We start from the raw sequence: 136,729 nt of genomic DNA, 5'->3' as shown, positions 1-136,729 counted from the left end.
GTCTCCCTGGCTGCTCCCGGAGGAAGGTGTCTGTGTGTGACAGACTCACACTCTGCTCCTGGAGGAAGGTGTCTGTGTGTGACAGTCTCACACGCTGCTCCTGGAGGAAGGTGTCTGTGTGTGACAGTCTCCCTGGCTGCTCCCGGAGGAAGGTGTCTGTGTGTGACAGTCTCACACTCTGCTCCTGGAGGAAGGTGTCTGTGTGTGACAGTCTCACACTCTGCTCCTGGAGGAAGGTGTCTGTGTGTGACAGTCTCTCTCGCTGCTCCTGGAGGAAGTTGTCCGTGTGTGACAGTCTCACACGCTGCCCCCGGAGGAAGGTGTCTGTGTGTGACAGTCCCCCTGGCTGCTCCCGGAGGAAGGTGCCTGTGTGTAACAGTCTCCCTGGCTGCTCCCGGAGGAAGGTGTCTGTGTGTAACAGTCTCACACGCTGCTCCTGGAGGAAGGTGCCTGTGTGTAACAGTCTCCCTGGCTGCTCCCGGAGGAAGGTGTCTGTGTGTGACCGTCTCACACGCTGCTCCTGGAGGAAGGTGTCTGTGTGTAACAGTCTCACACGCTGCTCCTGGAGGAAGGTGCCTGTGTGTAACAGTCTCCCTGGCTGCTCCCGGAGGAAGGCGTCTGTGTGTGACAGTCTCACACGCTGCTCCTGGAGGAAGGTGTCTGTGTGTGACAGTCTCCTTGGCTGCTCCCGGAGGAAGGTGCCTGTGGGTGACAGTCTCCCTGGCTGCTCCCGGAGGAAGGTGTCTGTGTGTGACAGTCTCTCTCGCTGCTCCTGGAGGAAGTTGTCTGTGTGTGACAGTCTCACACGCTGCTCCCGGAGGAACGTGTCTGTGTGTGACAGTCCCCCTGGCTGCTCCCGGAGGAAGGTGTCTGTGTGTAACAGTCTCACACGCTGCTCCTGGAGGAAGGTGCCTGTGTGTAACTGTCTCCCTGGCTGCTCCCGGAGGAAGGTGTCTGTGTGTAACAGTCTCACACGCTGCTCCTGGAGGAAGGTGTCTGTGTGTAACAGTCTCCCTGGCTGCTCCCGGAGGAAGCTGTCTGTGTGTGACCGTCTCACACGCTGCTCCTGGAGGAAGGTGTCTGTGTGTAACAGTCTCACATGCTGCTCCTGGAGGAAGGTGCCTGTGTGTAACAGTCTCCCTGGCTGCTCCCAGAGGAAGGTGTCTGTGTGTGACCGTCTCACACGCTGCTCCTGGAGGAAGGTGCCTGTGTGTAACAGTCTCCCAGGCTGCTCCCGGAGGAAGGTGTCTGTGTGTGTCCATCTCACACGCTGCTCCTGGAGGAAGATGTCTGTGTGTGACAGACTCACACGCTGCTCCCGGAGGATGGTGTCTGTGTGTGACAGTCTCACACGCTGCTCCCGGAGGAAGGTGTCTGTGGGTGACAGTCTCCCTGGCTGCTCCTGGAATAAGGTGCCTGTGTGTAACAGTCTCCCAGGCTGCTCCCGGAGGAAGGTGTCTGTGTGTGTCCATCTCACACGCTGCTCCTGGAGGAAGATGTCTGTGTATGACAGACTCACACGCTGCTCCCGGAGGATGGTGTCTGTGTGTGACAGTCTCACACGCTGCTCCCGGAGGAAGGTGTCTGTGGGTGACAGTCTCCCTGGCTGCTCCCGGAGGAAGGTGGCTGTGTGTGACAGACTCACACTCTGCTCCTGGAGGAAGGTGTCTGTGTGTGACAGTGTCACACGCTGCTCCCGGAGGAAGGTGTCTGTGTGCGACAGTCTCCCTGGCTGCTCCCGGAGGAACTTGTCTGTGTGTGACAGTCTCACGCTGCTCCAGGAGGAAGGTGTCTGTGTGTGACAGTCTCCCTGGCTGCTCCCGGAGGAAGGTGTCTGTGTGTGACAGTCTCTCTTGCTGCTCCTGGAGGAAGTTGTCTGTGTGTGACAGTCTCACATGCTGCTCCCGGAGGAAGGTGTCTGTGTGTAACTGTCTCACACGCTGCTCCTGGAGGAAGGTACCTGTGTGTGACAGTCTCCCTGGCTGCTCCTGGAGGAAGGTGTCTGTGTGTGACCGTCTCACACGCTGCTCCCGGAGGAAGGTGTCTGTGTGTGACAGTCTCACTCGCTGCTCCTGGAGGATGGTGTCTGTGTGTGACAGTCTCCCTGGCTGCTCCCGGAGGAAGCTGTCTGTGTGTGACAGTCTCCCTGGCTGCTCCCGTAGGAAGGTGTCTGTGTGTGACAGTCTCACTCGCTGCTCCCGGAGGAAGGTGTATGTGTCTGTCAGTCTCACTCGCTGCTCCCGGAGGAATGTGTCTGTGTGTGACAGTCTCACTCGCTGCTCCCGGAGGATGGTGTCTGTGTGTGACAGTCTCACATGCTGCTCCCGGAGGAAGGTGTATGTGTGTGACAGACTCACACGCTGCTCCTGGAGGAAGGTGTCTGTGTGTGACAGTCTCACATGCTGCTCCTGGAGGAAGGTGTCTGTGTGTGACAGTCTCCCTGGCTGCTCCCGGAGGAAGGTGTCTGTGTGTGACAGTCTCACAAGCTGCTCCCGGAGGAAGGTGTCTGTGGGTGACAGTCTCCCTGGCTGCTCCCGGAGGAAGGTGTCTGTGTGTGACAGTCTCTCTCGCTGCTCCTGGAGGAAGTTGTCTGTGTGTGACAGTCTCACACGCTGCTCCCGGAGGAAGGTGTCTGTGTGTGACAGTCCCCCTTGCTGCTCCCGGAGGAAGGTGTCTGTGTGTGACAGTCTCCCTGGCTGCTCCCGGAGGAAGGTGTCTGTGTGTGACAGACTCACACTCTGCTCCTGGAGGAAGGTGTCTCTGTGTGACAGTCTCCCTGGCTGCTCCCGGAGGAAGGTGTCTGTGGTTGACAGTCTCCCTGGCTGCTCCCGGAGGAAGGTGTCTGTGTGTGACAGACTCACACTCTGCTCCTGGAGGAAGGTGTCTGTGTGTGACAGTCTCACACGCTGCTCCTGGAGGAAGGTGTCTGTGTGTGACAGTCTCCCTGGCTGCTCCCGGAGGAAGGTGTCTGTGGGTGACAGTCTCCCTGGCTGCTCCCGGAGGAAGGTGTCTGTGTGTGACAGTCTCTCTCGCTGCTCCTGGAGGAAGGTGTCTGTGTGTGACAGTCTCTCTTGCTGCTCCTGGAGGAAGTTGTCTGTGTGTGACAGTCTCACATGCTGCTCCCGGAGGAAGGTGTCTGTGTGTGACAGACTCACCCTCTGCTCCTGGAGGAAGGTGTCTGTGTGTGACAGTCTCCCTGGCTGCTCCCGGAGGAAGGTGTCTGTGGGTGACAGTCTCCCTCACTGGCTCCTCCGGAGGAAGGTGTCTGTGTGTGACAGACTCACACTCTGCTCCTGGAGGAAGGTGTCTGTGTGTGACAGTCTCTCTCGCTGCTCCTGGAGGAAGTTGTCTGTGTGTGACAGTCTCACACGCTGCTCCTGGAGGAAGGTGTCTGTGTGTGACAGTCTCACACGCTGCTCCTGGAGGAAGGTGTCTGTGTGTGACAGTCTCACATGCTGCTCCCGGAGGAAGGTGTCTGTGTGTGACAGACTCACCCTCTGCTCCTGGAGGAAGGTGTCTGTGTGTGACAGTCTCCCTGGCTGCTCCCGGAGGAAGGTGTCTGTGGGTGACAGTCTCCCTCACTGGCTCCTCCGGAGGAAGGTGTCTGTGTGTGACAGACTCACACTCTGCTCCTGGAGGAAGGTGTCTGTGTGTGACAGTCTCTCTCGCTGCTCCTGGAGGAAGTTGTCTGTGTGTGACAGTCTCACACGCTGCTCCTGGAGGAAGGTGTCTGTGTGTGACAGTCTCACACGCTGCTCCTGGAGGAAGGTGTCTGTGTGTAACAGTCTCACACGCTGCTCCTGGAGGAAGGTGCCTGTGTGTAACAGTCTCCCTGGCTGCTCCCGGAGGAAGGCGTCTGTGTGTGACAGTCTCACACGCTGCTCCTGGAGGAAGGTGTCTGTGTGTGACAGTCTCCTTGGCTGCTCCCGGAGGAAGGTGCCTGTGGGTGACAGTCTCCCTGGCTGCTCCCGGAGGAAGGTGTCTGTGTGTGACAGTCTCTCTCGCTGCTCCTGGAGGAAGTTGTCTGTGTGTGACAGTCTCACACGCTGCTCCCGGAGGAACGTGTCTGTGTGTGACAGTCCCCCTGGCTGCTCCCGGAGGAAGGTGTCTGTGTGTAACAGTCTCACACGCTGCTCCTGGAGGAAGGTGCCTGTGTGTAACTGTCTCCCTGGCTGCTCCCGGAGGAAGGTGTCTGTGTGTAACAGTCTCACACGCTGCTCCTGGAGGAAGGTGCCTGTGTGTAACAGTCTCCCTGGCTGCTCCCGGAGGAAGCTGTCTGTGTGTGACCGTCTCACACGCTGCTCCTGGAGGAAGGTGTCTGTGTGTAACAGTCTCACATGCTGCTCCTGGAGGAAGGTGCCTGTGTGTAACAGTCTCCCTGGCTGCTCCCGGAGGAAGGTGTCTGTGTGTGACCGTCTCACACGCTGCTCCTGGAGGAAGGTGCCTGTGTGTAACAGTCTCCCAGGCTGCTCCCGGAGGAAGGTGTCTGTGTGTGTCCATCTCACACGCTGCTCCTGGAGGAAGATGTCTGTGTGTGACAGACTCACACGCTGCTCCCGGAGGATGGTGTCTGTGTGTGACAGTCTCACACGCTGCTCCCGGAGGAAGGTGTCTGTGGGTGACAGTCTCCCTGGCTGCTCCCGGAGGAAGGTGGCTGTGTGTGACAGACTCACACTCTGCTCCTGGAGGAAGGTGTCTGTGTGTGACAGTGTCACACGCTGCTCCCGGAGGAAGGTGTCTGTGTGCGACAGTCTCCCTGGCTGCTCCCGGAGGAACTTGTCTGTGTGTGACAGTCTCACGCTGCTCCAGGAGGAAGGTGTCTGTGTGTGACAGTCTCCCTGGCTGCTCCCGGAGGAAGGTGTCTGTGTGTGACAGTCTCTCTTGCTGCTCCTGGAGGAAGTTGTCTGTGTGTGACAGTCTCACATGCTGCTCCCGGAGGAAGGTGTCTGTGTGTAACTGTCTCACACGCTGCTCCTGGAGGAAGGTACCTGTGTGTGACAGTCTCCCTGGCTGCTCCTGGAGGAAGGTGTCTGTGTGTGACCGTCTCACACGCTGCTCCCGGAGGAAGGTGTCTGTGTGTGACAGTCTCACTCGCTGCTCCTGGAGGATGGTGTCTGTGTGTGACAGTCTCCCTGGCTGCTCCCGGAGGAAGCTGTCTGTGTGTGACAGTCTCCCTGGCTGCTCCCGTAGGAAGGTGTCTGTGTGTGACAGTCTCACTCGCTGCTCCCGGAGGAAGGTGTATGTGTCTGTCAGTCTCACTCGCTGCTCTCGGAGGAATGTGTCTGTGTGTGACAGTCTCACTCGCTGCTCCCGGAGGATGGTGTCTGTGTGTGACAGTCTCACATGCTGCTCCCGGAGGAAGGTGTATGTGTGTGACAGACTCACACGCTGCTCCTGGAGGAAGGTGTCTGTGTGTGACAGTCTCACATGCTGCTCCTGGAGGAAGGTGTCTGTGTGTGACAGTCTCCCTGGCTGCTCCCGGAGGAAGGTGTCTGTGTGTGACAGTCTCACAAGCTGCTCCCGGAGGAAGGTGTCTGTGGGTGACAGTCTCCCTGGCTGCTCCCGGAGGAAGGTGTCTGTGTGTGACAGTCTCTCTCGCTGCTCCTGGAGGAAGTTGTCTGTGTGTGACAGTCTCACACGCTGCTCCCGGAGGAAGGTGTCTGTGTGTGACAGTCCCCCTTGCTGCTCCCGGAGGAAGGTGTCTGTGTGTGACAGTCTCCCTGGCTGCTCCCGGAGGAAGGTGTCTGTGTGTGACAGACTCACACTCTGCTCCTGGAGGAAGGTGTCTGTGTGTGACAGTCTCCCTGGCTGCTCCCAGAGGAAGGTGTCTGTGTGTGACAGTCTCCCTGGCTGCTCCCGGAGGAAGGTGTCTGTGTGTGACAGACTCACACTCTGCTCCTGGAGGAAGGTGTCTGTGTGTGACAGTCTCCCTGGCTGCTCCCGGAGGAAGGTGTCTGTGGTTGACAGTCTCCCTGGCTGCTCCCGGAGGAAGGTGTCTGTGTGTGACAGACTCACACTCTGCTCCTGGAGGAAGGTGTCTGTGTGTGACAGTCTCACACGCTGCTCCTGGAGGAAGGTGTCTGTGTGTGACAGTCTCCCTGGCTGCTCCCGGAGGAAGGTGTCTGTGGGTGACAGTCTCCCTGGCTGCTCCCGGAGGAAGGTGTCTGTGTGTGACAGTCTCTCTCGCTGCTCCTGGAGGAAGGTGTCTGTGTGTGACAGTCTCACATGCTGCTCCCGGAGGAAGGTGTCTGTGTGTGACAGACTCACCCTCTGCTCCTGGAGGAAGGTGTCTGTGTGTGACAGTCTCCCTGGCTGCTCCCGGAGGAAGGTGTCTGTGGGTGACAGTCTCCCTCACTGGCTCCTCCGGAGGAAGGTGTCTGTGTGTGACAGACTCACACTCTGCTCCTGGAGGAAGGTGTCTGTGTGTGACAGTCTCTCTCGCTGCTCCTGGAGGAAGTTGTCTGTGTGTGACAGTCTCACACGCTGCTCCCGGAGGAAGGTGTCTGTGTGTGACAGTCCCCCTGGCTGCTCCCGGAGGAAGGTGCCTGTGTGTAACAGTCTCGCTGGCTGCTCCCGGAGGAAGGTGTCTGTGTGTAACAATCTCACACGCTGCTCCTGGAGGAAGGTGCCTGTGTGTAACAGTCTCCCTGGCTGCTCCCGGAGGAAGGTGTCTGTGTGTGACCGTCTCACACGCTGCTCCTGGAGGAAGGTGTCTGTGTGTAACAGTCTCACACGCTGCTCCTGGAGGAAGGTGCCTGTGTGTAACAGTCTCCCTGGCTGCTCCCGGAGGAAGGTGTCTGTGTGTGACAGTCTCACACGCTGCTCCTGGAGGAAGGTGTCTGTGTGTGACAGTCTCCCTGGCTGCTCCCGGAGGAAGGTGTCTGTGGATGACAGTCTCCCTGGCTGCTCCCGGAGGAAGGTGTCTGTGTGTGACAGTCTCTCTCGCTGCTCCTGGAGGAAGTTGTCTGTGTGTGACAGTCTCACACGCTGCTCCCGGAGGAACGTGTCTGTGTGTGACAGTCCCCCTGGCTGCTCCCGGAGGAAGGTGTCTGTGTGTAACAGTCTCACACGCTGCTCCTGGAGGAAGGTGCCTGTGTGTAACTGTCTCCCTGGCTGCTCCCGGAGGAAGGTGTCTGTGTGTAACCGTCTCACACGCTGCTCCTGGAGGAAGGTGCCTGTGTGTCACAGTCTCCCTGGCTGCTCCCGGAGGAAGCTGTCTGTGTGTGACCGTCTCACACGCTGCTCCTGGAGGAAGGTGTCTGTGTGTAACAGTCTCACATGCTGCTCCTGGAGGAAGGTGCCTGTGTGTAACAGTCTCCCTGGCTGCTCCCGGAGGAAGGTGTCTGTGTGTGACCGTCTCACACGCTGCTCCTGGAGGAAGGTGCCTGTGTGTAACAGTCTCCCAGGCTGCTCCCGGAGGAAGGTGTCTGTGTGTGTCCATCTCACACGCTGCTCCTGGAGGAAGATGTCTGTGTGTGACAGACTCACACGCTGCTCCCGGAGGATGGTGTCTGTGTGTGACAGTCTCACACGCTGCTCCCGGAGGAAGGTGTCTGTGGGTGACAGTCTCCCTGGCTGCTCCTGGAGGAAGGTGCCTGTGTGTAACAGTCTCCCAGGCTGCTCCCGGAGGAAGGTGTCTGTGTGTGTCCATCTCACACGCTGCTCCTGGAGGAAGATGTCTGTGTGTGACAGACTCACACGCTGCTCCCGGAGGATGGTGTCTGTGTGTGACAGTCTCACACGCTGCTCCCGGAGGAAGGTGTCTGTGGGTGACTGTCTCCCTGGCTGCTCCCGGAGGAAGGTGGCTGTGTGTGACAGACTCACACTCTGCTCCTGGAGGAAGGTGTCTGTGTGTGACAGTCTCACACGCTGCTCCTGGAGGAAGGTGTCTGTGTGTGTCAGTCTCCCTGGCTGCTCCCGGAGGAAGGTGTCTGTGGGTGACAGTCTCCCTGGCTGCTCCCGGAGGAAGGTGTCTGTGTGTGACAGTCTCACACGCTGCTCCCGGAGGAAGGTGTCTGTGTGTGACAGTCGCCCTGGCTGCTCCCGGAGGAAGGTGTCTGTGTGTGACAGTCTCACACGCTGCTCCTAGTGGAAGGTGTCTGTGTTTGACAGTCTCACACGCTGCTCCTGGAGGAAGGTGCCTGTGTGTAACAGTCTCCCTGGCTGCTCCCGGAGGAAGGTGTCTGTGTGTAACAGTCTCACACGCTGCTCCTGGAGGAAGGTGCCTGTGTGTAACAGTCTCTCTGGCTGCTCCCGGAGGAAGGTGTCTGTGTGTGACCGTCTCACACGCTGCTCCTGGAGGAAGGTGTCTGTGTGTAACAGTCTCACACGCTGCTCCTGGAGGAAGGTGCCTGTGTGTAACAGTCTCCCTGGCTGCTCCCGGAGGAAGGTGTCTGTGTGTGACAGTCTCACAAGCTGCTCCCGGAGGAATGTGTCTGTGGGTGACAGTCTCCCTGGCTGCTCCCGGAGTAAGGTGTCTGTGTGTGACAGTCTCTCTCGCTGCTCCTGGAGGAAGTTGTCTGTGTGTGACAGTCTCACACGCTGCTCCCGGAGGAAGGTGTCTGTGTGTGACAGTCCCCCTTGCTGCTCCCGGAGGAAGGTGTCTGTGTGTAACAGTCTCACACGCTGCTCCTGGAGGAAGGTGCCTGTGTGTAACAGTCTCACTGGCTGCTCCCGGTGGAAGGTGTCTGTGTGTGACCGTCTCACACGCTGCTCCTGGAGGAAGGTATCTGTGTGTGACCGTATCACACGCTGCTCCTGGAGGAAGGTGTTTGTGTGTTACAGTCTCACACGCTGCTCCCGGAGGAAGATGTCTGTGTGTGACAGTCTCACACGCTGCTCCCGGAGGATGGTGTCTGTGTGTGACAGTCTCACACGCTGCTCCCGGAGGAAGGTGTCTGTGTGTGACAGTCTCCCTGGCTGCTCCCGGAGGAAGGTGTCTGTGTGTGACAGTCTCCCTGGCTGCTCCCGGAGGAAGGTGTCTGTGTCTGACAGTCTCACACGCTGCTCCCGGAGGAAGGTGTCTGTGTATGACAGTCTCACACGCTGCTCCCGGAGGAAGGTGTCTGTGTGTGGCAGTCTCACTCGCTGCTCCCGGAGGAAGGTGTCTGTGTGTGACAGTCTCACACGCTGCTCCCGGAGGAAGGTGTCTGTGTGTGACAGTCTCCCTGGCTGCTCCCGGAGGAAGGTGTCTGTGTGTGACAGACTCACACTCTGCTCCTGGAGGAAGGTGTCTGTGTGTGACAGTCTCACACGCTGCTCCTGGAGGACGGTGTCTGTGTATGACAGTCTCCCTGGCTGCTCCCGGAGGAAGGTGTCTGTGGGTGACAGTCTCCCTGGCTGCTCCCGGAGGAAGGTGTCTGTGTGTGACAGTCTCTCTCGCTGCTCCTGGAGGAAGTTGTCTGTGTGTGACAGTCTCACACGCTACTCCCGGAGGAAGGTGTCTGTGCGTGACAGTCCACCTGGCTGCTCCCGGAGGAAGGTGTCTGTGTGTGACCGTCTCACACGCTGCTCCTGGAGGAAGGTGTCTGTGTGTCACAGTCTCACACGCTGCTCCTGGAGGAAGGTGCCTGTGTGTAACTGTCTCCCTGGCTGCTCCCGGAGGAAGGTGTCTGTGTGTAACAGTCTCACACGCTGCTCCTGGAGGAAGGTGCCTGTGTGTAACAGTCTCCCTGGCTGCTCCCGGAGGAAGCTGTCTGTGTGTGACCGTCTCACACGCTGCTCCTGGAGGAAGGAGTCTGTGTGTAACAGTCTCACATGCTGCTCCTGGAGGAAGGTGCCTGTGTGTAACAGTCTCCCTGGCTGCTCCCGGAGGAAGGTGTCTGTGTGTGACCGTCTCACACGCTGCTCCTGGAGGAAGGTGCCTGTGTGTAACAGTCTCCCAGGCTGCTCCCGGTGGAAGGTGTCTGTGTGTGTCCATCTCACACGCTGCTCCTGGAGGAAGATGTCTGTGTGTGACAGACTCACACGCTGCTCCCGGAGGATGGTGTCTGTGTGTGACAGTCTCACACGCTGCTCCCGGAGGAAGGTGTCTGTGGGTGACAGTCTCCCTGGCTGCTCCTGGAGGAAGGTGCCTGTGTGTAACAGTCTCCCAGGCTGCTCCCGGAGGAAGGTGTCTGTGTGTGTCCATCTCACACGCTGCTCCTGGAGGAAGATGTCTGTGTGTGACAGACTCACACGCTGCTCCCGGAGGATGGTGTCTGTTTGTGACAGTCTCACACGCTGCTCCCGGAGGAAGGTGTCTGTGGGTGACAGTCTCCCTGGCTGCTCCCGGAGGAAGGTGGCTGTGTGTGACAGACTCACACTCTGCTCCTGGAGGAAGGTGTCTGTGTGTGACAGTCTCACACGCTGCTCCTGGAGGAAGGTGTCTGTGTGTGACAGTCTCCCTGGCTGCTCCCGGAGGAAGGTGTCTGTGGGTGACAGTCTCCCTGGCTGCTCCCGGAGGAAGGTGTCTGTGTGTGACAGTCTCACACGCTGCTCCTGGAGGAAGGTGCCTGTGTGTAACAGTCTCCCTGGCTGCTCCCGGAGGAAGGTGTCTGTGTGTGACAGTCTCACAAGCTGCTCCCGGAGGAATGTGTCTGTGGGTGACAGTCTCCCTGGCTGCTCCCGGAGTAAGGTGTCTGTGTGTGACAGTCTCTCTCGCTGCTCCTGGAGGAAGTTGTCTGTGTGTGACAGTCTCACACGCTGCTCCCGGAGGAAGGTGTCTGTGTGTAACAGTCTCACACGCTGCTCCTGGAGGAAGGTGCCTGTGTGTAACAGTCTCACTGGCTGCTCCCGGTGGAAGGTGTCTGTGTGTGACCGTCTCACACGCTGCTCCTGGAGGAAGGTATCTGTGTGTGACCGTATCACACGCTGCTCCTGGAGGAAGGTGTTTGTGTGTTACAGTCTCACACGCTGCTCCCGGCGGAAGATGTCTGTGTGTGACAGTCTCACACGCTGCTCCCGGAGCAATGTGTCTGTGTGTGACAGTCTCACACTCTGCTCCCAGAGGAAGGTGTCTGTGTGTGACAGTCTCACACGCTGCTCCCGGAGGAAGGTGTCTGTGTGTGACAGTCTCCCTGGCTGCTCCCGGAGGAAGGTGTCTGTGTGTGACAGTCTCCCTGGCTGCTCCCGGAGGAAGGTGTTTGTGTCTGACAGTCTCACACGCTGCTCCCGGAGGAAGGTGTCTGTGTATGACAGTCTCACACGCTGCTCCCGGAGGAAGGTGTCTGTGTGTGGTAGTCTCACTCGCTTCTCCCGGAGGAAGGTGTCTGTGTGTGGTAGTCTCACTCGCTTCTCCCGGAGGAAGGTGTCTGTGTGTGACAGTCTCCCTGGCTGCTCCCGGAGGAAGGTGTCTGTGTGTGACAGTCTCCCTGGCTGCTCCCGGAGGAAGGTGTCTGTGTGTGACAGTCTCACACGCTGCTCCCGGAGGTAGGTGTCTGTGTGTGACAGTCTCACTCGCTGCTCCTGGAGGAAGGTGTCTGTGTGTGACAGACTCACACTCTGCTCCTGGAGGAAGGTGTCTGTGTGTGACAGACTCACACTCTGCTCCTGGAGGAAGGTGTCTGTGTGTGACAGTCTCACACGCTGCTCCCGGAGGAAGGTGTCTGTGTGTGACAGTCTCCCTGGCTGCTCCCGGAGGAAGGTGTCTGTGTGTGACAGACTCACACTCTGCTCCTGGAGGAAGGTGTCTGTGTGTGACAGACTCACACTCTGCTCCTGGAGGAAGGTGTCTGTGTGTGACAGTCTCACACGCTGCTCCCGGAGGAAGGTGTCTGTGTGTGACAGTCTCCCTGGCTGCTCCCGGAGGAAGGTGTCTGTGTGTGACAGACTCACACTCTGCTCCTGGAGGAAGGTGTCTGTGTGTGACAGACTCACACTCTGCTCCTGGAGGAAGGTGTCTGTGTGTGACAGTCTCACACGCTGCTCCCGGAGGAAGGTGTCTGTGTGTGACAGTCTCCCTGGCTGCTCCCGGAGGAAGGTGTCTGTGTGTGACAGACTCACACTCTGCTCCTGGAGGAAGGTGTCTGTGTGTGACAGTCTCACACGCTGCTCCCGGAGGAAGGTGTCTGTGTGTGACAGTCTCCCTGGCTGCTCCCGGAGGAAGGTGTCTGTGGGTGACAGTCTCCCTGGCTGCTCCCGGAGGAAGGTGTCTGTGTGTGACAGTCTCTCTCGCTGCTCCTGGAGGAAGTTGTCTGTGTGTGACAGTCTCACACGCTACTCCCGGAGGAAGGTGTCTGTGCGTGACAGTCCACATGGCTGCTCCCGGAGGAAGGTGTCTGTGTGTGACCGTCTCACACGCTGCTCCTGGAGGAAGGTGTCTGTGTGTCACAGTCTCACACGCTGCTCCTGGAGGAAGGTGTCTGTGTGTAACAGTCTCCCTGTCTGCTCCCGGAGGAAGGTGTCTGTGTGTGACCGTCTCACACGCTGCTCCTGGAGGAAGGTGTCTGTGTGTGACCGTCTCACACGCTGCTCCTGGAGGAAGGTGTCTGTGTGTGACAGTCTCACACGCTGCTCCCGGAGGATGGTGTCTGTGTGTGACAGTCCCCCTTGCTGCTCCCGGAGGAAGGTGTCTGTGTGTAACAGTCTCACACGCTGCTCCTGGAGGAAGGTGCCTGTGTGTAACAGTCTCCCTGGCTGCTCCCGGAGGAAGGTGTCTGTGTGTGACAGTCTCACACGCTGCTCCCGGAGGAAGGTGTCTGTGTGTGACAGTCTCCCTGGCTGCTCCCGGAGGAAGGTGTCTGTGGGTGACAGTCTCCCTGGCTGCTCCCGGAGGAAGGTGTCTGTGTGTGACTGTCTCTCTCGCTGCTCCTGGAGGAAGTTGTCTGTGTGTGACAGTCTCACACGCTGCTCCCGGAGGAACGTGTCTGTGTGTGACAGTCTCACTCGCTGCTCCCGGAGGATGGTGTCTGTGTGTGACAGTCTCACATGCTGCTCCCGGAGGAAGGTGTATGTGTGTGACAGACTCACACGCTGCTCCTGGAGGAAGGTGTCTGTGTGTGACAGTCTCACATGCTGCTCCTGGAGGAAGGTGTCTGTGTGTGACAGTCTCCCTGGCTGCTCCCGGAGGAAGGTGTCTGTGTGTGACAGTCTCACAAGCTGCTCCCGGAGGAAGGTGTCTGTGGGTGACAGTCTCCCTGGCTGCTCCCGGAGGAAGGTGTCTGTGTGTGACAGTCTCTCTCGCTGCTCCTGGAGGAAGTTGTCTGTGTGTGACAGTCTCACACGCTGCTCCCGGAGGAAGGTGTCTGTGTGTGACAGTCCCCCTTGCTGCTCCCGGAGGAAGGTGTCTGTGTGTGACAGTCTCCCTGGCTGCTCCCGGAGGAAGGTGTCTGTGTGTGACAGACTCACACTCTGCTCCTGGAGGAAGGTGTCTGTGTGTGACAGACTCACACTCTGCTCCCGGAGGAAGGTGTCTGTGTGTGACAGTCTCCCTGGCTGCTCCCGGAGGAAGGTGTCTGTGTGTGACAGACTCACACTCTGCTCCTGGAGGAAGGTGTCTGTGTGTGACAGTCTCACACGCTGCTCCTGGAGGAAGGTGTCTGTGTGTGACAGTCTCCCTGGCTGCTCCCGGAGGAAGGTGTCTGTGGGTGACAGTCTCCCTGGCTGCTCCCGGAGGAAGGTGTCTGTGTGTGACAGTCTCTCTCGCTGCTACTGGAGGAAGTTGTCTGTGTGTGACAGTCTCACATGCTGCTCCCGGAGGAAGGTGTCTGTGTGTGACAGACTCACCCTCTGCTCCTGGAGGAAGGTGTCTGTGTGTGACAGTCTCCCTGGCTGCTCCCGGAGGAAGGTGTCTGTGGGTGACAGTCTCCCTCACTGGCTCCTCCGGAGGAAGGTGTCTGTGTGTGACAGACTCACACTCTGATCCTGGAGGAAGGTGTCTGTGTGTGACAGTCTCACACGCTGCTCCCGGAGGAAGGTGTCTGTGTGTGACAGTCCCCCTGGCTGCTCCCGGAGGAAGGTGCCTGTGTGTAACAGTCTCGCTGGCTGCTCCCGGAGGAAGGTGTCTGTGTGTAACAATCTCACACGCTGCTCCTGGAGGAAGGTGCCTGTGTGTAACAGTCTCCCTGGCTGCTCCCGGAGGAAGGTGTCTGTGTGTGACCGTCTCACACGCTGCTCCTGGAGGAAGGTGTCTGTGTGTAACAGTCTCACACGCTGCTCCTGGAGGAAGGTGCCTGTGTGTAACAGTCTCCCTGGCTGCTCCCGGAGGAAGGTGTCTGTGTGTGACAGTCTCACACGCTGCTCCTGGAGGAAGGTGTCTGTGTGTGACAGTCTCCCTGGCTGCTCCCGGAGGAAGGTGTCTGTGGATGACAGTCTCCCTGGCTGCTCCCGGAGGAAGGTGTCTGTGTGTGACAGTCTCTCTCGCTGCTCCTGGAGGAAGTTGTCTGTGTGTGACAGTCTCACACGCTGCTCCCGGAGGAACGTGTCTGTGTGTGACAGTCCCCCTGGCTGCTCCCGGAGGAATGTGTCTGTGTGTAACAGTCTCACACGCTGCTCCTGGAGGAAGGTGCCTGTGTGTAACTGTCTCCCTGGCTGCTCCCGGAGGAAGGTGTCTGTGTGTAACCGTCTCACACGCTGCTCCTGGAGGAAGGTGCCTGTGTGTAACAGTCTCCCTGGCTGCTCCCGGAGGAAGCTGTCTGTGTGTGACCGTCTCACACGCTGCTCCTGGAGGAAGGTGTCTGTGTGTGTCCATCTCACACGCTGCTCCTGGAGGAAGATGTCTGTGTGTGACAGACTCACACGCTGCTCCCGGAGGATGGTGTCTGTGTGTGACAGTCTCACACGCTGCTCCCGGAGGAAGGTGTCTGTGGGGACAGTCTCCCTGGCTGCTCCTGGAGGAAGGTGCCTGTGTGTAACAGTCTCCCAGGCTGCTCCCGGAGGAAGGTGTCTGTGTGTGTCCATCTCACACGCTGCTCCTGGAGGAAGATGTCTGTGTGTGACAGACTCACACGCTGCTCCCGGAGGATGGTGTCTGTGTGTGACAGTCTCACACGCTGCTCCCGGAGGAAGGTGTCTGTGGGTGACTGTCTCCCTGGCTGCTCCCGGAGGAAGGTGGCTGTGTGTGACCGTCTCACACGCTGCTCCTGGAGGAAGGTGTCTGTGTGTGACCGTCTCACACGCTGCTCCTGGAGGAAGGTGTCTGTGTGTGACAGTCTCACACGCTGCTCCCGGAGGAAGATGTCTGTGTTTGACAGTCTCACACGCTGCTCCCGGAGGATGGTGTCTGTGTGTGACAGTCCCCCTTGCTGCTCCCGGAGGAAGGTGTCTGTGTGTAACAGTCTCACACGCTGCTCCTGGAGGAAGGTGCCTGTGTGTAACAGTCTCCCTGGCTGCTCCCGGAGGAAGGTGTCTGTGTGTGACAGTCTCACACGCTGCTCCCGGAGGAAGGTGTCTGTGTGTGACAGTCTCCCTGGCTGCTCCCGGAGGAAGGTGTCTGTGGGTGACAGTCTCCCTGGCTGCTCCCGGAGGAAGGTGTCTGTGTGTGACTGTCTCTCTCGCTGCTCCTGGAGGAAGTTGTCTGTGTGTGACAGTCTCACACGCTGCTCCCGGAGGAACGTGTCTGTGTGTGACAGTCTCACTCGCTGCTCCCGGAGGATGGTGTCTGTGTGTGACAGTCTCACATGCTGCTCCCGGAGGAAGGTGTATGTGTGTGACAGACTCACACGCTGCTCCTGGAGGAAGGTGTCTGTGTGTGACAGTCTCACATGCTGCTCCTGGAGGAAGGTGTCTGTGTGTGACAGTCTCCCTGGCTGCTCCCGGAGGAAGGTGTCTGTGTGTGACAGTCTCACAAGCTGCTCCCGGAGGAAGGTGTCTGTGGGTGACAGTCTCCCTGGCTGCTCCCGGAGGAAGGTGTCTGTGTGTGACAGTCTCTCTCGCTGCTCCTGGAGGAAGTTGTCTGTGTGTGACAGTCTCACACGCTGCTCCCGGAGGAAGGTGTCTGTGTGTGACAGTCCCCCTTGCTGCTCCCGTAGGAAGGTGTCTGTGTGTGACAGTCTCCCTGGCTGCTCCCGGAGGAAGGTGTCTGTGTGTGACAGACTCACACTCTGCTCCTGGAGGAAGGTGTCTGTGTGTGACAGTCTCCCTGGCTGCTCCCAGAGGAAGGTGTCTGTGTGTGACAGTCTCCCTGGCTGCTCCCGGAGGAAGGTGTCTGTGTGTGACAGACTCACACTCTGCTCCTGGAGGAAGGTGTCTGTGTGTGACAGTCTCCCTGGCTGCTCCCGGAGGAAGGTGTCTGTGTGTGACAGACTCACACTCTGCTCCTGGAGGAAGGTGTCTGTGTGTGACAGTCTCCCTGGCTGCTCCCGGAGGAAGGTGTCTGTGTGTGACAGACTCACACTCTGCTCCTGGAGGAAGGTGTCTGTGTGTGACAGTCTCACACGCTGCTCCCGGAGGAAGGTGTCTGTGTGTGACAGACTCACACTCTGCTCCTGGAGGAAGGTGTCTGTGTGTGACAGTCTCACACGCTGCTCCTGGAGGAAGGTGTCTGTGTGTGACAGTCTCCCTGGCTGCTCCCGGAGGAAGGTGTCTGTGGGTGACAGTCTCCCTGGCTGCTCCCGGAGGAAGGTGTCTGTGTGTGACAGTCTCTCTCGCTGCTCCTGGAGGAAGGTGTCTGTGTGTGACAGTCTCTCTTGCTGCTCCTGGAGGAAGTTGTCTGTGTGTGACAGTCTCACATGCTGCTCCCGGAGGAAGGTGTCTGTGTGTGACAGACTCACCCTCTGCTCCTGGAGGAAGGTGTCTGTGTGTGACAGTCTCCCTGGCTGCTCCCGGAGGAAGGTGTCTGTGGGTGACAGTCTCCCTCACTGGCTCCTCCGGAGGAAGGTGTCTGTGTGTGACAGACTCACACTCTGATCCTGGAGGAAGGTGTCTGTGTGTGACAGTCTCTCTCGCTGCTCCTGGAGGAAGTTGTCTGTGTGTGACAGTCTCACACGCTGCTCCCGGAGGAAGGTGTCTGTGTGTGACAGTCCCCCTGGCTGCTCCCGGAGGAAGGTGCCTGTGTGTAACAGTCTCGCTGGCTGCTCCCGGAGGAAGGTGTCTGTGTGTAACAATCTCACACGCTGCTCCTGGAGGAAGGTGCCTGTGTGTAACAGTCTCCCTGGCTGCTCCCGGAGGAAGGTGTCTGTGTGTGACCGTCTCACACGCTGCTCCTGGAGGAAGGTGTCTGTGTGTAACAGTCTCACACGCTGCTCCTGGAGGAAGGTGCCTGTGTGTAACAGTCTCCCTGGCTGCTCCCGGAGGAAGGTGTCTGTGTGTGACAGTCTCACACGCTGCTCCTGGAGGAAGGTGTCTGTGTGTGACAGTCTCCCTGGCTGCTCCCGGAGGAAGGTGTCTGTGGATGACAGTCTCCCTGGCTGCTCCCGGAGGAAGGTGTCTGTGTGTGACAGTCTCTCTCGCTGCTCCTGGAGGAAGTTGTCTGTGTGTGACAGTCTCACACGCTGCTCCCGGAGGAACGTGTCTGTGTGTGACAGTCCCCCTGGCTGCTCCCGGAGGAAGGTGTCTGTGTGTAACAGTCTCACACGCTGCTCCTGGAGGAAGGTGCCTGTGTGTAACTGTCTCCCTGGCTGCTCCCGGAGGAAGGTGTCTGTGTGTAACCGTCTCACACGCTGCTCCTGGAGGAAGGTGCCTGTGTGTAACAGTCTCCCTGGCTGCTCCCGGAGGAAGCTGTCTGTGTGTGACCGTCTCACACGCTGCTCCTGGAGGAAGGTGTCTGTGTGTGTCCATCTCACACGCTGCTCCTGGAGGAAGATGTCTGTGTGTGACAGACTCACACGCTGCTCCCGGAGGATGGTGTCTGTGTGTGACAGTCTCACACGCTGCTCCCGGAGGAAGGTGTCTGTGGGGACAGTCTCCCTGGCTGCTCCTGGAGGAAGGTGCCTGTGTGTAACAGTCTCCCAGGCTGCTCCCGGAGGAAGGTGTCTGTGTGTGTCCATCTCACACGCTGCTCCTGGAGGAAGATGTCTGTGTGTGACAGACTCACACGCTGCTCCCGGAGGATGGTGTCTGTGTGTGACAGTCTCACACGCTGCTCCCGGAGGAAGGTGTCTGTGGGTGACTGTCTCCCTGGCTGCTCCCGGAGGAAGGTGGCTGTGTGTGACAGACTCACACTCTGCTCCTGGAGGAAGGTGTCTGTGTGTGACAGTCTCACACGCTGCTCCTGGAGGAAGGTGTCTGTGTGTGACAGTCTCCCTGGCTGCTCCCGGAGGAAGGTGTCTGTGGGTGACAGTCTCCCTGGCTGCTCCCGGAGGAAGGTGTCTGTGTGTGACAGTCTCACACGCTGCTCCCGGAGGAAGGTGTCTGTGTGTGACAGTCGCCCTGGCTGCTCCCGGAGGATGGTGTCTGTGTGTGACAGTCTCACACGCTGCTCCCGGAGGAAGGTGTCTGTGGGTGACAGTCTCCCTGGCTGCTCCTGGAGGAAGGTGCCTGTGTGTAACAGTCTCCCAGGCTGCTCCCGGAGGAAGGTGTCTGTGTGTGTCCATCTCACACGCTGCTCCTGGAGGAAGATGTCTGTGTGTGACAGACTCACACGCTGCTCCCGGAGGATGGTGTCTGTGTGTGACAGTCTCACACGCTGCTCCCGGAGGAAGCTGTCTGTGTGTGACAGTCTCCCTGGCTGCTCCCGTAGGAAGGTGTCTGTGTGTGACAGTCTCACTCGCTGCTCCCGGAGGAAGGTGTATGTGTCTGTCAGTCTCACTCGCTGCTCCCGGAGGAATGTGTCTGTGTGTGACAGTCTCACTCGCTGCTCCCGGAGGATGGTGTCTGTGTGTGACAGTCTCACATGCTGCTCCCGGAGGAAGGTGTATGTGTGTGACAGACTCACACGCTGCTCCTGGAGGAAGGTGTCTGTGTGTGACAGTCTCACATGCTGCTCCTGGAGGAAGGTGTCTGTGTGTGACAGTCTCCCTGGCTGCTCCCGGAGGAAGGTGTCTGTGTGTGACAGTCTCACAAGCTGCTCCCGGAGGAAGGTGTCTGTGGGTGACAGTCTCCCTGGCTGCTCCCGGAGGAAGGTGTCTGTGTGTGACAGTCTCTCTCGCTGCTCCTGGAGGAAGTTGTCTGTGTGTGACAGTCTCACACGCTGCTCCCGGAGGAAGGTGTCTGTGTGTGACAGTCCCCCTTGCTGCTCCCGGAGGAAGGTGTCTGTGTGTGACAGTCTCCCTGGCTGCTCCCGGAGGAAGGTGTCTGTGTGTGACAGACTCACACTCTGCTCCTGGAGGAAGGTGTCTCTGTGTGACAGTCTCCCTGGCTGCTCCCGGAGGAAGGTGTCTGTGGTTGACAGTCTCCCTGGCTGCTCCCGGAGGAAGGTGTCTGTGTGTGACAGACTCACACTCTGCTCCTGGAGGAAGGTGTCTGTGTGTGACAGTCTCACACGCTGCTCCTGGAGGAAGGTGTCTGTGTGTGACAGTCTCCCTGGCTGCTCCCGGAGGAAGGTGTCTGTGGGTGACAGTCTCCCTGGCTGCTCCCGGAGGAAGGTGTCTGTGTGTGACAGTCTCTCTCGCTGCTCCTGGAGGAAGGTGTCTGTGTGTGACAGTCTCTCTTGCTGCTCCTGGAGGAAGTTGTCTGTGTGTGACAGTCTCACATGCTGCTCCCGGAGGAAGGTGTCTGTGTGTGACAGACTCACCCTCTGCTCCTGGAGGAAGGTGTCTGTGTGTGACAGTCTCCCTGGCTGCTCCCGGAGGAAGGTGTCTTTGGGTGACAGTCTCCCTCACTGGCTCCTCCGGAGGAAGGTGTCTGTGTGTGACAGACTCACACTCTGCTCCTGGAGGAAGGTGTCTGTGTGTGACAGTCTCTCTCGCTGCTCCTGGAGGAAGTTGTCTGTGTGTGACAGTCTCACACGCTGCTCCTGGAGGAAGGTGTCTGTGTGTGACAGTCTCACTCGCTGCTCCCCGAGGAAGGTGTCTGTGGGTGACAGTCTCACACGCTGCTCCCGGAGGAAGGTGTCTGTGTGTGACAGTCTCTCTCGCTGCGCCTGGAGGAAGTTGTCTGTGTGTGACAGTCTCGCTGGCTGCTCCCGGAGGAAGGTGTCTGTGTGTAACAGTCTCACACGCTGCTCCTGGAGGAAGGTGTCTGTGTGTAACAGTCTCACACGCTGCTCCTGGAGGAAGGTGCCTGTGTGTGACAGTCTCCCTGGCTGCTCCCGGAGGAAGGTGTCTGTGTGTGACCGTCTCACACGCTGCTCCTGCAGGAAGGTGTCTGTGTGTGACAGTGTCACACGCTGCTCCCGGAGGAAGGTGTCTGTGTGCGACAGTCTCCCTGGCTGCTCCCGGAGGAACGTGTCTGTGTGTGACAGTCTCACGCTGCTCCAGGAGGAAGGTGTCTGTGTGTGACAGTCTCCCTGGCTGCTCCCGGAGGAAGGTGTCTGTGTGTGACAGTCTCTCTTGCTGCTCCTGGAGGAAGTTGTCTGTGTGTGACAGTCTCACATGCTGCTCCCGGAGGAAGGTGTCTGTGTGTAACTGTCTCACACGCTGCTCCTGGAGGAAGGTACCTGTGTGTGACAGTCTCCCTGGCTGCTCCTGGAGGAAGGTGTCTGTGTGTGACCGTCTCACACGCTGCTCCCGGAGGAAGGTGTCTGTGTGTGACAGTCTCACACGCTGCTCCCGGAGTAAGGTGTCTGTGTGTGACAGTCTCACTCGCTGCTCCCGGAGGAAGGTGTCTGTGTCTGTCAGTCTCACTCGCTGCTCCCGGAGGAATGTGTCTGTGTGTGACAGTCTCACTCGCTGCTCCCGGAGGAAGGTGTCTGTGTGTGACAGTCTCACATGCTGCTCCCGGAGGAAGGTGTATGTGTGTGACAGACTCACACGCTGCTCCTGGAGGAAGGTGTCTGGGTGTGACAGTCTCACATGCTGCTCCTGGAGGAAGGTGTCTGTGTGTGACAGTCTCCCTGGCTGCTCCCGGAGGAAGGTGTCTGTGTGTGACAGTCTCACAAGCTGCTCCCGGAGGAAGGTGTCTGTGGGTGACAGTCTCCCTGGCTGCTCCCGGAGGAAGGTGTCTGTGTGTGACAGTCTCTCTCGCTGCTCCTGGAGGAGGTTGTCTGTGTGTGACAGTCTCACACGCTGCTCCCGGAGGAAGGTGTCTGTGTGTGACAGTCCCCCTTGCTGCTCCCGGAGGAAGGTGTCTGTGTGTGACAGTCTCCCTGGCTGCTCCCGGAGGAAGGTGTCTGTGTGTGACAGACTCAAACTCTGCTCCTGGAGGAAGGTGTCTGTGTGTGACAGTCTCACACGCTGCTCCTGGAGGAAGGTGTCTGTGTGTGACAGTCTCCCTGGCTGCTCCCGGAGGAAGGTGTCTGTGGTTGACAGTCTCCCTGACTGCTCCCGGAGGAAGGAGTCTGTGTGTGACAGTCTCTCTCGCTGCTCCTGGAGGAAGTTGTCTGTGTGTGACAGTCTCACACGCTGCCCCCGGAGGAAGGTGTCTGTGTGTGACAGTCCCCCTGGCTGCTCCCGGAGGAAGGTGCCTGTGTGTAACAGTCTCCCTGGCTGCTCCCGGAGGAAGGTGTCTGTGTGTAACAGTCTCACACGCTGCTCCTGGAGGAAGGTGCCTGTGTGTAACAGTCTCCCTGGCTGCTCCCGGAGGAAGGTGTCTGTGTGTGACCGTCTCACACGCTGCTCCTGGAGGAAGGTGTCTGTGTGTAACAGTCTCACACGCTGCTCCTGGAGAAAGGTGCCTGTGTGTAACAGTCTCCCTGGCTGCTCCCGGAGGAAGGCGTCTGTGTGTGACAGTCTCACACGCTGCTCCTGGAGGAAGGTGTCTGTGTGTGACAGTCTCCTTGGCTGCTCCCGGAGGAAGGTGCCTGTGGGTGACAGTCTCCCTGGCTGCTCCCGGAGGAAGGTGTCTGTGTGTGACAGTCTCTCTCGCTGCTCCTGGAGGAAGTTGTCTGTGTGTGACAGTCTCACACGCTGCTCCCGGAGGAACGTGTCTGTGTGTGACAGTCCCCCTGGCTGCTCCCGGAGGAAGGTGTCTGTGTGTAACAGTCTCACACGCTGCTCCTGGAGGAAGGTGCCTGTGTGTAACTGTCTCCCTGGCTGCTCCCGGAGGAAGGTGTCTGTGTGTAACAGTCTCACACGCTGCTCCTGGAGGAAGGTGCCTGTGTGTAACAGTCTCCCTGGCTGCTCCCGGAGGAAGCTGTCTGTGTGTGACCGTCTCACACGCTGCTCCTGGAGGAAGGTGTCTGTGTGTAACAGTCTCACATGCTGCTCCTGGAGGAAGGTGCCTGTGTGTAACAGTCTCCCTGGCTGCTCCCAGAGGAAGGTGTCTGTGTGTGACCGTCTCACACGCTGCTCCTGGAGGAAGGTGCCTGTGTGTAACAGTCTCCCAGGCTGCTCCCGGAGGAAGGTGTCTGTGTGTGTCCATCTCACACGCTGCTCCTGGAGGAAGATGTCTGTGTGTGACAGACTCACACGCTGCTCCCGGAGGATGGTGTCTGTGTGTGACAGTCTCACACGCTGCTCCCGGAGGAAGGTGTCTGTGGGTGACAGTCTCCCTGGCTGCTCCTGGAGGAAGGTGCCTGTGTGTAACAGTCTCCCAGGCTGCTCCCGGAGGAAGGTGTCTGTGTGTGTCCATCTCACACGCTGCTCCTGGAGGAAGATGTCTGTGTATGACAGACTCACACGCTGCTCCCGGAGGATGGTGTCTGTGTGTGACAGTCTCACACGCTGCTCCCGGAGGAAGGTGTCTGTGGGTGACAGTCTCCCTGGCTGCTCCCGGAGGAAGGTGGCTGTGTGTGACAGACTCACACTCTGCTCCTGGAGGAAGGTGTCTGTGTGTGACAGTGTCACACGCTGCTCCCGGAGGAAGGTGTCTGTGTGCGACAGTCTCCCTGGCTGCTCCCGGAGGAACTTGTCTGTGTGTGACAGTCTCACGCTGCTCCAGGAGGAAGGTGTCTGTGTGTGACAGTCTCCCTGGCTGCTCCCGGAGGAAGGTGTCTGTGTGTGACAGTCTCTCTTGCTGCTCCTGGAGGAAGTTGTCTGTGTGTGACAGTCTCACATGCTGCTCCCGGAGGAAGGTGTCTGTGTGTAACTGTCTCACACGCTGCTCCTGGAGGAAGGTACCTGTGTGTGACAGTCTCCCTGGCTGCTCCTGGAGGAAGGTGTCTGTGTGTGACCGTCTCACACGCTGCTCCCGGAGGAAGGTGTCTGTGTGTGACAGTCTCACTCGCTGCTCCTGGAGGATGGTGTCTGTGTGTGACAGTCTCCCTGGCTGCTCCCGGAGGAAGCTGTCTGTGTGTGACAGTCTCCCTGGCTGCTCCCGTAGGAAGGTGTCTGTGTGTGACAGACTCACACGCTGCTCCTGGAGGAAGGTGTCTGTGTGTGACAGTCTCACATGCTGCTCCTGGAGGAAGGTGTCTGTGTGTGACAGTCTCCCTGGCTGCTCCCGGAGGAAGGTGTCTGTGTGTGACAGTCTCACAAGCTGCTCCCGGAGGAAGGTGTCTGTGGGTGACAGTCTCCCTGGCTGCTCCCGGAGGAAGGTGTCTGTGTGTGACAGTCTCTCTCGCTGCTCCTGGAGGAAGTTGTCTGTGTGTGACAGTCTCACACGCTGCTCCCGGAGGAAGGTGTCTGTGTGTGACAGTCCCCCTTGCTGCTCCCGGAGGAAGGTGTCTGTGTGTGACAGTCTCCCTGGCTGCTCCCGGAGGAAGGTGTCTGTGTGTGACAGACTCACACTCTGCTCCTGGAGGAAGGTGTCTGTGTGTGACAGTCTCCCTGGCTGCTCCCAGAGGAAGGTGTCTGTGTGTGACAGTCTCCCTGGCTGCTCCCGGAGGAAGGTGTCTGTGTGTGACAGACTCACACTCTGCTCCTGGAGGAAGGTGTCTGTGTGTGACAGTCTCCCTGGCTGCTCCCGGAGGAAGGTGTCTGTGGTTGACAGTCTCCCTGGCTGCTCCCGGAGGAAGGTGTCTGTGTGTGACAGACTCACACTCTGCTCCTGGAGGAAGGTGTCTGTGTGTGACAGTCTCACACGCTGCTCCTGGAGGAAGGTGTCTGTGTGTGACAGTCTCCCTGGCTGCTCCCGGAGGAAGGTGTCTGTGGGTGACAGTCTCCCTGGCTGCTCCCGGAGGAAGGTGTCTGTGTGTGACAGTCTCTCTCGCTGCTCCTGGAGGAAGGTGTCTGTGTGTGACAGTCTCTCTTGCTGCTCCTGGAGGAAGTTGTCTGTGTGTGACAGTCTCACATGCTGCTCCCGGAGGAAGGTGTCTGTGTGTGACAGACTCACCCTCTGCTCCTGGAGGAAGGTGTCTGTGTGTGACAGTCTCCCTGGCTGCTCCCGGAGGAAGGTGTCTGTGGGTGACAGTCTCCCTCACTGGCTCCTCCGGAGGAAGGTGTCTGTGTGTGACAGACTCACACTCTGATCCTGGAGGAAGGTGTCTGTGTGTGACAGTCTCTCTCGCTGCTCCTGGAGGAAGTTGTCTGTGTGTGACAGTCTCACACGCTGCTCCCGGAGGAAGGTGTCTGTGTGTGACAGTCCCCCTGGCTGCTCCCGGAGGAAGGTGCCTGTGTGTAACAGTCTCGCTGGCTGCTCCCGGAGGAAGGTGTCTGTGTGTAACAATCTCACACGCTGCTCCTGGAGGAAGGTGCCTGTGTGTAACAGTCTCCCTGGCTGCTCCCGGAGGAAGGTGTCTGTGTGTGACCGTCTCACACGCTGCTCCTGGAGGAAGGTGTCTGTGTGTAACAGTCTCACACGCTGCTCCTGGAGGAAGGTGCCTGTGTGTAACAGTCTCCCTGGCTGCTCCCGGAGGAAGGTGTCTGTGTGTGACAGTCTCACACGCTGCTCCTGGAGGAAGGTGTCTGTGTGTGACAGTCTCCCTGGCTGCTCCCGGAGGAAGGTGTCTGTGGATGACAGTCTCCCTGGCTGCTCCCGGAGGAAGGTGTCTGTGTGTGACAGTCTCTCTCGCTGCTCCTGGAGGAAGTTGTCTGTGTGTGACAGTCTCACACGCTGCTCCCGGAGGAACGTGTCAGTGTGTGACAGTCCCCCTGGCTGCTCCCGGAGGAAGGTGTCTGTGTGTAACAGTCTCACACGCTGCTCCTGGAGGAAGGTGCCTGTGTGTAACTGTCTCCCTGGCTGCTCCCGGAGGAAGGTGTCTGTGTGTAACCGTCTCACACGCTGCTCCTGGAGGAAGGTGCCTGTGTGTAACAGTCTCCCTGGCTGCTCCCGGAGGAAGCTGTCTGTGTGTGACCGTCTCACACGCTGCTCCTGGAGGAAGGTGTCTGTGTGTGTCCATCTCACACGCTGCTCCTGGAGGAAGATGTCTGTGTGTGACAGACTCACACGCTGCTCCCGGAGGATGGTGTCTGTGTGTGACAGTCTCACACGCTGCTCCCGGAGGAAGGTGTCTGTGGGGACAGTCTCCCTGGCTGCTCCTGGAGGAAGGTGCCTGTGTGTAACAGTCTCCCAGGCTGCTCCCGGAGGAAGGTGTCTGTGTGTGTCCATCTCACACGCTGCTCCTGGAGGAAGATGTCTGTGTGTGACAGACTCACACGCTGCTCCCGGAGGATGGTGTCTGTGTGTGACAGTCTCACACGCTGCTCCCGGAGGAAGGTGTCTGTGGGTGACTGTCTCCCTGGCTGCTCCCGGAGGAAGGTGGCTGTGTGTGACAGACTCACACTCTGCTCCTGGAGGAAGGTGTCTGTGTGTGACAGTCTCACACGCTGCTCCTGGAGGAAGGTGTCTGTGTGTGTCAGTCTCCCTGGCTGCTCCCGGAGGAAGGTGTCTGTGGGTGACAGTCTCCCTGGCTGCTCCCGGAGGAAGGTGTCTGTGTGTGACAGTCTCACACGCTGCTCCCGGAGGAAGGTGTCTGTGTGTGACAGTCGCCCTGGCTGCTCCCGGAGGATGGTGTCTGTGTGTGACAGTCTCACACGCTGCTCCCGGAGGAAGGTGTCTGTGGGTGACAGTCTCCCTGGCTGCTCCTGGAGGAAGGTGCCTGTGTGTAACAGTCTCCCAGGCTGCTCCCGGAGGAAGGTGTCTGTGTGTGTCCATCTCACACGCTGCTCCTGGAGGAAGATGTCTGTGTGTGACAGACTCACACGCTGCTCCCGGAGGATGGTGTCTGTGTGTGACAGTCTCACACGCTGCTCCCGGAGGAAGCTGTCTGTGTGTGACAGTCTCCCTGGCTGCTCCCGTAGGAAGGTGTCTGTGTGTGACAGTCTCACTCGCTGCTCCCGGAGGAAGGTGTATGTGTCTGTCAGTCTCACTCGCTGCTCCCGGAGGAATGTGTCTGTGTGTGACAGTCTCACTCGCTGCTCCCGGAGGATGGTGTCTGTGTGTGACAGTCTCACATGCTGCTCCCGGAGGAAGGTGTATGTGTGTGACAGACTCACACGCTGCTCCTGGAGGAAGGTGTCTGTGTGTGACAGTCTCACATGCTGCTCCTGGAGGAAGGTGTCTGTGTGTGACAGTCTCCCTGGCTGCTCCCGGAGGAAGGTGTCTGTGTGTGACAGTCTCACAAGCTGCTCCCGGAGGAAGGTGTCTGTGGGTGACAGTCTCCCTGGCTGCTCCCGGAGGAAGGTGTCTGTGTGTGACAGTCTCTCTCGCTGCTCCTGGAGGAAGTTGTCTGTGTGTGACAGTCTCACACGCTGCTCCCGGAGGAAGGTGTCTGTGTGTGACAGTCCCCCTTGCTGCTCCCGGAGGAAGGTGTCTGTGTGTGACAGTCTCCCTGGCTGCTCCCGGAGGAAGGTGTCTGTGTGTGACAGACTCACACTCTGCTCCTGGAGGAAGGTGTCTCTGTGTGACAGTCTCCCTGGCTGCTCCCGGAGGAAGGTGTCTGTGGTTGACAGTCTCCCTGGCTGCTCCCGGAGGAAGGTGTCTGTGTGTGACAGACTCACACTCTGCTCCTGGAGGAAGGTGTCTGTGTGTGACAGTCTCACACGCTGCTCCTGGAGGAAGGTGTCTGTGTGTGACAGTCTCCCTGGCTGCTCCCGGAGGAAGGTGTCTGTGGGTGACAGTCTCCCTGGCTGCTCCCGGAGGAAGGTGTCTGTGTGTGACAGTCTCTCTCGCTGCTCCTGGAGGAAGGTGTCTGTGTGTGACAGTCTCTCTTGCTGCTCCTGGAGGAAGTTGTCTGTGTGTGACAGTCTCACACGCTGCTCCTGGAGGAAGGTGTCTGTGTGTGACAGTCTCACTCGCTGCTCCCCGAGGAAGGTGTCTGTGGGTGACAGTCTCACACGCTGCTCCCGGAGGAAGGTGTCTGTGTGTGACAGTCTCTCTCGCTGCGCCTGGAGGAAGTTGTCCGTGTGTGACAGTCTCGCTGGCTGCTCCCGGAGGAAGGTGTCTGTGTGTAACAGTCTCACACGCTGCTCCTGGAGGAAGGTGTCTGTGTGTAACAGTCTCACACGCTGCTCCTGGAGGAAGGTGCCTGTGTGTGACAGTCTCCCTGGCTGCTCCCGGAGGAAGGTGTCTGTGTGTGACCGTCTCACACGCTGCTCCCGGAGGAAGGTGTCTGTGTGCGACAGTCTCCCTGGCTGCTCCCGGAGGAACGTGTCTGTGTGTGACAGTCTCACGCTGCTCCAGGAGGAAGGTGTCTGTGTGTGACAGTCTCCCTGGCTGCTCCCGGAGGAAGGTGTCTGTGTGTGACAGTCTCTCTTGCTGCTCCTGGAGGAAGATGTCTGTGTGTGACAGTCTCACATGCTGCTCCCGGAGGAAGGTGTCTGTGTGTAACTGTCTCACACGCTGCTCCTGGAGGAAGGTACCTGTGTGTGACAGTCTCCCTGGCTGCTCCTGGAGGAAGGTGTCTGTGTGTGACCGTCTCACACGCTGCTCCCGGAGGAAGGTGTCTGTGTGTGACAGTCTCACACGCTGCTCCCGGAGTAAGGTGTCTGTGTGTGACAGTCTCACTCGCTGCTCCTGGAGGAAGGTGTCTGTGTGTGACAGTCTCCATGGCTGCTCCCGGAGGAAGCTGTCTGTGTGTGACAGTCTCCCTGGCTGCTCCCGTAGGAAGGTGTCTGTGTGTGACAGTCTCACTCGCTGCTCCCGGAGGAAGGTGTCTGTGTCTGTCAGTCTCACTCGCTGCTCCCGGAGGAATGTGTCTGTGTGTGACAGTCTCACTCGCTGCTCCCGGAGGAAGGTGTCTGTGTGTGACAGTCTCACATGCTGCTCCCGGAGGAAGGTGTATGTGTGTGACAGACTCACACGCTGCTCCTGGAGGAAGGTGTCTGGGTGTGACAGTCTCACATGCTGCTCCTGGAGGAAGGTGTCTGTGTGTGACAGTCTCCCTGGCTGCTCCCGGAGGAAGGTGTCTGTGTGTGACAGTCTCACAAGCTGCTCCCGGAGGAAGGTGTCTGTGGGTGACAGTCTCCCTGGCTGCTCCCGGAGGAAGGTGTCTGTGTGTGACAGTCTCTCTCGCTGCTCCTGGAGGAAGTTGTCTGTGTGTGACAGTCTCACACGCTGCTCCCGGAGGAAGGTGTCTGTGTGTGACAGTCCCCCTTGCTGCTCCCGGAGGAAGGTGTCTGTGTGTGACAGTCTCCCTGGCTGCTCCCGGAGGAAGGTGTCTGTGTGTGACAGACTCACACTCTGCTCCTGGAGGAAGGTGTCTGTGTGTGACAGTCTCACACGCTGCTCCTGGAGGAAGGTGTCTGTGTGTGACAGTCTCCCTGGCTGCTCCCGGAGGAAGGTGTCTGTGGTTGACAGTCTCCCTGGCTGCTCCCGGAGGAAGGTGTCTGTGTGTGACAGACTCACACTCTGCTCCTGGAGGAAGGTGTCTGTGTGTGACAGTCTCTCTCGCTGCTCCTGGAGGAAGTTGTCTGTGTGTGACAGTCTCACACGCTGCCCCCGGAGGAAGGTGTCTGTGTGTGACAGTCCCCCTGGCTGCTCCCGGAGGAAGGTGCCTGTGTGTAACAGTCTCACACGCTGCTCCCGGAGGAAGGTGTCTGTGTGTGACAGTCTCACACGCTGCCCCCGGAGGAAGGTGTCTGTGTGTGACAGTCTCCCTGGCTGCTCCCGGAGGAAGGTGTCTGTGTGTAACAGTCTCACACGCTGCTCCTGGAGGAAGGTGCCTGTGTGTAACAGTCTCCCTGGCTGCTCCCGGAGGAAGGTGTCTGTGTGTGACCGTCTCACACGCTGCTCCTGGAGGAAGGTGTCTGTGTGTAACAGTCTCACACGCTGCTCCTGGAGGAAGGTGCCTGTGTGTAACAGTCTCCCTGGCTGCTCCCGGAGGAAGGCGTCTGTGTGTGACAGTCTCACACGCTGCTCCTGGAGGAAGGTGTCTGTGTGTGACAGTCTCCTTGGCTGCTCCCGGAGGAAGGTGCCTGTGGGTGACAGTCTCCCTGGCTGCTCCCTGAGGAAGGTGTCTGTGTGTGACAGTCTCTCTCGCTGCTCCTGGAGGAAGTTGTCTGTGTGTGACAGTCTCACACGCTGCTCCCGGAGGAACGTGTCTGTGTGTGACAGTCCCCCTGGCTGCTCCCGGAGGAAGGTGTCTGTGTGTAACAGTCTCACACGCTGCTCCTGGAGGAAGGTGCCTGTGTGTAACTGTCTCCCTGGCTGCTCCCGGAGGAAGGTGTCTGTGTGTAACAGTCTCACACGCTGCTCCTGGAGGAAGGTGCCTGTGTGTAACAGTCTCCCTGGCTGCTCCCGGAGGAAGCTGTCTGTGTGTGACCGTCTCACACGCTGCTCCTGGAGGAAGGTGTCTGTGTGTAACAGTCTCACATGCTGCTCCTGGAGGAAGGTGCCTGTGTGTAACAGTCTCCCTGGCTGCTCCCAGAGGAAGGTGTCTGTGTGTGACCGTCTCACACGCTGCTCCTGGAGGAAGGTGCCTGTGTGTAACAGTCTCCCAGGCTGCTCCCGGAGGAAGGTGTCTGTGTGTGTCCATCTCACACGCTGCTCCTGGAGGAAGATGTCTGTGTGTGACAGACTCACACGCTGCTCCCGGAGGATGGTGTCTGTGTGTGACAGTCTCACACGCTGCTCCCGGAGGAAGGTGTCTGTGGGTGACAGTCTCCCTGGCTGCTCCTGGAGGAAGGTGCCTGTGTGTAACAGTCTCCCAGGCTGCTCCCGGAGGAAGGTGTCTGTGTGTGTCCATCTCACACGCTGCTCCTGGAGGAAGATGTCTGTGTATGACAGACTCACACGCTGCTCCCAGAGGATGGTGTCTGTGTGTGACAGTCTCACACGCTGCTCCCGGAGGAAGGTGTCTGTGGGTGACAGTCTCCCTGGCTGCTCCCGGAGGAAGGTGGCTGTGTGTGACAGACTCACACTCTGCTCCTGGAGGAAGGTGTCTGTGTGTGACAGTGTCACACGCTGCTCCCGGAGGAAGGTGTCTGTGTGCGACAGTCTCCCTGGCTGCTCCCGGAGGAACTTGTCTGTGTGTGACAGTCTCACGCTGCTCCAGGAGGAAGGTGTCTGTGTGTGACAGTCTCCCTGGCTGCTCCCGGAGGAAGGTGTCTGTGTGTGACAGTCTCTCTTGCTGCTCCTGGAGGAAGTTGTCTGTGTGTGACAGTCTCACATGCTGCTCCCGGAGGAAGGTGTCTGTGTGTAACTGTCTCACACGCTGCTCCTGGAGGAAGGTACCTGTGTGTGACAGTCTCCCTGGCTGCTCCTGGAGGAAGGTGTCTGTGTGTGACCGTCTCACACGCTGCTCCCGGAGGAAGGTGTCTGTGTGTGACAGTCTCACTCGCTGCTCCTGGAGGATGGTGTCTGTGTGTGACAGTCTCCCTGGCTGCTCCCGGAGGAAGCTGTCTGTGTGTGACAGTCTCCCTGGCTGCTCCCGTAGGAAGGTGTCTGTGTGTGACAGTCTCACTCGCTGCTCCCGGAGGATGGTGTCTGTGTGTGACAGTCTCACATGCTGCTCCCGGAGGAAGGTGTATGTGTGTGACAGACTCACACGCTGCTCCTGGAGGAAGGTGTCTGTGTGTGACAGTCTCACATGCTGCTTCTGGAGGAAGGTGTCTGTGTGTGACAGTCTCCCTGGCTGCTCCCGGAGGAAGGTGTCTGTGTGTGACAGTCTCACAAGCTGCTCCCGGAGGAAGGTGTCTGTGGGTGACAGTCTCCCTGGCTGCTCCCGGAGGAAGGTGTCTGTGTGTGACAGTCTCTCTCGCTGCTCCTGGAGGAAGTTGTCTGTGTGTGACAGTCTCACACGCTGCTCCCGGAGGAAGGTGTCTGTGTGACAGTCCCCCTTGCTGCTCCCGGAGGAAGGTGTCTGTGTGTGACAGTCTCCCTGGCTGCTCCCGGAGGAAGGTGTCTGTGTGTGACAGACTCACACTCTGCTCCTGGAGGAAGGTGTCTCTGTGTGACAGTCTCCCTGGCTGCTCCCGGAGGAAGGTGTCTGTGGTTGACAGTCTCCCTGGCTGCTCCCGGAGGAAGGTGTCTGTGTGTGACAGACTCACACTCTGCTCCTGGAGGAAGGTGTCTGTGTGTGACAGTCTCACACGCTGCTCCTGGAGGAAGGTGTCTGTGTGTGACAGTCTCCCTGGCTGCTCCCGGAGGAAGGTGTCTGTGGGTGACAGTCTCCCTGGCTGCTCCCGGAGGAAGGTGTCTGTGTGTGACAGTCTCTCTCGCTGCTCCTGGAGGAAGGTGTCTGTGTGTGACAGTCTCTCTTGCTGCTCCTGGAGGAAGTTGTCTGTGTGTGACAGTCTCACATGCTGCTCCCGGAGGAAGGTGTCTGTGTGTGACAGACTCACCCTCTGCTCCTGGAGGAAGGTGTCTGTGTGTGACAGTCTCCCTGGCTGCTCCCGGAGGAAGGTGTCTGTGGGTGACAGTCTCCCTCACTGGCTCCTCCGGAGGAAGGTGTCTGTGTGTGACAGACTCACACTCTGCTCCTGGAGGAAGGTGTCTGTGTGTGACAGTCTCTCTCGCTGCTCCTGGAGGAAGTTGTCTGTGTGTGACAGTCTCACACGCTGCCCCCGGAAGAAGGTGTCTGTGTGTGACAGTCCCCCTGGCTGCTCCCGGAGGAAGGTGCCTGTGTGTAACAGTCTCCCTGGCTGCTCCCGGAGGAAGGTGTCTGTGTGTAACAGTCTCACACGCTGCTCCTGGAGGAAGGTGCCTGTGTGTAACAGTCTCCCTGGCTGCTCCCGGAGGAAGGTGTCTGTGTGTGACCGTCTCACACGCTGCTCCTGGAGGAAGGTGTCTGTGTGTAACAGTCTCACACGCTGCTCCTGGAGGAAGGTGCCTGTGTGTAACAGTCTCCCTGGCTGCTCCCGGAGGAAGGCGTCTGTGTGTGACAGTCTCACACGCTGCTCCTGGAGGAAGGTGTCTGTGTGTGACAGTCTCCTTGGCTGCTCCCGGAGGAAGGTGCCTGTGGGTGACAGTCTCCCTGGCTGCTCCCGGAGGAAGGTGTCTGTGTGTGACAGTCTCTCTCGCTGCTCCTGGAGGAAGTTGTCTGTGTGTGACAGTCTCACACGCTGCTCCCGGAGGAACGTGTCTGTGTGTGACAGTCCCCCTGGCTGCTCCCGGAGGAAGGTGTCTGTGTGTAACAGTCTCACACGCTGCTCCTGGAGGAAGGTGCCTGTGTGTAACTGTCTCCCTGGCTGCTCCCGGAGGAAGGTGTCTGTGTGTAACAGTCTCACACGCTGCTCCTGGAGGAAGGTGCCTGTGTGTAACAGTCTCCCTGGCTGCTCCCGGAGGAAGCTGTCTGTGTGTGACCGTCTCACACGCTGCTCCTGGAGGAAGGTGTCTGTGTGTAACAGTCTCACATGCTGCTCCTGGAGGAAGGTGCCTGTGTGTAACAGTCTCCCTGGCTGCTCCCGGAGGAAGGTGTCTGTGTGTGACCGTCTCACACGCTGCTCCTGGAGGAAGGTGCCTGTGTGTAACAGTCTCCCAGGCTGCTCCCGGAGGAAGGTGTCTGTGTGTGTCCATCTCACACGCTGCTCCTGGAGGAAGATGTCTGTGTGTGACAGACTCACACGCTGCTCCCGGAGGATGGTGTCTGTGTGTGACAGTCTCACACGCTGCTCCCGGAGGAAGGTGTCTGTGGGTGACAGTCTCCCTGGCTGCTCCCGGAGGAAGGTGGCTTTGTGTGACAGACTCACACTCTGCTCCTGGAGGAAGGTGTCTGTGTGTGACAGTGTCACACGCTGCTCCCGGAGGAAGGTGTCTGTGTGCGACAGTCTCCCTGGCTGCTCCCGGAGGAACTTGTCTGTGTGTGACAGTCTCACGCTGCTCCAGGAGGAAGGTGTCTGTGTGTGACAGTCTCCCTGGCTGCTCCCGGAGGAAGGTGTCTGTGTGTGACAGTCTCTCTTGCTGCTCCTGGAGGAAGTTGTCTGTGTGTGACAGTCTCACATGCTGCTCCCGGAGGAAGGTGTCTGTGTGTAACTGTCTCACACGCTGCTCCTGGAGGAAGGTACCTGTGTGTGACAGTCTCCCTGGCTGCTCCTGGAGGAAGGTGTCTGTGTGTGACCGTCTCACACGCTGCTCCCGGAGGAAGGTGTCTGTGTGTGACAGTCTCACTCGCTGCTCCTGGAGGATGGTGTCTGTGTGTGACAGTCTCCCTGGCTGCTCCCGGAGGAAGCTGTCTGTGTGTGACAGTCTCCCTGGCTGCTCCCGTAGGAAGGTGTCTGTGTGTGACAGTCTCACTCGCTGCTCCCGGAGGAAGGTGTATGTGTCTGTCAGTCTCACTCGCTGCTCTCGGAGGAATGTGTCTGTGTGTGACAGTCTCACTCGCTGCTCCCGGAGGATGGTGTCTGTGTGTGACAGTCTCACATGCTGCTCCCGGAGGAAGGTGTATGTGTGTGACAGACTCACACGCTGCTCCTGGAGGAAGGTGTCTGTGTGTGACAGTCTCACATGCTGCTCCTGGAGGAAGGTGTCTGTGTGTGACAGTCTCCCTGGCTGCTCCCGGAGGAAGGTGTCTGTGTGTGACAGTCTCACAAGCTGCTCCCGGAGGAAGGTGTCTGTGGGTGACAGTCTCCCTGGCTGCTCCCGGAGGAAGGTGTCTGTGTGTGACAGTCTCTCTCGCTGCTCCTGGAGGAAGTTGTCTGTGTGTGACAGTCTCAGACGCTGCTCCCGGAGGAAGGTGTCTGTGTGTGACAGTCCCCCTTGCTGCTCCCGGAGGAAGGTGTCTGTGTGTGACAGTCTCCCTGGCTGCTCCCGGAGGAAGGTGTCTGTGTGTGACAGACTCACACTCTGCTCCTGGAGGAAGGTGTCTGTGTGTGACAGTCTCCCTGGCTGCTCCCAGAGGAAGGTGTCTGTGTGTGACAGTCTCCCTGGCTGCTCCCGGAGGAAGGTGTCTGTGTGTGACAGACTCACACTCTGCTCCTGGAGGAAGGTGTCTGTGTGTGACAGTCTCCCTGGCTGCTCCCGGAGGAAGGTGTCTGTGGTTGACAGTCTCCCTGGCTGCTCCCGGAGGAAGGTGTCTGTGTGTGACAGACTCACACTCTGCTCCTGGAGGAAGGTGTCTGTGTGTGACAGTCTCACACGCTGCTCCTGGAGGAAGGTGTCTGTGTGTGACAGTCTCCCTGGCTGCTCCCGGAGGAAGGTGTCTGTGGGTGACAGTCTCCCTGGCTGCTCCCGGAGGAAGGTGTCTGTGTGTGACAGTCTCTCTCGCTGCTCCTGGAGGAAGGTGTCTGTGTGTGACAGTCTCTCTTGCTGCTCCTGGAGGAAGTTGTCTGTGTGTGACAGTCTCACATGCTGCTCCCGGAGGAAGGTGTCTGTGTGTGACAGACTCACCCTCTGCTCCTGGAGGAAGGTGTCTGTGTGTGACAGTCTCCCTGGCTGCTCCCGGAGGAAGGTGTCTGTGGGTGACAGTCTCCCTCACTGGCTCCTCCGGAGGAAGGTGTCTGTGTGTGACAGACTCACACGCTGCTCCCGGAGGATGGTGTCTGTGTGTGACAGTCTCACACGCTGCTCCCGGAGGAAGGTGTCTGTGGGTGACAGTCTCCCTGGCTGCTCCCGGAGGAAGGTGGCTGTGTGTGACAGACTCACACTCTGCTCCTGGAGGAAGGTGTCTGTGTGTGACAGTGTCACACGCTGCTCCCGGAGGAAGGTGTCTGTGTGCGACAGTCTCCCTGGCTGCTCCCGGAGGAACTTGTCTGTGTGTGACAGTCTCACGCTGCTCCAGGAGGAAGGTGTCTGTGTGTGACAGTCTCCCTGGCTGCTCCCGGAGGAAGGTGTCTGTGTGTGACAGTCTCTCTTGCTGCTCCTGGAGGAAGTTGTCTTTGTGTGACAGTCTCACATGCTGCTCCCGGAGGAAGGTGTCTGTGTGTAACTGTCTCACACGCTGCTCCTGGAGGAAGGTACCTGTGTGTGACAGTCTCCCTGGCTGCTCCTGGAGGAAGGTGTCTGTGTGTGACCGTCTCACACGCTGCTCCCGGAGGAAGGTGTCTGTGTGTGACAGTCTCACTCGCTGCTCCTGGAGGATGGTGTCTGTGTGTGACAGTCTCCCTGGCTGCTCCCGGAGGAAGCTGTCTGTGTGTGACAGTCTCCCTGGCTGCTCCCGTAGGAAGGTGTCTGTGTGTGACAGTCTCACTCGCTGCTCCCGGAGGAAGGTGTATGTGTCTGTCAGTCTCACTCGCTGCTCCCGGAGGAATGTGTCTGTGTGTGACAGTCTCACTCGCTGCTCCCGGAGGATGGTGTCTGTGTGTGACAGTCTCACATGCTGCTCCCGGAGGAAGGTGTATGTGTGTGACAGACTCACACGCTGCTCCTGGAGGAAGGTGTCTGTGTGTGACAGTCTCACATGCTGCTCCTGGAGGAAGGTGTCTGTGTGTGACAGTCTCCCTGGCTGCTCCCGGAGGAAGGTGTCTGTGTGTGACAGTCTCACAAGCTGCTCCCGGAGGAAGGTGTCTGTGGGTGACAGTCTCCCTGGCTGCTCCCGGAGGAAGGTGTCTGTGTGTGACAGTCTCTCTCGCTGCTCCTGGAGGAAGTTGTCTGTGTGTGACAGTCTCACACGCTGCTCCCGGAGGAAGGTGTCTGTGTGTGACAGTCCCCCTTGCTGCTCCCGGAGGAAGGTGTCTGTGTGTGACAGTCTCCCTGGCTGCTCCCGGAGGAAGGTGTCTGTGTGTGACAGACTCACACTCTGCTCCTGGAGGAAGGTGTCTCTGTGTGACAGTCTCCCTGGCTGCTCCCGGAGGAAGGTGTCTGTGTGTGACAGACTCACACTCTGCTCCTGGAGGAAGGTGTCTGTGTGTGACAGTCTCACACGCTGCTCCTGGAGGAAGGTGTCTGTGTGTGACAGTCTCCCTGGCTGCTCCCGGAGGAAGGTGTCTGTGGGTGACAGTCTCCCTGGCTGCTCCCGGAGGAAGGTGTCTGTGTGTGACAGTCTCTCTCGCTGCTCCTGGAGGAAGGTGTCTGTGTGTGACAGTCTCTCTTGCTGCTCCTGGAGGAAGTTGTCTGTGTGTGACAGTCTCACATGCTGCTCCCGGAGGAAGGTGTCTGTGTGTGACAGACTCACCCTCTGCTCCTGGAGGAAGGTGTCTGTGTGTGACAGTCTCCCTGGCTGCTCCCGGAGGAAGGTGTCTGTGGGTGACAGTCTCCCTCACTGGCTCCTCCGGAGGAAGGTGTCTGTGTGTGACAGACTCACACTCTGCTCCTGGAGGAAGGTGTCTGTGTGTGACAGTCTCTCTCGCTGCTCCTGGAGGAAGTTGTCTGTGTGTGACAGTCTCACACGCTGCTCCTGGAGGAAGGTGTCTGTGTGTGACAGTCTCCCTGGCTGCTCCCGGAGGAAGGTGTCTGTGGTTGACAGTCTCCCTGGCTGCTCCCGGAGGAAGGTGTCTGTGTGTGACAGACTCACACTCTGCTCCTGGAGGAAGGTGTCTGTGTGTGACAGTCTCTCTCGCTGCTCCTGGAGGAAGTTGTCTGTGTGTGACAGTCTCACACGCTGCCCCCGGAAGAAGGTGTCTGTGTGTGACAGTCCCCCTGGCTGCTCCCGGAGGAAGGTGCCTGTGTGTAACAGTCTCCCTGGCTGCTCCCGGAGGAAGGTGTCTGTGTGTAACAGTCTCACACGCTGCTCCTGGAGGAAGGTGCCTGTGTGTAACAGTCTCCCTGGCTGCTCCCGGAGGAAGGTGTCTGTGTGTGACCGTCTCACACGCTGCTCCTGGAGGAAGGTGTCTGTGTGTAACAGTCTCACACGCTGCTCCTGGAGGAAGGTGCCTGTGTGTAACAGTCTCCCTGGCTGCTCCCGGAGGAAGGCGTCTGTGTGTGACAGTCTCACACGCTGCTCCTGGAGGAAGGTGTCTGTGTGTGACAGTCTCCTTGGCTGCTCCCGGAGGAAGGTGCCTGTGGGTGACAGTCTCCCTGGCTGCTCCCGGAGGAAGGTGTCTGTGTGTGACAGTCTCTCTCGCTGCTCCTGGAGGAAGTTGTCTGTGTGTGACAGTCTCACACGCTGCTCCCGGAGGAACGTGTCTGTGTGTGACAGTCCCCCTGGCTGCTCCCGGAGGAAGGTGTCTGTGTGTAACAGTCTCACACGCTGCTCCTGGAGGAAGGTGCCTGTGTGTAACTGTCTCCCTGGCTGCTCCCGGAGGAAGGTGTCTGTGTGTAACAGTCTCACACGCTGCTCCTGGAGGAAGGTGCCTGTGTGTAACAGTCTCCCTGGCTGCTCCCGGAGGAAGCTGTCTGTGTGTGACCGTCTCACACGCTGCTCCTGGAGGAAGGTGTCTGTGTGTAACAGTCTCACATGCTGCTCCTGGAGGAAGGTGCCTGTGTGTAACAGTCTCCCTGGCTGCTCCCGGAGGAAGGTGTCTGTGTGTGACCGTCTCACACGCTGCTCCTGGAGGAAGGTGCCTGTGTGTAACAGTCTCCCAGGCTGCTCCCGGAGGAAGGTGTCTGTGTGTGTCCATCTCACACGCTGCTCCTGGAGGAAGATGTCTGTGTGTGACAGACTCACACGCTGCTCCCGGAGGATGGTGTCTGTGTGTGACAGTCTCACACGCTGCTCCCGGAGGAAGGTGTCTGTGGGTGACAGTCTCCCTGGCTGCTCCCGGAGGAAGGTGGCTGTGTGTGACAGACTCACACTCTGCTCCTGGAGGAAGGTGTCTGTGTGTGACAGTGTCACACGCTGCTCCTGGAGGAAGGTACCTGTGTGTGACAGTCTCCCTGGCTGCTCCTGGAGGAAGGTGTCTGTGTGTGACCGTCTCACACGCTGCTCCCGGAGGAAGGTGTCTGTGTGTGACAGTCTCACTCGCTGCTCCTGGAGGATGGTGTCTGTGTGTGACAGTCTCCCTGGCTGCTCCCGGAGGAAGGTGTCTGTGTGTGACAGTCTCCCTGGCTGCTCCCGGAGGAAGGTGTCTGTGTGTGACAGTCTCCCTGGCTGCTCCCGGAGGAAGGTGTCTGTGTGTGACAGACTCACACTCTGCTCCTGGAGGAAGGTGTCTGTGTGTGACAGTCTCTCTCGCTGCTCCTGGAGGAAGTTGTCTGTGTGTGACAGTCTCACACGCTGCTCCCGGAGGAAGGTGTCTGTGTGTGACAGTCCCCCTGGCTGCTCCCGGAGGAAGGTGCCTGTGTGTAACAGTCTCGCTGGCTGCTCCCGGAGGAAGGTGTCTGTGTGTAACAATCTCACACGCTGCTCCTGGAGGAAGGTGCCTGTGTGTAACAGTCTCCCTGGCTGCTCCCGGAGGAAGGTGTCTGTGTGTGACCGTCTCACACGCTGCTCCTGGAGGAAGGTGTCTGTGTGTAACAGTCTCACACGCTGCTCCTGGAGGAAGGTGCCTGTGTGTAACAGTCTCCCTGGCTGCTCCCGGAGGAAGGTGTCTGTGTGTGACAGTCTCACAAGCTGCTCCCGGAGGAAGGTGTCTGTGGGTGACAGTCTCCCTGGCTGCTCCCGGAGGAAGGTGTCTGTGTGTGACAGTCTCTCTCGCTGCTCCTGGAGGAAGTTGTCTGTGTGTGACAGTCTCAGACGCTGCTCCCGGAGGAAGGTGTCTGTGTGTGACAGTCCCCCTTGCTGCTCCCGGAGGAAGGTGTCTGTGTGTGACAGTCTCCCTGGCTGCTCCCGGAGGAAGGTGTCTGTGTGTGACAGACTCACACTCTGCTCCTGGAGGAAGGTGTCTGTGTGTGACAGTCTCCCTGGCTGCTCCCAGAGGAAGGTGTCTGTGTGTGACAGTCTCCCTGGCTGCTCCCGGAGGAAGGTGTCTGTGTGTGACAGACTCACACTCTGCTCCTGGAGGAAGGTGTCTGTGTGTGACAGTCTCCCTGGCTGCTCCCGGAGGAAGGTGTCTGTGGTTGACAGTCTCCCTGGCTGCTCCCGGAGGAAGGTGTCTGTGTGTGACAGACTCACACTCTGCTCCTGGAGGAAGGTGTCTGTGTGTGACAGTCTCACACGCTGCTCCTGGAGGAAGGTGTCTGTGTGTGACAGTCTCCCTGGCTGCTCCCGGAGGAAGGTGTCTGTGGGTGACAGTCTCCCTGGCTGCTCCCGGAGGAAGGTGTCTGTGTGTGACAGTCTCTCTCGCTGCTCCTGGAGGAAGGTGTCTGTGTGTGACAGTCTCTCTTGCTGCTCCTGGAGGAAGTTGTCTGTGTGTGACAGTCTCACATGCTGCTCCCGGAGGAAGGTGTCTGTGTGTGACAGACTCACCCTCTGCTCCTGGAGGAAGGTGTCTGTGTGTGACAGTCTCCCTGGCTGCTCCCGGAGGAAGGTGTCTGTGGGTGACAGTCTCACATGCTGCTCCCGGAGGAAGGTGTCTGTGTGTGACAGACTCACCCTCTGCTCCTGGAGGAAGGTGTCTGTGTGTGACAGTCTCCCTGGCTGCTCCCGGAGGAAGGTGTCTGTGTGTGACAGTCTCTCTCGCTGCTCCTGGAGGAAGGTGTCTGTGTGTGACAGTCTCTCTTGCTGCTCCTGGAGGAAGGTGTCTGTGTGTGACAGTCTCACATGCTGCTCCCGGAGGAAGGTGTCTGTGTGTGACAGACTCACCCTCTGCTCCTGGAGGAAGGTGTCTGTGTGTGACAGTCTCCCTGGCTGCTCCCGGAGGAAGGTGTCTGTGTGTGACAGTCTCCCTGGCTGCTCCCGGAGGAAGGTGTCTGTGTGTGACAGTCTCCCTGGCTGCTCCCGGAGGAAGGTGTCTGTGTGTGACAGACTCACACTCTGCTCCTGGAGGAAGGTGTCTGTGTGTGACAGTCTCTCTCGCTGCTCCTGGAGGAAGTTGTCTGTGTGTGACAGTCTCACACGCTGCTCCCGGAGGAAGGTGTCTGTGTGTGACAGTCCCCCTGGCTGCTCCCGGAGGAAGGTGCCTGTGTGTAACAGTCTCGCTGGCTGCTCCCGGAGGAAGGTGTCTGTGTGTAACAATCTCACACGCTGCTCCTGGAGGAAGGTGCCTGTGTGTAACAGTCTCCCTGGCTGCTCCCGGAGGAAGGTGTCTGTGTGTGACCGTCTCACACGCTGCTCCTGGAGGAAGGTGTCTGTGTGTAACAGTCTCACACGCTGCTCCTGGAGGAAGGTGCCTGTGTGTAACAGTCTCCCTGGCTGCTCCCGGAGGAAGGTGTCTGTGTGTGACAGTCTCACACGCTGCTCCTGGAGGAAGGTGTCTGTGTGTGACAGTCTCCCTGGCTGCTCCCGGAGGAAGGTGTCTGTGGATGACAGTCTCCCTGGCTGCTCCCGGAGGAAGGTGTCTGTGTGTGACAGTCTCTCTCGCTGCTCCTGGAGGAAGTTGTCTGTGTGTGACAGTCTCACACGCTGCTCCCGGAGGAACGTGTCTGTGTGTGACAGTCCCCCTGGCTGCTCCCGGAGGAAGGTGTCTGTGTGTAACAGTCTCACACGCTGCTCCTGGAGGAAGGTGCCTGTGTGTAACTGTCTCCCTGGCTGCTCCCGGAGGAAGGTGTCTGTGTGTAACCGTCTCACACGCTGCTCCTGGAGGAAGGTGCCTGTGTGTAACAGTCTCCCTGGCTGCTCCCGGAGGAAGCTGTCTGTGTGTGACCGTCTCACACGCTGCTCCTGGAGGAAGGTGTCTGTGTGTAACAGTCTCACATGCTGCTCCTGGAGGAAGGTGCCTGTGTGTAACAGTCTCCCTGGCTGCTCCCGGAGGAAGGTGTCTGTGTGTGACCGTCTCACACGCTGCTCCTGGAGGAAGGTGCCTGTGTGTAACAGTCTCCCAGGCTGCTCCCGGAGGAAGGTGTCTGTGTGTGTCCATCTCACACGCTGCTCCTGGAGGAAGATGTCTGTGTGTGACAGACTCACACGCTGCTCCCGGAGGATGGTGTCTGTGTGTGACAGTCTCACACGCTGCTCCCGGAGGAAGGTGTCTGTGGGTGACAGTCTCCCTGGCTGCTCCTGGAGGAAGGTGCCTGTGTGTAACAGTCTCCCAGGCTGCTCCCGGAGGAAGGTGTCTGTGTGTGTCCATCTCACACGCTGCTCCTGGAGGAAGATGTCTGTGTGTGACAGACTCACACGCTGCTCCCGGAGGATGGTGTCTGTGTGTGACAGTCTCACACGCTGCTCCCGGAGGAAGGTGTCTGTGGGTGACTGTCTCCCTGGCTGCTCCCGGAGGAAGGTGGCTGTGTGTGACAGACTCACACTCTGCTCCTGGAGGAAGGTGTCTGTGTGTGACAGTCTCACACGCTGCTCCTGGAGGAAGGTGTCTGTGTGTGTCAGTCTCCCTGGCTGCTCCCGGAGGAAGGTGTCTGTGGGTGACAGTCTCCCTGGCTGCTCCCGGAGGAAGGTGTCTGTGTGTGACAGTCTCACACGCTGCTCCCGGAGGAAGGTGTCTGTGTGTGACAGTCGCCCTGGCTGCTCCCGGAGGAAGGTGTCTGTGTGTGACAGTCTCACACGCTGCTCCTAGTGGAAGGTGTCTGTGTTTGACAGTCTCACACGCTGCTCCTGGAGGAAGGTGCCTGTGTGTAACAGTCTCCCTGGCTGCTCCCGGAGGAAGGTGTCTGTGTGTAACAGTCTCACACGCTGCTCCTGGAGGAAGGTGCCTGTGTGTAACAGTCTCTCTGGCTGCTCCCGGAGGAAGGTGTCTGTGTGTGACCGTCTCACACGCTGCTCCTGGAGGAAGGTGTCTGTGTGTAACAGTCTCACACGCTGCTCCTGGAGGAAGGTGCCTGTGTGTAACAGTCTCCCTGGCTGCTCCCGGAGGAAGGTGTCTGTGTGTGACAGTCTCACAAGCTGCTCCCGGAGGAATGTGTCTGTGGGTGACAGTCTCCCTGGCTGCTCCCGGAGTAAGGTGTCTGTGTGTGACAGTCTCTCTCGCTGCTCCTGGAGGAAGTTGTCTGTGTGTGACAGTCTCACACGCTGCTCCCGGAGGAAGGTGTCTGTGTGTGACAGTCCCCCTTGCTGCTCCCGGAGGAAGGTGTCTGTGTGTAACAGTCTCACACGCTGCTCCTGGAGGAAGGTGCCTGTGTGTAACAGTCTCACTGGCTGCTCCCGGTGGAAGGTGTCTGTGTGTGACCGTCTCACACGCTGCTCCTGGAGGAAGGTATCTGTGTGTGACCGTATCACACGCTGCTCCTGGAGGAAGGTGTTTGTGTGTTACAGTCTCACACGCTGCTCCCGGAGGAAGATGTCTGTGTGTGACAGTCTCACACGCTGCTCCCGGAGGATGGTGTCTGTGTGTGACAGTCTCACACGCTGCTCCCGGAGGAAGGTGTCTGTGTGTGACAGTCTCCCTGGCTGCTCCCGGAGGAAGGTGTCTGTGTGTGACAGTCTCCCTGGCTGCTCCCGGAGGAAGGTGTCTGTGTATGACAGTCTCACACGCTGCTCCCGGAGGAAGGTGTCTGTGTGTGGCAGTCTCACTCGCTGCTCCCGGAGGAAGGTGTCTGTGTGTGACAGTCTCACACGCTGCTCCCGGAGGAAGGTGTATGTATGTGACAGACTCACACGCTGCTCCTGGAGGAAGGTGTCTGTGTGTGACAGTCTCACTCGCTGCTCCTGGAGGAAGGTGTCTGTGTGTGACAGTCTCCCTGGCTGCTCCCGGAGGAAGGTGTCTGTGTGTGACAGACTCACACTCTGCTCCTGGAGGAAGGTGTCTGTGTGTGACAGTCTCACACGCTGCTCCTGGAGGACGGTGTCTGTGTGTGACAGTCTCCCTGGCTGCTCCCGGAGGAAGGTGTCTGTGGGTGACAGTCTCCCTGGCTGCTCCCGGAGGAAGGTGTCTGTGTGTGACAGTCTCTCTCGCTGCTCCTGGAGGAAGTTGTCTGTGTGTGACAGTCTCACACGCTACTCCCGGAGGAAGGTGTCTGTGCGTGACAGTCCACCTGGCTGCTCCCGGAGGAAGGTGTCTGTGTGTGACCGTCTCACACGCTGCTCCTGGAGGAAGGTGTCTGTGTGTCACAGTCTCACACGCTGCTCCTGGAGGAAGGTGCCTGTGTGTAACTGTCTCCCTGGCTGCTCCCGGAGGAAGGTGTCTGTGTGTAACAGTCTCACACGCTGCTCCTGGAGGAAGGTGCCTGTGTGTAACAGTCTCCCTGGCTGCTCCCGGAGGAAGCTGTCTGTGTGTGACCGTCTCACACGCTGCTCCTGGAGGAAGGAGTCTGTGTGTAACAGTCTCACATGCTGCTCCTGGAGGAAGGTGCCTGTGTGTAACAGTCTCCCTGGCTGCTCCCGGAGGAAGGTGTCTGTGTGTGACCGTCTCACACGCTGCTCCTGGAGGAAGGTGCCTGTGTGTAACAGTCTCCCAGGCTGCTCCCGGAGGAAGGTGTCTGTGTGTGTCCATCTCACACGCTGCTCCTGGAGGAAGATGTCTGTGTGTGACAGACTCACACGCTGCTCCCGGAGGATGGTGTCTGTGTGTGACAGTCTCACACGCTGCTCCCGGAGGAAGGTGTCTGTGGGTGACAGTCTCCCTGGCTGCTCCTGGAGGAAGGTGCCTGTGTGTAACAGTCTCCCAGGCTGCTCCCGGAGGAAGGTGTCTGTGTGTGTCCATCTCACACGCTGCTCCTGGAGGAAGATGTCTGTGTGTGACAGACTCACACGCTGCTCCCGGAGGATGGTGTCTGTTTGTGACAGTCTCACACGCTGCTCCCGGAGGAAGGTGTCTGTGGGTGACAGTCTCCCTGGCTGCTCCCGGAGGAAGGTGGCTGTGTGTGACAGACTCACACTCTGCTCCTGGAGGAAGGTGTCTGTGTGTGACAGTCTCACACGCTGCTCCTGGAGGAAGGTGTCTGTGTGTGACAGTCTCCCTGGCTGCTCCCGGAGGAAGGTGTCTGTGGGTGACAGTCTCCCTGGCTGCTCCCGGAGGAAGGTGTCTGTGTGTGACAGTCTCACACGCTGCTCCCGGAGGAAGGTGTCTGTGTGTGACAGTCGCCCTGGCTGCTCCCGGAGGAAGGTGTCTGTGTGTGACAGTCTCCCTGGCTGCTCCCGGAGGAAGGTGTCTGTGTGTAACAGTCTCACACGCTGCTCCTGGAGGAAGGTGTCTGTGTGTAACAGTCTCACACGCTGCTCCCGGAGGAAGGTGCCTGTGTGTAACAGTCTCTCTGGCTGCTCCCGGAGGAAGGTGTCTGTGTGTGACCGTCTCACACGCTGCTCCTGGAGGAAGGTGTCTGTGTGTAACAGTCTCACACGCTGCTCCTGGAGGAAGGTGCCTGTGTGTAACAGTCTCCCTGGCTGCTCCCGGAGGAAGGTGTCTGTGTGTGACAGTCTCACAAGCTGCTCCCGGAGGAATGTGTCTGTGGGTGACAGTCTCCCTGGCTGCTCCCGGAGTAAGGTGTCTGTGTGTGACAGTCTCTCTCGCTGTTCCTGGAGGAAGTTGTCTGTGTGTGACAGTCTCACACGCTGCTCCCGGAGGAAGGTGTCTGTGTGTAACAGTCTCACACGCTGCTCCTGGAGGAAGGTGCCTGTGTGTAACAGTCTCACTGGCTGCTCCCGGTGGAAGGTGTCTGTGTGTGACCGTCTCACACGCTGCTCCTGGAGGAAGGTATCTGTGTGTGACCGTATCACACGCTGCTCCTGGAGGAAGGTGTTTGTGTGTTACAGTCTCACACGCTGCTCCCGGCGGAAGATGTCTGTGTGTGACAGTCTCACACGCTGCTCCCGGAGCAATGTGTCTGTGTGTGACAGTCTCACACTCTGCTCCCAGAGGAAGGTGTCTGTGTGTGACAGTCTCACACGCTGCTCCCGGAGGAAGGTGTCTGTGTGTGACAGTCTCCCTGGCTGCTCCCGGAGGAAGGTGTCTGTGTGTGACAGTCTCCCTGGCTGCTCCCGGAGGAAGGTGTTTGTGTCTGACAGTCTCACACGCTGCTCCCGGAGGAAGGTGTCTGTGTATGACAGTCTCACACGCTGCTCCCGGAGGAAGGTGTGTGTGTGTGGTAGTCTCACTCGCTTCTCCCGGAGGAAGGTGTCTGTGTGTGACAGTCTCCCTGGCTGCTCCCGGAGGAAGGTGTCTGTGTGTGACAGTCTCACACGCTGCTCCCGGAGGAAGGTGTCTGTGTGTGACAGTCTCACTCGCTGCTCCTGGAGGAAGGTGTCTGTGTGTGACAGTCTCCCTGGCTGCTCCCGGAGGAAGGTGTCTGTGTGTGACAGACTCACACTCTGCTCCTGGAGGAAGGTGTCTGTGTGTGACAGACTCACACTCTGCTCCTGGAGGAAGGTGTCTGTGTGTGACAGTCTCACACGCTGCTCCTGGAGGAAGGTGTCTGTGTGTGACAGTCTCCCTGGCTGCTCCCGGAGGAAGGTGTCTGTGGGTGACAGTCTCCCTGGCTGCTCCCGGAGGAAGGTGTCTGTGTGTGACAGTCTCTCTCGCTGCTCCTGGAGGAAGTTGTCTGTGTGTGACAGTCTCACACGCTACTCCCGGAGGAAGGTGTCTGTGCGTGACAGTCCACATGGCTGCTCCCGGAGGAAGGTGTCTGTGTGTGACCGTCTCACACGCTGCTCCTGGAGGAAGGTGTCTGTGTGTCACAGTCTCACACGCTGCTCCTGGAGGAAGGTGTCTGTGTGTAACAGTCTCCCTGTCTGCTCCCGGAGGAAGGTGTCTGTGTGTGACCGTCTCACACGCTGCTCCTGGAGGAAGGTGTCTGTGTGTGACCGTCTCACACGCTGCTCCTGGAGGAAGGTGTCTGTGTGTGACAGTCTCACACGCTGCTCCCGGAGGAAGATGTCTGTGTTTGACAGTCTCACACGCTGCTCCCGGAGGATGGTGTCTGTGTGTGACAGTCCCCCTTGCTGCTCCCGGAGGAAGGTGTCTGTGTGTAACAGTCTCACACGCTGCTCCTGGAGGAAGGTGCCTGTGTGTAACAGTCTCCCTGGCTGCTCCCGGAGGAAGGTGTCTGTGTGTGACAGTCTCACACGCTGCTCCCGGAGGAAGGTGTCTGTGTGTGACAGTCTCCCTGGCTGCTCCCGGAGGAAGGTGTCTGTGGGTGACAGTCTCCCTGGCTGCTCCCGGAGGAAGGTGTCTGTGTGTGACTGTCTCTCTCGCTGCTCCTGGAGGAAGTTGTCTGTGTGTGACAGTCTCACACGCTGCTCCCGGAGGAACGTGTCTGTGTGTGACAGTCTCACTCGCTGCTCCCGGAGGATGGTGTCTGTGTGTGACAGTCTCACATGCTGCTCCCGGAGGAAGGTGTATGTGTGTGACAGACTCACACGCTGCTCCTGGAGGAAGGTGTCTGTGTGTGACAGTCTCACATGCTGCTCCTGGAGGAAGGTGTCTGTGTGTGACAGTCTCCCTGGCTGCTCCCGGAGGAAGGTGTCTGTGTGTGACAGTCTCACAAGCTGCTCCCGGAGGAAGGTGTCTGTGGGTGACAGTCTCCCTGGCTGCTCCCGGAGGAAGGTGTCTGTGTGTGACAGTCTCTCTCGCTGCTCCTGGAGGAAGTTGTCTGTGTGTGACAGTCTCACACGCTGCTCCCGGAGGAAGGTGTCTGTGTGTGACAGTCCCCCTTGCTGCTCCCGGAGGAAGGTGTCTGTGTGTGACAGTCTCCCTGGCTGCTCCCGGAGGAAGGTGTCTGTGTGTGACAGACTCACACTCTGCTCCTGGAGGAAGGTGTCTGTGTGTGACAGTCTCCCTGGCTGCTCCCAGAGGAAGGTGTCTGTGTGTGACAGTCTCCCTGGCTGCTCCCGGAGGAAGGTGTCTGTGTGTGACAGACTCACACTCTGCTCCTGGAGGAAGGTGTCTGTGTGTGACAGTCTCACACGCTGCTCCCGGAGGAAGGTGTCTGTGTGTGACAGACTCACACTCTGCTCCTGGAGGAAGGTGTCTGTGTGTGACAGACTCACACTCTGCTCCTGGAGGAAGGTGTCTGTGTGTGACAGTCTCCCTGGCTGCTCCCGGAGGAAGGTGTCTGTGGTTGACAGTCTCCCTGGCTGCTCCCGGAGGAAGGTGTCTGTGTGTGACAGACTCACACTCTGCTCCTGGAGGAAGGTGTCTGTGTGTGACAGTCTCACACGCTGCTCCTGGAGGAAGGTGTCTGTGTGTGACAGTCTCCCTGGCTGCTCCCGGAGGAAGGTGTCTGTGGGTGACAGTCTCCCTGGCTGCTCCCGGAGGAAGGTGTCTGTGTGTGACAGTCTCTCTCGCTGCTCCTGGAGGAAGGTGTCTGTGTGTGACAGTCTCTCTTGCTGCTCCTGGAGGAAGTTGTCTGTGTGTGACAGTCTCACATGCTGCTCCCGGAGGAAGGTGTCTGTGTGTGACAGACTCACCCTCTGCTCCTGGAGGAAGGTGTCTGTGTGTGACAGTCTCCCTGGCTGCTCCCGGAGGAAGGTGTCTGTGGGTGACAGTCTCCCTCACTGGCTCCTCCGGAGGAAGGTGTCTGTGTGTGACAGACTCACACTCTGATCCTGGAGGAAGGTGTCTGTGTGTGACAGTCTCTCTCGCTGCTCCTGGAGGAAGTTGTCTGTGTGTGACAGTCTCACACGCTGCTCCCGGAGGAAGGTGTCTGTGTGTGACAGTCCCCCTGGCTGCTCCCGGAGGAAGTTGCCTGTGTGTAACAGTCTCGCTGGCTGCTCCCGGAGGAAGGTGTCTGTGTGTAACAATCTCACACGCTGCTCCTGGAGGAAGGTGCCTGTGTGTAACAGTCTCCCTGGCTGCTCCCGGAGGAAGGTGTCTGTGTGTGACCGTCTCACACGCTGCTCCTGGAGGAAGGTGTCTGTGTGTAACAGTCTCACACGCTGCTCCTGGAGGAAGGTGCCTGTGTGTAACAGTCTCCCTGGCTGCTCCCGGAGGAAGGTGTCTGTGTGTGACAGTCTCACACGCTGCTCCTGGAGGAAGGTGTCTGTGTGTGACAGTCTCCCTGGCTGCTCCCGGAGGAAGGTGTCTGTGGATGACAGTCTCCCTGGCTGCTCCCGGAGGAAGGTGTCTGTGTGTGACAGTCTCTCTCGCTGCTCCTGGAGGAAGTTGTCTGTGTGTGACAGTCTCACACGCTGCTCCCGGAGGAACGTGTCTGTGTGTGACAGTCCCCCTGGCTGCTCCCGGAGGAAGGTGTCTGTGTGTAACAGTCTCACACGCTGCTCCTGGAGGAAGGTGCCTGTGTGTAACTGTCTCCCTGGCTGCTCCCGGAGGAAGGTGTCTGTGTGTAACCGTCTCACACGCTGCTCCTGGAGGAAGGTGCCTGTGTGTAACAGTCTCCCTGGCTGCTCCCGGAGGAAGCTGTCTGTGTGTGACCGTCTCACACGCTGCTCCTGGAGGAAGGTGTCTGTGTGTAACAGTCTCACATGCTGCTCCTGGAGGAAGGTGCCTGTGTGTAACAGTCTCCCTGGCTGCTCCCGGAGGAAGGTGTCTGTGTGTGACCGTCTCACACGCTGCTCCTGGAGGAAGGTGCCTGTGTGTAACAGTCTCCCAGGCTGCTCCCGGAGGAAGGTGTCTGTGTGTGTCCATCTCACACGCTGCTCCTGGAGGAAGATGTCTGTGTGTGACAGACTCACACGCTGCTCCCGGAGGATGGTGTCTGTGTGTGACAGTCTCACACGCTGCTCCCGGAGGAAGGTGTCTGTGGGGACAGTCTCCCTGGCTGCTCCTGGAGGAAGGTGCCTGTGTGTAACAGTCTCCCAGGCTGCTCCCGGAGGAAGGTGTCTGTGTGTGTCCATCTCACACGCTGCTCCTGGAGGAAGATGTCTGTGTGTGACAGACTCACACGCTGCTCCCGGAGGATGGTGTCTGTGTGTGACAGTCTCACACGCTGCTCCCGGAGGAAGGTGTCTGTGGGTGACTGTCTCCCTGGCTGCTCCCGGAGGAAGGTGGCTGTGTGTGACAGACTCACACTCTGCTCCTGGAGGAAGGTGTCTGTGTGTGACAGTCTCACACGCTGCTCCTGGAGGAAGGTGTCTGTGTGTGTCAGTCTCCCTGGCTGCTCCCGGAGGAAGGTGTCTGTGGGTGACAGTCTCCCTGGCTGCTCCCGGAGGAAGGTGTCTGTGTGTGACAGTCTCACACGCTGCTCCCGGAGGAAGGCGTCTGTGTGTGACAGTCGCCCTGGCTGCTCCCGGAGGAAGGTGTCTGTGTGTGACAGTCTCACACGCTGCTCCTAGTGGAAGGTGTCTGTGTTTGACAGTCTCACACGCTGCTCCTGGAGGAAGGTGCCTGTGTGTAACAGTCTCCCTGGCTGCTCCCGGAGGAAGGTGTCTGTGTGTAACAGTCTCACACGCTGCTCCTGGAGGAAGGTGCCTGTGTGTAACAGTCTCTCTGGCTGCTCCCGGAGGAAGGTGTCTGTGTGTGACCGTCTCACACGCTGCTCCTGGAGGAAGGTGTCTGTGTGTAACAGTCTCACACGCTGCTCCTGGAGGAAGGTGCCTGTGTGTAACAGTCTCCCTGGCTGCTCCCGGAGGAAGGTGTCTGTGTGTGACAGTCTCACAAGCTGCTCCCGGAGGAATGTGTCTGTGGGTGACAGTCTCCCTGGCTGCTCCCGGAGTAAGGTGTCTGTGTGTGACAGTCTCTCTCGCTGCTCCTGGAGGAAGTTGTCTGTGTGTGACAGTCTCACACGCTGCTCCCGGAGGAAGGTGTCTGTGTGTGACAGTCCCCCTTGCTGCTCCCGGAGGAAGGTGTCTGTGTGTAACAGTCTCACACGCTGCTCCTGGAGGAAGGTGCCTGTGTGTAACAGTCTCACTGGCTGCTCCCGGTGGAAGGTGTCTGTGTGTGACCGTCTCACACGCTGCTCCTGGAGGAAGGTATCTGTGTGTGACCGTATCACACGCTGCTCCTGGAGGAAGGTGTTTGTGTGTTACAGTCTCACACGCTGCTCCCGGAGGAAGATGTCTGTGTGTGACAGTCTCACACGCTGCTCCCGGAGGATGGTGTCTGTGTGTGACAGTCTCACACGCTGCTCCCGGAGGAAGGTGTCTGTGTGTGACAGTCTCCCTGGCTGCTCCCGGAGGAAGGTGTCTGTGTGTGACAGTCTCCCTGGCTGCTCCCGGAGGAAGGTGTCTGTGTCTGACAGTCTCACACGCTGCTCCCGGAGGAAGGTGTCTGTGTATGACAGTCTCACACGCTGCTCCCGGAGGAAGGTGTCTGTGTGTGGCAGTCTCACTCGCTGCTCCCGGAGGAAGGTGTCTGTGTGTGACAGTCTCACACGCTGCTCCCGGAGGAAGGTGTATGTATGTGACAGACTCACACGCTGCTCCTGGAGGAAGGTGTCTGTGTGTGACAGTCTCACTCGCTGCTCCTGGAGGAAGGTGTCTGTGTGTGACAGTCTCCCTGGCTGCTCCCGGAGGAAGGTGTCTGTGTGTGACAGACTCACACTCTGCTCCTGGAGGAAGGTGTCTGTGTGTGACAGTCTCACACGCTGCTCCTGGAGGACGGTGTCTGTGTGTGACAGTCTCCCTGGCTGCTCCCGGAGGAAGGTGTCTGTGGGTGACAGTCTCCCTGGCTGCTCCCGGAGGAAGGTGTCTGTGTGTGACAGTCTCTCTCGCTGCTCCTGGAGGAAGTTGTCTGTGTGTGACAGTCTCACACGCTACTCCCGGAGGAAGGTGTCTGTGCGTGACAGTCCACCTGGCTGCTCCCGGAGGAAGGTGTCTGTGTGTGACCGTCTCACACGCTGCTCCTGGAGGAAGGTGTCTGTGTGTCACAGTCTCACACGCTGCTCCTGGAGGAAGGTGCCTGTGTGTAACTGTCTCCCTGGCTGCTCCCGGAGGAAGGTGTCTGTGTGTAACAGTCTCACACGCTGCTCCTGGAGGAAGGTGCCTGTGTGTAACAGTCTCCCTGGCTGCTCCCGGAGGAAGCTGTCTGTGTGTGACCGTCTCACACGCTGCTCCTGGAGGAAGGAGTCTGTGTGTAACAGTCTCACATGCTGCTCCTGGAGGAAGGTGCCTGTGTGTAACAGTCTCCCTGGCTGCTCCCGGAGGAAGGTGTCTGTGTGTGACCGTCTCACACGCTGCTCCTGGAGGAAGGTGCCTGTGTGTAACAGTCTCCCAGGCTGCTCCCGGAGGAAGGTGTCTGTGTGTGTCCATCTCACACGCTGCTCCTGGAGGAAGATGTCTGTGTGTGACAGACTCACACGCTGCTCCCGGAGGATGGTGTCTGTGTGTGACAGTCTCACACGCTGCTCCCGGAGGAAGGTGTCTGTGGGTGACAGTCTCCCTGGCTGCTCCTGGAGGAAGGTGCCTGTGTGTAACAGTCTCCCAGGCTGCTCCCGGAGGAAGGTGTCTGTGTGTGTCCATCTCACACGCTGCTCCTGGAGGAAGATGTCTGTGTGTGACAGACTCACACGCTGCTCCCGGAGGATGGTGTCTGTTTGTGACAGTCTCACACGCTGCTCCCGGAGGAAGGTGTCTGTGGGTGACAGTCTCCCTGGCTGCTCCCGGAGGAAGGTGGCTGTGTGTGACAGACTCACACTCTGCTCCTGGAGGAAGGTGTCTGTGTGTGACAGTCTCACACGCTGCTCCTGGAGGAAGGTGTCTGTGTGTGACAGTCTCCCTGGCTGCTCCCGGAGGAAGGTGTCTGTGGGTGACAGTCTCCCTGGCTGCTCCCGGAGGAAGGTGTCTGTGTGTGACAGTCTCACACGCTGCTCCCGGAGGAAGGTGTCTGTGTGTGACAGTCGCCCTGGCTGCTCCCGGAGGAAGGTGTCTGTGTGTGACAGTCTCCCTGGCTGCTCCCGGAGGAAGGTGTCTGTGTGTAACAGTCTCACACGCTGCTCCTGGAGGAAGGTGTCTGTGTGTAACAGTCTCACACGCTGCTCCCGGAGGAAGGTGCCTGTGTGTAACAGTCTCTCTGGCTGCTCCCGGAGGAAGGTGTCTGTGTGTGACCGTCTCACACGCTGCTCCTGGAGGAAGGTGTCTGTGTGTAACAGTCTCACACGCTGCTCCTGGAGGAAGGTGCCTGTGTGTAACAGTCTCCCTGGCTGCTCCCGGAGGAAGGTGTCTGTGTGTGACAGTCTCACAAGCTGCTCCCGGAGGAATGTGTCTGTGGGTGACAGTCCCCCTGGCTGCTCCCGGAGTAAGGTGTCTGTGTGTGACAGTCTCTCTCGCTGCTCCTGGAGGAAGTTGTCTGTGTGTGACAGTCTCACACGCTGCTCCCGGAGGAAGGTGTCTGTGTGTAACAGTCTCACACGCTGCTCCTGGAGGAAGGTGCCTGTGTGTAACAGTCTCACTGGCTGCTCCCGGTGGAAGGTGTCTGTGTGTGACCGTCTCACACGCTGCTCCTGGAGGAAGGTATCTGTGTGTGACCGTATCACACGCTGCTCCTGGAGGAAGGTGTTTGTGTGTTACAGTCTCACACGCTGCTCCCGGCGGAAGATGTCTGTGTGTGACAGTCTCACACGCTGCTCCCGGAGCAATGTGTCTGTGTGTGACAGTCTCACACTCTGCTCCCAGAGGAAGGTGTCTGTGTGTGACAGTCTCACACGCTGCTCCCGGAGGAAGGTGTCTGTGTGTGACAGTCTCCCTGGCTGCTCCCGGAGGAAGGTGTCTGTGTGTGACAGTCTCCCTGGCTGCTCCCGGAGGAAGGTGTTTGTGTCTGACAGTCTCACACGCTGCTCCCGGAGGAAGGTGTCTGTGTGTGGTAGTCTCACTCGCTTCTCCCGGAGGAAGGTGTCTGTGTGTGACAGTCTCCCTGGCTGCTCCCGGAGGAAGGTGTCTGTGTGTGACAGTCTCACACGCTGCTCCTGGAGGAAGGTGTCTGTGTGTGACAGTCTCACACGCTGCTCCTGGAGGAAGGTGTCTGTGTGTGACAGACTCACTCGCTGCTCCTGGAGGAAGGTGTCTGTGTGTGACAGTCTCACTCGCTGCTCCTGGAGGAAGGTGTCTGTGTGTGACAGTCTCACTCGCTGCTCCTGGAGGAAGGTGTCTGTGTGTGACAGTCTCACTCGCTGCTCCTGGAGGAAGGTGTCTGTGTGTGACAGACTCACACGCTGCTCCTGGAGGAAGGTGTCTGTGTGTGACAGTCTCACTCGCTGCTCCTGGAGGAAGGTGTCTGTGTGTGACAGTCTCCCTGGCTGCTCCCGGAGGAAGGTGTCTGTGTGTGACAGACTCACACTCTGCTCCTGGAGGAAGGTGTCTGTGTGTGACAGACTCACACTCTGCTCCTGGAGGAAGGTGTCTGTGTGTGACAGTCTCACACGCTGCTCCTGGAGGAAGGTGTCTGTGTGTGACAGTCTCCCTGGCTGCTCCCGGAGGAAGGTGTCTGTGGGTGACAGTCTCCCTGGCTGCTCCCGGAGGAAGGTGTCTGTGTGTGACAGTCTCTCTCGCTGCTCCTGGAGGAAGTTGTCTGTGTGTGACAGTCTCACACGCTACTCCCGGAGGAAGGTGTCTGTGCGTGACAGTCCACATGGCTGCTCCCGGAGGAAGGTGTCTGTGTGTGACCGTCTCACACGCTGCTCCTGGAGGAAGGTGTCTGTGTGTCACAGTCTCACACGCTGCTCCTGGAGGAAGGTGTCTGTGTGTAACAGTCTCCCTGTCTGCTCCCGGAGGAAGGTGTCTGTGTGTGACCGTCTCACACGCTGCTCCTGGAGGAAGGTGTCTGTGTGTGACCGTCTCACACGCTGCTCCTGGAGGAAGGTGTCTGTGTGTGACAGTCTCACACGCTGCTCCCGGAGGAAGATGTCTGTGTTTGACAGTCTCACACGCTGCTCCCGGAGGATGGTGTCTGTGTGTGACAGTCCCCCTTGCTGCTCCCGGAGGAAGGTGTCTGTGTGTAACAGTCTCACACGCTGCTCCTGGAGGAAGGTGCCTGTGTGTAACAGTCTCCCTGGCTGCTCCCGGAGGAAGGTGTCTGTGTGTGACAGTCTCACACGCTGCTCCCGGAGGAAGGTGTCTGTGTGTGACAGTCTCCCTGGCTGCTCCCGGAGGAAGGTGTCTGTGGGTGACAGTCTCCCTGGCTGCTCCCGGAGGAAGGTGTCTGTGTGTGACTGTCTCTCTCGCTGCTCCTGGAGGAAGTTGTCTGTGTGTGACAGTCTCACACGCTGCTCCCGGAGGAACGTGTCTGTGTGTGACAGTCCCCCTGGCTGCTCCCGGAGGAAGGTGTCTGTGTGTAACAGTCTCACATGCTGCTCCTGGAGGAAGGTGTCTGTGTGTGACAGTCTCCCTGGCTGCTCCCGGAGGAAGGTGTCTGTGTGTGACAGTCTCACAAGCTGCTCCCGGAGGAAGGTGTCTGTGGGTGACAGTCTCCCTGGCTGCTCCCGGAGGAAGGTGTCTGTGTGTGACAGTCTCTCTCGCTGCTCCTGGAGGAAGTTGTCTGTGTGTGACAGTCTCACACGCTGCTCCCGGAGGAAGGTGTCTGTGTGTGACAGTCCCCCTTGCTGCTCCCGGAGGAAGGTGTCTGTGTGTGACAGTCTCCCTGGCTGCTCCCGGAGGAAGGTGTCTGTGTGTGACAGACTCACACTCTGCTCCTGGAGGAAGGTGTCTGTGTGTGACAGTCTCACACGCTGCTCCTGGAGGAAGGTGTCTGTGTGTGACAGTCTCCCTGGCTGCTCCCGGAGGAAGGTGTCTGTGGTTGACAGTCTCCCTGGCTGCTCCCGGAGGAAGGTGTCTGTGTGTGACAGACTCACACGCTGCTCCTGGAGGAAGGTGCCTGTGTGTAACAGTCTCCCTGGCTGCTCCCGGAGGAAGGTGTCTGTGTGTGACAGTCTCACAAGCTGCTCCCGGAGGAATGTGTCTGTGGGTGACAGTCTCCCTGGCTGCTCCCGGAGTAAGGTGTCTGTGTGTGACAGTCTCTCTCGCTGCTCCTGGAGGAAGTTGTCTGTGTGTGACAGTCTCACACGCTGCTCCCGGAGGAAGGTGTCTGTGTGTGACAGTCCCCCTTGCTGCTCCCGGAGGAAGGTGTCTGTGTGTAACAGTCTCACACGCTGCTCCTGGAGGAAGGTGCCTGTGTGTAACAGTCTCACTGGCTGCTCCCGGTGGAAGGTGTCTGTGTGTGACCGTCTCACACGCTGCTCCTGGAGGAAGGTATCTGTGTGTGACCGTATCACACGCTGCTCCTGGAGGAAGGTGTTTGTGTGTTACAGTCTCACACGCTGCTCCCGGAGGAAGATGTCTGTGTGTGACAGTCTCACACGCTGCTCCCGGAGGATGGTGTCTGTGTGTGACAGTCTCACACGCTGCTCCCGGAGGAAGGTGTCTGTGTGTGACAGTCTCCCTGGCTGCTCCCGGAGGAAGGTGTCTGTGTGTGACAGTCTCCCTGGCTGCTCCCGGAGGAAGGTGTCTGTGTCTGACAGTCTCACACGCTGCTCCCGGAGGAAGGTGTCTGTGTATGACAGTCTCACACGCTGCTCCCGGAGGAAGGTGTCTGTGTGTGGCAGTCTCACTCGCTGCTCCCGGAGGAAGGTGTCTGTGTGTGACAGTCTCACACGCTGCTCCCGGAGGAAGGTGTATGTATGTGACAGACTCACACGCTGCTCCTGGAGGAAGGTGTCTGTGTGTGACAGACTCACACTCTGCTCCTGGAGGAAGGTGTCTGTGTGTGACAGTCTCACTCGCTGCTCCTGGAGGAAGGTGTCTGTGTGTGACAGACTCACACTCTGCTCCTGGAGGAAGGTGTCTGTGTGTGACAGTCTCACACGCTGCTCCTGGAGGACGGTGTCTGTGTGTGACAGTCTCCCTGGCTGCTCCCGGAGGAAGGTGTCTGTGGGTGACAGTCTCCCTGGCTGCTCCCGGAGGAAGGTGTCTGTGTGTGACAGTCTCTCTCGCTGCTCCTGGAGGAAGTTGTCTGTGTGTGACAGTCTCACACGCTACTCCCGGAGGAAGGTGTCTGTGCGTGACAGTCCACCTGGCTGCTCCCGGAGGAAGGTGTCTGTGTGTGACCGTCTCACACGCTGCTCCTGGAGGAAGGTGTCTGTGTGTCACAGTCTCACACGCTGCTCCTGGAGGAAGGTGCCTGTGTGTAACTGTCTCCCTGGCTGCTCCCGGAGGAAGGTGTCTGTGTGTAACAGTCTCACACGCTGCTCCTGGAGGAAGGTGCCTGTGTGTAACAGTCTCCCTGGCTGCTCCCGGAGGAAGCTGTCTGTGTGTGACCGTCTCACACGCTGCTCCTGGAGGAAGGAGTCTGTGTGTAACAGTCTCACATGCTGCTCCTGGAGGAAGGTGCCTGTGTGTAACAGTCTCCCTGGCTGCTCCCGGAGGAAGGTGTCTGTGTGTGACCGTCTCACACGCTGCTCCTGGAGGAAGGTGCCTGTGTGTAACAGTCTCCCAGGCTGCTCCCGGAGGAAGGTGTCTGTGTGTGTCCATCTCACACGCTGCTCCTGGAGGAAGATGTCTGTGTGTGACAGACTCACACGCTGCTCCCGGAGGATGGTGTCTGTGTGTGACAGTCTCACACGCTGCTCCCGGAGGAAGGTGTCTGTGGGTGACAGTCTCCCTGGCTGCTCCTGGAGGAAGGTGCCTGTGTGTAACAGTCTCCCAGGCTGCTCCCGGAGGAAGGTGTCTGTGTGTGTCCATCTCACACGCTGCTCCTGGAGGAAGATGTCTGTGTGTGACAGACTCACACGCTGCTCCCGGAGGATGGTGTCTGTTTGTGACAGTCTCACACGCTGCTCCCGGAGGAAGGTGTCTGTGGGTGACAGTCTCCCTGGCTGCTCCCGGAGGAAGGTGGCTGTGTGTGACAGACTCACACTCTGCTCCTGGAGGAAGGTGTCTGTGTGTGACAGTCTCACACGCTGCTCCTGGAGGAAGGTGTCTGTGTGTGACAGTCTCCCTGGCTGCTCCCGGAGGAAGGTGTCTGTGGGTGACAGTCTCCCTGGCTGCTCCCGGAGGAAGGTGTCTGTGTGTGACAGTCTCACACGCTGCTCCCGGAGGAAGGTGTCTGTGTGTGACAGTCGCCCTGGCTGCTCCCGGAGGAAGGTGTCTGTGTGTGACAGTCTCCCTGGCTGCTCCCGGAGGAAGGTGTCTGTGTGTAACAGTCTCACACGCTGCTCCTGGAGGAAGGTGTCTGTGTGTAACAGTCTCACACGCTGCTCCCGGAGGAAGGTGCCTGTGTGTAACAGTCTCTCTGGCTGCTCCCGGAGGAAGGTGTCTGTGTGTGACCGTCTCACACGCTGCTCCTGGAGGAAGGTGTCTGTGTGTAACAGTCTCACACGCTGCTCCTGGAGGAAGGTGCCTGTGTGTAACAGTCTCCCTGGCTGCTCCCGGAGGAAGGTGTCTGTGTGTGACAGTCTCACAAGCTGCTCCCGGAGGAATGTGTCTGTGGGTGACAGTCTCCCTGGCTGCTCCCGGAGTAAGGTGTCTGTGTGTGACAGTCTCTCTCGCTGCTCCTGGAGGAAGTTGTCTGTGTGTGACAGTCTCACACGCTGCTCCCGGAGGAAGGTGTCTGTGTGTAACAGTCTCACACGCTGCTCCTGGAGGAAGGTGCCTGTGTGTAACAGTCTCACTGGCTGCTCCCGGTGGAAGGTGTCTGTGTGTGACCGTCTCACACGCTGCTCCTGGAGGAAGGTATCTGTGTGTGACCGTATCACACGCTGCTCCTGGAGGAAGGTGTTTGTGTGTTACAGTCTCACACGCTGCTCCCGGCGGAAGATGTCTGTGTGTGACAGTCTCACACGCTGCTCCCGGAGCAATGTGTCTGTGTGTGACAGTCTCACACTCTGCTCCCAGAGGAAGGTGTCTGTGTGTGACAGTCTCACACGCTGCTCCCGGAGGAAGGTGTCTGTGTGTGACAGTCTCCCTGGCTGCTCCCGGAGGAAGGTGTCTGTGTGTGACAGTCTCCCTGGCTGCTCCCGGAGGAAGGTGTTTGTGTCTGACAGTCTCACACGCTGCTCCCGGAGGAAGGTGTCTGTGTGTGGTAGTCTCACTCGCTTCTCCCGGAGGAAGGTGTCTGTGTGTGACAGTCTCCCTGGCTGCTCCCGGAGGAAGGTGTCTGTGTGTGACAGTCTCACACGCTGCTCCTGGAGGAAGGTGTCTGTGTGTGACAGTCTCACACGCTGCTCCTGGAGGAAGGTGTCTGTGTGTGACAGACTCACTCGCTGCTCCTGGAGGAAGGTGTCTGTGTGTGACAGTCTCACTCGCTGCTCCTGGAGGAAGGTGTCTGTGTGTGACAGTCTCACTCGCTGCTCCTGGAGGAAGGTGTCTGTGTGTGACAGTCTCACTCGCTGCTCCTGGAGGAAGGTGTCTGTGTGTGACAGACTCACACGCTGCTCCTGGAGGAAGGTGTCTGTGTGTGACAGTCTCACTCGCTGCTCCTGGAGGAAGGTGTCTGTGTGTGACAGTCTCCCTGGCTGCTCCCGGAGGAAGGTGTCTGTGTGTGACAGACTCACACTCTGCTCCTGGAGGAAGGTGTCTGTGTGTGACAGACTCACACTCTGCTCCTGGAGGAAGGTGTCTGTGTGTGACAGTCTCACACGCTGCTCCTGGAGGAAGGTGTCTGTGTGTGACAGTCTCCCTGGCTGCTCCCGGAGGAAGGTGTCTGTGGGTGACAGTCTCCCTGGCTGCTCCCGGAGGAAGGTGTCTGTGTGTGACAGTCTCTCTCGCTGCTCCTGGAGGAAGTTGTCTGTGTGTGACAGTCTCACACGCTACTCCCGGAGGAAGGTGTCTGTGCGTGACAGTCCACATGGCTGCTCCCGGAGGAAGGTGTCTGTGTGTGACCGTCTCACACGCTGCTCCTGGAGGAAGGTGTCTGTGTGTCACAGTCTCACACGCTGCTCCTGGAGGAAGGTGTCTGTGTGTAACAGTCTCCCTGTCTGCTCCCGGAGGAAGGTGTCTGTGTGTGACCGTCTCACACGCTGCTCCTGGAGGAAGGTGTCTGTGTGTGACCGTCTCACACGCTGCTCCTGGAGGAAGGTGTCTGTGTGTGACAGTCTCACACGCTGCTCCCGGAGGAAGATGTCTGTGTTTGACAGTCTCACACGCTGCTCCCGGAGGATGGTGTCTGTGTGTGACAGTCCCCCTTGCTGCTCCCGGAGGAAGGTGTCTGTGTGTAACAGTCTCACACGCTGCTCCTGGAGGAAGGTGCCTGTGTGTAACAGTCTCCCTGGCTGCTCCCGGAGGAAGGTGTCTGTGTGTGACAGTCTCACACGCTGCTCCCGGAGGAAGGTGTCTGTGTGTGACAGTCTCCCTGGCTGCTCCCGGAGGAAGGTGTCTGTGGGTGACAGTCTCCCTGGCTGCTCCCGGAGGAAGGTGTCTGTGTGTGACTGTCTCTCTCGCTGCTCCTGGAGGAAGTTGTCTGTGTGTGACAGTCTCACACGCTGCTCCCGGAGGAACGTGTCTGTGTGTGACAGTCCCCCTGGCTGCTCCCGGAGGAAGGTGTCTGTGTGTAACAGTCTCACATGCTGCTCCTGGAGGAAGGTGTCTGTGTGTGACAGTCTCCCTGGCTGCTCCCGGAGGAAGGTGTCTGTGTGTGACAGTCTCACAAGCTGCTCCCGGAGGAAGGTGTCTGTGGGTGACAGTCTCCCTGGCTGCTCCCGGAGGAAGGTGTCTGTGTGTGACAGTCTCTCTCGCTGCTCCTGGAGGAAGTTGTCTGTGTGTGACAGTCTCACACGCTGCTCCCGGAGGAAGGTGTCTGTGTGTGACAGTCCCCCTTGCTGCTCCCGGAGGAAGGTGTCTGTGTGTGACAGTCTCCCTGGCTGCTCCCGGAGGAAGGTGTCTGTGTGTGACAGTCTCACACGCTGCTCCTGGAGGAAGGTGTCTGTGTGTGACAGTCTCCCTGGCTGCTCCCGGAGGAAGGTGTCTGTGGTTGACAGTCTCCCTGGCTGCTCCCGGAGGAAGGTGTCTGTGTGTGACAGACTCACACTCTGCTCCCGGAGGAAGGTGTCTGTGTGTGACAGTCTCACACGCTGCTCCTGGAGGAAGGTGTCTGTGTGTGACAGTCTCCCTGGCTGCTCCCGGAGGAAGGTGTCTGTGGGTGACAGTCTCCCTGGCTGCTCCCGGAGGAAGGTGTCTGTGTGTGACAGTCTCTCTCGCTGCTCCTGGAGGAAGGTGTCTGTGTGTGACAGTCTCTCTTGCTGCTCCTGGAGGAAGTTGTCTGTGTGTGACAGTCTCACATGCTGCTCCCGGAGGAAGGTGTCTGTGTGTGACAGACTCACCCTCTGCTCCTGGAGGAAGGTGTCTGTGTGTGACAGTCTCACACGCTGCTCCTGGAGGAAGGTGCCTGTGTGTGACAGTCTCCCTGGCTGCTCCCGGAGGAAGGTGTCTGTGCGTGACAGTCTCCCTCACTGGCTCCTCCGGAGGAAGGTGTCTGTGTGTGACAGACTCACACTCTGCTCCTGGAGGAAGGTGTCTGTGTGTGACAGTCTCTCTCGCTGCTCCTGGAGGAAGTTGTCTGTGTGTGACAGTCTCACACGCTGCTCCCGGAGGAAGGTGTCTGTGTGTGACAGTCCACCTGGCTGCTCCCGGAGGAAGGTGCCTGTGTGTAACAGTCTCCCTGGCTGCTCCCGGAGGAAGGTGTCTGTGTGTAACAGTCTCACACGCTGCTCCTGGAGGAAGGTGCCTGTGTGTAACAGTCTCCCTGGCTGCTCCCGGAGGAAGGTGTCTGTGTGTGACCGTCTCACACGCTGCTCCTGGAGGAAGGTGTCTGTGTGTGACAGTCTCACACGCTGCTCCTGGAGGAAGGTGTCTGTGTGTGACAGTCTCCTTGGCTGCTCCCGGAGGAAGGTGTCTGTGGGTGACAGTCTCCCTGGCTGCTCCCGGAGGAAGGTGTCTGTGTGTGACAGTCTCTCTCGCTGCTCCTGGAGGAAGTTGTCTGTCTGTGACAGTCTCACACGCTGCTCCCGGAGGAACGTGTCTGTGTGTGACAGTCCCCCTGGCTGCTCCCGGAGGAAGGTGTCTGTGTGTAACAGTCTCACACGCTGCTCCTGGAGGAAGGTGCCTTTGTGTAACTGTCTCCCTGGCTGCTCCCGGAGGAAGGTGTCTGTGTGTAACAGTCTCACACGCTGCTCCTGGAGGAAGGTGCCTGTGTGTAACAGTCTCCCTGGCTGCTCCCGGAGGAAGCTGTCTGTATGTGACCGTCTCACACGCTGCTCCTGGAGGAAGGTGTCTGTGTGTAACAGTCTCACATGCTGCTCCTGGAGGAAGGTGCCTGTGTGTAACAGTCTGCCTGGCTGCTCCCGGAGGAAGGTGTCTGTGTGTGACCGTCTCACACGCTGCTCCTGGAGGAAGGTGCCTGTGTGTAACAGTCTCCCAGGCTGCTCCCGGAGGAAGGTGTCTGTGTGTGTCCATCTCACACGCTGCTCCTGGAGGAAGATGTCTGTGTGTGACAGACTCACACGCTGCTCCCGGAGGATGGTGTCTGTGTGTGACAGTCTCACACGCTGCTCCCGGAGGAAGGTGTCTGTGGGTGACAGTCTCCCTGGCTGCTCCTGGAGGAAGGTGCCTGTGTGTAACAGTCTCCCAGGCTGCTCCCGGAGGAAGGTGTCTGTGTGTGTCCATCTCACACGCTGCTCCTGGAGGAAGATGTCTGTGTGTGACAGACTCACACGCTGCTCCCGGAGGATGGTGTCTGTGTGTGACAGTCTCACACGCTGCTCCCGGAGGAAGGTGTCTGTGGGTGACAGTCTCCCTGGCTGCTCCCGGAGGAAGGTGGCTGTGTGTGACAGACTCACTCTGCTCCTGGAGGAAGGTGTCTGTGTGTGACAGTCTCACACGCTGCTCCTGGAGGAAGGTGTCTGTGTGTGACAGACTCCCTGGCTGCTCCCGGAGGAAGGTGTCTGTGGGTGACAGTCTCCCTGGCTGCTCCCGGAGGAAGGTGTCTGTGTGTGACAGTCTCACACGCTGCTCCCGGAGGAAGGTGTCTGTGTGTGACAGTCGCCCTGGCTGCTCCCGGAGGAAGGTGTCTGTGTGTAACAGTCTCACACGCTGCTCCTGGAGGAAGGTGCCTGTGTGTAACAGTCTCTCTGGCTGCTCCCGGAGGAAGGTGTCTGTGTGTGACCGTCTCACACGCTGCTCCTGGAGGAAGGTGTCTGTGTGTAACAGTCTCACACGCTGCTCCTGGAGGAAGGTGCCTGTGTGTAACAGTCTCCCTGGCTGCTCCCGGAGGAAGGTGTCTGTGTGTGACAGTCTCACAAGCTGCTCCCGGAGGAATGTGTCTGTGGGTGACAGTCTCCCTGGCTGCTCCCGGAGTAAGGTGTCTGTGTGTGACAGTCTCTCTCGCTGCTCCTGTAGGAAGTTGTCTGTGTGTGACAGTCTCACACGCTGCTCCCGGAGGAAGGTGTCTGTGTGTGACAGTCCCCCTTGCTGCTCCCGGAGGAAGGTGTCTGTGTGTAACAGTCTCACACGCTGCTCCTGGAGGAAGGTGCCTGTGTGTAACAGTCTCACTGGCTGCTCCCGGTGGAAGGTGTCTGTGTATGACCGTCTCACACGCTGCTCCTGGAGGAAGGTATCTGTGTGTGACCGTATCACACGCTGCTCCTGGAGGAAGGTGTTTGTGTGTTACAGTCTCACACGCTGCTCCCGGAGGAAGATGTCTGTGTGTGACAGTCTCACACGCTGCTCCCGGAGGATGGTGTCTGTGTGTGACAGTCTCACATGCTGCTCCTGGAGGAAGGTGCCTGTGTGTGACAGTCTCCCTGGCTGCTCCCGGAGGAAGGTGTCTGTGGGTGACAGTCTCCCTCACTGGCTCCTCCGGAGGAAGGTGTCTGTGTGTGACAGACTCACACTCTGCTCCTGGAGGAAGGTGTCTGTGTGTGACAGTCTCTCTCGCTGCTCCTGGTGGAAGTTGTCTGTGTGTGACAGTCTCACACGCTGCTCCCGGAGGAAGGTGTCTGTGTGTGACAGTCCCCCTGGCTGCTCCCGGAGGAAGGTGCCTGTGTGTAACAGTCTCCCTGGCTGCTCCCGGAGGAAGGTGTCTGTGTGTAACAGTCTCACACGCTGCTCCTGGAGGAAGGTGCCTGTGTGTAACAGTCTCCCTGGCTGCTCCCGGATGAAGGTGTCTGTGTGTGACCGTCTCACACGCTGCTCCTGAAGAAGGTGCCTGTGTGTAACAGTCTCCCTGGCTGCTCCCGGAGGAAGGTGTCTGTGTGTGACAGTCTCACACGCTGCTCCTGGAGGAAGGTGTCTGTGTGTGACAGTCTCCTTGGCTGCTCCCGGAGGAAGGTGTCTGTGGGTGACAGTCTCCCTGGCTGCTCCCGGAGTAAGGTGTCTGTGTGTGTCATTCTCTCTCGCTGCTCCTGGAGGAAGTTGTCTGTGTGTGACAGTCTCACACGCTGCTCCCGGAGGAACGTGTCTGTGTGTGACAGTCCCCCTGGCTGCTCCCGGAGGAAGGTGTCTGTGTGTAACAGTCTCACACGCTGCTCCTGGAGGAAGGTGCCTGTGTGTAACTGTCTCCCTGGCTGCTCCCGGAGGAAGGTGTCTGTGTGTGACCGTCTGACACGCTGCTCCTGGAGGAAGGTGCCTGTGTGTAACAGTCTCCCAGGCTGCTCCCGGAGGAAGGTGTCTGTGTGTGTCCATCTCACACGCTGCTCCTGGAGGAAGATGTCTGTGTGTGACAGACTCACACGCTGCTCCCGGAGGATGGTGTCTGTGTGTGACAGTCTCACACGCTGCTCCCGGAGGAAGGTGTCTGTGGGTGACAGTCTCCCTGGCTGCTCCTGGAGGAAGGTGCCTGTGTGTAACAGTCTCCCAGGCTGCTCCCGGAGGAAGGTGTCTGTGTGTGTCCATCTCACACGCTGCTCCTGGAGGAAGATGTCTGTGTGTGACAGACTCACACGCTGCTCCCGGAGGATGGTGTCTGTGTGTGACAGTCTCACACGCTGCTCCCGGAGGAAGGTGTCTGTGGGTGACAGTCTCCCTGGCTGCTCCCGGAGGAAGGTGGCTGTGTGTGACAGACTCACACTCTGCTCCTGGAGGAAGGTGTCTGTGTGTGACAGTCTCACACGCTGCTCCTGGAGGAAGGTGTCTGTGTGTGACAGTCTCCCTGGCTGCTCCCGGAGGAAGGTGTCTGTGGGTGACAGTCTCCCTGGCTGCTCCCGGAGGAAGGTGTCTGTGTGTGACAGTCTCCCTGGCTGCTCCCGGAGGAAGGTGTCTGTGTGTGACAGTCGCCCTGGCTGCTCCCGGAGGAAGGTGTCTGTGTGTGACAGTCTCACACGCTGCTCCTAGTGGAAGGTGTCTGTGCGTGACAGTCTCACACGCTGCTCCCGGAGGAAAGTGTCTGTGTGTGACGGTCTCTCTGGCTGCTCCCTGAGGAAGGTGTCTGTCTGTGACAGTCTCACACGCTGCTCCTAGTGGAAGGTGTCTGTGTGTGACGGTCTCTCTGGCTGCTCCCGGAGGAAGGTTTCTGTGTTTGACAGTCTCACACGCTGCTCCTGGAGGAAGGTGCCTGTGTGTAACAGTCTCCCTGGCTGCTCCCGGAGGAAGGTGTCTGTGTGTAACAGTCTCACACGCTGCTCCTGGAGGAAGGTGCCTGTGTGTAACAGTCTCTCTGGCTGCTCCCGGAGGAAGGTGTCTGTGTGTGACCGTCTCACACGCTGCTCCTGGAGGAAGGTGTCTGTGTGTAACAGTCTCACACGCTGCTCCTGGAGGAAGGTGCCTGTGTGTAACAGTCTCCCTGGCTGCTCCCGGAGGAAGGTGTCTGTGTGTGACAGTCTCACAAGCTGCTCCCGGAGGAATGTGTCTGTGGGTGACAGTCTCCCTGGCTGCTCCCGGAGTAAGGTGTCTGTGTGTGACAGTCTCTCTCGCTGCTCCTGGAGGAAGTTGTCTGTGTGTGACAGTCTCACACGCTGCTCCCGGAGGAAGGTGTCTGTGTGTGACAGTCCCCCTTGCTGCTCCCGGAGGAAGGTGTCTGTGTGTAACAGTCTCACACGCTGCTCCTGGAGGAAGGTGCCTGTGTGTAACAGTCTCACTGGCTGCTCCCGGTGGAAGGTGTCTGTGTGTGACCGTCTCACACGCTGCTCCTGGAGGAAGGTATCTGTGTGTGACCGTATCACACGCTGCTCCTGGAGGAAGGTGTTTGTGTGTTACAGTCTCACACGCTGCTCCCGGAGGAAGATGTCTGTGTGTGACAGTCTCACACGCTGCTCCCGGAGGATGGTGTCTGTGTGTGACAGTCTCACATGCTGCTCCCTGAGGAAGGTGTCTGTGTGTGACAGACTCACCCTCTGCTCCTGGAGGAAGGTGTCTGTGTGTGACAGTCTCACACGCTGCTCCTGGAGGAAGGTGCCTGTGTGTGACAGTCTCCCTGGCTGCTCCCGGAGGAAGGTGTCTGTGGGTGACAGTCTCCCTCACTAGCTCCTCCGGAGGAAGGTGTCTGTGTGTGACAGACTCACACTCTGCTCCTGGAGGAAGGTGTCTGTGTGTGACAGTCTCTCTCGCTGCTCCTGGAGGAAGTTGTCTGTGTGTGACAGTCTCACACGCTGCTCCCGGAGGAAGTTGTCTGTGTGTGACAGTCCCCCTGGCTGCTCCCGGAAGAAGGTGCCTGTGTGTAACAGTCTCCCTGGCTGCTCCCGGAGGAAGGTGTCTGTGTGTAACAGTCTCACACGCTGCTCCTGGAGGAAGGTGCCTGTGTGTAACAGTCTCCCTGGCTGCTCCCGGAGGAAGGTGTCTGTGTGTGACCGTCTCACACGCTGCTCCTGGAGGAAGGTGTCTGTGTGTAACAGTCTCACACGCTGCTCCTGGAGGAAGGTGCCTGTGTGTAACAGTCTCCCTGGCTGCTCCCGGAGGAAGGTGTCTGTGTGTGACAGTCTCACACACTGCTCCTGGAGGAAGGTGTCTGTGTGTGACAGTCTCCTTGGCTGCTCCCGGAGGAAGGTGTCTGTGGATGACAGTCTCCCTGGCTGCTCCCGGAGGAAGGTGTCTGTGTGTGACAGTCTCTCTCGCTGCTCCTGGAGGAAGTTGTCTGTGTGTGACAGTCTCACACGCTGCTCCCGGAGGAACGTGTCTGTGTGTGATTGTCCCCCTGGCTGCTCCCGGAGGAAGGTGTCTGTGTGTAACAGTCTCACACGCTGCTCCTGGAGGAAGGTGCCTGTGTGTAACTGTCTCCCTGGCTGCTCCCGGAGGAAGGTGTCTGTGTGTAACAGTCTCACACGCTGCTCCTGGAGGAAGGTGCCTGTGTGTAACAGTCTCCCTGGCTGCTCCCGGAGGAAGCTGTCTGTGTGTGACCGTCTCACACGCTGCTCCTGGAGGAAGGTGTCTGTGTGTAACAGTCTCACATGCTGCTCCTGGAGGAAGGTGCCTGTGTGTAACAGTCTCCCTGGCTGCTCCCGGAGGAAGGTGTCTGTGTGTGACCGTCTCACACGCTGCTCCTGGAGGAAGGTGCCTGTGTGTAACAGTCTCCCAGGCTGCTCCCGGAGGAAGGTGTCTGTGTGTGTCCATCTCACACGCTGCTCCTGGAGGAAGATGTCTGTGTGTGACAGACTCACACGCTGCTCCCGGAGGATGGTGTCTGTGTGTGACAGTCTCACACGCTGCTCCCGGAGGAAGGTGTCTGTGGGTGACAGTCTCCCTGGCTGCTCCTGGAGGAAGGTGCCTGTGTGTAACAGTCTCCCAGGCTGCTCCCGGAGGAAGGTGTCTGTGTGTGTCCATCTCACACGCTGCTCCTGGAGGAAGATGTCTGTGTGTGACAGACTCACACGCTGCTCCCGGAGGATGGTGTCTGTGTGTGACAGTCTCACACGCTGCTCCCGGAGGAAGGTGTCTGTGGGTGACAGTCTCCCTGACTGTTCCCGGAGGACGGTGGCTGTGTGTGACAGACTCACACTCTGCTCCTGGAGGAAGGTGTCTGTGTGTGACAGTCTCACACGCTGCTCCCGGAGGAAGGTGTCTGTGTGTGACAGTCTCTCTCGCTGCTCCTGGAGGAAGGTGTCTGTGGGTGACAGTCTCCCTGGCTGCTCCCGGAGGAAGGTGGCTGTGTGTGACAGACTCACACTCTGCTCCTGGAGGAAGGTGTCTGTGTTTGACAGTCTCACACGCTGCTCCTGGAGGAAGGTGCCTGTGTGTAACAGTCTCCCTGGCTGCTCCCGCAGGAAGGTGTCTGTGTGTAACAGTCTCACACGCTGCTCCTGGAGGAAGGTGCCTGTGTGTAACAGTCTCTCTGGCTGCTCCCGGAGGAAGGTGTCTGTGTGTGACCGTCTCACACGCTGCTCCTGGAGGAAGGTGTCTGTGTGTAACAGTCTCACACGCTGCTCCTGGAGGAAGGTGCCTGTGTGTAACTGTCTCCCTGGCTGCTCCCGGAGGAAAGTGTCTGTGTGTAACAGTCTCACACGCTGCTCCCGGAGGAATGTGTCTGTGGGTGACAGTCTCCCTGGCTGCTCCCGGAGTAAGGTGTCTGTGTGTGACAGTCTCACACGCTGCTCCCGGAGGATGGTGTCTGTGTGTGACAGTCTCACACGCTGCTCCCGGAGGAAGGTGTCTGTGTGTGACAGTCTCCCTGGCTGCTCCCGGAGGAAGGTGTCTGTGTGTGACAGTCTCCCTGGCTGCTCCCGGAGGAAGGTGTCTGTGTCTGACAGTCTCACACGCTGCTCCTGGAGGAAGGTGTCTGTGTATGACAGTCTCACACGCTGCTCCCGGAGGAAGGTGTCTGTGTGTGGCAGTCTCACTCGCTGCTCCCGGAGGAAGGTGTCTGTGTGTGACAGTCTCCCTGGCTGCTCCCGGAGGAAGGTGTCTGTGTGTGACAGTCTCACACGCTGCTCCCGGAGGAAGGTGTATGTATGTGACAGACTCACACGCTGCTCCTGGAGGAAGGTGTCTGTGTGTGACAGTCTCACTCGCTGCTCCTGGAGGAAGGTGTCTGTGTGTGACAGTCTCACTGGCTGCTCCCGGAGGAAGGTGTCTGTGTGTGACAGACTCACACTCTGCTCCTGGAGGAAGGTGTCTGTGTGTGACAGTCTCACACGCTGCTCCTGGAGGAAGGTGACTGTGTGTGACAGTCTCCCTGGCTGCTCCCGGAGGAAGGTGTCTGTGGGTGACAGTCTCCCTGGCTGCTCCCGGAGGAAGGTGTCTGTGTGTGACAGTCTCTCTCGCTGCTCCTGGAGGAAGTTGTCTGTGTGTGACAGTCTCACACGCTACTCCCGGAGGAAGGTGTCTGTGCGTGACAGTCCACCTGGCTGCTCCCGGAGGAAGGTGTCTGTGTGTGACCGTCTCACACGCTGCTCCTGGAGGAAGGTGTCTGTGTGTCACAGTCTCACACGCTTCTCCTGGAGGAAGGTGCCTGTGTGTAACTGTCTCCCTGGCTGCTCCCGGAGGAAAGTGTCTGTGTGTAACAGTCTCACACGCTGCTCCTGGAGGAAGGTGCCTGTGTGTAACAGTCTCCCTGGCTGCTCCCGGAGGAAGCTGTCTGTGTGTGACCGTCTCACACGCTGCTCCTGGAGGAAGGTGTCTGTGTGTAACAGTCTCACATGCTGCTCCTGGAGGAAGGTGCCTGTGTGTAACAGTCTCCCTGGCTGCTCCCGGAGGAAGGTGTCTGTGTGTGACCGTCTCACACGCTGCTCCTGGAGGAAGGTGTCTGTGTGTAACAGTCTCACATGCTGCTCCTGGAGGAAGGTGCCTGTGTGTAACAGTCTCCCTGGCTGCTCCCGGAGGAAGGTGTCTGTGTGTGACCGTCTCACACGCTGCTCCTGGAGGAAGGTGCCTGTGTGTAACAGTCTCCCAGGCTGCTCCCGGAGGAAGGTGTCTGTGTGTGTCCATCTCACACGCTGCTCCTGGAGGAAGATGTCTGTGTGTGACAGACTCACACGCTGCTCCCGGAGGATGGTGTCTGTGTGTGACAGTCTCACACGCTGCTCCCGGAGGAAGGTGTCTGTGGGTGACAGTCTCCCTGGCTGCTCCTGGAGGAAGGTGCCTGTGTGTAACAGTCTCCCAGGCTGCTCCCGGAGGAAGGTGTCTGTGTGTGTCCATCTCACACGCTGCTCCTGGAGGAAGATGTCTGTGTGTGACAGACTCACACGCTGCTCCCGGAGGATGGTGTCTGTGTGTGACAGTCTCACACGCTGCTCCCGGAGGAAGGTGTCTGTGGGTGACAGTCTCCCTGGCTGCTCCCGGAGGAAGGTGGCTGTGTGTGACAGACTCACACTCTGCTCCTGGAGGAAGGTGTCTGTGTGTGACAGTCTCACACGCTGCTCCCGGAGGAAGGTGTCTGTGTGTGACAGTCTCTCTCGCTGCTCCTGGAGGAAGGTGTCTGTGGGTGACAGTCTCCCTGGCTGCTCCCGGAGGAAGGTGGCTGTGTGTGACAGACTCACACTCTGCTCCTGGAGGAAGGTGTCTGTGTTTGACAGTCTCACACGCTGCTCCTGGAGGAAGGTGCCTGTGTGTAACAGTCTCCCTGGCTGCTCCCGCAGGAAGGTGTCTGTGTGTAACAGTCTCACACGCTGCTCCTGGAGGAAGGTGCCTGTGTGTAACAGTCTCTCTGGCTGCTCCCGGAGGAAGGTGTCTGTGTGTGACCGTCTCACACGCTGCTCCTGGAGGAAGGTGTCTGTGTGTAACAGTCTCACACGCTGCTCCTGGAGGAAGGTGCCTGTGTGTAACAGTCTCCCTGGCTGCTCCCGGAGGAAGGTGTCTGTGTGTGACAGTCTCACAAGCTGCTCCCGGAGGAATGTGTCTGTGGGTGACAGTCTCCCTGGCTGCTCCCGGAGTAAGGTGTCTGTGTGTGACAGTCTCTCTCGCTGCTCCTGGAGGAAGTTGTCTGTGTGTGACAGTCTCTCTCGCTGCTCCTGGAGGAAGTTGTCTGTGTGTCACAGTCTCACACGCTGCTCCCGGAGGAAGGTGTCTGTGTGTAACAGTCTCACACGCTGCTCCTGGAGGAAGGTGCCTGTGTGTAACAGTCTCACTGGCTGCTCCCGGTGGAAGGTGTCTGTGTGTGACCGTCTCACACGCTGCTCCTGGAGGAAGGTATCTGTGTGTGACCGTATCACACGCTTCTCCTGGAGGAAGGTGTTTGTGTGTTACAGTCTCACACGCTGCTCCCGGAGGAAGATGTCTGTGTGTGACAGTCTCACACGCTGCTCCCGGAGGATGGTGTCTGTGTGTGACAGTCTCTCTTGCTGCTCCTGGAGGAAGTTGTCTGTGTGTGACAGTCTCACATGCTGCTCCCGGAGGAAGGTGTCTGTGTGTGACAGACTCACCCTCTGCTCCTGGAGGAAGGTGTCTGTGTGTGACAGTCTCACACGCTGCTCCTGGAGGAAGGTGCCTGTGTGTGACAGTCTCCCTGGCTGCTCCCGGAGGAAGGTGTCTGTGCGTGACAGTCTCCCTCACTGGCTCCTCCGGAGGAAGGTGTCTGTGTGTGACAGACTCACACTCTGCTCCTGGAGGAAGGTGTCTGTGTGTGACAGTCTCTCTCGCTGCTCCTGGAGGAAGTTGTCTGTGTGTGACAGTCTCACACGCTGCTCCCGGAGGAAGGTGTCTGTGTGTGACAGTCCACCTGGCTGCTCCCGGAGGAAGGTGCCTGTGTGTAACAGTCTCCCTGGCTGCTCCCGGAGGATGGTGTCTGTGTGTAACAGTCTCACACGCTGCTCCTGGAGGAAGGTGCCTGTGTGTAACAGTCTCCCTGGCTGCTCCCGGAGGAAGGTGTCTGTGTGTGACCGTCTCACACGCTGCTCCTGGAGGAAGGTGTCTGTGTGTGACAGTCTCACACGCTGCTCCTGGAGGAAGGTGTCTGTGTGTGACAGTCTCCTTGGCTGCTCCCGGAGGAAGGTGTCTGTGGGTGACAGTCTCCCTGGCTGCTCCCGGAGGAAGGTGTCTGTGTGTGACAGTCTCTCTCGCTGCTCCTGGAGGAAGTTGTCTGTCTGTGACAGTCTCACACGCTGATCCCGGAGGAACGTGTCTGTGTGTGACAGTCCCCCTGGCTGCTCCCGGAGGAAGGTGTCTGTGTGTAACAGTCTCACACGCTGCTCCTGGAGGAAGGTGCCTTTGTGTAACTGTCTCCCTGGCTGCTCCCGGAGGAAGGTGCCTGTGTGTAACAGTCTCCCAGGCTGCTCCCGGAGGAAGGTGTCTGTGTGTGTCCATCTCACACGCTGCTCCTGGAGGAAGATGTCTGTGTGTGACAGACTCACACGCTGCTCCCGGAGGATGGTGTCTGTGTGTGACAGTCTCACACGCTGCTCCCGGAGGAAGGTGTCTGTGGGTGACAGTCTCCCTGGCTGCTCCCGGAGGAAGGTGGCTGTGTGTGACAGACTCACACTCTGCTCCTGGAGGAAGGTGTCTGTGTGTGACAGTCTCACACGCTGCTCCCGGAGGAAGGTGTCTGTGTGTGACAGTCTCTCTCGCTGCTCCTGGAGGAAGGTGTCTGTGGGTGACAGTCTCCCTGGCTGCTCCCGGAGGAAGGTGGCTGTGTGTGACAGACTCACACTCTGCTCCTGGAGGAAGGTGTCTGTGTTTGACAGTCTCACACGCTGCTCCTGGAGGAAGGTGCCTGTGTGTAACAGTCTCCCTGGCTGCTCCCGCAGGAAGGTGTCTGTGTGTAACAGTCTCACACGCTGCTCCTGGAGGAAGGTGCCTGTGTGTAACAGTCTCTCTGGCTGCTCCCGGAGGAAGGTGTCTGTGTGTGACCGTCTCACACGCTGCTCCTGGAGGAAGGTGTCTGTGTGTAACAGTCTCACACGCTGCTCCTGGAGGAAGGTGCCTGTGTGTAACAGTCTCCCTGGCTGCTCCCGGAGGAAGGTGTCTGTGTGTGACAGTCTCACAAGCTGCTCCCGGAGGAATGTGTCTGTGGGTGACAGTCTCCCTGGCTGCTCCCGGAGTAAGGTGTCTGTGTGTGACAGTCTCTCTCGCTGCTCCTGGAGGAAGTTGTCTGTGTGTGACAGTCTCTCTCGCTGCTCCTGGAGGAAGTTGTCTGTGTGTCACAGTCTCACACGCTGCTCCCGGAGGAAGGTGTCTGTGTGTAACAGTCTCACACGCTGCTCCTGGAGGAAGGTGCCTGTGTGTAACAGTCTCACTGGCTGCTCCCGGTGGAAGGTGTCTGTGTGTGACCGTCTCACACGCTGCTCCTGGAGGAAGGTATCTGTGTGTGACCGTATCACACGCTTCTCCTGGAGGAAGGTGTTTGTGTGTTACAGTCTCACACGCTGCTCCCGGAGGAAGATGTCTGTGTGTGACAGTCTCACACGCTGCTCCCGGAGGATGGTGTCTGTGTGTGACAGTCTCTCTTGCTGCTCCTGGAGGAAGTTGTCTGTGTGTGACAGTCTCACATGCTGCTCCCGGAGGAAGGTGTCTGTGTGTGACAGACTCACCCTCTGCTCCTGGAGGAAGGTGTCTGTGTGTGACAGTCTCACACGCTGCTCCTGGAGGAAGGTGCCTGTGTGTGACAGTCTCCCTGGCTGCTCCCGGAGGAAGGTGTCTGTGCGTGACAGTCTCCCTCACTGGCTCCTCCGGAGGAAGGTGTCTGTGTGTGACAGACTCACACTCTGCTCCTGGAGGAAGGTGTCTGTGTGTGACAGTCTCTCTCGCTGCTCCTGGAGGAAGTTGTCTGTGTGTGACAGTCTCACACGCTGCTCCCGGAGGAAGGTGTCTGTGTGTGACAGTCCACCTGGCTGCTCCCGGAGGAAGGTGCCTGTGTGTAACAGTCTCCCTGGCTGCTCCCGGAGGATGGTGTCTGTGTGTAACAGTCTCACACGCTGCTCCTGGAGGAAGGTGCCTGTGTGTAACAGTCTCCCTGGCTGCTCCCGGAGGAAGGTGTCTGTGTGTGACCGTCTCACACGCTGCTCCTGGAGGAAGGTGTCTGTGTGTGACAGTCTCACACGCTGCTCCTGGAGGAAGGTGTCTGTGTGTGACAGTCTCCTTGGCTGCTCCCGGAGGAAGGTGTCTGTGGGTGACAGTCTCCCTGGCTGCTCCCGGAGGAAGGTGTCTGTGTGTGACAGTCTCTCTCGCTGCTCCTGGAGGAAGTTGTCTGTCTGTGACAGTCTCACACGCTGCTCCCGGAGGAACGTGTCTGTGTGTGACAGTCCCCTTGGCTGCTCCCGGAGGAAGGTGTCTGTGTGTAACAGTCTCACACGCTGCTCCTGGAGGAAGGTGCCTTTGTGTAACTGTCTCCCTGGCTGCTCCCGGAGGAAGGTGTCTGTGTGTAACAGTCTCACACGCTGCTCCTGGAGGAAGGTGCCTGTGTGTAACAGTCTCCCTGGCTGCTCCCGGAGGAAGCTGTCTGTGTGTGACCGTCTCACACGCTGCTCCTGGAGGAAGGTGTCTGTGTGTAACAGTCTCACATGCTGCTCCTGGAGGAAGGTGCCTGTGTGTAACAGTCTGCCTGGCTGCTCCCGGAGGAAGGTGTCTGTGTGTGACCGTCTCACACGCTGCTCCTGGAGGAAGGTGCCTGTGTGTAACAGTCTCCCAGGCTGCTCCCGGAGGAAGGTGTCTGTGTGTGTCCATCTCACACGCTGCTCCTGGAGGAAGATGTCTGTGTGTGACAGACTCACACGCTGCTCCCGGAGGATGGTGTCTGTGTGTGACAGTCTCACACGCTGCTCCCGGAGGAAGGTGTCTGTGGGTGACAGTCTCCCTGGCTGCTCCTGGAGGAAGGTGCCTGTGTGTAACAGTCTCCCAGGCTGCTCCCGGAGGAAGGTGTCTGTGTGTGTCCATCTCACACGCTGCTCCTGGAGGAAGATGTCTGTGTGTGACAGACTCACACGCTGCTCCCGGAGGATGGTGTCTGTGTGTGACAGTCTCACACGCTGCTCCCGGAGGAAGGTGTCTGTGGGTGACAGTCTCCCTGGCTGCTCCCGGAGGAAGGTGGCTGTGTGTGACAGACTCACACTCTGCTCCTGGAGGAAGGTGTCTGTGTGTGACAGTCTCACACGCTGCTCCTGGAGGAAGGTGTCTGTGTGTGACAGACTCCCTGGCTGCTCCCGGAGGAAGGTGTCTGTGGGTGACAGTCTCCCTGGCTGCTCCCGGAGGAAGGTGTCTGTGTGTGACAGTCTCACACGCTGCTCCCGGAGGAAGGTGTCTGTGTGTGACAGTCGCCCTGGCTGCTCCCGGAGGAAGGTGTCTGTGTGTAACAGTCTCACACGCTGCTCCTGGAGGAAGGTGCCTGTGTGTAACAGTCTCTCTGGCTGCTCCCGGAGGAAGGTGTCTGTGTGTGACCGTCTCACACGCTGCTCCTGGAGGAAGGTGTCTGTGTGTAACAGTCTCACACGCTGCTCCTGGAGGAAGGTGCCTGTGTGTAACAGTCTCCCTGGCTGCTCCCGGAGGAAGGTGTCTGTGTGTGACAGTCTCACAAGCTGCTCCCGGAGGAATGTGTCTGTGGGTGACAGTCTCCCTGGCTGCTCCCGGAGTAAGGTGTCTGTGTGTGACAGTCTCTCTCGCTGCTCCTGTAGGAAGTTGTCTGTGTGTGACAGTCTCACACGCTGCTCCCGGAGGAAGGTGTCTGTGTGTGACAGTCCCCCTTGCTGCTCCCGGAGGAAGGTGTCTGTGTGTAACAGTCTCACACGCTGCTCCTGGAGGAAGGTGCCTGTGTGTAACAGTCTCACTGGCTGCTCCCGGTGGAAGGTGTCTGTGTATGACCGTCTCACACGCTGCTCCTGGAGGAAGGTATCTGTGTGTGACCGTATCACACGCTGCTCCTGGAGGAAGGTGTTTGTGTGTTACAGTCTCACACGCTGCTCCCGGAGGAAGATGTCTGTGTGTGACAGTCTCACACGCTGCTCCCGGAGGATGGTGTCTGTGTGTGACAGTCTCACATGCTGCTCCTGGAGGAAGGTGCCTGTGTGTGACAGTCTCCCTGGCTGCTCCCGGAGGAAGGTGTCTGTGGGTGACAGTCTCCCTCACTGGCTCCTCCGGAGGAAGGTGTCTGTGTGTGACAGACTCACACTCTGCTCCTGGAGGAAGGTGTCTGTGTGTGACAGTCTCTCTCGCTGCTCCTGGTGGAAGTTGTCTGTGTGTGACAGTCTCACACGCTGCTCCCGGAGGAAGGTGTCTGTGTGTGACAGTCCCCCTGGCTGCTCCCGGAGGAAGGTGCCTGTGTGTAACAGTCTCCCTGGCTGCTCCCGGAGGAAGGTGTCTGTGTGTAACAGTCTCACACGCTGCTCCTGGAGGAAGGTGCCTGTGTGTAACAGTCTCCCTGGCTGCTCCCGGATGAAGGTGTCTGTGTGTGACCGTCTCACACGCTGCTCCTGGAGGAAGGTGCCTGTGTGTGACAGTCTCACACGCTGCTCCTGGAGGAAGGTGTCTGTGTGTGACAGTCTCACACGCTGCTCCTGGAGGAAGGTGTCTGTGTGTGACAGTCTCCTTGGCTGCTCCCGGAGGAAGGTGTCTGTGGGTGACAGTCTCCCTGGCTGCTCCCGGAGTAAGGTGTCTGTGTGTGACATTCTCTCTCGCTGCTCCTGGAGGAAGTTGTCTGTGTGTGACAGTCTCACACGCTGCTCCCGGAGGAACGTGTCTGTGTGTGACAGTCCCCCTGGCTGCTCCCGGAGGAAGGTGTCTGTGTGTAACAGTCTCACACGCTGCTCCTGGAGGAAGGTGCCTGTGTGTAACTGTCTCCCTGGCTGCTCCCGGAGGAAGGTGTCTGTGTGTAACAGTCTCACACGCTGCTCCTGGAGGAAGGTGCCTGTGTGTAACAGTCTCCCTGGCTGCTCCCGGAGGAAGCTGTCTGTGTGTGACCGTCTCACACGCTGCTCCTGGAGGAAGGTGTCTGTGTGTAACAGTCTCACATGCTGCTCCTGGAGGAAGGTGCCTGTGTGTAACAGTCTCCCTGGCTGCTCCCGGAGGAAGGTGTCTGTGTGTGACCGTCTGACACGCTGCTCCTGGAGGAAGGAGCCTGTGTGTAACAGTCTCCCAGGCTGCTCCCGGAGGAAGGTGTCTGTGTGTGTCCATCTCACACGCTGCTCCTGGAGGAAGATGTCTGTGTGTGACAGACTCACACGCTGCTCCCGGAGGATGGTGTCTGTGTGTGACAGTCTCACACGCTGCTCCCGGAGGAAGGTGTCTGTGGGTGACAGTCTCCCTGGCTGCTCCTGGAGGAAGGTGCCTGTGTGTAACAGTCTCCCAGGCTGCTCCCGGAGGAAGGTGTCTGTGTGTGTCCATCTCACACGCTGCTCCTGGAGGAAGATGTCTGTGTGTGACAGACTCACACGCTGCTCCCGGAGGATGGTGTCTGTGTGTGACAGTCTCACACGCTGCTCCCGGAGGAAGGTGTCTGTGGGTGACAGTCTCCCTGGCTGCTCCCGGAGGAAGGTGGCTGTGTGTGACAGACTCACACTCTGCTCCTGGAGGAAGGTGTCTGTGTGTGACAGTCTCACACGCTGCTCCTGGAGGAAGGTGTCTGTGTGTGACAGTCTCCCTGGCTGCTCCCGGAGGAAGGTGTCTGTGGGTGACAGTCTCCCTGGCTGCTCCCGGAGGAAGGTGTCTGTGTGTGACAGTCTCCCTGGCTGCTCCCGGAGGAAGGTGTCTGTGTGTGACAGTCGCCCTGGCTGCTCCCGGAGGAAGGTGTCTGTGTGTGACAGTCTCACACGCTGCTCCTAGTGGAAGGTGTCTGTGCGTGACAGTCTCACACGCTGCTCCCGGAGGAAAGTGTCTGTGTGTGACGGTCTCTCTGGCTGCTCCCTGAGGAAGGTGTCTGTCTGTGACAGTCTCACACGCTGCTCCTAGTGGAAGGTGTCTGTGTGTGACGGTCTCTCTGGCTGCTCCCGGAGGAAGGTGTCTGTGTGTAACAGTCTCACACGCTGCTCCTGGAGGAAGGTGCCTGTGTGTAACAGTCTCTCTGGCTGCTCCCGGAGGAAGTTGTCTGTGTGTGACAGTCTCTCTCGCTGCTCCTGGAGGAAGTTGTCTGTGTGTCACAGTCTCACACGCTGCTCCCGGAGGAAGGTGTCTGTGTGTAACAGTCTCACACGCTGCTCCTGGAGGAAGGTGCCTGTGTGTAACAGTCTCACTGGCTGCTCCCGGTGGAAGGTGTCTGTGTGTGACCGTCTCACACGCTGCTCCTGGAGGAAGGTATCTGTGTGTGACCGTATCACACGCTTCTCCTGGAGGAAGGTGTTTGTGTGTTACAGTCTCACACGCTGCTCCCGGAGGAAGATGTCTGTGTGTGACAGTCTCACACGCTGCTCCCGGAGGATGGTGTCTGTGTGTGACAGTCTCTCTTGCTGCTCCTGGAGGAAGTTGTCTGTGTGTGACAGTCTCACATGCTGCTCCCGGAGGAAGGTGTCTGTGTGTGACAGACTCACCCTCTGCTCCTGGAGGAAGGTGTCTGTGTGTGACAGTCTCACACGCTGCTCCTGGAGGAAGGTGCCTGTGTGTGACAGTCTCCCTGGCTGCTCCCGGAGGAAGGTGTCTGTGCGTGACAGTCTCCCTCACTGGCTCCTCCGGAGGAAGGTGTCTGTGTGTGACAGACTCACACTCTGCTCCTGGAGGAAGGTGTCTGTGTGTGACAGTCTCTCTCGCTGCTCCTGGAGGAAGTTGTCTGTGTGTGACAGTCTCACACGCTGCTCCCGGAGGAAGGTGTCTGTGTGTGACAGTCCACCTGGCTGCTCCCGGAGGAAGGTGCCTGTGTGTAACAGTCTCCCTGGCTGCTCCCGGAGGATGGTGTCTGTGTGTAACAGTCTCACACGCTGCTCCTGGAGGAAGGTGCCTGTGTGTAACAGTCTCCCTGGCTGCTCCCGGAGGAAGGTGTCTGTGTGTGACCGTCTCACACGCTGCTCCTGGAGGAAGGTGTCTGTGTGTGACAGTCTCACACGCTGCTCCTGGAGGAAGGTGTCTGTGTGTGACAGTCTCCTTGGCTGCTCCCGGAGGAAGGTGTCTGTGGGTGACAGTCTCCCTGGCTGCTCCCGGAGGAAGGTGTCTGTGTGTGACAGTCTCTCTCGCTGCTCCTGGAGGAAGTTGTCTGTCTGTGACAGTCTCACACGCTGCTCCCGGAGGAACGTGTCTGTGTGTGACAGTCCCCCTGGCTGCTCCCGGAGGAAGGTGTCTGTGTGTAACAGTCTCACACGCTGCTCCTGGAGGAAGGTGCCTTTGTGTAACTGTCTCCCTGGCTGCTCCCGGAGGAAGGTGTCTGTGTGTAACAGTCTCACACGCTGCTCCTGGAGGAAGGTGCCTGTGTGTAACAGTCTCCCTGGCTGCTCCCGGAGGAAGCTGTCTGTGTGTGACCGTCTCACACGCTGCTCCTGGAGGAAGGTGTCTGTGTGTAACAGTCTCACATGCTGCTCCTGGAGGAAGGTGCCTGTGTGTAACAGTCTGCCTGGCTGCTCCCGGAGGAAGGTGTCTGTGTGTGACCGTCTCACACGCTGCTCCTGGAGGAAGGTGCCTGTGTGTAACAGTCTCCCAGGCTGCTCCCGGAGGAAGGTGTCTGTGTGTGTCCATCTCACACGCTGCTCCTGGAGGAAGATGTCTGTGTGTGACAGACTCACACGCTGCTCCCGGAGGATGGTGTCTGTGTGTGACAGTCTCACACGCTGCTCCCGGAGGAAGGTGTCTGTGGGTGACAGTCTCCCTGGCTGCTCCTGGAGGAAGGTGCCTGTGTGTAACAGTCTCCCAGGCTGCTCCCGGAGGAAGGTGTCTGTGTGTGTCCATCTCACACGCTGCTCCTGGAGGAAGATGTCTGTGTGTGACAGACTCACACGCTGCTCCCGGAGGATGGTGTCTGTGTGTGACAGTCTCACACGCTGCTCCCGGAGGAAGGTGTCTGTGGGTGACAGTCTCCCTGGCTGCTCCCGGAGGAAGGTGGCTGTGTGTGACAGACTCACACTCTGCTCCTGGAGGAAGGTGTCTGTGTGTGACAGTCTCACACGCTGCTCCTGGAGGAAGGTGTCTGTGTGTGACAGACTCCCTGGCTGCTCCCGGAGGAAGGTGTCTGTGGGTGACAGTCTCCCTGGCTGCTCCCGGAGGAAGGTGTCTGTGTGTGACAGTCTCACACGCTGCTCCCGGAGGAAGGTGTCTGTGTGTGACAGTCGCCCTGGCTGCTCCCGGAGGAAGGTGTCTGTGTGTAACAGTCTCACACGCTGCTCCTGGAGGAAGGTGCCTGTGTGTAACAGTCTCTCTGGCTGCTCCCGGAGGAAGGTGTCTGTGTGTGACCGTCTCACACGCTGCTCCTGGAGGAAGGTGTCTGTGTGTAACAGTCTCACACGCTGCTCCTGGAGGAAGGTGCCTGTGTGTAACAGTCTCCCTGGCTGCTCCCGGAGGAAGGTGTCTGTGTGTGACAGTCTCACAAGCTGCTCCCGGAGGAATGTGTCTGTGGGTGACAGTCTCCCTGGCTGCTCCCGGAGTAAGGTGTCTGTGTGTGACAGTCTCTCTCGCTGCTCCTGTAGGAAGTTGTCTGTGTGTGACAGTCTCACACGCTGCTCCCGGAGGAAGGTGTCTGTGTGTGACAGTCCCCCTTGCTGCTCCCGGAGGAAGGTGTCTGTGTGTAACAGTCTCACACGCTGCTCCTGGAGGAAGGTGCCTGTGTGTAACAGTCTCACTGGCTGCTCCCGGTGGAAGGTGTCTGTGTATGACCGTCTCACACGCTGCTCCTGGAGGAAGGTATCTGTGTGTGACCGTATCACACGCTGCTCCTGGAGGAAGGTGTTTGTGTGTTACAGTCTCACACGCTGCTCCCGGAGGAAGATGTCTGTGTGTGACAGTCTCACACGCTGCTCCCGGAGGATGGTGTCTGTGTGTGACAGTCTCACATGCTGCTCCTGGAGGAAGGTGCCTGTGTGTGACAGTCTCCCTGGCTGCTCCCGGAGGAAGGTGTCTGTGGGTGACAGTCTCCCTCACTGGCTCCTCCGGAGGAAGGTGTCTGTGTGTGACAGACTCACACTCTGCTCCTGGAGGAAGGTGTCTGTGTGTGACAGTCTCTCTCGCTGCTCCTGGTGGAAGTTGTCTGTGTGTGACAGTCTCACACGCTGCTCCCGGAGGAAGGTGTCTGTGTGTGACAGTCCCCCTGGCTGCTCCCGGAGGAAGGTGCCTGTGTGTAACAGTCTCCCTGGCTGCTCCCGGAGGAAGGTGTCTGTGTGTAACAGTCTCACACGCTGCTCCTGGAGGAAGGTGCCTGTGTGTAACAGTCTCCCTGGCTGCTCCCGGATGAAGGTGTCTGTGTGTGACCGTCTCACACGCTGCTCCTGGAGGAAGGTGCCTGTGTGTGACAGTCTCACACGCTGCTCCTGGAGGAAGGTGTCTGTGTGTGACAGTCTCACACGCTGCTCCTGGAGGAAGGTGTCTGTGTGTGACAGTCTCCTTGGCTGCTCCCGGAGGAAGGTGTCTGTGGGTGACAGTCTCCCTGGCTGCTCCCGGAGTAAGGTGTCTGTGTGTGACATTCTCTCTCGCTGCTCCTGGAGGAAGTTGTCTGTGTGTGACAGTCTCACACGCTGCTCCCGGAGGAACGTGTCTGTGTGTGACAGTCCCCCTGGCTGCTCCCGGAGGAAGGTGTCTGTGTGTAACAGTCTCACACGCTGCTCCTGGAGGAAGGTGCCTGTGTGTAACTGTCTCCCTGGCTGCTCCCGGAGGAAGGTGTCTGTGTGTAACAGTCTCACACGCTGCTCCTGGAGGAAGGTGCCTGTGTGTAACAGTCTCCCTGGCTGCTCCCGGAGGAAGCTGTCTGTGTGTGACCGTCTCACACGCTGCTCCTGGAGGAAGGTGTCTGTGTGTAACAGTCTCACATGCTGCTCCTGGAGGAAGGTGCCTGTGTGTAACAGTCTCCCTGGCTGCTCCCGGAGGAAGGTGTCTGTGTGTGACCGTCTGACACGCTGCTCCTGGAGGAAGGAGCCTGTGTGTAACAGTCTCCCAGGCTGCTCCCGGAGGAAGGTGTCTGTGTGTGTCCATCTCACACGCTGCTCCTGGAGGAAGATGTCTGTGTGTGACAGACTCACACGCTGCTCCCGGAGGATGGTGTCTGTGTGTGACAGTCTCACACGCTGCTCCCGGAGGAAGGTGTCTGTGGGTGACAGTCTCCCTGGCTGCTCCTGGAGGAAGGTGCCTGTGTGTAACAGTCTCCCAGGCTGCTCCCGGAGGAAGGTGTCTGTGTGTGTCCATCTCACACGCTGCTCCTGGAGGAAGATGTCTGTGTGTGACAGACTCACACGCTGCTCCCGGAGGATGGTGTCTGTGTGTGACAGTCTCACACGCTGCTCCCGGAGGAAGGTGTCTGTGGGTGACAGTCTCCCTGGCTGCTCCCGGAGGAAGGTGGCTGTGTGTGACAGACTCACACTCTGCTCCTGGAGGAAGGTGTCTGTGTGTGACAGTCTCACACGCTGCTCCTGGAGGAAGGTGTCTGTGTGTGACAGTCTCCCTGGCTGCTCCCGGAGGAAGGTGTCTGTGGGTGACAGTCTCCCTGGCTGCTCCCGGAGGAAGGTGTCTGTGTGTGACAGTCTCCCTGGCTGCTCCCGGAGGAAGGTGTCTGTGTGTGACAGTCGCCCTGGCTGCTCCCGGAGGAAGGTGTCTGTGTGTGACAGTCTCACACGCTGCTCCTAGTGGAAGGTGTCTGTGCGTGACAGTCTCACACGCTGCTCCCGGAGGAAAGTGTCTGTGTGTGACGGTCTCTCTGGCTGCTCCCTGAGGAAGGTGTCTGTCTGTGACAGTCTCACACGCTGCTCCTAGTGGAAGGTGTCTGTGTGTGACGGTCTCTCTGGCTGCTCCCGGAGGAAGGTGTCTGTGTGTAACAGTCTCACACGCTGCTCCTGGAGGAAGGTGCCTGTGTGTAACAGTCTCTCTGGCTGCTCCCGGAGGAAGGTGTCTGTGTGTGACCGTCTCACACGCTGCTCCTGGAGGAAGGTGTCTGTGTGTAACAGTCTCACACGCTGCTCCTGGAGGAAGGTGCCTGTGTGTAACAGTCTCCCTGGCTGCTCCCGGAGGAAGGTGTCTGTGTGTGACAGTCTCACAAGCTGCTCCCGGAGGAATGTGTCTGTGGGTGACAGTCTCCCTGGCTGCTCCCGGAGTAAGGTGTCTGTGTGTGACAGTCTCTCTCGCTGCTCCTGGAGGAAGTTGTCTGTGTGTGACAGTCTCACACGCTGCTCCCGGAGGAAGGTGTCTGTGTGTGACAGTCCCCCTTGCTGCTCCCGGAGGAAGGTGTCTGTGTGTAACAGTCTCACACGCTGCTCCTGGAGGAAGGTGCCTGTGTGTAACAGTCTCACTGGCTGCTCCCGGTGGAAGGTGTCTGTGTGTGACCGTCTCACACGCTGCTCCTGGAGGAAGGTATCTGTGTGTGACCGTATCACACGCTGCTCCTGGAGGAAGGTGTTTGTGTGTTACAGTCTCACACGCTGCTCCCGGAGGAAGATGTCTGTGTGTGACAGTCTCACACGCTGCTCCCGGAGGATGGTGTCTGTGTGTGACAGTCTCACATGCTGCTCCCTGAGGAAGGTGTCTGTGTGTGACAGACTCACCCTCTGCTCCTGGAGGAAGGTGTCTGTGTGTGACAGTCTCACACGCTGCTCCTGGAGGAAGGTGCCTGTGTGTGACAGTCTCCCTGGCTGCTCCCGGAGGAAGGTGTCTGTGGGTGACAGTCTCCCTCACTAGCTCCTCCGGAGGAAGGTGTCTGTGTGTGACAGACTCACACTCTGCTCCTGGAGGAAGGTGTCTGTGTGTGACAGTCTCTCTCGCTGCTCCTGGAGGAAGTTGTCTGTGTGTGACAATCTCACACGCTGCTCCCGGAGGAAGTTGTCTGTGTGTGACAGTCCCCCTGGCTGCTCCCGGAAGAAGGTGCCTGTGTGTAACAGTCTCCCTGGCTGCTCCCGGAGGAAGGTGTCTGTGTGTAACAGTCTCACACGCTGCTCCTGGAGGAAGGTGCCTGTGTGTAACAGTCTCCCTGGCTGCTCCCGGAGGAAGGTGTCTGTGTGTGACCGTCTCACACGCTGCTCCTGGAGGAAGGTGTCTGTGTGTAACAGTCTCACACGCTGCTCCTGGAGGAAGGTGCCTGTGTGTAACAGTCTCCCTGGCTGCTCCCGGAGGAAGGTGTCTGTGTGTGACAGTCTCACACACTGCTCCTGGAGGAAGGTGTCTGTGTGTGACAGTCTCCTTGGCTGCTCCCGGAGGAAGGTGTCTGTGGATGACAGTCTCCCTGGCTGCTCCCGGAGGAAGGTGTCTGTGTGTGACAGTCTCTCTCGCTGCTCCTGGAGGAAGTTGTCTGTGTGTGACAGTCTCACACGCTGCTCCCGGAGGAACGTGTCTGTGTGTGACAGTCCCCCTGGCTGCTCCCGGAGGAAGGTGTCTGTGTGTAACAGTCTCACACGCTGCTCCTGGAGGAAGGTGCCTGTGTGTAACTGTCTCCCTGGCTGCTCCCGGAGGAAGGTGTCTGTGTGTAACAGTCTCACACGCTGCTCCTGGAGGAAGGTGCCTGTGTGTAACAGTCTCCCTGGCTGCTCCCGGAGGAAGCTGTCTGTGTGTGACCGTCTCACACGCTGCTCCTGGAGGAAGGTGTCTGTGTGTAACAGTCTCACATGCTGCTCCTGGAGGAAGGTGCCTGTGTGTAACAGTCTCCCTGGCTGCTCCCGGAGGAAGGTGTCTGTGTGTGACCGTCTCACACGCTGCTCCTGGAGGAAGGTGCCTGTGTGTAACAGTCTCCCAGGCTGCTCCCGGAGGAAGGTGTCTGTGTGTGTCCATCTCACACGCTGCTCCTGGAGGAAGATGTCTGTGTGTGACAGACTCACACGCTGCTCCCGGAGGATGGTGTCTGTGTGTGACAGTCTCACACGCTGCTCCCGGAGGAAGGTGTCTGTGGGTGACAGTCTCCCTGGCTGCTCCTGGAGGAAGGTGCCTGTGTGTAACAGTCTCCCAGGCTGCTCCCGGAGGAAGGTGTCTGTGTGTGTCCATCTCACACGCTGCTCCTGGAGGAAGATGTCTGTGTGTGACAGACTCACACGCTGCTCCCGGAGGATGGTGTCTGTGTGTGACAGTCTCACACGCTGCTCCCGGAGGAAGGTGTCTGTGGGTGACAGTCTCCCTGGCTGTTCCCGGAGGAAGGTGGCTGTGTGTGACAGACTCACACTCTGCTCCTGGAGGAAGGTGTCTGTGTGTGACAGTCTCACACGCTGCTCCCGGAGGAAGGTGTCTGTGTGTGACAGTCTCTCTCGCTGCTCCTGGAGGAAGGTGTCTGTGGGTGACAGTCTCCCTGGCTGCTCCCGGAGGAAGGTGGCTGTGTGTGACAGACTCACACTCTGCTCCTGGAGGAAGGTGTCTGTGTTTGACAGTCTCACACGCTGCTCCTGGAGGAAGGTGCCTGTGTGTAACAGTCTCCCTGGCTGCTCCCGCAGGAAGGTGTCTGTGTGTAACAGTCTCACACGCTGCTCCTGGAGGAAGGTGCCTGTGTGTAACAGTCTCTCTGGCTGCTCCCGGAGGAAGGTGTCTGTGTGTGACCGTCTCACACGCTGCTCCTGGAGGAAGGTGTCTGTGTGTAACAGTCTCACACGCTGCTCCTGGAGGAAGGTGCCTGTGTGTAACTGTCTCCCTGGCTGCTCCCGGAGGAAAGTGTCTGTGTGTAACAGTCTCACACGCTGCTCCCGGAGGAATGTGTCTGTGGGTGACAGTCTCCCTGGCTGCTCCCGGAGTAAGGTGTCTGTGTGTGACAGTCTCACACGCTGCTCCCGGAGGATGGTGTCTGTGTGTTACAGTCTCACACGCTGCTCCCGGAGGAAGGTGTCTGTGTGTGACAGTCTCCCTGGCTGCTCCCGGAGGAAGGTGTCTGTGTGTGACAGTCTCCCTGGCTGCTCCCGGAGGAAGGTGTCTGTGTCTGACAGTCTCACACGCTGCTCCCGGAGGAAGGTGTCTGTGTATGACAGTCTCACACGCTGCTCCCGGAGGAAGGTGTCTGTGTGTGGCAGTCTCACTCGCTGCTCCCGGAGGAAGGTGTCTGTGTGTGACAGTCTCCCTGGCTGCTCCCGGAGGAAGGTGTCTGTGTGTGACAGTCTCACACGCTGCTCCCGGAGGAAGGTGTCTGTGTGTGACAGTCTCACATGCTGCTCCCGGAGGAAGGTGTATGTATGTGACAGACTCACACGCTGCTCCTGGAGGAAGGTGTCTGTGTGTGACAGTCTCACTCGCTGCTCCTGGAGGAAGGTGTATGTATGTGACAGACTCACATGCTGCTCCCGGAGGAAGGTGTCTGTGTGTGACAGTCTCACTCGCTGCTCCTGGAGGAAGGTGTCTGTGTGTGACAGTCTCACTGGCTGCTCCCGGAGGAAGGTGTCTGTGTGTGACAGACTCACACTCTGCTCCTGGAGGAAGGTGTCTGTGTGTGACAGTCTCACACGCTGCTCCTGGAGGAAGGTGTCTGTGTGTGACAGTCTCACACTCTGCTCCTGGAGGAAGGTGACTGTGTGTGACAGTCTCCCTGGCTGCTCCCGGAGGAAGGTGTCTGTGGGTGACAGTCTCCCTGGCTGCTCCCGGAGGAAGGTGTCTGTGTGTGACAGTCTCTCTCGCTGCTCCTGGAGGAAGTTGTCTGTGTGTGACAGTCTCACACGCTACTCCCGGAGGAAGGTGTCTGTGCGTGACAGTCCACCTGGCTGCTCCCGGAGGAAGGTGTCTGTGTGTGACCGTCTCACACGCTGCTCCTGGAGGAAGGTGTCTGTGTGTCACAGTCTCACACGCTTCTCCTGGAGGAAGGTGCCTGTGTGTAACAGTCTCCCTGGCTGCTCCCGGAGGAAAGTGTCTGTGTGTAACAGTCTCACACGCTGCTCCTGGAGGAAGGTGCCTGTGTGTAACAGTCTCCCTGGCTGCTCCCGGAGGAAGCTGTCTGTGTGTGACCGTCTCACACGCTGCTCCTGGAGGAAGGTGTCTGTGTGTAACAGTCTCACATGCTGCTCCTGGAGGAAGGTGCCTGTGTGTAACAGTCTCCCTGGCTGCTCCCGGAGGAAGGTGTCTGTGTGTGACCGTCTCACACGCTGCTCCTGGAGGAAGGTGTCTGTGTGTAACAGTCTCACATGCTGCTCCTGGAGGAAGGTGCCTGTGTGTAACAGTCTCCCTGGCTGCTCCCGGAGGAAGGTGTCTGTGTGTGTCCATCTCACACGCTGCTCCTGGAGGAAGATGTCTGTGTGTGACAGACTCACACGCTGCTCCCGGAGGATGGTGTCTGTGTGTGACAGTCTCACACGCTGCTCCCGGAGGAAGGTGTCTGTGGGTGACAGTCTCCCTGGCTGTTCCCGGAGGAAGGTGGCTGTGTGTGACAGACTCACACTCTGCTCCTGGAGGAAGGTGTCTGTGTGTGACAGTCTCACACGCTGCTCCCGGAGGAAGGTGTCTGTGTGTGACAGTCTCTCTCGCTGCTCCTGGAGGAAGGTGTCTGTGGGTGACAGTCTCCCTGGCTGCTCCCGGAGGAAGGTGGCTGTGTGTGACAGACTCACACTCTGCTCCTGGAGGAAGGTGTCTGTGTTTGACAGTCTCACACGCTGCTCCTGGAGGAAGGTGCCTGTGTGTAACAGTCTCCCTGGCTGCTCCCGCAGGAAGGTGTCTGTGTGTAACAGTCTCACACGCTGCTCCTGGAGGAAGGTGCCTGTGTGTAACAGTCTCTCTGGCTGCTCCCGGAGGAAGGTGTCTGTGTGTGACCGTCTCACACGCTGCTCCTGGAGGAAGGTGTCTGTGTGTAACAGTCTCACACGCTGCTCCTGGAGGAAGGTGCCTGTGTGTAACTGTCTCCCTGGCTGCTCCCGGAGGAAAGTGTCTGTGTGTAACAGTCTCACACGCTGCTCCCGGAGGAATGTGTCTGTGGGTGACAGTCTCCCTGGCTGCTCCCGGAGTAAGGTGTCTGTGTGTGACAGTCTCACACGCTGCTCCCGGAGGATGGTGTCTGTGTGTGACAGTCTCACACGCTGCTCCCGGAGGAAGGTGTCTGTGTGTGACAGTCTCCCTGGCTGCTCCCGGAGGAAGGTGTCTGTGTGTGACAGTCTCCCTGGCTGCTCCCGGAGGAAGGTGTCTGTGTCTGACAGTCTCACACGCTGCTCCCGGAGGAAGGTGTCTGTGTATGACAGTCTCACACGCTGCTCCCGGAGGAAGGTGTCTGTGTGTGACAGTCTCACACGCTGCTCCCGGTGGAAGGTGTCTGTGTGTGACAGTCTCACACGCTGCTCCCGGAGGAAGGTGTATGTATGTGACAGACTCACACGCTGCTCCTGGAGGAAGGTGTCTGTGTGTGACAGTCTCCCTGGCTGCTCCCGGAGGAAGGTGTCTGTGTGTGACAGTCTCCCTGGCTGCTCCCGGAGGAAGGTGTCTGTGTGTGACAGTCTCACACGCTGCTCCCGGAGGAAGGTGTATGTATGTGACAGACTCACACGCTGCTCCTGGAGGAAGGTGTCTGTGTGTGACAGTCTCACTCGCTGCTCCTGGAGGAAGGTGTCTGTGTGTGACAGTCTCACTGGCTGCTCCCGGAGGAAGGTGTCTGTGTGTGACAGACTCACACTCTGCTCCTGGAGGAAGGTGTCTGTGTGTGACAGTCTCACACGCTGCTCCTGGAGGAAGGTGACTGTGTGTGACAGTCTCCCTGGCTGCTCCCGGAGGAAGGTGTCTGTGGGTGACAGTCTCCCTGGCTGCTCCCGGAGGAAGGTGTCTGTGTGTGACAGTCTCTCTCGCTGCTCCTGGAGGAAGTTGTCTGTGTGTGACAGTCTCACACGCTACTCCCGGAGGAAGGTGTCTGTGCGTGACAGTCCACCTGGCTGCTCCCGGAGGAAGGTGTCTGTGTGTGACCGTCTCACACGCTGCTCCTGGAGGAAGGTGTCTGTGTGTCACAGTCTCACACGCTTCTCCTGGAGGAAGGTGCCTGTGTGTAACAGTCTCCCTGGCTGCTCCCGGAGGAAAGTGTCTGTGTGTAACAGTCTCACACGCTGCTCCTGGAGGAAGGTGCCTGTGTGTAACAGTCTCCCTGGCTGCTCCCGGAGGAAGCTGTCTGTGTGTGACCGTCTCACACGCTGCTCCTGGAGGAAGGTGTCTGTGTGTAACAGTCTCACATGCTGCTCCTGGAGGAAGGTGCCTGTGTGTAACAGTCTCCCTGGCTGCTCCCGGAGGAAGGTGTCTGTGTGTGACCGTCTCACACGCTGCTCCTGGAGGAAGGTGTCTGTGTGTAACAGTCTCACATGCTGCTCCTGGAGGAAGGTGCCTGTGTGTAACAGTCTCCCTGGCTGCTCCCGGAGGAAGGTGTCTGTGTGTGACCGTCTCACACGCTGCTCCAGGAGGAAGGTGCCTGTGTGTAACAGTCTCCCAGGCTGCTCCCGGAGGAAGGTGTCTGTGTGTGTCCATCTCACACGCTGCTCCTGGAGGAAGATGTCTGTGTGTGACAGACTCACACGCTGCTCCCGGAGGATGGTGTCTGTGTGTGACAGTCTCACACGCTGCTCCCGGAGGAAGGTGTCTGTGGGTGACAGTCTCCCTGGCTGCTCCTGGAGGAAGGTGCCTGTGTGTAACAGTCTCCCAGGCTGCTCCCGGAGGAAGGTGTCTGTGTGTGTCCATCTCACACGCTGCTCCTGGAGGAAGATGTCTGTGTGTGACAGACTCACACGCTGCTCCCGGAGGATGGTGTCTGTGTGTGACAGTCTCACACGCTGCTCCCGGAGGAAGGTGTCTGTGGGTGACAGTCTCCCTGGCTGCTCCCGGAGGAAGGTGGCTGTGTGTGACAGACTCACACTCTGCTCCTGGAGGAAGGTGTCTGTGTGTGACAGTCTCACACGCTGCTCCCGGAGGAAGGTGTCTGTGTGTGACAGTCTCTCTCGCTGCTCCTGGAGGAAGGTGTCTGTGGGTGACAGTCTCCCTGGCTGCTCCCGGAGGAAGGTGGCTGTGTGTGACAGACTCACACTCTGCTCCTGGAGGAAGGTGTCTGTGTTTGACAGTCTCACACGCTGCTCCTGGAGGAAGGTGCCTGTGTGTAACAGTCTCCCTGGCTGCTCCCGCAGGAAGGTGTCTGTGTGTAACAGTCTCACACGCTGCTCCTGGAGGAAGGTGCCTGTGTGTAACAGTCTCTCTGGCTGCTCCCGGAGGAAGGTGTCTGTGTGTGACCGTCTCACACGCTGCTCCTGGAGGAAGGTGTCTGTGTGTAACAGTCTCACACGCTGCTCCTGGAGGAAGGTGCCTGTGTGTAACAGTCTCCCTGGCTGCTCCCGGAGGAAGGTGTCTGTGTGTGACAGTCTCACAAGCTGCTCCCGGAGGAATGTGTCTGTGGGTGACAGTCTCCCTGGCTGCTCCCGGAGTAAGGTGTCTGTGTGTGACAGTCTCTCTCGCTGCTCCTGGAGGAAGTTGTCTGTGTGTGACAGTCTCTCTCGCTGCTCCTGGAGGAAGTTGTCTGTGTGTCACAGTCTCACACGCTGCTCCCGGAGGAAGGTGTCTGTGTGTAACAGTCTCACACGCTGCTCCTGGAGGAAGGTGCCTGTGTGTAACAGTCTCACTGGCTGCTCCCGGTGGAAGGTGTCTGTGTGTGACCGTCTCACACGCTGCTCCTGGAGGAAGGTATCTGTGTGTGACCGTATCACACGCTTCTCCTGGAGGAAGGTGTTTGTGTGTTACAGTCTCACACGCTGCTCCTGGAGGAAGATGTCTGTGTGTGACAGTCTCACACGCTGCTCCCGGAGGATGGTGTCTGTGTGTGACAGTCTCACACGCTGCTCCCGGAGGAAGGTGTCTGTGTGTGACAGTCTCCCTGGCTGCTCCCGGAGGAAGGTGTCTGTGTGTGACAGTCTCCCTGGCTGCTCCCGGAGGAAGGTGTCTGTGTCTGACAGTCTCACACGCTGCTCCCGGAGGAAGGTGTCTGTGTATGACAGTCTCACACGCTGCTCCCGGAGGAAGGTGTCTGTGTGTGGCAGTCTCACTCGCTGCTCCCGGAGGAAGGTGTCTGTGTGTGACAGTCTCCCTGGCTGCTCCCGGAGGAAGGTGTCTGTGTGTGATAGTCTCACACTCTGCTCCTGGAGGAAGGTGTCTGTGTGTGACAGTCTCACACGCTGCTCCTGGAGGAAGGTGTCTGTGTGTGACAGTCTCACACGCTGCTCCTGGAGGAAGGTGTCTGTGTGTGACAGTCTCACACGCTGCTCCTGGAGGAAGGTGTCTGTGGGTGACAGTCTCCCTGGCTGCTCCCGGAGGAAGGTGGCTGTGTGTGACAGACTCACACTCTGCGCCTGGAGGAAGGTCTCTGTGTGTGACAGTCTCACACGCTGCTCCTAGAGGAAGGTGTCTCTGTGTGACAGTCTCCCTGGCTGCTCCCGGAGGAAGGTGTCTGTGGGTGACAGTCTCCCTGGCTGCTCCCGGAGGAAGGTGTCTGTGTGTGACAGTCTCACACGCTGCTCCCGGAGGAAGGTGTCTGTGTGTGACAGTCGCCCTGGCTGCTCCCGGAGGAAGGTGTCTGTGTGTGACAGTCTCACACGCTGCTCCCGGAGGAAGGTGCCTGTGTGTAACAGTCTCCCTGGCTGCTCCCGGAGGAAGGTGTCTGTGTGTAACAGTCTCACACGCTGCTCCTGGAGGAAGGTGCCTGTGTGTAACAGTCTCTCTGGCTGCTCCCGGAGGAAGGTGTCTGTGTGTGACCGTTTCACACGCTGCTCCTGGAGGAAGTTGTCTGTGTGTAACAGTCTCACACGCTGCTCCTGGAGGAAGGTGCCTGTGTGTAACAGTCTCCCTGGCTGCTCCCGGAGGAAGGTGTCTGTGTGTGACAGTCTCACAAGCTGCTCCCGGAGGAATGTGTCTGTGGGTGACAGTCTCCCTGGCTGCTCCCGGAGTAAGGTGTCTGTGTGTGACAGTCTCTCTCCCTGCTCCTGGAGGAAGTTGTCTGTGTGTGACAGTCTCACACGCTGCTCCCGGAGGAAGGTGTCTGTGTGTGACAGTCCCCCTTGCTGCTCCCGGAGGAAGGTGTCTGTGTGTAACAGTCTCACACGCTGCTCCTGGAGGAAGGTGCCTGTGTGTAACAGTCTCACTGGCTGCTCCCGGTGGAAGGTGTCTGTGTGTGACCGTCTCACACGCTGCTCCTGGAGGAAGGTATCTGTGTGTGACCGTATCACACGCTGCTCCCGGAGGAAGGTGTCTGTGTGTGACAGTCTCCCTGGCTGCTCCCGGAGGAAGGTGTCTGTGTGTGACAGTCTCACACGCTGCTCCCGGAGGAAGGTGTCTGTGTGTGTTTCAGTCTCCCTGGCTGCTCCCGGAGGAAGGTGTCTGTGTATGACAGTCTCACACGCTGCTCCCGGAGGAAGGTGTCTGTGTGTGACAGTCTCACTCGCTGCTCCAGGAGGAAGGTGTCTGTGTGTGACAGTCTCCCTGGCTGCTCCCGGAGGAAGGTGTCTGTGTGTTTCAGTCTCCCTGGCTGCTCCCGGAGGAAGGTGTCTGTGTGTGACAGTCTCACTCGCTGCTCCTGGAGGAAGGTGTCTGTGTGTGACAGTCTCCCTGGCTGCTCCCGGAGGAAGGTGTCTGTGTGTGACAGACTCACACTCTGCTCCTGGAGGAAGGTGTCGGTGTGTGACAGTCTCACACGCTGCTCCTGGAGGAAGGTGTCTGTGTGTGACTGTCTCCCTGGCTGCTCCCGGAGGAAGGTGTCTGTGGGTGACAGTCTCCCTGGCTGCTCCCGGAGGAAGGTGTCTGTGTGTGACAGTCTCTCTCGCTGCTCCTGGAGGAAGTTGTCTGTGTGTGACAGTCTCACACGCTACTCCCGGAGGAAGGTGTCTGTGCGTGACAGTCCACCTGGCTGCTCCCGGAGGAAGGTGTCTGTGTGTGACCGTCTCACACGCTGCTCCTGGAGGAAGGTGTCTGTGTGTCACAGTCTCACACGCTGCTCCTGGAGGAAGGTGTCTGTGTGTAACAGTCTCCCTGTCTGCTCCCGGAGGATGGTGTCTGTGTGTGACCGTCTCACACGCTGCTCCTGGAGGAAGGTGTCTGTGTGTGACCGTCTCACACGCTGCTCCTGGAGGAAGGTGTCTGTGTGTGGCAGTCTCACACGCTGCTCCCGGAGGAAGATGTCTGTGTGTGACAGTCTCACATGCTGCTCCCGGAGGATGGTGTCTGTGTGTGACAGTCCCCCTTGCTGCTCCCGGAGGAAGGTGTCTGTGTGTAACAGTCTCACACGCTGCTCCTGGAGGAAGGTGCCTGTGTGTAACAGTCTCCCTGGCTGCTCCCGGAGGAAGGTGTCTGTGTGTAACAGTCTCACACGCTGCTCCTGGAGGAAGGTGCCTGTGTGTAACAGTCTCCCTGGCTGCTCCCGGAGGAAGGTGTCTGTGTGTGACCGTCTCACACGCTGCTCCTGGAGGAAGGTGTCTGTGTGTAACAGTCTCACACGCTGCTCCTGGAGGAAGGTGCCTGTGTGTAACAGTCTCCCAGGCTGCTCCCGGAGGAAGGTGTCTGTGTGTGTCCATCTCACACGCTGCTCCTGGAGGAAGATGTCTGTGTGTGACAGACTCACACGCTGCTCCCGGAGGATGGTGTCTGTGTGTGACAGTCTCACACGCTGCTCCCGGAGGAAGGTGTCTGTGGGTGACAGTCTCCCTGGCTGCTCCCGGAGGAAGGTGGCTGTGTGTGACAGACTCACACTCTGCTCCTGGAGGAAGGTGTCTGTGTGTGACAGTCTCACACGCTGCTCCTGGAGGAAGGTGTCTGTGTGTGACAGTCTCTCTCGCTGCTCCTGGAGGAAGGTGTCTGTGGGTGACAGTCTCCCTGGCTGCTCCCGGAGGAAGGTGGCTGTGTGTGACAGACTCACACTCTGCTCCTGGAGGAAGGTGTCTGTGTTTGACAGTCTCACACGCTGCTCCTGGAGGAAGGTGCCTGTGTGTAACAGTCTCCCTGGCTGCTCCCGCAGGAAGGTGTCTGTGTGTAACAGTCTCACACGCTGCTCCTGGAGGAAGGTGCCTGTGTGTAACAGTCTCTCTGGCTGCTCCCGGAGGAAGGTGTCTGTGTGTGACCGTCTCACACGCTGCTCCTGGAGGAAGGTGTCTGTGTGTAACAGTCTCACACGCTGCTCCTGGAGGAAGGTGCCTGTGTGTAACAGTCTCCCTGGCTGCTCCCGGAGGAAGGTGTCTGTGTGTGACAGTCTCACAAGCTGCTCCCGGAGGAATGTGTCTGTGGGTGACAGTCTCCCTGGCTGCTCCCGGAGTAAGGTGTCTGTGTGTGACAGTCTCTCTCGCTGCTCCTGGAGGAAGTTGTCTGTGTGTCACAGTCTCACACGCTGCTCCCGGAGGAAGGTGTCTGTGTGTAACAGTCTCACACGCTGCTCCTGGAGGAAGGTGCCTGTGTGTAACAGTCTCACTGGCTGCTCCCGGTGGAAGGTGTCTGTGTGTGACCGTCTCACACGCTGCTCCTGGAGGAAGGTATCTGTGTGTGACCGTATCACACGCTTCTCCTGGAGGAAGGTGTTTGTGTGTTACAGTCTCACACGCTGCTCCTGGAGGAAGATGTCTGTGTGTGACAGTCTCACACGCTGCTCCCGGAGGATGGTGTCTGTGTGTGACAGTCTCACACGCTGCTCCCGGAGGAAGGTGTCTGTGTGTGACAGTCTCCCTGGCTGCTCCCGGAGGAAGGTGTCTGTGTGTGACAGTCTCCCTGGCTGCTCCCGGAGGAAGGTGTCTGTGTCTGACAGTCTCACACGCTGCTCCCGGAGGAAGGTGTCTGTGTGTGGCAGTCTCACTCGCTGCTCCCGGAGGAAGGTGTCTGTGTGTGACAGTCTCCCTGGCTGCTCCCGGAGGAAGGTGTCTGTGTCTGACAGTCTCACACGCTGCTCCCGGAGGAAGGTGTCTGTGTGTGGCAGTCTCACTCGCTGCTCCCGGAGGAAGGTGTCTGTGTGTGACAGTCTCCCTGGCTGCTCCCGGAGGAAGGTGTCTGTGTGTGATAGTCTCACACTCTGCTCCTGGAGGAAGGTGTCTGTGTGTGACAGTCTCACACGCTGCTCCTGGAGGAAGGTGTCTGTGTGTGACAGTCTCACACGCTGCTCCTGGAGGAAGGTGTCTGTGTGTGACAGTCTCACACGCTGCTCCTGGAGGAAGGTGTCTGTGGGTGACAGTCTCCCTGGCTGCTCCCGGAGGAAGGTGGCTGTGTGTGACAGACTCACACTCTGCGCCTGGAGGAAGGTGTCTGTGTGTGACAGTCTCACACGCTGCTCCTAGAGGAAGGTGTCTCTGTGTGACAGTCTCCCTGGCTGCTCCCGGAGGAAGGTGTCTGTGGGTGACAGTCTCCCTGGCTGCTCCCGGAGGAAGGTGTCTGTGTGTGACAGTCTCACACGCTGCTCCCGGAGGAAGGTGTCTGTGTGTGACAGTCGCCCTGGCTGCTCCCGGAGGAAGGTGTCTGTGTGTGACAGTCTCACACGCTGCTCCCGGAGGAAGGTGCCTGTGTGTAACAGTCTCCCTGGCTGCTCCCGGAGGAAGGTGTCTGTGTGTAACAGTCTCACACGCTGCTCCTGGAGGAAGGTGCCTGTGTGTAACAGTCTCTCTGGCTGCTCCCGGAGGAAGGTGTCTGTGTGTGACCGTTTCACACGCTGCTCCTGGAGGAAGTTGTCTGTGTGTAACAGTCTCACACGCTGCTCCTGGAGGAAGGTGCCTGTGTGTAACAGTCTCCCTGGCTGCTCCCGGAGGAAGGTGTCTGTGTGTGACAGTCTCACAAGCTGCTCCCGGAGGAATGTGTCTGTGGGTGACAGTCTCCCTGGCTGCTCCCGGAGTAAGGTGTCTGTGTGTGACAGTCTCTCTCCCTGCTCCTGGAGGAAGTTGTCTGTGTGTGACAGTCTCACACGCTGCTCCCGGAGGAAGGTGTCTGTGTGTGACAGTCCCCCTTGCTGCTCCCGGAGGAAGGTGTCTGTGTGTAACAGTCTCACACGCTGCTCCTGGAGGAAGGTGCCTGTGTGTAACAGTCTCACTGGCTGCTCCCGGTGGAAGGTGTCTGTGTGTGACCGTCTCACACGCTGCTCCTGGAGGAAGGTATCTGTGTGTGACCGTATCACACGCTGCTCCCGGAGGAAGGTGTCTGTGTGTGACAGTCTCCCTGGCTGCTCCCGGAGGAAGGTGTCTGTGTGTGACAGTCTCACACGCTGCTCCCGGAGGAAGGTGTCTGTGTGTGTTTCAGTCTCCCTGGCTGCTCCCGGAGGAAGGTGTCTGTGTATGACAGTCTCACACGCTGCTCCCGGAGGAAGGTGTCTGTGTGTGACAGTCTCACTCGCTGCTCCAGGAGGAAGGTGTCTGTGTGTGACAGTCTCCCTGGCTGCTCCCGGAGGAAGGTGTCTGTGTGTTTCAGTCTCCCTGGCTGCTCCCGGAGGAAGGTGTCTGTGTGTGACAGTCTCACTCGCTGCTCCTGGAGGAAGGTGTCTGTGTGTGACAGTCTCCCTGGCTGCTCCCGGAGGAAGGTGTCTGTGTGTGACAGACTCACACTCTGCTCCTGGAGGAAGGTGTCGGTGTGTGACAGTCTCACACGCTGCTCCTGGAGGAAGGTGTCTGTGTGTGACTGTCTCCCTGGCTGCTCCCGGAGGAAGGTGTCTGTGGGTGACAGTCTCCCTGGCTGCTCCCGGAGGAAGGTGTCTGTGTGTGACAGTCTCTCTCGCTGCTCCTGGAGGAAGTTGTCTGTGTGTGACAGTCTCACACGCTACTCCCGGAGGAAGGTGTCTGTGCGTGTCAGTCCACCTGGCTGCTCCCGGAGGAAGGTGTCTGTGTGTGACCGTCTCACACGCTGCTCCTGGAGGAAGGTGTCTGTGTGTCACAGTCTCACACGCTGCTCCTGGAGGAAGGTGTCTGTGTGTAACAGTCTCCCTGTCTGCTCCCGGAGGATGGTGTCTGTGTGTGACCGTCTCACACGCTGCTCCTGGAGGAAGGTGTCTGTGTGTGACCGTCTCACACGCTGCTCCTGGAGGAAGGTGTCTGTGTGTGGCAGTCTCACACGCTGCTCCCGGAGGAAGATGTCTGTGTGTGACAGTCTCACATGCTGCTCCCGGAGGATGGTGTCTGTGTGTGACAGTCCCCCTTGCTGCTCCCGGAGGAAGGTGTCTGTGTGTAACAGTCTCACACGCTGCTCCTGGAGGAAGGTGCCTGTGTGTAACAGTCTCCCTGGCTGCTCCCGGAGGAAGGTGTCTGTGTGTAACAGTCTCACACGCTGCTCCTGGAGGAAGGTGCCTGTGTGTAACAGTCTCCCTGGCTGCTCCCGGAGCAAGGTGTCTGTGTGTGACCGTCTCACACGCTGCTCCTGGAGGAAGGTGTCTGTGTGTAACAGTCTCACACGCTGCTCCTGGAGGAAGGTGCCTGTGTGTAACAGTCTCCCTGGCTGCTCCCGGAGGAAGGTGTCTGTGTGTGACAGTCTCACAAGCTGCTCCCGGAGGAATGTGTCTGTGGGTGACAGTCTCCCTGGCTGCTCCCGGAGTAAGGTGTCTGTGTGTGACAGTCTCTCTCGCTGCTCCTGGAGGAAGTTGTCTGTGTGTGACAGTCTCACACGCTGCTCCCGGAGGAAGGTGTCTGTGTGTGACAGTCCCCCTTGCTGCTCCCGGAGGAAGGTGCCTGTGTGTAACAGTCTCACTGGCTGCTCCCGGTGGAAGGTGTCTGTGTGTGACCGTCTCACACGCTGCTCCTGGAGGAAGGTATCTGTGTGTGACCGTATCACACGCTGCTCCTGGAGGAAGGTGTTTGTGTGTTACAGTCTCACACGCTGCTCCCGGAGGAAGATGTCTGTGTGTGACAGTCACACACGCTGCTCCCGGAGGATGGAGTCTGTGTGTGACAGTCTCACACGCTGCTCCCGGAGGAAGGTGTCTGTGTGTGACAGTCTCCCTGGCTGCTCCCGGAGGAAGGTGTCTGTGTGTGACAGTCTCCCTGGCTGCTCCCGGAGGAAGGTGTTTGTGTCTGACAGTCTCACACGCTGCTCCCGGAGGAAGGTGTCTGTGTATGACAGTCTCACACGCTGCTCCCGGAGGAATGTGTCTGTGTGTGGCAGTCTCACTCGCTGCTCCCGGAGGAAGGTGTCTGTGTGTGACAGTCTCCCTGGCTGCTCCCGGAGGAAGGTGTATGTATGTGACAGACTCACACGCTGCTCCTGGAGGAAGGTGTCTGTGTGTGACAGTCTCACTCGCTGCTCCTGGAGGAAGGTGTCTGTGTGTGACAGTCTCCCTGGCTGCTCCCGGAGGAAGGTGTCTGTGTGTGACAGACTCACACTCTGCTCCTGGAGGAAGGTGTCTGTGTGTGACAGTCTCACACGCTGCTCCTGGAGGAAGGTGTCTGTGTGTGACAGTCTCCCTGGCTGCTCCCAGAGGAAGGTGTCTGTGGGTGTCAGTCTCCCTGGCTGCTCCCGGAGGAAGGTGTCTGTGTGTGACAGTCTCTCTCGCTGCTCCTGGAGGAAGTTGTCTGTGTGTGACAGTCTCATACGCTACTCCCGGAGGAAGGTGTCTGTGCGTGACAGTCCACCTGGCTGCTCCCGGAGGAAGGTGTCTGTGTGTGACCGTCTCACACGCTGCTCCTGGAGGAAGGTGTCTGTGTGTCACAGTCTCACACACTGCTCCTGGAGGAAGGTGTCTGTGTGTAACAGTCTCCCTGTCTGCTCCCGGAGGAAGGTGTCTGTGTGTGACCGTCTCACACGCTGCTCCTGGAGGAAGGTGTCTGTGAGTGACCGTCTCACACGCTGCTCCTGGAGGAAGGTGTCTGTGTGTGACAGTCTCACACGCTGCTCCCGGAGGAAGATGTCTGTGTGTGACAGTCTCACACGCTGCTCCCGGAGGATGGTGTCTGTGTGTGACAGTCCCCCTTGCTGCTCCCGGAGGAAGGTGTCTGTGTGTAACAGTCTCACACGCTGCTCCTGGAGGAAGGTGCCTGTGTGTAACAGTCTCCCTGGCTGCTCCCGGAGGAAGGTGTCTGTGTGTAACAGTCTCACACGCTGCTCCTGGAGGAAGGTGCCTGTGTGTAACAGTCTCCCTGGCTGCTCCCGGAGGAAGGTGTCTGTGTGTGACCGTCTCACACGCTGCTCCTGGAGAATGGTGTCTGTGTGTAACAGTCTCACACGCTGCTCCCGGAGGAAGGTGTCTGTGGGTGACAGTCTCCCTGGCTGCTTCCGGAGGAAGGTGTCTGTGTGTGACAGTCTCTCTCGCTGCTCCTGGAGGAAGTTGTCTGTGTGTGACAGTCTCACACGCTGCTCCCGGAGGAACGTGTCTCTGTGTGACAGTCCCCCTGGCTGCTCCCAGAGGAAGGTGTCTGTGTGTAACAGTCTCACACGCTGCTCCTGGAGGAAGGTGCCTGTGTGTAACTGTCTCCCTGGCTGCTCCCGGAGGAAGGTGTCTGTGTGTAACAGTCTCACACGCTGCTCCTGGAGGAAGGTGCCTGTGTGTAACAGTCTCCCAGGCTGCTCCCGGAGGAAGGTGTCTGTGTGTGTCCATCTCACACGCTGCTCCTGGAGGAAGATGTCTGTGTGTGACAGACTCACACGCTGCTCCCGGAGGATGGTGTCTGTGTGTGACAGTCTCACACGCTGCTCCCGGAGGAAGGTGTCTGTGTGTGACAGTCTCCCTGGCTGCTCCCTGAGGAAGGTGTCTGTGGGTGACAGTCTCCCTGGCTGCTCCCGGAGGAAGGTGGCTGTGTGTGACAGACTCACACTCTGCTCCTGGAGGAAGTTGTCTGTGTGTAACAGTCTCCCTGTCTGCTCCCGGAGGAAGGTGTCTGTGTGTGACCGTCTCACACGCTGCTCCTGGAGGAAGGTGTCTGTGTGTGACCGTCTCACACGCTGCTCCTGGAGGAAGGTGTCTGTGTGTGACAGTCTCACACGCTGCTCCCGGAGGAAGGTGTCTGTGTGTGACAGTCGCCATGGCTGCTCCCGGAGGAAGGTGTCTGTGTGTGACCGTCTCCCTGGCTGCTCCCAGAGGAAGGTGTCTGAGTGTGACAGTCTCACACGCTGCTCCCGGAGGAAAGTGTCTCTGTGTGACAGTCTCTCTCGCTGCTCCCGGCGGAAGGTGTCTGTGTGTGACAGTCTCACACGCTGCTCCTAGAGGAAGGTGTCTGTTTGTGACAGTCTCACACGCTGCTCCCGGAGGAAAGTGTCTCTGTGTGACAGTCTGTCTCGCTGCTCCCGGAGGAAGGTGTCTGTGTGTGACAGTCTCACACGCTGCTCCTAGAGGAAGGTGTCTGTGTGTGACAGTCTCACACGCTGCTCCCGGAGGAAAGTGTCTGTGTGTGACGGTCTCCCTGGCTGCTCCCGGAGGAAGGTGTCTGAGTGTGACAGTCTCACACGCTGCTTCCGGAGGAAAGTGTCTCTGTGTGACAGTCTCTCTCGCTGCTCCCGGAGGAAGGTGTCTGTGTGTGACAGTCTCACACGCTGCTCCTAGAGGAAGGTGTCTGTTTGTGACAGTCTCACACGCTGCTCCCGGAGGAAAGTGTCTCTGTGTGACAGTCTCTCTCGCTGCTCCCGGAGGAAGGTGTCTGTGTGTGACAGTCTCACACGCTGCTCCTAGAGGAAGGTGTCTGTTTGTGACAGTCTCACACGCTGCTCCCGGAGGAAAGTGTCTGTGTGTGACAGTCTCCCTGGCTGCTCCCGGAGGAAGGTGTCTGAGTGTGACAGTCTCAAACGCTGCTCCCGGAGGAAAGTGTCTGTGTGTGACAGTCTGTTTCGCTGCTCCTGGAGGAAGGTGCCTGTGTGTGACAGACTCCCTGGCTGCTCCCGGAAGAAGGTGTCTGTGTGTGACAGTCTCACACGCTGCTCCTGGAGGAAGGTGTCTGTGTGTGACAGTCTCTCTCGCTGCTCCCGGAGGAAAGTGTCTGTGTGTGTCAATCTCGTTCACTGCTCCTGGGGGAAGGTTTGTGTGTGACAGTCTCCAACGCTGCTCCCGGAGGAAAGTGTCTGTGTGTGACAGTCTCCATCGCTGCTCCCGGAGGAAGGTGACTTGGTGTGATAATCTTGGTATCTACTCCAGAAGGAAAGTGACAATCCGGCTCTCTGCTCTCAGAGTAATGTTTCTGTGTGTGACAGTCTCGTTCACTGCTCCTGGTGGAAGGTGTCTGTGTGTGACAGTCTCCCTGGCTGCTCCCGGAGGAAGCTGTCTGTTTGTGACTTTCTAACACACTGCTCCTGGAGGAAGGAGTCTGTGTGTGACAGTCTCCCTGTCTGCTCCCGGAGGAAAGTGTCTGCGTGTGACAGTCTCCCTGGCTGCTCCTGGAGGAAGGTGTTTGTGTGTGTCAGTCTCCCTGGCTGCTCCTGGAGGAAGGTGTCTGTGTGTGACAGTCTCACACGCTGCTTCTTACGGAGCAAAGTGTCTGTGTGTGACAGTCTCACACGCTGCTCCTAGAGGAAGGTGTCTGTGTGTGACAGTCTCACACGCTGCTCCCGGAGGAAAGTGTCTGTCTGTGACGGTCTCCCTGGCTGCTCCCAGAGGAAGGTGTCTGAGTGTGACAGTCTCACACGCTGCTCCCGGAGGAAAGTGTCTCTGTGTGACAGTCTCTCTCGCTGCTCCCGGAGGAAGGTGTCTGTGTGTGACAGTCTCACACGCTGCTCCTAGAGGAAGGTGTCTGTTTGTGACAGTCTCACACGCTGCTCCCGGAGGAAAGTGACTCTGTGTGACAGTCTGTCTCGCTGCTCCCGGAGGTAGGTGTCTGTGTGTGACAGTCTCACACGCTGCTCCTAGAGGAAGGTGTCTGTGTGTGACAGTCTCACACGCTGCTCCCGGAGGAAAGTGTCTGTGTGTGACGGTCTCCCTGGCTGCTCCCGGAGGAAGGTGTCTGTGTGTGACAGTCTCTCACGCTGCTCCTAGAGGAAGATGTCTGTGTGTGACAGTCTCACACGCTGCTCCCGGAGGAAAGTGTCTGTGTGTGACAGTCTCACACGCTGCTCCCGGAGGAAGGTGTCTGTGTGTGACATTCTCACACACTGCTCCCGGAGGAAGGTGTCTGTGTGTGACAGTCTCTCTCGCTGCTCCTGGAGGAAGGTGTCTGTGTGTGACAGTCTCACAAGCTGCTCCCGGAGTAAGGTGTCTGTGTGTGACATTCTCACACACTGCTACCGGAGGAAGGTGTCTGTGTGTGACAGTCTCACACGCTGCTCCCGGAGGAAGGTGTCTGTTTCTGACAGTCTCACACTCTTCTCCCGGAGGAAGGTGTCTGTGTGTGACAGTCTCACACGCTGCTCCCGGAGGAAGGTGTCTGTGTGTGACAGTCTCCCTGGCTGCTCCCGGAGGAAGGTGACTGTGTGTGACAGTCTCTCTCGCTGCTCCCGGAGGAAGATGACTGTGTGTGACAGTCTCAGTTACTGATCCCGGAGGAAGTGTCTGTGCCTGAAAGTCTCAATCGTTGCTCCCGGAAGAAGGTGTCTGTGTGTTACAGTCTCGCTCGCTGCTGCTGCAGCAAGGTGTCCATGTGTGACCGTCAAACTCGCTGCTACGGGATGAGGTGTCTGTGTGTTTCAGTATCACGCGTTTTCCAGGTGAAGGGTGTCTGTGTGTGTCTGTCTCAGTCGCTGCTCCCGGATGAAATTGTCTGAGGTGACAGAATCGCTCGCTGCTCCCGGAGGAAGGTGTCAGAGTGTGAAAATCCCGCTGGATGCTCCCGGTTGAAGGTGTCTGAGTGTGACAGTCTCGCTCTCTACTTCTGGAGACAGATCAGTGTCTGACAGTCTCGCTCTCTGCTCCTGGAGTAAGTTTCTTCCGGAAGAAATTGTCTGTGATGTCTCACTCGCTGCTGCTGTATGAAGGTGTCTGTGTGTGACGGACTCGCTCGCCTCTCCTGGAGAATGATGTCGGTTTGTAACAGTCTCACTCACGGCACCCGGTGGAAAGTGTCTGTATATGACAGTCTCATTTGCTTTTCCCGGAGGAAGGTTACTTGCTGTGATAATCTCGGTATCTGCTCCAGAAGGAAAGTGACAATCCGGCTCTCTGCTCTCAGAGTAATGTTTCTGTGTGTGACAGTCTCGTTCACTGCTCCTGGAGGAAGGTTTGTGTGTGACAGTCTCGTTCACTGCTCCTGGAGGAAGGTTTGTGTGTGACAGTCTCGTTCACTGCTCCTGGAGGAAGGTGTCTGTGTGTGACAGTCTCTCTTGCTGCTCCTGGAGGAAGGTGTCTGTGTGTGACAGTCTCACACGCTGCTCCCGGAGGAAAGTGTCTGTGTGTGACAGTCTCACACGCTGCTCCCGGAGGAAGGTGTCTGTGTGTGACAGTCTCACACGCTGCTCCCGGAGGAAGGTGTCTGTGTGTGACAGTCTCTCTCGCTGCTCCCGGAGGAAGGTGTCTGTGTGTGACAGTCTCTCTCGCTGCTCCCGGAGGAAAGTGTCTGTGTGTGTCAGTCTCGTTCACTGCTCCTGGGGGAAGGTTTGTGTGTGACAGTCTCCATCGCTGCTCCCGGAGAAAAGTGTCTGTGTGTGACAGTCTCACACGCTGCTCCCGGAGGAAGGTGTCTGTTTGTGACAGTCTCCCTGGCTGTTCCGGAGGATGGTGTCTGTGTGTGACAGTCTCTCTCGCTGCTCCCGGAGGAAAGTGTCTGTGTGTGTCAGTCTCGTTCACTGCTCCTGGGGGAAGGTTTGTGTGTGACAGTCTCCATCGCTGCTCCCGGAGAAAAGTGTCTGTGTGTGACAGTCTCACACGCTGCTCCCGGAGGAAGGTGACTTGGTGTGATAATCTCGGTATCTGCTCCAGAAGGAAAGTGACAATCCAGCTCTCTGCTCTCAGAGTAATGTTTCTGTGTGTGACAGTCTCACACACTGCTCCCGGAGGAAGGTGTCTGTGTGTGATAGTCTCGTTCACTGCTCCTGGAGGAAGGTGTCTGTGTGTGACAGTCTCACACGCTGCTCCCGGTGGAAAGTGTCTGTGTGTGACAGTCTCCCTGGCTACTCCTGGCTGAAGGTGTCTGTGCGTGACAGTCTCACACGCTGCTCCTGGAGGAAGGTGTTTGTGTGACAGTCTCCCTGGCTGCTCCTGGAGGAAAGTGTCTCTGTGTGACAGTCTCACACGCTGCTCCAGGAGGAAGGTGTCTGTGTGTGACAGACTCCCTGGCTGCTCCTGGAGGAAGGTGTCTCTGTGTGACAGTCTCCCTGGCTGTTCCGGAGGATGGTGTCTGTGTGTGACAGTCTGTCTCGCTGCTCCCGGATGAAGGTGTCTGTGTGTGACAGTCTCACACGCTGCTCCCGGAGGAAGGTGTCTGTGTGTGACAGTCTCACACGCTGCTCCCGGAGGAAAGTGTGTGTGTGACAGTCTCACACGCTGCTCCCGGAGGATGGTGTCTGAGTGTGACAGTCTCACACGCTGCTCCCGGAGGAAAGTGTCTGTGTGTGACAGTCTCACACGCTGCTCCTAGAGGAAAGTGTGTGTGTGACAGTCTCCCTGGCTGCTCCCGGAGGAAGGTGTCTGAGTGTGACAGTCTCACACGCTGCTCCCGGAGGAAAGTATCTGTGTGTGACAGTCTGTTTCGCTGCTCCTGGAGGAACGTGCCTGTGTGTGACAGATTCCCTGGCTGCTCCCTGAAGAAGGTGTCTGTGTGTGACCGTCTCACACGCTGCTCCTGGAGGAAGGTTTGTGTGTGACAGTCTCGTTCACTGCTCCTGGAGGAAGGTGTCTGTGTGTGACTGTCTCGTTAACTGCTCCTGGAGGAAGGTGTCTGTGTGTGACAGTCTCTCTCGCTGCTCCCGGAGGAAAGTGTCTGTGTGTGTCAATCTCGTTCACTGCTCCTGGGGGAAGGTTTGTGTGTGACAGTCTCCAACGCTGCTCCCGGAGGAAAGTGTCTGTGTGTGACAGTCTCCATCGCTGCTCCCGGAGGAAGGTGACTTGGTGTGATAATCTTGGTATCTACTCCAGAAGGAAAGTGACAATCCGGCTCTCTGCTCTCAGAGTAATGTTTCTGTGTGTGACAGTCTCGTTCACTGCTCCTGGAGGAAGGTGTCTGTGTGTGACAGTCTCCCTGGCTGCTCCCGGAGGAAGGTGTCTGTTTGTGACTTTCTAACACACTGCTCCCGGAGGAAGGAGTCTGTGTGTGACAGTCTCCCTGTCTGCTCCCGGAGGAAAGTGTCTGCGTGTGACAGTCTCCCTGGCTGCTCCTGGAGGAAGGTGTTTGTGTGTGTCAGTCTCCCTGGCTGCTCCTGGAGGAAGGTGTCTGTGTGTGACAGTCTCACACGCTGCTTCTTACGGAGCAAAGTGTCTGTGTGTGACAGTCTCACACGCTGCTCCTAGAGGAAGGTGTCTGTGTGTGACAGTCTCACACGCTGCTCCCGGAGGAAAGTGTCTGTCTGTGACGGTCTCCCTGGCTGCTCCCAGAGGAAGGTGTCTGAGTGTGACAGTCTCACACGCTGCTCCCGGAGGAAAGTGTCTCTGTGTGACAGTCTCTCTCGCTGCTCCCGGAGGAAGGTGTCTGTGTGTGACAGTCTCACACGCTGCTCCTAGAGGAAGGTGTCTGTTTGTGACAGTCTCACACGCTGCTCCCGGAGGAAAGTGTCTCTGTGTGACAGTCTGTCTCGCTGCTCCCGGAGGAAGGTGTCTGTGTGTGACAGTCTCACACGCTGCTCCTAGAGGAAGGTGTCTGTGTGTGACAGTCTCACACGCTGCTCCCGGAGGAAAGTGTCTGTGTGTGACGGTCTCCCTGGCTGCTCCCGGAGGAAGGTGTCTGTGTGTGACAGTCTCTCACGCTGCTCCTAGAGGAAGATGTCTGTGTGTGACAGTCTCACACGCTGCTCCTAGAGGAAGGTGTCTGTTTGTGACAGTCTCACACGCTGCTCCCGGAGGAAAGTGTCTGTGTGTGACAGTCTCACACGCTGCTCCCGGAGGAAGGTGTCCGTTTGTGACAGTCTCACACGCTGCTCCCGGAGGAAGGTGCCTGTGTGTGACAGTCTCTCTCGCTGCTCCCGGAGGAAGGTGTCTGTGTGTGACAGTCTCACACGCTGCTCCTAGAGGAAGGTGTCTGAGTGTGACAGTCTCACACGCTGCTCCCGGAGGAAAGTGTCTGTGTGTGACAGTCTGTTTCGCTGCTCCTGGAGGAAGGTGCCTGTGTGTGACAGACTCCCTGGCTGCTCCCGGAAGAAGGTGTCTGTGTGTGACCGTCTCACACGCTGCTCCTGGAGGAAGGTTTGTGTGTGACAGTCTCGTTCACTGCTCCTGGAGGAAGGTGTCTGTGTGTGACTGTCTCGTTAACTGCTCCTGGAGGAAGGTGTCTGTGTGTGACAGTCTCTCTCGCTGCTCCCGGAGGAAAGTGTTGTGTGTGTCAATCTCGTTCACTGCTCCTGGGGGAAGGTTTGTGTGTGACAGTCTCTCTCGCTGCTCCTGGAGGAAGGTGTCTGTGTGTGACAGTCTCACACGCTGCTCCCGGAGGAAGGTGTCTGTGTGTGACAGTCTCACACGCTGCTCCTGGAGGAAGGTGTCTGTGTGTGACAGTCTCTCTCGCTGCTCCCGGAGGAAAGTGTTGTGTGTGTCAATCTCGTTCACTGCTCCTGGGGGAAGGTTTGTGTGTGACAGTCTCCAACGCTGCTCCCGGAGGAAAGTGTCTGTGTGTGACAGTCTCCATCGCTGCTCCCGGAGGAAGGTGACTTGGTGTGATAATCTTGGTATCTACTCCAGAAGGAAAGTGACAATCCGGCTCTCTGCTCTCAGAGTAATGTTTCTGTGTGTGACAGTCTCGTTCACTGCTCCTGGAGGAAGGTGTCTGTGTGTGACAGTCTCCCTGGCTGCTCCCGGAGGAAGGTGTCTGTCTGTGACTTTCTAACACACTGCTCCCGGAGGAAGGAGTCTGTGTGTGACAGTCTCCCTGTCTGCTCCCGGAGGAAAGTGTCTGCGTGTGACAGTCTCCCTGGCTGCTCCTGGAGGAAGGTGTCTGTGTGTGACAGTCTCACACGCTGCTCCCGGAGGAAGGTGTTTGTGTGTGACAGTCTCCCTGGCTGCTCCCGGAGGAAGGTGTCTGTGTGTGACAGTCTCACACGCTGCTCCCGGAGGAAGGTGTCTGTGTGTGACAGTCTCACACGCTGCTCCCGGAGGAAGGGGTCTGTGTGTGACCGTCTCACACGCTGCTCCCAGAAGAAGGTGTCTGTGTGTGACCGACTGACATGCTGCTCCTGGAGGAAAGTGTCTGTGTGTGACGGTCTCCCTGGCTGCTCCCGGAGGAAGGTGTCTGAGTGTGACAGTCTCACACGCTGCTCCTAGAGGAATGTGTCTGTTTGTGACAGTCTCACACGCTGCTCCTAGAGGAATGTGTCTGTTTGTGACAGTCTCACACGCTGCTCCTAGAGGAAGGTGTCTGTTTGTGACAGTCTCATACGCTGCTCCCAGAGGAAAGTGTCTGTGTGTGACAGTCTCCCTGGCTGCTCCCGGAGGAAGGTGTCTGAGTGTGACAGTCTCACACGCTGCTCCCGGAGGAAAGTGTCTGTGTGTGACAGTCTGTTTCGCTGCTCCTGGAGGAAGGTGCCTGTGTGTGACAGACTCCCTGGCTGCTCCCGGAAGAAGGTGTCTGTGTGTGACCGTCTCACACGCTGCTCCTGGAGGAAGGTTTGTGTGTGACAGTCTCGTTCACTGCTCCTGGAGGAAGGTGTCTGTGTGTGACTGTCTCGTTAACTGCTCCTGGAGGAAGGTGTCTGTGTGTGACAGCCTCACACGCTGCTCCCGGAGGAAGGTGTCTGTGTGTGACAGTCTCACACGCTGCTCCCGGAGGAAGGTGTCTGTGTGTGACAGTCTCTCTCGCTGCTCCCGGAGGAAAGTGTCTGTGTGTGTCAATCTCGTTCACTGCTCCTGGGGGAAGGTTTGTGTGTGACAGTCTCCAACGCTGCTCCCGGAGGAAAGTGTCTGTGTGTGACAGTCTCCATCGCTGCTCCCGGAGGAAGGTGACTTGGTGTGATAATCTTGGTATCTACTCCAGAAGGAAAGTGACAATCCGGCTCTCTGCTCTCAGAGTAATGTTTCTGTGTGTGACAGTCTCGTTCACTGCTCCTGGAGGAAGGTGTCTGTGTGTGACAGTCTCCCTGGCTGCTCCCAGAGGAAGGTGTCTGTTTGTGACTTTCTAACACACTGCACCCGGAGGATGGTGTCTGTGTGTGACAGTCTCTCTCGCTGCTCCCGGAGGAAAGTGTCTGTGTGTGTCAGTCTCGTTCACTGCTCCTGGGGGAAGGTTTGTGTGTGACAGTCTCCATCGCTGCTCCCGGAGAAAAGTGTCTGTGTGTGACAGTCTCACACGCTGCTCCCGGAGGAAGGTGACTTGGTGTGATAATCTCGGTATCTGCTCCAGAAGGAAAGTGACAATCCAGCTCTCTGCTCTCAGAGTAATGTTTCTGTGTGTGACAGTCTCGTTCACTGCTCCTGGAGGAAGGTGTCTGTGTGTGACAGTCTCACACACTGCTCCCGGAGGAAGGTGTCTGTGTGTGATAGTCTCGTTCACTGCTCCTGGAGGAAGGTGTCTGTGTGTGACAGTCTCACACGCTGCTCCCGGTGGAAAGTGTCTGTGTGTGACAGTCTCCCTGGCTACTCCTGGCTGAAGGTGTCTGTGCGTGACAGTCTCACACGCTGCTCCTGGAGGAAGGTGTTTGTGTGACAGTCTCCCTGGCTGCTCCTGGAGGAAAGTGTCTCTGTGTGACAGTCTCACACGCTGCTCCAGGAGGAAGGTGTCTGTGTGTGACAGACTCCCTGGCTGCTCCTGGAGGAAGGTGTCTCTGTGTGACAGTCTCCCTGGCTGTTCCGGAGGATGGTGTCTGTGTGTGCCAGTCTGTCTCGCTGCTCCCGGATGAAGGTGTCTGTGTGTGACAGTCTCACACGCTGCTCCCGGAGGAAGGTGTCTGTGTGTGACAGTCTCACACGCTGCTCCCGGAGGAAAGTGTGTGTGTGACAGTCTCACACGCTGCTCCCGGAGGATGGTGTCTGAGTGTGACAGTCTCACACGCTGCTCCCGGAGGAAAGAGTCTGTGTGTGACAGTCTCACACGCTGCTCCTAGAGGAAGGTGTCTGTTTGTGACAGTCTCACACGCTGCTCCTAGAGGAAGGTGTCTGTGTGTGACAGTCTCCCTGGCTGCTCCCGGAGGAAGGTGTCTGAGTGTGACAGTCTCACACGCTGCTCCCGGAGGAAAGTATCTGTGTGTGTCAGTCTGTTTCGCTGCTCCTGGAGGAACGTGCCTGTGTGTGACAGATTCCCTGGCTGCTCCCTGAAGAAGGTGTCTGTGTGTGACCGTCTCACACGCTGCTCCTGGAGGAAGGTTTGTGTGTGACAGTCTCGTTCACTGCTCCTGGAGGAAGGTGTCTGTGTGTGACTGTCTCGTTAACTGCTCCTGGAGGAAGGTGTCTGTGTGTGACAGTCTCTCTCGCTGCTCCCGGAGGAAAGTGTCTGTGTGTGTCAATCTCGTTCACTGCTCCTGGGGGAAGGTTTGTGTGTGACAGTCTCCAACGCTGCTCCCGGAGGAAAGTGTCTGTGTGTGACAGTCTCCATCGCTGCTCCCGGAGGAAGGTGACTTGGTGTGATAATCTTGGTATCTACTCCAGAAGGAAAGTGACAATCCGGCTCTCTGCTCTCAGAGTAATGTTTCTGTGTGTGACAGTCTCGTTCACTGCTCCTGGAGGAAGGTGTCTGTGTGTGACAGTCTCCCTGGCTGCTCCCGGAGGAAGGTGTCTGTTTGTGACTTTCTAACACACTGCTCCCGGAGGAAGGAGTCTGTGTGTGACAGTCTCCCTGTCTGCTCCCGGAGGAAAGTGTCTGCGTGTGACAGTCTCCCTGGCTGCTCCTGGAGGAAGGTGTTTGTGTGTGTCAGTCTCCCTGGCTGCTCCTGGAGGAAGGTGTCTGTGTGTGACAGTCTCACACGCTGCTTCTTACGGAGCAAAGTGTCTGTGTGTGACAGTCTCACACGCTGCTCCTAGAGGAAGGTGTCTGTGTGTGACAGTCTCACACGCTGCTCCCGGAGGAAAGTGTCTGTCTGTGACGGTCTCCCTGGCTGCTCCCAGAGGAAGGTGTCTGAGTGTGACAGTCTCACACGCTGCTCCCGGAGGAAAGTGTCTCTGTGTGACAGTCTCTCTCGCTGCTCCCGGAGGAAGGTGTCTGTGTGTGACAGTCTCACACGCTGCTCCTAGAGGAAGGTGTCTGTTTGTGACAGTCTCACACGCTGCTCCCGGAGGAAAGTGTCTCTGTGTGACAGTCTGTCTCGCTGCTCCCGGAGGAAGGTGTCTGTGTGTGACAGTCTCACACGCTGCTCCTAGAGGAAGGTGTCTGTGTGTGACAGTCTCACACGCTGCTCCCGGAGGAAAGTGTCTGTGTGTGACGGTCTCCCTGGCTGCTCCCGGAGGAAGGTGTCTGTGTGTGACAGTCTCTCACGCTGCTCCTAGAGGAAGATCTCTGTGTGTGACAGTCTCACACGCTGCTCCTAGAGGAAGGTGTCTGTTTGTGACAGTCTCACACGCTGCTCCCGGAGGAAAGTGTCTGTGTGTGACAGTCTCACACGCTGCGCCCGGAGGAAGGTGTCCGTTTGTGACAGTCTCACACGCTGCTCCCGGAGGAAGGTGCCTGTGTGTGACAGTCTCTCTCGCTGCTCCCGGAGGAAGGTGTCTGTGTGTGACAGTCTCACACGCTGCTCCTAGAGGAAGGTGTCTGAGTGTGACAGTCTCACACGCTGCTCCCGGAGGAAAGTGTCTGTGTGTGACAGTCTGTTTCGCTGCTCCTGGAGGAAGGTGCCTGTGTGTGACAGACTCCCTGGCTGCTCCCGGAAGAAGGTGTCTGTGTGTGACCGTCTCACACGCTGCTCCTGGAGGAAGGTTTGTGTGTGACAGTCTCGTTCACTGCTCCTGGAGGAAGGTGTCTGTGTGTGACTGTCTCGTTAACTGCTCCTGGAGGAAGGTGTCTGTGTGTGACAGTCTCTCTCGCTGCTCCCGGAGGAAAGTGTTGTGTGTGTCAATCTCGTTCACTGCTCCTGGGGGAAGGTTTGTGTGTGACAGTCTCTCTCGCTGCTCCTGGAGGAAGGTGTCTGTGTGTGACAGTCTCACACGCTGCTCCCGGAGGAAGGTGTCTGTGTGTGACAGTCTCACACGCTGCTCCTGGAGGAAGGTGTCTGTGTGTGACAGTCTCTCTCGCTGCTCCCGGAGGAAAGTGTTGTGTGTGTCAATCTCGTTCACTGCTCCTGGGGGAAGGTTTGTGTGTGACAGTCTCCAACGCTGCTCCCGGAGGAAAGTGTCTGTGTGTGACAGTCTCCATCGCTGCTCCCGGAGGAAGGTGACTTGGTGTGATAATCTTGGTATCTACTCCAGAAGGAAAGTGACAATCCGGCTCTCTGCTCTCAGAGTAATGTTTCTGTGTGTGACAGTCTCGTTCACTGCTCCTGGAGGAAGGTGTCTGTGTGTGACAGTCTCCCTGGCTGCTCCCGGAGGAAGGTGTCTGTCTGTGACTTTCTAACACACTGCTCCCGGAGGAAGGAGTCTGTGTGTGACAGTCTCCCTGTCTGCTCCCGGAGGAAAGTGTCTGCGTGTGACAGTCTCCCTGGCTGCTCCTGGAGGAAGGTGTCTGTGTGTGACAGTCTCACACGCTGCTCCCGGAGGAAGGTGTTTGTGTGTGACAGTCTCCCTGGCTGCTCCCGGAGGAAGGTGTCTGTGTGTGACAGTCTCACACGCTGCTCCCGGAGGAAGGTGTCTGTGTGTGACAGTCTCACACGCTGCTCCCGGAGGAAGGGGTCTGTGTGTGACCGTCTCACACGCTGCTCCCAGAAGAAGGTGTCTGTGTGTGACCGACTGACATGCTGCTCCTGGAGGAAAGTGTCTGTGTGTGACGGTCTCCCTGGCTGCTCCCGGAGGAAGGTGTCTGAGTGTGACAGTCTCACACGCTGCTCCTAGAGGAATGTGTCTGTTTGTGACAGTCTCACACGCTGCTCCTAGAGGAATGTGTCTGTTTGTGACAGTCTCACACGCTGCTCCTAGAGGAAGGTGTCTGTTTGTGACAGTCTCACACGCTGCTCCCAGAGGAAAGTGTCTGTGTGTGACAGTCTCCCTGGCTGCTCCCGGAGGAAGGTGTCTGAGTGTGACAGTCTCACACGCTGCTCCCGGAGGAAAGTGTCTGTGTGTGACAGTCTGTTTCGCTGCTCCTGGAGGAAGGTGCCTGTGTGTGACAGACTCCCTGGCTGCTCCCGGAAGAAGGTGTCTGTGTGTGACCGTCTCACACGCTGCTCCTGGAGGAAGGTTTGTGTGTGACAGTCTCGTTCACTGCTCCTGGAGGAAGGTGTCTGTGTGTGACTGTCTCGTTAACTGCTCCTGGAGGAAGGTGTCTGTGTGTGACAGCCTCACACGCTGCTCCCGGAGGAAGGTGTCTGTGTGTGACAGTCTCACACGCTGCTTCCGGAGGAAGGTGTCTGTGTGTGACAGTCTCTCTCGCTGCTCCCGGAGGAAAGTGTCTGTGTGTGTCAATCTCGTTCACTGCTCCTGGGGGAAGGTTTGTGTGTGACAGTCTCCAACGCTGCTCCCGGAGGAAAGTGTCTGTGTGTGACAGTCTCCATCGCTGCTCCCGGAGGAAGGTGACTTGGTGTGATAATCTTGGTATCTACTCCAGAAGGAAAGTGACAATCCGGCTCTCTGCTCTCAGAGTAATGTTTCTGTGTGTGACAGTCTCGTTCACTGCTCCTGGAGGAAGGTGTCTGTGTGTGACAGTCTCCCTGGCTGCTCCCAGAGGAAGGTGTCTGTTTGTGACTTTCTAACACACTGCACCCGGAGGAAGGTGTCTGTGTGTGACAGTCTCCCTGTCTGCTCCCGGAGGAAAGTGTCTGCGTGTGACAGTCTCCCTGGCTGCTCCTGGAGGAAGGTGTTTGTGTGTGACAGTCTCACACGCTGCTCCCGGAGGAAGGTGTTTGTGTGTGACAGTCTCCCTGGCTGCTCCCGGAGGAAGGTGTCTGTGTGTGACAGTCTCACACGCTGCTCCCGGAGGTAGGTGTCTGTGTGTGACAGTCTCACACGCTGCTCCCGGAGGAAGGGGTCTGTGTGTGACCGTCTCACACGCTGCTCCCAGAGGAAGGTGTCTGTGTGTGACCGACTGACACGCTGCTACTGGAGGAAGGTGTCTGTGTGTGACAGTCTCTGTCGCTGCTCCCAGAAGAACGTGTCTTTGTCTGACAGTCTCACAGACTGCTCCCAGAGGAAGGTGTCTGTGTCTGACAGTCTCACACGCTGCTCCCGGAGGAAGTTGTCTGTGTGTGACATTCTCACACGCTGCTCCCGGAGGAAGGTGTCTGTGTGTGACAGTCTCACACGCTGCTCTCGGAGGAAGGTGTCTGTGTGTGACAGTGTCTCTTGCTGCTCCCGATGGAAGGTGTCTGTGTGCGACAGTCTCACACGCTGCTCCCGGAGGAAGTTGTCTGTCTGTGACGGTCCCAGCCGCTGATCCCGGAGGAAGGTGTCTGTGTGTGACATTCTCACACACTGCTCCCGGAGGAAGGTGTCTGTGTGTGACAGTCTCTCTCGCTGCTCCTGGAGGAAGGTGTCTGTGTGTGACATTCTCACACACTGCTCCCGGAGGAAGGTGTCTGTGTGTGACAGTCTCTCTCGCTGCTCCTGGAGGAAGGTGTCTGTGTGTGACAGTCTCACAAGCTGCTCCCGGAGTAAGGTGTCTGTGTGTGACATTCTCACACACTGCTACCGGAGGAAGGTGTCTGTGTGTGACAGTCTCACACGCTGCTCCCGGAGGAAGGTGTCTGTTTCTGACAGTCTCACACTCTTCTCCCGGAGGAAGGTGTCTGTGTGTGACAGTCTCTCACGCTGCTCCCGGAGGAAGGTGTCTGTGTGTGTCAGTCTCCCTGGCTGCTCCCGGAGGAAGGTGACTGTGTGTGACAGTCTCTCTCGCTGCTCCCGGAGGAAGATGACTGTGTGTGACAGTCTCAGTTACTGATCCCGGAGGAAGTGTCTGTGCCTGAAAGTCTCAATCGTTGCTCCCGGAAGAAGGTGTCTGTGTGTTACAGTCTCGCTCGCTGCTGCTGCAGCAAGGTGTCCATGTGTGACCGTCAAACTCGCTGCTACGGGATGAGGTGTCTGTGTGTTTCAGTATCACGCGTTTTCCAGGTGAAGGGTGTCTGTGTGTGTCTGTCTCAGTCGCTGCTCCCGGATGAAATTGTCTGAGGTGACAGAATCGCTCGCTGCTCCCGGAGGAAGGTGTCAGAGTGTGAAAATCCCGCTGGATGCTCCCGGTTGAAGGTGTCTGAGTGTGACAGTCTCGCTCTCTACTTCTGGAGACAGATCAGTGTCTGACAGTCTCGCTCTCTGCTCCTGGAGTAAGTTTCTTCCGGAAGAAATTGTCTGTGATGTCTCACTCGCTGCTGCTGTATGAAGGTGTCTGTGTGTGACGGACTCGCTCGCCTCTCCTGGAGAATGATGTCGGTTTGTAACAGTCTCACTCACGGCACCCGGTGGAAAGTGTCTGTATATGACAGTCTCATTTGCTTTTCCCGGAGGAAGGTTACTTGCTGTGATAATCTCGGTATCTGCTCCAGAAGGAAAGTGACAATCCGGCTCTCTGCTCTCAGAGTAATGTTTCTGTGTGTGACAGTCTCGTTCACTGCTCCTGGAGGAAGGTTTGTGTGTGACAGTCTCGTTCACTGCTCCTGGAGGAAGGTTTGTGTGTGACAGTCTCGTTCACTGCTCCTGGAGGAAGGTGTCTGTGTGTGACAGTCTCTCTTGCTGCTCCTGGAGGAAGGTGTCTGTGTGTGACAGTCTCACACGCTGCTCCCGGAGGAAAGTGTCTGTGTGTGACAGTCTCACACGCTGCTCCCGGAGGAAGGTGTCTGTGTGTGACAGTCTCACACGCTGCTCCCGGAGGAAGGTGTCTGTGTGTGACAGTCTCTCTCGCTGCTCCCGGAGGAAGGTGTCTGTGTGTGACAGTCTCTCTCGCTGCTCCCGGAGGAAAGTGTCTGTGTGTGTCAGTCTCGTTCACTGCTCCTGGGGGAAGGTTTGTGTGTGACAGTCTCCATCGCTGCTCCCGGAGAAAAGTGTATGTGTGTGACAGTCTCACACGCTGCTCCCGGAGGAAGGTGTCTGTTTGTGACAGTCTCCCTGGCTGTTCCGGAGGATGGTGTCTGTGTGTGACAGTCTCTCTCGCTGCTCCCGGAGGAAAGTGTCTGTGTGTGTCAGTCTCGTTCACTGCTCCTGGGGGAAGGTTTGTGTGTGACAGTCTCCATCGCTGCTCCCGGAGAAAAGTGTCTGTGTGTGACAGTCTCACACGCTGCTCCCGGAGGAAGGTGACTTGGTGTGATAATCTCGGTATCTGCTCCAGAAGGAAAGTGACAATCCAGCTCTCTGCTCTCAGAGTAATGTTTCTGTGTGTGACAGTCTCGTTCACTGCTCCTGGAGGAAGGTGTCTGTGTGTGACAGTCTCACACACTGCTCCCGGAGGAAGGTGTCTGTGTGTGACAGTCTCGTTCACTGCTCCTGGAGGAAGGTGTCTGTGTGTGACAGTCTCACACGCTGCTCCCGGTGGAAAGTGTCTGTGTGTGACAGTCTCCCTGGCTACTCCTGGCTGAAGGTGTCTGTGCGTGACAGTCTCACACGCTGCTCCTGGAGGAAGGTGTTTGTGTGACAGTCTCCCTGGCTGCTCCTGGAGGAAAGTGTCTCTGTGTGACAGTCTCACATGCTGCTCCAGGAGAGAGGTGTCTGTGTGTGACAGACTCCCTGGCTGCTCCTGGAGGAAGGTGTCTCTGTGTGACAGTCTCCCTGGCTGTTCCGGAGGATGGTGTCTGTGTGTGACAGTCTGTCTCGCTGCTCCCGGATGAAGGTGTCTGTGTGTGACAGTCTCACACGCTGCTCCCGTAGGAAGGTGTCTGTGTGTGACAGTCTCACACGCTGCTCCCGGAGGAAAGTGTGTGTGTGACAGTCTCACACGCTGCTCCCGGAGGATGGTGTCTGAGTGTGACAGTCTCACACGCTGCTCCCGGAGGAAAGTGTCTGTGTGTGACAGTCTCACACGCTGCTCCTAGAGGAAGGTGTCTGTTTGTGACAGTCTCACACGCTGCTCCTAGAGGAAGGTGTCTGTGTGTGACAGTCTCCCTGGCTGCTCCCGGAGGAAGGTGTCTGAGTGTGACAGTCTCACACGCTGCTCCCGGAGGAAAGTATCTGTGTGTGACAGTCTGTTTCGCTGCTCCTGGAGGAAGGTGCCTGTGTGTGACAGATTCCCTGGCTGCTCATTGAAGAAGGTGTCTGTGTGTGACCGTCTCACACGCTGCTCCTGGAGGAAGGTTTGTGTGTGACAGTCTCGTTCACTGCTCCTGGAGGAAGGTGTCTGTGTGTGACTGTCTCGTTAACTGCTCCTGGAGGAAGGTGTCTGTGTGTGACAGTCTCTCTCGCTGCTCCCGGAGGAAAGTGTCTGTGTGTGTCAATCTCGTTCACTGCTCCTGGGGGAAGGTTTGTGTGTGACAGTCTCCAACGCTGCTCCCGGAGGAAAGTGTCTGTGTGTGACAGTCTCCATCGCTGCTCCCGGAGGAAGGTGACTTGGTGTGATAATCTTGGTATCTACTCCAGAAGGAAAGTGACAATCCGGCTCTCTGCTCTCAGAGTAATGTTTCTGTGTGTGACAGTCTCGTTCACTGCTCCTGGAGGAAGGTGTCTGTGTGTGACAGTCTCTCTGGCTGCTCCCGGAGGAAGGTGTCTGTTTGTGACTTTCTAACACACTGCTCCCGGAGGAAGGAGTCTGTGTGTGACAGTCTCCCTGTCTGCTCCCGGAGGAAAGTGTCTGCGTGTGACAGTCTCCCTGGCTGCTCCTGGAGGAAGGTGTCTGTGTGTGACAGTCTCACACGCTGCTCCCGGATGAAGGTGTTTGTGTGACAGTCTCCCTGGCTGCTCCTGGAGGAAGGTTTCTCTGTGTGACAGTCTCACACGCTGCTCCAGGAGGAAGTTGTCTGTGTGTGACAGTCTCCCTGGCTGCTCCCGGAGGAAGGTGTCTGTGTGTGACAGTCTCACACGCTGCTCCTGGAGGAAGGTGTCTGTGTGTGACAGTCTCACACGCTGCTCCTGGAGGAAGGTGTCTGTGTGTGACAGTCTCTGTCGCTGCTCCCAGAAGAACGTGTCTTTGTCTGACAGTCTCACAGACTGCTCCCAGAGGAAGGTGTCTGTGTCTGACAGTCTCACACGCTGCTCCCGGAGGAAGGTGTCTGTTTGTGACAGTCTCACACGCTGCTCCCGGAGGAAAGTTTCTGTGTGTGACAGTCTCCCTGGCTGCTCCCGGAGGAAGGTGTCTGTGTGTGACAGTCTGTTTCGCTGCTCCTGGAGGAAGGTTTTTGTGTGTGTCAGTCTCCCTGGCTGCTCCCGGAGGAAGGTGACTGTGTGTGACAGTCTCACACGCTGCTCCTGGAGGAAGGTGTCTGTGTGTGACAGTCTCACACGCAGCTCCTGGAGGAAGGTGTCTGTGTGTGACAGTCTCCCTGGCTGCTCCCGGAGGAAGGTGTCTGTGTGTGACAGTCTCACACGCAGCTCCTGGAGGAAGGTGTCTGTGTGTGACAGTCTCCCTGGCTGCTCCCGGAGGAAGGGGTCTGTGTGTGACCGTCTCACACGCTGCTCCCAGAGGAAGGTGTCTGTGTGTGACCGACTGACACGCTGCTACTGGAGGAAGGTGTCTGTGTGTGACAGTCTCTGTCGCTGCTCCCAGAAGAACGTGTCTTTGTCTGACAGTCTCACAGACTGCTCCCAGAGGAAGGTGTCTGTGTCTGACAGTCTCACACGCTGCTCCCGGAGGAAGTTGTCTGTGTGTGACATTCTCACACGCTGCTCCCGGAGGAAGGTGTCTGTGTGTGACAGTCTCACACGCTGCTCTCGGAGGAAGGTGTCTGTGTGTGACAGTGTCTCTTGCTGCTCCCGATGGAAGGTGTCTGTGTGCGACAGTCTCACACGCTGCTCCCGGAGGAAGTTGTCTGTCTGTGACGGTCCCAGCCGCTGATCCCGGAGGAAGGTGTCTGTGTGTGACATTCTCACACACTGCTCCCGGAGGAAGGTGTCTGTGTGTGACAGTCTCTCTCGCTGCTCCTGGAGGAAGGTGTCTGTGTGTGACATTCTCACACACTGCTCCCGGAGGAAGGTGTCTGTGTGTGACAGTCTCTCTCGCTGCTCCTGGAGGAAGGTGTCTGTGTGTGACAGTCTCACAAGCTGCTCCCGGAGTAAGGTGTCTGTGTGTGACATTCTCACACACTGCTACCGGAGGAAGGTGTCTGTGTGTGACAGTCTCACACGCTGCTCCCGGAGGAAGGTGTCTGTTTCTGACAGTCTCACACTCTTCTCCCGGAGGAAGGTGTCTGTGTGTGACAGTCTCACACGCTGCTCCCGGAGGAAGGTGTCTGTGTGTGACAGTCTCTCACGCTGCTCCCGGAGGAAGGTGTCTGTGTGTGTCAGTCTCCCTGGCTGCTCCCGGAGGAAGGTGACTGTGTGTGACAGTCTCTCTCGCTGCTCCCGGAGGAAGATGACTGTGTGTGACAGTCTCAGTTACTGATCCCGGAGGAAGTGTCTGTGCCTGAAAGTCTCAATCGTTGCTCCCGGAAGAAGGTGTCTGTGTGTTACAGTCTCGCTCGCTGCTGCTGCAGCAAGGTGTCCATGTGTGACCGTCAAACTCGCTGCTACGGGATGAGGTGTCTGTGTGTTTCAGTATCACGCGTTTTCCAGGTGAAGGGTGTCTGTGTGTGTCTGTCTCAGTCGCTGCTCCCGGATGAAATTGTCTGAGGTGACAGAATCGCTCGCTGCTCCCGGAGGAAGGTGTCAGAGTGTGAAAATCCCGCTGGATGCTCCCGGTTGAAGGTGTCTGAGTGTGACAGTCTCGCTCTCTACTTCTGGAGACAGATCAGTGTCTGACAGTCTCGCTCTCTGCTCCTGGAGTAAGTTTCTTCCGGAAGAAATTGTCTGTGATGTCTCACTCGCTGCTGCTGTATGAAGGTGTCTGTGTGTGACGGACTCGCTCGCCTCTCCTGGAGAATGATGTCGGTTTGTAACAGTCTCACTCACGGCACCCGGTGGAAAGTGTCTGTATATGACAGTCTCATTTGCTTTTCCCGGAGGAAGGTTACTTGCTGTGATAATCTCGGTATCTGCTCCAGAAGGAAAGTGACAATCCGGCTCTCTGCTCTCAGAGTAATGTTTCTGTGTGTGACAGTCTCGTTCACTGCTCCTGGAGGAAGGTTTGTGTGTGACAGTCTCGTTCACTGCTCCTGGAGGAAGGTTTGTGTGTGACAGTCTCGTTCACTGCTCCTGGAGGAAGGTGTCTGTGTGTGACAGTCTCTCTTGCTGCTCCTGGAGGAAGGTGTCTGTGTGTGACAGTCTCACACGCTGCTCCCGGAGGAAAGTGTCTGTGTGTGACAGTCTCACACGCTGCTCCCGGAGGAAGGTGTCTGTGTGTGACAGTCTCACACGCTGCTCCCGGAGGAAGGTGTCTGTGTGTGACAGTCTCTCTCGCTGCTCCCGGAGGAAGGTGTCTGTGTGTGACAGTCTCTCTCGCTGCTCCCGGAGGAAAGTGTCTGTGTGTGTCAGTCTCGTTCACTGCTCCTGGGGGAAGGTTTGTGTGTGACAGTCTCCATCGCTGCTCCCGGAGAAAAGTGTATGTGTGTGACAGTCTCACACGCTGCTCCCGGAGGAAGGTGTCTGTTTGTGACAGTCTCCCTGGCTGTTCCGGAGGATGGTGTCTGTGTGTGACAGTCTCTCTCGCTGCACCCGGAGGAAAGTGTCTGTGTGTGTCAGTCTCGTTCACTGCTCCTGGGGGAAGGTTTGTGTGTGACAGTCTCCATCGCTGCTCCCGGAGAAAAGTGTCTGTGTGTGACAGTCTCACACGCTGCTCCCGGAGGAAGGTGACTTGGTGTGATAATCTCGGTATCTGCTCCAGAAGGAAAGTGACAATCCAGCTCTCTGCTCTCAGAGTAATGTTTCTGTGTGTGACAGTCTCGTTCACTGCTCCTGGAGGAAGGTGTCTGTGTGTGACAGTCTCACACACTGCTCCCGGAGGAAGGTGTCTGTGTGTGACAGTCTCGTTCACTGCTCCTGGAGGAAGGTGTCTGTGTGTGACAGTCTCACACGCTGCTCCCGGTGGAAAGTGTCTGTGTGTGACAGTCTCCCTGGCTACTCCTGGCTGAAGGTGTCTGTGCGTGACAGTCTCACACGCTGCTCCTGGAGGAAGGTGTTTGTGTGACAGTCTCCCTGGCTGCTCCTGGAGGAAAGTGTCTCTGTGTGACAGTCTCACATGCTGCTCCAGGAGGAAGGTGTCTGTGTGTGACAGACTCCCTGGCTGCTCCTGGAGGAAGGTGTCTCTGTGTGACAGTCTCCCTGGCTGTTCCGGAGGATGGTGTCTGTGTGTGACAGTCTGTCTCGCTGCTCCCGGATGAAGGTGTCTGTGTGTGACAGTCTCACACGCTGCTCCCGTAGGAAGGTGTCTGTGTGTGACAGTCTCACACGCTGCTCCCGGAGGAAAGTGTGTGTGTGACAGTCTCACACGCTGCTCCCGGAGGATGGTGTCTGAGTGTGACAGTCTCACACGCTGCTCCCGGAGGAAAGTGTCTGTGTGTGACAGTCTCACACGCTGCTCCTAGAGGAAGGTGTCTGTTTGTGACAGTCTCACACGCTGCTCCTAGAGGAAGGTGTCTGTGTGTGACAGTCTCCCTGGCTGCTCCCGGAGGAAGGTGTCTGAGTGTGACAGTCTCACACGCTGCTCCCGGAGGAAAGTATCTGTGTGTGACAGTCTGTTTCGCTGCTCCTGGAGGAAGGTGCCTGTGTGTGACAGATTCCCTGGCTGCTCCCTGAAGAAGGTGTCTGTGTGTGACCGTCTCACACGCTGCTCCTGGAGGAAGGTTTGTGTGTGACAGTCTCGTTCACTGCTCCTGGAGGAAGGTGTCTGTGTGTGACTGTCTCGTTAACTGCTCCTGGAGGAAGGTGTCTGTGTGTGACAGTCTCTCTCGCTGCTCCCGGAGGAAAGTGTCTGTGTGTGTCAATCTCGTTCACTGCTCCTGGGGGAAGGTTTGTGTGTGACAGTCTCCAACGCTGCTCCCGGAGGAAAGTGTCTGTGTGTGACAGTCTCCATCGCTGCTCCCGGAGGAAGGTGACTTGGTGTGATAATCTTGGTATCTACTCCAGAAGGAAAGTGACAATCCGGCTCTCTGCTCTCAGAGTAATGTTTCTGTGTGTGACAGTCTCGTTCACTGCTCCTGGAGGAAGGTGTCTGTGTGTGACAGTCTCTCTGGCTGCTCCCGGAGGAAGGTGTCTGTTTGTGACTTTCTAACACACTGCTCCCGGAGGAAGGAGTCTGTGTGTGACAGTCTCCCTGTCTGCTCCCGGAGGAAAGTGTCTGCGTGTGACAGTCTCCCTGGCTGCTCCTGGAGGAAGGTGTCTGTGTGTGACAGTCTCACACGCTGCTCCCGGATGAAGGTGTTTGTGTGACAGTCTCCCTGGCTGCTCCTGGAGGAAGGTTTCTCTGTGTGACAGTCTCACACGCTGCTCCAGGAGGAAGTTGTCTGTGTGTGACAGTCTCCCTGGCTGCTCCCGGAGGAAGGTGTCTGTGTGTGACAGTCTCACACGCTGCTCCTGGAGGAAGGTGTCTGTGTGTGACAGTCTCACACGCTGCTCCTGGAGGAAGGTGTCTGTGTGTGACAGTCTCTGTCGCTGCTCCCAGAAGAACGTGTCTTTGTCTGACAGTCTCACAGACTGCTCCCAGAGGAAGGTGTCTGTGTCTGACAGTCTCACACGCTGCTCCCGGAGGAAGGTGTCTGTTTGTGACAGTCTCACACGCTGCTCCCGGAGGAAAGTTTCTGTGTGTGACAGTCTCCCTGGCTGCTCCCGGAGGAAGGTGTCTGTGTGTGACAGTCTGTTTCGCTGCTCCTGGAGGAAGGTTTTTGTGTGTGTCAGTCTCCCTGGCTGCTCCCGGAGGAAGGTGACTGTGTGTGACAGTCTCACACGCTGCTCCTGGAGGAAGGTGTCTGTGTGTGACAGTCTCACACGCAGCTCCTGGAGGAAGGTGTCTGTGTGTGACAGTCTCCCTGGCTGCTCCCGGAGGAAGGTGTCTGTGTGTGACAGTCTCACACGCAGCTCCTGGAGGAAGGTGTCTGTGTGTGACAGTCTCCCTGGCTGCTCCCGGAGGAAGGTGTCTGTGTGTGACAGTCTCACACGCTGCTCCCAGAGGAAGGTGTCTGTGTGTGACATTCTCACACACTGCTACCGGAGGAAGGTGTCTGTGTGTGACAGTCTCACACGCTGCTCCCGGAGGAAGGTGTCTGTGTGTGACAGTCTCACACTCTGCTCCCGGAGGAAGGTGTCTGTGTGTGACAGTCTCACACTCTTCTCCCGGAGGAAGGTGTCTGTGTGTGACAGTCTCACACGCTGCTCCCGGAGGAAGTTGTCTGTGTGTGACAGTCTCACACGCTGCTCCCGGAGGAAGGTGTCTGTGTGTGTCAGTCTCCCTGGCTGCTCCCGGAGGAAGGTGACTGTGTGTGACAGACTCTCTCGCTGCTCCCGGAGGAAGATGACTGTGTGTGACAGTCTCACACGCTGCTCCCGGAGGAAGGTGTCTGTGTGTGTCAGTCTCCCTGGCTGCTCCCGGAGGAAGGTGACTGTGTGTGACAGACTCTCTCGCTGCTCCCGGAGGAAGATGACTGTGTGTGACAGTCTCAGTTACTGATCCCGGAGGAAGTGTCTGTGCCTGAAAGTCTCAATCGTTGCTCCCGGAAGAAGGTGTCTGTGTGTTACAGTCTCGCTCGCTGCTGCTGCAGCAAGGTGTCCATGTGTGACCGTCAAACTCGCTGCTACCGGATGAGGTGTCTGTGTGTTTCAGTATCACGCGTTTTCCAGGTGAAGGGTGTCTGTGTGTGTCTGTCTCAGTCGCTGCTCCCGGATGAAATTGTCTGAGGTGACAGAATCGCTCGCTTCTCCCGGAGGAAGGTGTCAGAGTGTGAAAATCCCGCTGGATGCTCCCGGTTGAAGGTGTCTGAGTGTGACAGACTCGCTCTCTACTTCTGGAGACAGATCAGTGTCTGACAGTCTCGCTCTCTGCTCCTGGAGTAAGTTTCTTCCGGAAGAAATTGTCTGTGATGTCTCACTCGCTGCTGCTGTATGAAGGTGTCTGTGTGTGACGGACTCGCTCGCCTCTCCTGGAGAATGATGTCGGTTTGTAACAGTCTCACTCACGGCACCCGGTGGAAAGTGTCTGTATATGACAGTCTCATTTGCTTTTCCCGGAGGAAGGTGACTTGCTGTGATAATCTCGGAATCTGCTCCAGAAGGAAAGTGACAATCCGGCTCTCTGCTCTCAGAGTAATGTTTCTGTGTGTGACAGTCTCGTTCACTGCTCCTGGAGGAAGGTTTGTGTGTGACAGTCTCGTTCACTGCTCCTGGAGGAAGGTTTGTGTGTGACAGTCTCGTTCACTGCTCCTGGAGGAAGGTGTCTGTGTGTGACAGTCTCTCTCGCTGCTCGTGGAGGAAGGTTTGTGTGCGACAGTCTCACACGCTGCTCCCGGAGGAAGGTGTCTGTGTGTGACAGTGTCTCTCGCTGCTCCCGGAGGAAAGTGTCTGTGTGTGTCAGTCTCGTTCACTGCTCCTGGGGGAAGGTTTGTGTGTGACAGTCTCCATCGCTGCTCCCGGAGAAAAGTGTCTGTGTGTGACAGTCTCACACGCTGCTCCTGGAGGAAGGTGACTTGGTGTGATAATCTCGGTATCTGCTCCAGAAGGAAAGTGACAATCCAGCTCTCTGCTCTCAGAGTAATGTTTCTGTGTGTGACAGTCTCGTTCACTGCTCCTGGAGGAAGGTGTCTGTTTGTGACAGTCTCACACGCTGCTCCCGGTGGAAAGTGTCTGTGTGTGACAGTCTCCCTGGCTACTCCTGGCTGAAGGTGTCTGTGCGTGACAGTCTCACACGCTGCTCCCGGAGGAAGGTGTTTGTGTGACAGTCTCCCTGGCTGCTCCTGGAGGAAAGTGTCTCTGTGTGACAGTCTCACACGCTGCTCCAGGAAGAAGGTGTCTGTGTGTGACAGACTCCCTGGCTGCTCCTGGAGGAAGGTGTCTCTGTGTGACAGTCTCCCTGGCTGTTCCGGAGGATGGTGTCTGTGTGTGACAGTCTGTCTCCCTGCTCCCGGATGAAGGTGTCTGTGTGTGACAGTCTCACACGCTGCTCCCGGAGGAAAGTGTGTGTGTGACAGTCTCTCGCGCTGCTCCCGACGGAAGGTGTCTGAGTGTGACAGTCTCACACGCTGCTCCCGGAGGAAAGTGTCTGTGTGTGACAGTCTCCCTGGCTGCTCCTGGAGGAAGGTGTTGTGCGTGACAGTCTCACACGCTGTTCCTGGAGGAACGTGTCTGTGTGTGTCAGTCTCCCTGGCTGCTCCCAGAGGAAGGTGCCTGTGTGTGACAGTCTCACACGCTGCTCCCGGAGGAAGGTGTCTGTGTGTGACAGTCTCCCTGGCTGCTCCCGGAGGAAAGTGTCTATGTGTGACACTCCCTCTCGCTTCTCCTGGAGGAAGGTGGCAGTGTGTGTCAGTCTCCCTGGCTGCTCTCTGAGGACGGTGTCTGTGTGTGACAGTCTCGCACGCTGCTCCCGGAGGAAGGTGTCTGTTTGTGACAGTCACACACGCTGCTCCCGGAGGAAAGTTTTTGTGTGTGACAGTCTCCCTGGCTGCTCCCGGAAGAAGGTGTCTGTGCGTGACAGTCTCACACGCTGCTCCCGGAGGAAGGTGTCTGTGTGTGACAGTCTCACACGCTGCTCCCGGAGGAAGGTGTCTGTGTGTGACAGTCTCACACGCTGCTCCCGGAGGAAGGTGTCTGTGTGTGTCAGTCTCCCTGGCTGCTCCCGGAGGAAGGTGACTGTGTGTGACAGTCTCTCTCGCTGCTCCCGGAGGAAGGTGTCTGTGTGTGACAGTCTCACACGCTGCTCCCGGAGGAAGGTGTCTGTGTGTGTCAGTCTCCCTGGCTGCTCCCGGAGGAAGGTGACTGTGTGTGACCGTCTCACACGCTGCTCATGGAGGAAGGTTTGTGTGTGACAGTCTCACACGCTGCTCCCGGAGTAAGGTGTCTGTGTGTGACAGTCTGCAACGCTGCTCCCGGAGGAAGGTGTCTGTGTGTGACGGTCTCTCTCGCTGCTCCTGGAGGAAGTTGTCTGTGTGTGACAGTCTCCAACGCTGCTCCCGGAGGAATGTGTCTGTGTGTGACAGTCTCTCTCGCTGCTCCAGGAAGAAGGTGTCTGTGTGTGACAGACTCCCTGGCTGCTCCTGGAGGAAAGTGTCTCTGTGTGACAGTCTCACACGCTGCTCCAGGAAGAAGGTGTCTGTGTGTGACAGACTCCCTGGCTGCTCCTGGAGGAAGGTGTCTCTGTGTGACAGTCTCCCTGGCTGTTCCGGAGGATGGTGTCTGTGTGTGGCAGTCTGTCTCCCTGCTCCCGGATGAAGGTGTCTGTGTGTGACAGTCTCACACGCTGCTCCCGGAGGAAAGTGTGTGTGTGACAGTCTCTCGCGCTGCTCCCGACGGAAGGTGTCTGAGTGTGACAGTCTCACACGCTGCTCCCGGAGGAAAGTGTCTGTGTGTGACAGTCTCCCTGGCTGCTCCTGGAGGAAGGTGTTGTGCGTGACAGTCTCACACGCTGTTCCTGGAGGAACGTGTCTGTGTGTGTCAGTCTCCCTGGCTGCTCCCAGAGGAAGGTGCCTGTGTGTGACAGTCTCACACGCTGCTCCCGGAGGAAGGTGTCTGTGTGTGACAGTCTCCCTGGCTGCTCCCGGAGGAAAGTGTCTATGTGTGACACTCCCTCTCGCTTCTCCTGGAGGAAGGTGGCAGTGTGTGTCAGTCTCCCTGGCTGCTCTCTGAGGACGGTGTCTGTGTGTGACAGTCTCGCACGCTGCTCCCGGAGGAAGGTGTCTGTTTGTGACAGTCACACACGCTGCTCCCGGAGGAAAGTTTTTGTGTGTGACAGTCTCCCTGGCTGCTCCCGGAAGAAGGTGTCTGTGCGTGACAGTCTCACACGCTGCTCCCGGAGGAAGGTGTCTGTGTGTGACAGTCTCACACGCTGCTCCCGGAGGAAGGTGTCTGTGTGTGACAGTCTCACACGCTGCTCCCGGAGGAAGGTGTCTGTGTGTGTCAGTCTCCCTGGCTGCTCCCGGAGGAAGGTGACTGTGTGTGACAGTCTCTCTCGCTGCTCCCGGAGGAAGGTGTCTGTGTGTGACAGTCTCACACGCTGCTCCCGGAGGAAGGTGTCTGTGTGTGTCAGTCTCCCTGGCTGCTCCCGGAGGAAGGTGACTGTGTGTGACCGTCTCACACGCTGCTCATGGAGGAAGGTTTGTGTGTGACAGTCTCACACGCTGCTCCCGGAGTAAGGTGTCTGTGTGTGACAGTCTGCAACGCTGCTCCCGGAGGAAGGTGTCTGTGTGTGACGGTCTCTCTCGCTGCTCCTGGAGGAAGTTGTCTGTGTGTGACAGTCTCCAACGCTGCTCCCGGAGGAATGTGTCTGTGTGTGACAGTCTCTCTCGCTGCTCCTGGAGGAAGTTGTCTGTGTGTGACAGTCTCCAACGCTGCTCCCGGAGGAATGTGTCTGTGTGTGACAGTCTCCATCGCTGCTCCCGGAGGAAGGTGACTTGGTGTGATAATCTTGGTATCTACTCCAGAAGGAAAGTGACAATCCGGCTCTCTGCTCTCAGAGTAATGTTTCTGTGTGTGACAGTCTCGTTCACTGCTCCTGGAGGAAGGTGTCTGTGTGTGACAGTCTCCCTGGCTCCTCCCAGAGGAAGGTGTCTGTTTGTGACTTTCTAACACACTGCTCCCGGAGGAAGGAGTCTGTGTGTGACAGTCTCCCTGTCTGCTCCCGGAGGAAAGTGTCTGCGTGTGACAGTCTCCCTGGATGCTCCTGGAGGAAGGTGTCTGTGTGTGTCAGTCTCCCTGGCTGCTCCTGGAGGAAGGTGTCTGTGGGTGACAGTCTCCCTGGCTGCTCCTGGAGGAAGGTGTCTGTGTGTGACAGTCTCACACGCTGCTCCCGGAGGAATGTGTTTGTGTGACAGTCTCCCTGGCTGCTCCTGGAGGAAGGTTTCTCTGTGTGACAGTCTCACACGCTGCTCCAGGAGGAAGTTGTCTGTGTGTGACAGTCTCCCTGGCTGCTCCCAGAGGAAGGTATCTGTGTGTGACCGACTGACACGCTGCTCCTGGAGGAAGGTGTCTGTGTGTGACAGACTCTGTCGCTGCTCCCAGAAGAACGTGTCTTTGTCTGACAGTCTCAGAGACTGCTCCCAGAGGAAGTTGTCTGTGTGTGACAGTCTCACACGCTGCTCCCGTAGGAAGTTGTCTGTCTGTGACGGTCCCAGCCGCTGATCCCGGAGGAAGGTGTCTGTGTGTAACAGTCTCACACGCTGCTCCCGGAGGAAGGTGTCTGTGTGTGACAGTCTCACACGCTGCTCTCGGAGGAAGGTGTCTGTGTGTGACAGTGTCTCTTGCTGCTCTCGGAGGAAGGTGTCTGTGTATGATAGTCTCACAAGCTGCTCCCGGAAGAAGGTGTCTGTGTGTGACAGTGTCTCTTGCTGCTCCCGGAGGAAGGTGTCTGTGTGTGACAGTCTCGTTCACTGCTCCTGGAGGAAGGTTTGTGTGTGACAGTCTCGTTCACTGCTCCTGGAGGAAGTTTTGTGTGTGACAGTCTCGTTCACTGCTCCTGGAGGAAGTTGTCTGTCTGTGACGGTCCCAGCCGCTGATCCCGGAGGAAGGTGTCTGTGTGTAACAGTCTCACACGCTGCTCCCGGAGGAAGGTGTCTGTGTGTGACAGTCTCACACGCTGCTCTCGGAGGAAGGTGTCTGTGTGTGACAGTGTCTCTTGCTGCTCCCGGAGGAAGGTGTCTGTGTATGACAGTGTCTCTTGCTGCTCCCGGAGGAAGGTGTCTGTGTATGACAGTCTCACAAGCTGCTCCCGGAAGAAGGTGTCTGTGTGTGACAGTGTCTCTTGCTGCTCCCGATGGAAGGTGTCTGTGTTTGACACTCTACCTGGCTGCTCCCGGAGGAAGGTGACTGTGTGTGACAGTCTCACAAGCTGCTCCCGGAGTAAGGTGTCTGTGTGTGACAGTCTCGCTCTCTGCTCCTGGAGTAAGTTTCTTCCGGAAGAAATTGTCTGTGATGTCTCACTCGCTGCTGCTGTATGAAGGTGTCTGTGTGTGACGGACTCGCTCGCCTCTCCTGGAGAATGATGTCGGTTTGTAACAGTCTCACTCACGGCACCCGGTGGAAAGTGTCTGTATATGACACTCTCATTTGCTTTTCCCGGAGGAAGGTTACTTGCTGTGATAATCTCGGTATCTGCTCCAGAAGGAAAGTGACAATCCGGCTCTCTGCTCTCAGAGTAATGTTTCTGTGTGTGACAGTCTCGTTCACTGCTCCTGGAGGAAGGTTTGTGTGTGACAGTCTCGTTCACTGCTCCTGGAGGAAGGTTTGTGTGTGACAGTCTCGTTCACTGCTCCTGGAGGAAGGTGTCTGTGTGTGACAGTCTCTCTCGCTGCTCGTGGAGGAAGGTTTGTGTGCGACAGTCTCACACGCTGCTCCCGGAGGAAGTTGTCTGTCTGTGACGGTCCCAGCCGCTGATCCCGGAGGAAGGTGTCTGTGAGTAACAGTCTCACATGCTGCTCCCGGAGGAAGGTGTCTGTGTGTGACAGTCTCACACGCTGCTCTCGGAGGAAGGTGTCTGTGTGTGACAGTGTCTCTTGCTGCTCCCGGAGGAAGGTGTCTGTGTATGACAGTCTCACAAGCTGCTCCCGGAAGAAGGTGTCTGTGTGTGACAGTGTCTCTTGCTGCTCCCGATGGAAGGTGTCTGTGTTTGACACTCTACCTGGCTGCTCCCGAAGGAAGGTGACTGTGTGTGACAGTCTCACAAGCTGCTCCCGGAGTAAGGTGTCTGTGTGTGACAGTCTCGCTCTCTGCTCCTGGAGTAAGTTTCTTCCGGAAGAAATTGTCTGTGATGTCTCACTCGCTGCTGCTGTATGAAGGTGTCTGTGTGTGACGGACTCGCTCGCCTCTCCTGGAGAATGATGTCGGTTTGTAACAGTCTCACTCACGGCACCCGGTGGAAAGTGTCTGTATATGACAGTCTCATTTGCTTTTCCCGGAGGAAGGTTCCTTGCTGTGATAATCTCGGTATCTGCTCCAGAAGGAAAGTGACAATCCGGCTCTCTGCTCTCAGAGTAATGTTTCTGTGTGTGACAGTCTCGTTCACTGCTCCTGGAGGAAGGTTTGTGTGTGACAGTCTCGTTCACTGCTCCTGGAGGAAGGTTTGTGTGTGACAGTCTCGTTCACTGCTCCTGGAGGAAGTTGTCTGTCTGTGACGGTCCCAGCCGCTGATCCCGGAGGAAGGTGTCTGTGTGTAACAGTCTCACACGCTGCTCCCGGAGGAAGGTGTCTGTGTGTGACAGTCTCACACGCTGCTCTCGGAGGAAGGTGTCTGTGTGTGACAGTGTCTCTTGCTGCTCCCGGAGGAAGGTGTCTGTGTATGACAGTCTCACAAGCTGCTCCCGGAAGAAGGTGTCTGTGTGTGACAGTGTCTCTTGCTGCTCCCGATGGAAGGTGTCTGTGTTTGACACTCTACCTGGCTGCTCCCGGAGGAAGGTGACTGTGTGTGACAGTCTCACAAGCTGCTCCCGGAGTAAGGTGTCTGTGTGTGACAGTCTCGCTCTCTGCTCCTGGAGTAAGTTTCTTCCGGAAGAAATTGTCTGTGATGTCTCACTCGCTGCTGCTGTATGAAGGTGTCTGTGTGTGACGGACTCGCTCGCCTCTCCTGGAGAATGATGTCGGTTTGTAACAGTCTCACTCACGGCACCCGGTGGAAAGTGTCTGTATATGACACTCTCATTTGCTTTTCCCGGAGGAAGGTTACTTGCTGTGATAATCTCGGTATCTGCTCCAGAAGGAAAGTGACAATCCGGCTCTCTGCTCTCAGAGTAATGTTTCTGTGTGTGACAGTCTCGTTCACTGCTCCTGGAGGAAGGTTTGTGTGTGACAGTCTCGTTCACTGCTCCTGGAGGAAGGTTTGTGTGTGACAGTCTCGTTCACTGCTCCTGGAGGAAGGTGTCTGTGTGTGACAGTCTCTCTCGCTGCTCGTGGAGGAAGGTTTGTGTGCGACAGTCTCACACGCTGCTCCCGGAGGAAGGTGTCTGTGTGTGACAGTGTCTCTCGCTGCTCCCGGAGGAAAGTGTCTGTGTGTGTCAGTCTCGTTCACTGCTCCTGGGGGAAGGTTTGTGTGTGACAGTCTCCATCGCTGCTCCCGGAGAAAAGTGTCTGTGTGTGACAGTCTCACACGCTGCTCCCGGAGGAAGGTGACTTGGTGTGATAATCTCGGTATCTGCTCCAGAAGGAAAGTGACAATCCAGCTCTCTGCTCTCAGAGTAATGTTTCTGTGTGTGACAGTCTCGTTCACTGCTCCTGGAGGAAGGTGTCTGTTTGTGACAGTCTCACACGCTGCTCCCGGTGGAAAGTGTCTGTGTGTGACAGTCTCCCTGGCTACTCCTGGCTGAAGGTGTCTGTGCGTGACAGTCTCACACGCTGCTCCCGGAGGAAGGTGTTTGTGTGACAGTCTCCCTGGCTGCTCCTGGAGGAAAGTGTCTCTGTGTGACAGTCTCACACGCTGCTCCAGGAAGAAGGTGTCTGTGTGTGACAGACTCCCTGGCTGCTCCTGGAGGAAGGTGTCTCTGTGTGACAGTCTCCCTGGCTGTTCCGGAGGATGGTGTCTGTGTGTGACAGTCTGTCTCCCTGCTCCCGGATGAAGGTGTCTGTGTGTGACAGTCTCACACGCTGCTCCCGGAGGAAAGTGTGTGTGTGACAGTCTCTCGCGCTGCTCCCGACGGAAGGTGTCTGAGTGTGACAGTCTCACACGCTGCTCCCGGAGGAAAGTGTCTGTGTGTGACAGTCTCCCTGGCTGCTCCTGGAGGAAGGTGTTGTGCGTGACAGTCTCACACGCTGTTCCTGGAGGAACGTGTCTGTGTGTGTCAGTCTCCCTGGCTGCTCCCAGAGGAAGGTGCCTGTGTGTGACAGTCTCACACGCTGCTCCCGGAGGAAGGTGTCTGTGTGTGACAGTCTCCCTGGCTGCTCCCGGAGGAAAGTGTCTATGTGTGACACTCCCTCTCGCTTCTCCTGGAGGAAGGTGGCAGTGTGTGTCAGTCTCCCTGGCTGCTCTCTGAGGACGGTGTCTGTGTGTGACAGTCTCGCACGCTGCTCCCGGAGGAAGGTGTCTGTTTGTGACAGTCACACACGCTGCTCCCGGAGGAAAGTTTTTGTGTGTGACAGTCTCCCTGGCTGCTCCCGGAAGAAGGTGTCTGTGCGTGACAGTCTCACACGCTGCTCCCGGAGGAAGGTGTCTGTGTGTGACAGTCTCACACGCTGCTCCCGGAGGAAGGTGTCTGTGTGTGACAGTCTCACACGCTGCTCCCGGAGGAAGGTGTCTGTGTGTGTCAGTCTCCCTGGCTGCTCCCGGAGGAAGGTGACTGTGTGTGACAGTCTCTCTCGCTGCTCCCGGAGGAAGGTGTCTGTGTGTGACAGTCTCACACGCTGCTCCCGGAGGAAGGTGTCTGTGTGTGTCAGTCTCCCTGGCTGCTCCCGGAGGAAGGTGACTGTGTGTGACCGTCTCACACGCTGCTCATGGAGGAAGGTTTGTGTGTGACAGTCTCACACGCTGCTCCCGGAGTAAGGTGTCTGTGTGTGACAGTCTGCAACGCTGCTCCCGGAGGAAGGTGTCTGTGTGTGACGGTCTCTCTCGCTGCTCCTGGAGGAAGTTGTCTGTGTGTGACAGTCTCCAACGCTGCTCCCGGAGGAATGTGTCTGTGTGTGACAGTCTCTCTCGCTGCTCCAGGAAGAAGGTGTCTGTGTGTGACAGACTCCCTGGCTGCTCCTGGAGGAAAGTGTCTCTGTGTGACAGTCTCACACGCTGCTCCAGGAAGAAGGTGTCTGTGTGTGACAGACTCCCTGGCTGCTCCTGGAGGAAGGTGTCTCTGTGTGACAGTCTCCCTGGCTGTTCCGGAGGATGGTGTCTGTGTGTGGCAGTCTGTCTCCCTGCTCCCGGATGAAGGTGTCTGTGTGTGACAGTCTCACACGCTGCTCCCGGAGGAAAGTGTGTGTGTGACAGTCTCTCGCGCTGCTCCCGACGGAAGGTGTCTGAGTGTGACAGTCTCACACGCTGCTCCCGGAGGAAAGTGTCTGTGTGTGACAGTCTCCCTGGCTGCTCCTGGAGGAAGGTGTTGTGCGTGACAGTCTCACACGCTGTTCCTGGAGGAACGTGTCTGTGTGTGTCAGTCTCCCTGGCTGCTCCCAGAGGAAGGTGCCTGTGTGTGACAGTCTCACACGCTGCTCCCGGAGGAAGGTGTCTGTGTGTGACAGTCTCCCTGGCTGCTCCCGGAGGAAAGTGTCTATGTGTGACACTCCCTCTCGCTTCTCCTGGAGGAAGGTGGCAGTGTGTGTCAGTCTCCCTGGCTGCTCTCTGAGGACGGTGTCTGTGTGTGACAGTCTCGCACGCTGCTCCCGGAGGAAGGTGTCTGTTTGTGACAGTCACACACGCTGCTCCCGGAGGAAAGTTTTTGTGTGTGACAGTCTCCCTGGCTGCTCCCGGAAGAAGGTGTCTGTGCGTGACAGTCTCACACGCTGCTCCCGGAGGAAGGTGTCTGTGTGTGACAGTCTCACACGCTGCTCCCGGAGGAAGGTGTCTGTGTGTGACAGTCTCACACGCTGCTCCCGGAGGAAGGTGTCTGTGTGTGTCAGTCTCCCTGGCTGCTCCCGGAGGAAGGTGACTGTGTGTGACAGTCTCTCTCGCTGCTCCCGGAGGAAGGTGTCTGTGTGTGACAGTCTCACACGCTGCTCCCGGAGGAAGGTGTCTGTGTGTGTCAGTCTCCCTGGCTGCTCCCGGAGGAAGGTGACTGTGTGTGACCGTCTCACACGCTGCTCATGGAGGAAGGTTTGTGTGTGACAGTCTCACACGCTGCTCCCGGAGTAAGGTGTCTGTGTGTGACAGTCTGCAACGCTGCTCCCGGAGGAAGGTGTCTGTGTGTGACGGTCTCTCTCGCTGCTCCTGGAGGAAGTTGTCTGTGTGTGACAGTCTCCAACGCTGCTCCCGGAGGAATGTGTCTGTGTGTGACAGTCTCTCTCGCTGCTCCTGGAGGAAGTTGTCTGTGTGTGACAGTCTCCAACGCTGCTCCCGGAGGAATGTGTCTGTGTGTGACAGTCTCCATCGCTGCTCCCGGAGGAAGGTGACTTGGTGTGATAATCTTGGTATCTACTCCAGAAGGAAAGTGACAATCCGGCTCTCTGCTCTCAGAGTAATGTTTCTGTGTGTGACAGTCTCGTTCACTGCTCCTGGAGGAAGGTGTCTGTGTGTGACAGTCTCCCTGGCTCCTCCCAGAGGAAGGTGTCTGTTTGTGACTTTCTAACACACTGCTCCCGGAGGAAGGAGTCTGTGTGTGACAGTCTCCCTGTCTGCTCCCGGAGGAAAGTGTCTGCGTGTGACAGTCTCCCTGGATGCTCCTGGAGGAAGGTGTCTGTGTGTGTCAGTCTCCCTGGCTGCTCCTGGAGGAAGGTGTCTGTGGGTGACAGTCTCCCTGGCTGCTCCTGGAGGAAGGTGTCTGTGTGTGACAGTCTCACACGCTGCTCCCGGAGGAATGTGTTTGTGTGACAGTCTCCCTGGCTGCTCCTGGAGGAAGGTTTCTCTGTGTGACAGTCTCACACGCTGCTCCAGGAGGAAGTTGTCTGTGTGTGACAGTCTCCCTGGCTGCTCCCAGAGGAAGGTATCTGTGTGTGACCGACTGACACGCTGCTCCTGGAGGAAGGTGTCTGTGTGTGACAGACTCTGTCGCTGCTCCCAGAAGAACGTGTCTTTGTCTGACAGTCTCAGAGACTGCTCCCAGAGGAAGTTGTCTGTGTGTGACAGTCTCACACGCTGCTCCCGTAGGAAGTTGTCTGTCTGTGACGGTCCCAGCCGCTGATCCCGGAGGAAGGTGTCTGTGTGTAACAGTCTCACACGCTGCTCCCGGAGGAAGGTGTCTGTGTGTGACAGTCTCACACGCTGCTCTCGGAGGAAGGTGTCTGTGTGTGACAGTGTCTCTTGCTGCTCTCGGAGGAAGGTGTCTGTGTATGATAGTCTCACAAGCTGCTCCCGGAAGAAGGTGTCTGTGTGTGACAGTGTCTCTTGCTGCTCCCGGAGGAAGGTGTCTGTGTGTGACAGTCTCGTTCACTGCTCCTGGAGGAAGGTTTGTGTGTGACAGTCTCGTTCACTGCTCCTGGAGGAAGTTTTGTGTGTGACAGTCTCGTTCACTGCTCCTGGAGGAAGTTGCCTGTCTGTGACGGTCCCAGCCGCTGATCCCGGAGGAAGGTGTCTGTGTGTAACAGTCTCACACGCTGCTCCCGGAGGAAGGTGTCTGTGTGTGACAGTCTCACACGCTGCTCTCGGAGGAAGGTGTCTGTGTGTGACAGTGTCTCTTGCTGCTCCCGGAGGAAGGTGTCTGTGTATGACAGTGTCTCTTGCTGCTCCCGGAGGAAGGTGTCTGTGTATGACAGTCTCACAAGCTGCTCCCGGAAGAAGGTGTCTGTGTGTGACAGTGTCTCTTGCTGCTCCCGATGGAAGGTGTCTGTGTTTGACACTCTACCTGGCTGCTCCCGGAGGAAGGTGACTGTGTGTGACAGTCTCACAAGCTGCTCCCGGAGTAAGGTGTCTGTGTGTGACAGTCTCGCTCTCTGCTCCTGGAGTAAGTTTCTTCCGGAAGAAATTGTCTGTGATGTCTCACTCGCTGCTGCTGTATGAAGGTGTCTGTGTGTGACGGACTCGCTCGCCTCTCCTGGAGAATGATGTCGGTTTGTAACAGTCTCACTCACGGCACCCGGTGGAAAGTGTCTGTATATGACACTCTCATTTGCTTTTCCCGGAGGAAGGTTACTTGCTGTGATAATCTCGGTATCTGCTCCAGAAGGAAAGTGACAATCCGGCTCTCTGCTCTCAGAGTAATGTTTCTGTGTGTGACAGTCTCGTTCACTGCTCCTGGAGGAAGGTTTGTGTGTGACAGTCTCGTTCACTGCTCCTGGAGGAAGGTTTGTGTGTGACAGTCTCGTTCACTGCTCCTGGAGGAAGGTGTCTGTGTGTGACAGTCTCTCTCGCTGCTCGTGGAGGAAGGTTTGTGTGCGACAGTCTCACACGCTGCTCCCGGAGGAAGTTGTCTGTCTGTGACGGTCCCAGCCGCTGATCCCGGAGGAAGGTGTCTGTGAGTAACAGTCTCACATGCTGCTCCCGGAGGAAGGTGTCTGTGTGTGACAGTCTCACACGCTGCTCTCGGAGGAAGGTGTCTGTGTGTGACAGTGTCTCTTGCTGCTCCCGGAGGAAGGTGTCTGTGTATGACAGTCTCACAAGCTGCTCCCGGAAGAAGGTGTCTGTGTGTGACAGTGTCTCTTGCTGCTCCCGATGGAAGGTGTCTGTGTTTGACACTCTACCTGGCTGCTCCCGAAGGAAGGTGACTGTGTGTGACAGTCTCACAAGCTGCTCCCGGAGTAAGGTGTCTGTGTGTGACAGTCTCGCTCTCTGCTCCTGGAGTAAGTTTCTTCCGGAAGAAATTGTCTGTGATGTCTCACTCGCTGCTGCTGTATGAAGGTGTCTGTGTGTGACGGACTCGCTCGCCTCTCCTGGAGAATGATGTCGGTTTGTAACAGTCTCACTCACGGCACCCGGTGGAAAGTGTCTGTATATGACAGTCTCATTTGCTTTTCCCGGAGGAAGGTTCCTTGCTGTGATAATCTCGGTATCTGCTCCAGAAGGAAAGTGACAATCCGGCTCTCTGCTCTCAGAGTAATGTTTCTGTGTGTGACAGTCTCGTTCACTGCTCCTGGAGGAAGGTTTGTGTGTGACAGTCTCGTTCACTGCTCCTGGAGGAAGGTTTGTGTGTGACAGTCTCGTTCACTGCTCCTGGAGGAAGTTGTCTGTCTGTGACGGTCCCAGCCGCTGATCCCGGAGGAAGGTGTCTGTGTGTAACAGTCTCACACGCTGCTCCCGGAGGAAGGTGTCTGTGTGTGACAGTCTCACACGCTGCTCTCGGAGGAAGGTGTCTGTGTGTGACAGTGTCTCTTGCTGCTCCCGGAGGAAGGTGTCTGTGTATGACAGTCTCACAAGCTGCTCCCGGAAGAAGGTGTCTGTGTGTGACAGTGTCTCTTGCTGCTCCCGATGGAAGGTGTCTGTGTTTGACACTCTACCTGGCTGCTCCCGGAGGAAGGTGACTGTGTGTGACAGTCTCACAAGCTGCTCCCGGAGTAAGGTGTCTGTGTGTGACAGTCTCGCTCTCTGCTCCTGGAGTAAGTTTCTTCCGGAAGAAATTGTCTGTGATGTCTCACTCGCTGCTGCTGTATGAAGGTGTCTGTGTGTGACGGACTCGCTCGCCTCTCCTGGAGAATGATGTCGGTTTGTAACAGTCTCACTCACGGCACCCGGTGGAAAGTGTCTGTATATGACACTCTCATTTGCTTTTCCCGGAGGAAGGTTACTTGCTGTGATAATCTCGGTATCTGCTCCAGAAGGAAAGTGACAATCCGGCTCTCTGCTCTCAGAGTAATGTTTCTGTGTGTGACAGTCTCGTTCACTGCTCCTGGAGGAAGGTTTGTGTGTGACAGTCTCGTTCACTGCTCCTGGAGGAAGGTTTGTGTGTGACAGTCTCGTTCACTGCTCCTGGAGGAAGTTGTCTGTCTGTGACGGTCCCAGCCGCTGATCCCGGAGGAAGGTGTCTGTGTGTAACAGTCTCACACGCTGCTCCCGGAGGAAGGTGTCTGTGTGTGACAGTCTCACACGCTGCTCTCGGAGGAAGGTGTCTGTGTGTGACAGTGTCTCTTGCTGCTCCCGGAGGAAGGTGTCTGTGTATGACAGTCTCACAAGCTGCTCCCGGAAGAAGGTGTCTGTGTGTGACAGTGTCTCTTGCTGCTCCCGATGGAAGGTGTCTGTGTTTGACACTCTACCTGGCTGCTCCCGGAGGAAGGTGACTGTGTGTGACAGTCTCACAAGCTGCTCCCGGAGTAAGGTGTCTGTGTGTGACAGTCTCGCTCTCTGCTCCTGGAGTAAGTTTCTTCCGGAAGAAATTGTCAGTGATGTCTCACTCGCTGCTGCTGTATGAAGGTGTCTGTGTGTGACGGACTCGCTCGCCTCTCCTGGAGAATGATGTCGGTTTGTAACAGTCTCACTCACGGCACCCGGTGGAAAGTGTCTGTATATGACACTCTCATTTGCTTTTCCCGGAGGAAGGTTACTTGCTGTGATAATCTCGGTATCTGCTCCAGAAGGAAAGTGACAATCCGGCTCTCTGCTCTCAGAGTAATGTTTCTGTGTGTGACAGTCTCGTTCACTGCTCCTGGAGGAAGGTTTGTGTGTGACAGTCTCGTTCACTGCTCCTGGAGGAAGGTTTGTGTGTGACAGTCTCGTTCACTGCTCCTGGAGGAAGGTGTCTGTGTGTGACAGTCTCTCTCGCTGCTCGTGGAGGAAGGTTTGTGTGCGACAGTCTCACACGCTGCTCCCGGAGGAAGGTGTCTGTGTGTGACAGTCTCTCTCGCTGCTCCCGGAGGAAAGTGTCTGTGTGTGTCAGTCTCGTTCACTGCTCCTGGGGGAAGGTTTGTGTGTGACAGTCTCCATCGCTGCTCCCGGAGAAAAGTGTCTGTGTGTGACAGTCTCACACGCTGCTCCCGGAGGAAGGTGACTTGGTGTGATAATCTCGGTATCTGCTCCAGAAGGAAAGTGACAATCCATCTCTCTGCTCTCAGAGTAATGTTTCTGTGTGTGACAGTCTCGTTCACTGCTCCTGGAGGAAGGTGTCTGTTTGTGACAGTCTCACACGCTGCTCCCGGTGGAAAGTGTCTGTGTGTGACAGTCTCCCTGGCTACTCCTGGCTGAAGGTGTCTGTGCGTGACAGTCTCACACGCTGCTCCCGGAGGAAGGTGTTTGTGTGACAGTCTCCCTGGCTGCTCCTGGAGGAAAGTGTCTCTGTGTGACAGTCTCACACGCTGCTCCAGGAGGAAGTTGTCTGTGTGTGACAGACTCCCTGGCTGCTCCTGGAGGAAGGTGTCTCTGTGTGACAGTCTCCCTCGCTGTTCCGGAGGATGGTGTCTGTGTGTGACAGTCTGTCTCGCTGCTCCCAGATGAAGGTGTCTGTGTGTGACAGTCTCACACGCTGCTCCCGGAGGATGGTGTCTGTGTGTGACATTCTCTCGCTCTGCTC

This window comes from Hemitrygon akajei, chromosome 11, assembly GCF_048418815.1.
Source record: "Hemitrygon akajei chromosome 11, sHemAka1.3, whole genome shotgun sequence".
In the NCBI taxonomy this organism is placed as follows: Eukaryota; Metazoa; Chordata; class Chondrichthyes; order Myliobatiformes; family Dasyatidae; genus Hemitrygon; species Hemitrygon akajei.
The sequence above is the reverse complement of the archived record's forward strand: the minus strand, read 5'-3'. Positions refer to the sequence as shown.